Source organism: Miniopterus schreibersii (genome assembly GCF_964146895.1).
Source record: "Miniopterus schreibersii genome assembly, chromosome: 3".
Lineage (NCBI taxonomy): Eukaryota > Metazoa > Chordata > Mammalia > Chiroptera > Miniopteridae > Miniopterus > Miniopterus schreibersii.
Genome location: NC_138103.1, coordinates 4015986 through 4160164, shown reverse-complemented (window position 1 = coordinate 4160164; position 144179 = coordinate 4015986). Strand labels below are relative to the sequence as shown.

The window sequence follows — 144179 nt, the reverse complement described above, 5'->3', positions numbered from 1 at the left end:
AAGGTACAGAAGGACATATACTAAGCTGATAATAATGGTTACCTCTGCGGAGGGGCGTATGATCGGGGTCCGAGGTTTTAATATTTTGCAGTAATTTACGTGTTATTCGTGCCCAGGCCTTCGGGGGCCTGAGGGCAGGGGCAGTTCCTGCCGCAACCCTTCATTCCTCCCTGAGGTTCCTCCCCGTCTGTGGATTAATTTAAGGTCCCCTGGTGAAACGCCCCACTCAGAATACAGATTCTTAAACTGCTTTACGCTCTAAAACCCATTTGTTTAAATATCTGAGCAAATATTTTCTTTTAACTACATGGCATCGTCCCAGAATTGGAATTTCTGGGTTATATAGTAATTCTATTTTTAGTATTTGGGGAATGCCATATTATTTTCCACAATATTTCTAGATGTGTCTTTCACGATCAAATAAAATACAAACTACAGTAAAATTGCACCGCAGTTTCTTATAAAGGGATTAAATAGTGCTCTGGAGAGATTGAGCGACATCTAGGTAGCGTGGCCGAGCGGTCTAAGGCGCTGGATTAAGGCTCCAGTCTCTTCGGGGGCGTGGGTTCGAATCCCACCGCTGCCAAAGACTTCCCTTTTGTCCTCCGCGGAGGACTGCTCCTCGCTGTTTTGCCGGCGCGTCAGCGCCCTCTGCCGCCAGGCGCGGGCAGGGGCCCGCGAGGACGGAGCGGCGGAGGGGGCGGGCCCCAGAGCCCCCGCGCGGGGCATAGTGGGTAAAAGGAAGCGCGAGGCCCGGCCCCGCTCCCCCCACGTGTCCCCTGGAGTTTCTCCACCGACAACATGGCCGCTGCCTGAGCTGAGAACCGGGCCGCCGCCGCCTCTGAGACTGCGGGATCCTGGGCCGTCGCCGCCCGCGCGCGGCCGCCGCGCAGAGGTGAGCGCCGAGGGGCCAGCGCCCGCCGCGCCGGGGCCGGGCTGCACTCGCCGTGGGGGCCGGGGCCGGCGCCCGGGCCTGGCCGCTGAGGTCCGGAGGTCCGCGCTGGCTCAAGGGCTGGGGCCGCCGGGGTCCCGGGCGGGAGGACGGGCAGCCTGCCCCGGGGGACCCAGCCGGCCGCGCCCTCCGACCTCGGCCGGAGAGCCGGGGAGGCCGCGGGCACCGGCGGTGACTCAGGGTCCAGCCGCCTCGCCCCTCCTGCGGGCGCCCTCGGAGCACCTGTCCGGAGGCAGCCGGAGCCCCGCCGGCGTGGCGGCCGTGGCGGCGGCTGCGCGGGGCCTGGCCCCCGAGAGGGAGGCGAAACCCTGGGGCCGTGCGGCCCCGCGCCCTGAGGGCAGGCGGGGGTGGCAGCCTGCGGCCCTCGAGCTGAGCCACGTCGCCCGCACCGCGCGGCCTCTTTCTCCGGCCGTCGCCGGCCTCGGTTGGGAGCCCGCCGAGTGCGCGGCGCGGCCCGCCGCTCGGGGGAGCGGTGTCATTGAGCACAGCGGCTGCACCTGAAGTGTCGACGGCCCTTCGGTTCTGTTTGCTCCCGAGTCGTCGTGCTTGGGGCAGAAAGCGGAGGGCTCGGCGGTGGCCACGGCTCTTCATCTGTGAAACGGCCTCACGGACCTTTCGTGCCTCCCGGGGGTGTGGTGGGCACGGAATAGGGTGGGACGGGGGAGGGGAGCCCCAGCCTGCGCCGCGGGTGCGTTGCTACGCCTCAGACCCGCTTACGATGGAAGAAAATAAATGACCAGGTAGTGATAGACCTTCCCCAGGTTACGTTTATTACGGTATTCAGCCCTCAGGGTGGTCCTCACCCTGGAAGTCTGTGCGTGTTATCACCACATTTTCCGGGGTGAAAAGGACGGGAGGGGGGCGGGGTGACCAGGACCCGGCAGCCCCCGGGCTCAGCAGCAGCGCGGGCCTTGAACCTGGGCAGTTGTGCGCCGGAGCCCAGGCCCTTGCCCACTGTGCCGTCCTGCCTGTTCCCGACGCGGCGCGGCGCGGCGCATAAGAGCGACAGTACGGAGCTTTCACGTCCGCTAGACCCAGGTTTCTGTGCCAGGCTCCAGCGCTCTGACCTTGGCAAGTTACTCTCTGAGCCTGTTTCCTCATTTCTTGTTTGGGGATGGTAGATCTTGATGTATAGGGCTATTGAGAAGATTAAATGAGAATATATGTGAAGTCCTTAGAGAAGGGACTGACGCTCATTTGGGGCTAATTGGTTCTTTTTTTTTAAAAAGTTTACTGATTGATTGAGAGACGGGTGGAGGGAAAGAGAGAAACATGGATTTGTTGTTCCACTGTTTCCTGCATTTGTTAGTTGATTCTTGTATGTGTCCTGACCCACAACCTTGGTGTATGGGGACCGCTGTCTAAGCAGCTGAGATCAGCTACCAGGCCAGGGCCTTAATTAGTTGTTCTTGCCCCCTAGGCCAACTCTGCCTTTAACAGAATTGGAAAACTGTGACTCAGAAAAGGAAGATGCCTTGTTCTAGGGGCATAGAGCCAGCTGGAAGCCAGGCCCTGAGACCAGTTGCCCTGGGGCCCTTTCTCCTTCACCCCTTTTTCTTTTTGAACTCGCGGACCTCCCACTCCCTCCAGTAGCTGCAGAGCTTTTGAAGTTCCTTCTGCTTTTCTGATTGGCTGACAGATTCCTGGGTGAAGCATGGATACACCCAGCTGTGACCCTAAAGTACCTCCTCTGCTCTGGACCCTTTCTTAGCTCCACCTGGTGTCCTTGTCCCCTTTCCATTTGTTGAGCCTTTCACTGTTGGGGGAAGTTTTCAGTGCCCAAGGCCACAGAGCCACTGCCACAGTACTCTTGTGGCCATAGGACTCCCTGTTGAGGCCCAGGTGGTTACTGCTGGAGGCATAGCTTGGCTTCTGGTGGCTGAAAGCCTGCTCCCTCCTGGATCACAGCCCCTCTCTGTTCTCAAGAGTCCATGAGGCCCAAACCATGAACCTGGCTCTCTGGCTGGTGCTGTTAAGCTCACTGGGTGACCTTTTGTTACTGCCTGATTTCATGTACCCATTCACTCATTTCTTCTGTGTACTATATTGTATATACTTCATGCCAGGCACTGTTCTTGGTATTAGGAGAACAGTGTGAATTAAAAAAGAGAGAGAGGCAGAATAATTACCTTCACAACTTGATGAGATAAATGTAGTTATCTCCAGTTTCTGGTTGAAGCACTGAGAGGCTCTGATGGCGCTTATAGTCTAGTGCAAAAGATAGACAACACATAAGCAAATACACTAGGTAGTTCCATGTTGTGAGAAGAACCACAAAGGGAATAGAACACGGAGATGTGGTAGTGACTAGGAAGGGGTTTGGGGTGGGGATGCTTTAAGATGGGGTAGTCAGGGAACCTAGCTTCTCCTGGAAGGGGTGGTGGTGATATCTAATGAAAGAGAGCCAACCTTGAAAAGACTCAAGGAAAACATGATATGCAAAGGTCCTGAGGCAGACTGGGCTTGCAGGCCCAGCAAGTGGCCACCTGGCCAAGTGGATGATGAAAGAAAGACACGGCCTTGGGGCCATGGAAGGGAGTTTGGATTTTGTTCTCTGTGACAGTCAAGGTTTTGGAGCAGCAGGATCATGTGATTTACTTTTTTATAATGACAAGCCTGGCTGTTTCTAGGAGAATTGGAGGTGGGAAGGAGGGGCTACAGAAACACTTGCTGGAGCAGCACTTTTCAAATTGCAGGTCAAGATATATTAGTGGGATGTGCAATCAACTTGGGATATTACCAGTATATTTAAAAAAAAAAAATTTGTTGTTAATCCTCACATGAGGATATGTTGCCCATTGATTTTTAGAGAGAGTGGAGGGGAAGGAGGGAGGGAGAGAAAGAGACAGAGAAACAGAAACATCGGTGTGAAAGAGACATATTGATTGATTGCCTCCGGCACATCGCCCAACTGGGGTGAAGGATTGAACCTGCAACCCAGGTACGTGCCATTGGCCGGGAATCGAACCTGGGAACCTTTGGTGTAGGGGCTGACACTGACCACTGAGCACACCAGCCAGGGCTTAATCAGCATTTTAAATTTTAATCAGTGAGGGTACAGAGCATCACTGCCTCACCTAGAGTAGGCGAATGTTTTGGGTTGCTTATGGATTTCTTACTGTGGGTCTTAGGCCAAAAACTTTGAAAGCCACTGAGTTGGATAGCACGGTGGGTGAAAGAAGGTGAAAACCCCGGCTCTGACCCTATCTTGAGGAGGAACTCCTCCATGAATGGGGAGAGGACCAGCAGAGCCCAACAATGGCCGAGAAAGCCTGTGATTGGGAATGACTGCATCTTGGGAACCTTCCAGGTAACACCTGGAAGTCCCCAGTCTCTCAATTGTCCACAGAGCCAGCTGAAGAGAAGGTAGATACTTGACATCTGTGGCACTTGGCAGCCAGTGCAGACAGGTGGGGTCCATCGTCCTCTGGGCCTTAGAAGGCACCTAAAGCTATGGATTCGGGGCTTCTGGTTTTCACCCTGTTTTCCATCTCCTAACTTGTCACGGTGGCCTGCTTCTCTCTCATCTGGCTTTTTATCCCCACCCCAAGATCGTCCTCTACTTAGAAGCCCTTGGGAGCTCCTTATTAAATAACATCCCTGTCATTCATTTATTCAGACAACAAATATGTCTTGACTGCCTGCTGTGTGCTAGGCACTGGGGGTTCAGCAAGGGACAGAACAGACCAAAATCTCTGCCTTCATGGAGCTTACAGCTTAGTGGCAGTGGGGGTGGGGAGGGGACAGATAATAAATACAGAGCTATAAACTGTCACATATGCTATGGACAAAACCTGAGCAGGGAAGGGGGCTTGCAGTTTTGAATTGGGTGGACAGGGAAGGTCTTAATTGTGAGATAACATTTGAGCAAAAACCATGAAGAGGTGAAGAAGGGAGCCGTGCTCTTATCTGGGGAGAGCAGTTAGCAAACCCCAAAGGTGGGGCAGGAGGACTTTAAAGGTGGAGTGATCTGACTTGGCTTTCAAAAGCATCACTGCTGGGGTTGAGCAAAGATCGTCTGGGACAAGGGTGGAAGTAGGGAGACCAGTTAGGAGGCTGTGGCTGTAACACAGGCTGGAGATGAGCTGGCTGGACTGGGGAGGCAGCAGTGGGAGTGGCCAGGTCCCAGACATTTGAAGGTAGAACCCATAGGATCTGCCGGCGTGGGACGAGAGGAAGAGAAGCATCAGGATGATGCAGCCTTTTGGCCTGAGCAGTCTTAGAGTTCAGAACATGTGTCTGGAATAAGTGAGATGATTTCACATGGTGGCTGAGACCAGGGTCTTAGATGACATTGAATCCCATGGTGAAGGTATTACACCCATTTAAATATTATATAGTTCAAATGTTAAGTAGACAAGACAGAAATTGTGCTGGTCTTACCAAAAGTAGTCTTGGGGACTGCTGAGAGCTAGGGTGCCCAGGTGCCTTGCCAACTAATCATCTTCTCCCTTTGGGTGTATGGAGGATTAGTTCAGCTGAATGCCTCACCCTCACCCTCAACTTCACTCTCACCCTCAGTCATGGAGACCTGCATCCTTCCCTCCTCCAGGTACTTGAAGTGCTTCCTGTCGCAGGAATCTCTCCTTCCCTCTGTTCTCATGGCTCCTCCAAATCCTTCTATCACTTAAGGCAGGATCTCAACCCCCACTCCCTAGCAGGAAGGCCCCTCCCTTCCCTCCTCTGACCACCCCTACATGGAGCTGCTGCCTGAAGTCCATTGGCCTGGCTCTGAAGCCCAGTGGTTCCATGTGGTTGCTGTGTGGCTTTGGGTAAGACACAGAGTATTTCTGAGTTCCGGTCTCCTCCTCATGAAATGGGAACAATCAGGCCACCTCACAGGATTATGTTAAATACATTAAAGAAAAGTATGGAAGAGGGTCATTTTTATTTTTCAATTACAGTTGACATTCAGTATTATTTTATGTTGGTTTCAGGCATGCAGCGTGGTGATTAGACATGTAATACAAAGTGATCCCAATAAGTCTAGTACCACCTGGCACATACATAGTTATTACAGTATTATTGACTACATTCCCTATGCTGTACTTTACATCCTGATGACTATTCTGTTAACTACCAATTTGTACTTCTTAATCTCTCACCTTTTTCACTCATTCCCCCACCCCCCACCCCTGGTAACCATGCCTTTGGTCTCTATTTCTGTGAGTCTGTTTCTGTTTTGTTTGTCCATTTATTTTGTGTTTTAGATTCCGCATGTAAGTGAAATCATATGGCATTTATCTGACTTATATCACTTAGCATAATACCCTCTAGGTCCATTCATTGTGTCGCAAATGGTAAAATTTTATTCCTTTTTATGGTCAAGCAGTATTTCATTGTATACATGTGCCATGTCTTCTTTATCCAATTGTGTATTGATGGGCCCTTAGGTTTCTTCCATATCTTGACTATTGTAAATAACACTACAGTGAACATAGAGGTACATATATCTTTTTGAATTAGTGTTTCATATTACTTTGGATAAATATACAGAAGGTGGGATTGCTGAGTCATATGGTAATTCTATTTTTAATTTTTTGAGGATAAAGGATCTCCACAAACTGTTCTCCATAGTGGCTGTGCCAATTTGCAATCCCACCAACAGTTCATGAGGGTTCCCTTTTCTTCAACATCCTTGCCAACTGGGGGAAAACATATTTGCCAAGGATGTATCTGATAAGGGGCTAATTTCTAAAGTGTACAAAGAACTCATACTACTCAGCAAAAGGAAAACAAACAACCCAATTAAAAAATGGGCAAAGGACCTGCTGAATAGACACTTCTCCTAAGAGGACATACGGATGGCCAAGAGACACATGAGAAAATGCTCAACGTCGCTAATCAGCAGAGAGATGCAAATTAAAACCACAATGAGGTATCACTTCATACCTGTCAGAATGGCTGCCATCAACAAATCAACAAACAACAGGGGCTGGCGAGGGTTTGGAGAAAGGAGAACCCTAGTACACTGCTGGTGGGAATGCAGACTGGTGCAACCACTATGGAAAACAGTATGGAGGTTCCTCAAAAAATTAGAAATGGAGCTGCCTTTTGACCCAGTGATTCCACTCCTAGGAATGTATCCTAAGAATCCTGAAACATTAATCAGAAAGAAGATATGTACCCTGATGTTCATAGCAGCACAGTTTACAATAGCCAAGATCTGGAAACAGCCCAAGTGCCCATCGGTAGATGAGTGGATAAAAAAGCTGTGGGACATTCACACCATGGAATACTATGCAGCTGTAAAGAAGAAGAATCTCGGACCCTTTGGGACAGTATGGATGGACCTGGAGAATATTATGCTAAGTGAAATAAGCCAGGCAGTGAAAGACAAACATCACATGATCTCGCTTATATGTGGAATCTAAAGAACTTACTAAACTGATGAACAGAATAGATTCAATGAGATGGAAGCATAGATGAGACTGATGAATGTCAGAGGGATGGAGGAGGGCGGGTGGGTGGAGGGGGAGAGAGTAACCAAAGAATTTATATGCATCTATGCACAACCCAAGGACATGGACAATGGTGGGGAGAGGGATTGGGGAGGGGGAAGGGACGGGGGGAACACGTCATTGGGGAGAAAAAGACATCTGTAATATTTTAAACAAAAATAAAATTAAAAACAAACAAAAAACATCCTTGCCAACTGGAATTGCTGGGTCATAAGGCAGTTTCACTTTTAATTTTTTGAGTGTCTTTCGTATTGTTTTTCATAGTGGCTGTACCAACCTGCCTTCCCACCAACAGTGCATGAGGGTTCCCTTTTCTCCACATTCTTGCCAGCACTTGTTTGTTGATTTATTGATGGTGGCCATTCTGACAAGTGTGAGGTGCTATCTCATTGTGGTTTTAATTTGCATCTTTCTGATGATTAGTGACATTGAGCATCTTTTCATATGTCTATTGACCATCTGTATGTCCTCTTTCAAGAAATGTCTATTCAGACCCTCTGCCCATACTTTTATTCATATTGTTTGTTTTTTTGGTCTTAAGTTTCTATGAGTTCTTTATATGTTTTGGATATTAATCCCTTATCAGATGTATCATTGGTAAATATCTTTTTCCATTGGGTAGGTTGTCTTTTCGTTTTGTTGATGATTTTCTTTACTGTGTAAAAAATGTTTAGTTCTGTGTAGTCTCATTTATTTATTCTTTTATTTTGTTTCCTTTGCCTGAGGAGGCTTAGTCAAAAAAATATTACTAAGAGTGATGTCAAAGAATTGACTGCCTATGTTTTCTTCTGGGAGTTTTATGGTTTGGGGTCTTACATTTAAGTCTTCAATCCATTTCGAGTTTATTCTTGTATATAGTGTAAGAAGGTAGTCCAGTTTCATTCTTTTGCATGTGTCTGTTTAGTTTTCCCAGCACCATTTATTGAAGAGAATGTCTTTATTCAATTGTATATTCTTGCCTCCTTTGTCATAGATTAATTGACTATATAGGCCTGGGTTTATTTCTGGGCTCTCTGTTCTGTTCCATTGATCTATGCATCTGTTTTTATGCCAATCTATGCTGTTTTGATTACTATAACCTTGTAGTATAGTTTGATATAAGGTAGCATGATACCTCCTACCTACTTTGTTCTTTTTAAGATTGCTGTGGCTCTTCAGGGTCTTTTGTGGTTCCATATAAATTTTTGGATTATTTATTCTAGTTCTTTGAAAATTGTCAATGGTATTTTGATAGGAACTGCATTGAATATATAGATTGCTTTGGTTAGTATGGACATTTTAATGATGTTAATTCTTCCTATCCATGAGCATAGTATATGCTTTCATTTAATTGTTCTTTCTTACCTTTCTCTTTGTTTGTTTGTTAATCCTCACGGAAGGATATTTTTTCAATTGATTTTTAGAGAGAGTGGAACGAGGGGTAGAGAGAGAGAGAAACATTGATGTGAGAGAGACACATTAATTGGTTGCTTCCCGCATGCACCCCAACTGGGGCCAGGGATTCAACCTGCAACCCAGGTATGTGCCTTTGACCAGCAATCAAACCTGAGACTGTTCAGTGCACTGGTTGACGCTCTAACCGTTGAGCCACATGGGCAGGGCTATTTGTATCTTTTAAAATTTTCTTCTTCAGTGTTGTATAGTTTTCTGAGTATGGGTCTTTTACCTTCTTGGTTAAACTTATTTCTAGGTATTTAAAAAATTTTTTGATGCAATTATAAATGGGATTGTTTTCTTAATTTCTCTTTCTGATACTTCATTATTGATGTATAAAAGTGCAACCGATTTCTGCCCTGGCTGGTGTGGCTCAGTTGGTTGAGTGTCATCCAATGCACCAAAAGGTTGCCGGTTTGATTTCCAGTCAGGGCACATAACCAGGTTTTGGGTTGGTGTGCATAGAGGAGCCAACTGATTGATGTTTCTCTCTCTCTCCCTCTCCCCCTCTCTCCCTCTCCTCTTGTTTCCTCCTCTCCCCCTCTCCGCCTCTCTCCTTCTTTCCTTCTCTCCTCTCTCTCCCTCCCCCCTCCCTTTCTCTCTAAAATCAATAAAAACATATTAAAAAAATAATAAATGCAACCAATTTCTGAATATTAACTTTGTATTCTGCTACTTTAATGAATTGATTTATTAGCTCTAATAGTTTTTTGGTGGAATCTTTAGGGTTCTTTATATAGTATCATGTCATCTGCAAATGCTATTTCTGCATCTATAGGTATGATCATAGGATTTTTATCCTTCAGTTTGTTTGTGTGGTGTATCATGTTAATTGGTTTGTGGATATTGTACTAACCTTGCATTCCAGGAGTAAATCCCACTTGATCATGTTGTATGATCTTTTTACTGTATCACTGGATTTGGTTTGCTAATATTTTGTTGAGGATTTTAGCATCTATGTTTATTTGGTATATTGGCCTATAATTTTCTTTCTTTGTGATGTCTTTCTCTGGTCTTGGAATCAGGGTAATGCTGGCCTCATAAATTGAGCTCTGGAGCCTTCCCTTCTCTTCAGTTTTTGGGAATAGTTTGAGAAGGGTTAGGTGTTCATTCTTCTTTGAATATTTGTTAAAATTCTCTGAAGCCATCTGATCCAGGACATTTGTTTTTTGGGAGTTTTTTTATTTTATTACTGATTTGATTTTGTTAGTAGTTATCAGTCTGTTTCCCTTTTCTGTTGATTCAATCATGGGAGATTGTATATTTTAGGAATTTATTATCCATTTCCTTTAGGTTGTCCAACTTGTTGCTATATAATTGTAGAATTTACTTAATCCTTTTTATTTCTGTGATGTTAGTTTTCATGTCTCCTCTTTCATTTCTTATTTTATTCATTTGGATCTCTCTTTTTTTTCTTGATGCGTCTAGTTAAAGGTCTATCAATTTTGTTTATCTTTTCAAAGAACCAGCTCTCAGTTTCTTAGATCTTTTGTACTTTTTTAGACTATTCCATTTATTTCTGCTGTGATCTTTATAATTTCCTTCCTTCCCCTCACTTTGGGCCTTGTTTTTTATTTTTTTAAAGTTCTTTAGGTGTATGATTAGATTGTTTGAGATTTTTCTTGTTTCTTGAAGTAGGCTATGAATTTTCCTCTTAGAACTGCTTTGGCTGTGTCCCATTGATAGGCTCATCATGTTTTTATGTGTCTCAGGGTATCTTTTGATATCATCCTTGATGTTGTTGTTAACCCATTCATTGTTTAGTATTGTGTTACTTAGCCTCCATGTGTTTGTGTGTTTTTCAGTTTTTCTTGTAATTGGTTTCTGATTTCATACTATAGTGATTGGAGAAGGTGCTTGATATGATTTTAATCATCACATATTTATTGAGACTTGTTTTGTGGCCTAATATATGGTCTGTTGTGGAAAATGTTTCAGGTGCACTTGAAAGGAATGTGTATTCTGCTGCTTTTGGGTGAAAGATCCTAAAAACATCAATTAAGTCCATTTTGTCTAATTTATAATTTAAGGTCATTTGTTTCCCTGTTGATTTTCTGTCTGGATGATCTATCCATTGAAGTTTATGAAGGGGTTTTTTAAGTCCCCTCATATGAATGTATTACTGTCGATCTTTCCCTTTATATATCTCAATATTTGCTTTATATATTTGGGTGCTTCCAGTTGGGTGAATATATGTTTATGAGAGTTATATCCTCTTGTATTGATCCCTTTATCATTATGAAATGCCCTTCTTTGTCTTTTGTTACAGTCCTTGTTTTAAAGTCTATTTTGTCTGATAAAAGTATTGCTACCCTAGCTTTTTTTAATTTTCCATTTGTATGAAACATCTTTTTTCCTTCTCTTTACTTTCAGTCTGCATGTGTCTTTTGATTGGAAGTGGGTCTCTTATAGGTAGCATATATATGGGTCTTGTTTTTTTATTATCCGTTCAGCCACCGTATGTCTTTTGAATGTAGTACTTAGTCCATTTACATTTAAAGTAATTATTGATAGTTCGTGTAGTTATTGCCACTTTATTGATTGTTTTCCAATTGTGTAGTTCTTTGTCCCTTTGTTATTCTCTTATTTTTTTTTCTTATATATTGATGACTTTCTATAGTGTTGTGTTTGGATTCCTTTCTCTTTATGTCTTTTTTAAAAAAATATATCTGTATTGATTTCAGAGAGAGGAAAGGAGAGGGAGAGAGAGAGATAGAAACATCAATGATGAGAGAGTCATTGATCAAGCCCACAACCCGGGCATGTGCCCTTACTGGGAATTGAACCCCGATTGCCTGGATCCTAGGTCCACGCTCTACCGCTGAGCCATGCCCAGCTGAGCTCTCTTTATTTTTTGTATATCTCTTGTAGATTTTTGGTTTGAGATTATATATGCTTCATATATAACAAGCCATGTTTATAGCAGTCTATTTTAAGTTGATAGTCCCATAAGCTTGAACACAGTCAAAAATTACTACAATTTTTACACTCCCCTTCTATGTTTATATTTTGGTCATTAATTTTTAACTTCTATTGTTGTAATTACACATGATCCTACTACTTTTGTCTTTCAATTTTTGTACCAGCTTTATAGTTAGTTGAACCTCTGCTTTTACTATGTATTTGCCTTTGTCAGTGGGCAAATTTTTTCTCTATGTTTTTACACATATATACACATATATACATATACATATATATATATCTTTATTGATTTTAGAGAGAGGGAGAGGGAAAGAATTGAAACATCAATGATGAGATAGTTGTCATTGATTGGCTGCCTCCTGCATGCCCCGGACTGGGAATTGAGCTGCGATCTCCTGGATCCTAGGAGGATGCTCAACTGCTGAGCCATGCCCAGCCAGGCCTTACTCATATTTTTTATTTCTTTTCTACTTAAATAAGTTCCTTTAACATGTCTTGTTATACTGGTTTAATAATGATGAACTACTTCAGTTTTTTTTCTTAATTGGGAAGCTCTTTATCTGTCCTTTGAGTCTAAATGATATCCTTGCTGGGTAGAGTAATCTTGCTGGGTTGTGGGTCTTCGCTTTTCATTACTTTGAATATTTCATGCCAATTCCTTCTGGCCTGAAATGTTTCTGTTGAAAAATCAGGTGACAGTCTTATGGGAGCTCCCTTGTGCATAACTAATTGCTTTTCTCTTGCTGCTTTTAAGATTCTCTCTTTGTCTTTAACCTTTGGCATTTTAATTATGATGTGTCCTGGTGTGGACCTCATTAGGTTCATTTTGTTTGGGTGTCTGCACTTCCTGGGCTTTTATGGTCTGGGCTTCCTGGTCTGTTTCCTTTGCCAGGTTAGGGAAGTTTTCAGTCATTATTTCTTCGAATAGGTTTTCAATCTCTTGCTCTCTTTCTTTCTTTTGGGAGCTGAATGATCGAATTTTGTTACTCTCGATGTTGTCCCAGAGGTCCTTTAAACTATCATCTTTTTTTTTTTTTCCTGTTCTTTTTTCTTTTTGCTGTTTTAATGGGTGTTTTCTACTACCTTGTCTTCCAAATCGCTGCTTTGATTCTCTGCTTCATCTAATCTACTTTTGGTTCCTTCTAGTATATTTTTTATTTCTGAAATCGTATTCTTCATTTCTGACTGTTTTTTGTTGTTGTTTTTTTAATGTCTACTACTACTCAACCTCTACTGTAAGGTTTGCAGTCCTGAGAACTTCTTATTTTCTCTTTTATTAAATATACCTTTATTGACTTCAGAGAGTCATTGATCAGTTGCTTCCTCCACACCCTCTACTGGGGATTGAGCCTGCAACCCAGGCATGTGCCCTGACCAGGAATCCAGCCATAAACTCCTGGATCATAGGTCGATGCTCAACTGCTGAGCCACACTGACTTGGCAGAATTTCTTTTTTAATGTAGCATGTTATGGCTGTATTCCTGCTCGCAAAGGAATGAGGAGCAGACATATTTCCACGTTCAGTGTGACTTTTTTTTAATGTTTTCTATCTGTTTGCTGTACTCACTGAGTTCACCTACTCTTCCCCTAAATTCATCAAGCTTCCTTATAACCAGCGTTTTGAACTTTGAACTTGGCCTCTAGTATATTGCTTTTCTCCATTTTGTTTAGCTCTTTTTCTCTTCTGTTATTTTACTTTAGACATGTTTCTTTGTTGCCTTATTTTGGCTGCCTCCCTGTGTGTGTTTTTATTTCTATGTATTAGGTTAGGTTGATCTGTGACATCTCCCAATTTTGGTAGGTGGCCTTGTGTAGTAGGTGTCCTGTGAGGCCCAGTGGTGCAGTCTTCCTGGTCATCTACGTCTGATGTTTCAGGAGTCCCTTGTGTGGGATGTGTGTCCTCCTGTTGTAGTTGAGCCTTGATTGCGGTTGATCTGTCCATGAGTGGGATTTACCCTCAGGCTGACTGGCTGTGAGAACTGGCTGTGACTTTAGAGGGAAAGCTGTCCTTCAGGGGTTGACCCCACAGAATGGAATTTGTTTCAGTGAGACCCTGGTGCCCACTGTGTTCGACCTTCGGGTGTGGTGTTTGTGGGGCTAATTGTGTGGTGCTCTGCTGTGGTATAAAGCCAGCCACTGGGTTTGTTGGTTTTGGGGCCTCTTAGTAGGGGCTCTGGTGCAGGCCAAGGTAGGCGCCATTTGTGACTGGCTTAGGGTCTCTTGGTAGAAGCTATAAAGTGATCTGCGTTTGGTTACCGCTTGTGCGGTGTTTGGTGGTGCTTGGGAGAGGCTATGCTGAGAACCCAGACTGGCTGCTACTAGTGCTTGTCTTGGGACCCTTTGGTGGGCACCATGATGTGAGCTGAGGCCAGCTGCTACTTGTGCTGCTCTTGCAGCCATTTAGTTGAAGTTACCTTCCCAGTCAGTACTGGTTGTAGCTTATGCCAGGCTTGGGCCACTAGATGGGAGTTACAGTGCAAGTTGAGACTGATTACTGCTTGTGCCAGGCTTGAGGCCACTTAGTAAGAGCTATAGGGCACTCCAAGACCAGCTGCTGCTTGTTTGAGGTTTGTGGACCTTTGAGAGATTTTAGAAGAAAGTCCTCAGCATGAGCTCTAAGGCAGGCTACCTGTGTGGAGGAGCCGCTGAACAAGGCTCTGGCTGGGCGAGTGCTTTGTGTGGGGCAGAGTCTCAGGGAAAGGTGTTAGCCAGGTTAATAGAGAGCTCAGATTTAGCACCCCTGTGTCTCTGAAGCTTCAGGTAGTGGGGAGGGCTCAAAAAAGGAACAATGACACATGCCAGCACTTCTGTCTGGGGAGAGAACTGCCCCAAACTCTGTCCCTCCAGCCTGTGTCCTGAAGCTAGTCAATTCAGGTCCTCTCTGTATGTTCCTGGCACTTTTCGAGCTGCTACCCCAGTGCTGAAGCCCAGAGTAAGTGTGTTTGTGAGCGAGTCTGTGCTCGGCCCTTTAAGAGGACGCCTGCATTTCCAGCAGCCCTCAGTCTCACCTGTGTGGAGTCCCTGCTGATTTTCACAACCAGCTGTTGTGGGGGCTCCTCTTCCTGGCACTGGTGCTGGGGGGGGGGGGTCTGTCTGGTGTGAGGCAGGGCCCCCTTGCTCATCAAGGGGACTTCTACAGGTGAGATATTGCCACACGTGGGTGTGGGGCTAGCCTGTTTCAGTCTCCACCCCTCCTACCAGTCTCAACATGGCTTCTTTTGTATATCCTTAGTTATAGGAGTTCTCAGCTAGTATTCAAGTAGTTCTCAAGGTGGTTGTACTATAACTTAGTTGTAATTTTGATGTGGCTGTGGAAGGAGGAGAGCACTGCTTGTTTTCTCCTTTGCCATGTGGACCAGAATTCTCTGACTCTTTTTAAAAACTTCCCCATGGCCTCAGTTAGTTCCTGAGTGGTGTAATCATGGCTGTGGCTCAGCTCCATTCTCCTGCCTGGTGGAATTCTTGTGACTGGTCAGAAACCCCTAAAACTGGTCATTCTTTCCCACAGGAGCAGCTTGCGTCCACCGTTTTGCACCCACTGTTTTGTCGTTTCTCTTTTTTGGGGGCCAGTGTTTTATGTAGTTGGCCATCCACTGTTGATGCCAGGGTGCATGTAGAAAGAAGATCAACTGCTGTTTGTCTGGGGCTCCTCCCTCCCAGAGTGGCATCATAGAATGTACACCGCGGAGTGTAGGCCGAACAACTAACAGGCCAGGCCTTTTGCTCTCCTTGACAGACTGAGTCTGAGGACCTCACAGCTGGCTCCCCCCTAGTATGGCCAATGAAGAGGATGACCCAGTCGTACAGGAGGTAACTGCTGCTCCCCACCCTCTGCCCGGGCTACCAAGGAGACTTGCCCATGCCTGTGCCCATGGCTGCAGTTAGCAGGGCTGGGTTCCTTCCACCCATCCTCAGGCCAGACTGGGACCCTCTTTCCCCAGGTACCTGCCTGCCTGACCCCTTCACTCCCTTCAGGTCCCTGATCCAGCATCTCCTTGTCAGAGTGGCTTCCCTGACCACCCTTATGGTTGTATGGCATTCTCCTGCACACTCCCCCCCCCCCCCAGCACTCCAGCCCCTTCCCTCGGCCTTGCCTTCCACTTGGCCACAATATTTATTAGCCCTGAGACGTCGTAAGTCTCCTTCTGCTAGAATGAAAGCTTGGTGAAAGCAGAGCTCTTGTTCTGCTCACCATGCCCACAAAGCCAGCTTCAGGTTCAGTTCCTTGGACATAATAGTCAGTCAGTGGCATTATTTGTTGAATGAATGAGTTTGACATCTCTGCTTTACTTCAGTAACTCAGCAAGTTATTTACTGGATCCACCTGGGGCTGTGACCACAGTGAGCCAGGCAGTGTTCCTCCCCTCCCCTGCCCTCCCTTGCCCTCCCTTGCCCTGCCTACCCTCCCCTGCCATCCGGCAGCTTAGATCTCTGGGGAGAAACTGGTAAGAGAGGAGTCTCAGGAAGCAGACAGTGGGAAGGTAGTTTCAGTTGCCCATCTGGATCTGGACACATTCTAGAGCCTCTGGGCTTTTGCACATGCTGTTTCCTTACCCTGCCTCTCCTGTGCCTGATGAGCCTTCACTAGTCCTTGAGGCCTGGAGGCAGGAGAGTACATGGTTCCTATGAAGAGCTAGGAAGCAGGAAGGTCAGCTGTCCCATGGTGAGGCAGGGAGGTTAGTGTTGAGAAGAAAGGAAGAGGGCCTGTCAGTCTCCACCTTAGTTTAGACAGGGTGATAGGCTGATCCAGGCTGGGTGGTGGAAGGTACTGGGAAGATACCCTCCCCTGCCTCATCTGCATCAGGTAAGTATTTAATCTGGCTCCAGGATGCAGCTTGGTCTGGGCAGCACTTTATTAGATTATAGTGAATCTGGGTCAGGGGCCAGATGGACTCTTGTACTGGCCCCCTGGGAGCTGTAGGGAGGGGCCCTGGATATATCTAGATTGAGATTTGGTTCCCTTTGGTTTTAGCAATAGCTGAGCTCTTCCTCCACCCCCAGACTGCCTTGGGGCCACGACCCCTCACTCCATGGGGCAGGTCAGGCCCTGGGATCTGTCTCCTGGTTAAATCTTCTTCCCTTGTTCCCAGATCGACGTGTACTTGGCCAAAAGTCTGGCGGAGAAGCTCTATCTGTTTCAGGTAATTGTGGAACCTGGAGATAAAGAGGAGAAAGAAGGTATTGGTGGGGGGGTTGCAATGCAATAAGTTGGGGCCAGGAACCACGGGAGACCTCAGCGTGTGTGACAGGACAGTTCTCTTCGTTCTGGTGGTCTTTCATTTCCAAGACCGGAGAGTAAGGCAGCCGTGGGAGGCAGAGCCGTGTGCTGGCTAAAGCTGGGGTGCAAGGACAGACTGCCGGCACAGAGGCCCAGCTCCATTTCCATTGAGCTGCCAGCCCTTGGGCAAGTTCTTGAATCTCTGTGCCTCAGTTTCCGTATTTGCAAAATGGTGACAGTAATAATACCTGACTTGTGGGGTCCCCGTGTGAATTAGATAAGTCCATATTGAAGTGCTTAGAATACTGCCTGGCGCAGAGCTGGAACTGAGATGACAGCCCGGTGTCCTGAGGCTCAGAGAACCTTTCTGTGGCAGCTCAGTCCTGCCTGCCTCGAGCTCCCTCCCAGCTGTGCCAGCAAGTTGTCATAGTGGCTCGCAGGTATTGACTGTAGACTGTGCGTACACCTCGCTCGAAGCACTCAACATATAACTAACTCATTTTATTCCACAATAGCCCTGTGGTGCTTACTGTTACTGCAGTTTTATACCAGCTTTATTGAGATCTAATGTACACTCCATACAATTCCCCTGTTTAGGGCAATGGATTTGGTCTGTTCCCAGCACTGTGCAACCAGTGGATTCTATTTTGAGACATTTTTGCCCCCTCCCCCATTCCCACCTGCAGCCACAGGCAACCATTAACCTAATTTCTGTCTCTGAATTTGCCTGTTCTGGGATTGCACAGTGTGTGGCCTTTCGTGTCTGGCTTCCGTGACCTAGCATGAAGGTTTCGAGGCTTGCTGGTGGGCCAGAACCTCAGTCCTTTCCACGGAGGCATAACCACAGTACTGGCACGTGCACAGCGCATTTTCTTCATCAGTTGACGGATATCTGAGTTGTTTCCACTTTTTGGCTCTTATGAGTAGTGAATGCTGCTGTGAATGTTCCTGTACAGGTGTTGGGGGTTTTGGTTTTCATTGTTCTTGGATGTATCCCCAGGAATGCGTTTGCTGGGTCACATGAAAGCTCAGCATATTGAGGAACTGCCAGACTGTTTTGTACCATTTTGCATTCCCGACAATCAGGTTATTATTTTAAATATTTTTGTCCCCGTGTTGCATATGATAAAATGAGGCACAGGGAGGCTGGTGATTTGTGCCCAAGGCCTGGAATGGGCTGCAGCAACGGTGCTCCAAGTGTCCGCTGGGACACGGACTGGGGCCCTGGTTTGGGACTCTGAACCTGTGTGCCTGACTGCACAGTGGTGGTGGAACTAGTGCTGGTGGCAGTGACCCCGTGAGTGCAGGTGTGCCAAGCCCTGTGCCCTGTGTGGTGAGGACACTCGTGCTTGCCCTGGGTCCACGAGTAGCAAGTGGCAGAGTTAGGGCCAGAACTCAGGTCTGTCTGATTCTAGAACCTGAGTCCTTCACCACCATTCTTCCCAGCCCAGGCCCTTCTTAGGCTTAGTCCAGATGGGCTGGGCTCTGGGCAGGAAATGGAGAAGGTCACTGTGCTGCTACCCAGTGGGCTTTTAGGAAACGGCCATTTCCTTAGCAGAACTGCTGACCTGAGGCGCCCCCAGAGGGGCACTGACCTCACAGGCTGCCACGCCTTCAAAGGCTCACTGCCCAGGCTGTCGTGGGGCTTTGTGAGAGTGGATCTGAACCAGTTCTCAGCCTTTCACTCAGCATATGTGCATGGGGGGACAGAGAAGTGCGACTGAGGATGGATGTGGAAATATGGCCCTAGTGTGTTCAGAGCAGTACCTTAAGGTGTGACAGAAAAATAAGCTCACACATGACGGCTCTGAGGCCCAGAGGGGCTCTCTGAGGTCAGTGGTGGACCAGCTCCTTTCTGTCTTCACCTTTCTGTTCTGGGAAAGTCACACCGGAGCAAAAGGAGAGACTGGGACAGTGAATTCCCATGTGGTTTGGTCCGGCTTCAGCAGTGAGCAGCCCTTGGCCAATCTTGTTTCCCTCTTTGCTCCCTTGTCTTCCTCAACCTGGTGGCCTGCAGACTGGTAGTTTGACCTTGGGCCTCACTTTTGATGCCCACGGCGGTGCTCTGTGGGTGCTGAGCCCATGGGGTGATGTGTGCGGGCTTTGGGTTCCTGAGGAGGACGGCATGTCCGGGAAGTCAGACGTCTAAAGCAGTTCTCTGGAAGGAGGCCGGGAGGAGCCAGTGAGAATGGGAGGCTGGTGGAGACCAGGGGCTTCTTGGCTGGAGCACCCAGAGTTGCTTTCGTTGGGGCTGGGCCAGGTGCACTGATGCTCCCTTCCTTCCCAGTACCCTGTGCGTCCAGCCTCGATGACCTACGATGACATTCCACACCTCTCAGCCAAGATCAAGCCCAAGCAGCAGAAGGTGGGGCTGCCCTCTGTGCTGGTAGGGGGTTTGGGTGGGAGCTGGTGGGGGTGAGGAGATGGGCCTGTTGGGAATGAAGCTCAGAGGAGTGAATGGAGAGTTGGAAGAGCAACTTGCAGGGCTTTGAAAGCTGAGGAAAGGAGTTTCTGAGTATAAAGAGGGTGGGCAGCTCCAGAGAGGCCAGGAGTGAGGCTTCAGTGAGGGAATGGCCCGGGGGGGGGGGGGGCGCATGTTCACAGGGAGGGTGGGGCAGTGTGGAGCACTGTGCCTCAGAAGGGGGGGACCAGGATGGCTGCCCTTCCAGTATTGTGGGTGCCACTGACTGTTCAAGAGAAAGTGAAAATAAGATTTCTATGAGAAATCTCTTGATTTTTAACTTCAGATCTAGATCTCTGGGAGTGGAGCTGGGAGAAAAGGGCAAACAAAACTACATGACCCCTGCTCCCCCCCAAAAAACCCCCTCAAAAACCCACTCTGGCCTTTTCTGTTGGAGTTTGGGTTTTATGGCCTGTGGTGGAGACTGAAGCCTAGAGTCCCCTGGGGCGGGACATGTGTCTCCTGCTTCCGGGCAGGGGCGGGATTGGTGTGGTTGGGGGTGTCCCCTGAGGGCTGTACCTTGGGTTCCTCATTGCTGGTGGGGTGCTTGGTGCCTCCAGGTAGAGCTTGAGATGGCCATCGATACTCTGAACCCCAACTACTGCCGCAGCAAAGGGGAGCAGATCGCGCTGAATGTGGATGGTGCCTGCGCAGATGAGACCAGCACCTATTCCTCGTGAGTCCCACCCCGGATCTTGAGCTCCATTCTGTTCAATGTACCTTACAGAGGTCTTAGAGACACAGGCCTGTGCCCCACGGCTGGGTTCCCCAATGAGCAGCCCACCTTCCAGTGGCTGGCCTGGTGCAGACCCTTCCCTGTGGGAAATGTCTTCCCTGAGGTGGCTCCTCCCACCAAGTCCTTCCTGGGCTCCCACTCCCTGCATGTCTCTTGGGATCCACACAGGCCTTGGGTTCTTTCACCCCAGCTTTCTTCCTGCAGCACACATAGACTGTCCTGTGGGCTTGGTCCCTGGCTTTTGGGGTTCAGAAGGTGTCTGAGGTGGAGAGGGCTGCGCCTGCCAGGTCCAGGTCTGGTGCTCCCTCCCCGGACGCCCGTTCTCCCTGTGCTTCCAGGAAGCTGATGGATAAGCAGACATTCTGCTCCTCCCAGACCACCAGTAACACGTCCCGCTATGCTGCTGCGCTCTACAGGCAAGGTACCTCGCCGAGCACCTGGCTGCCGGGCTTGTGGGGGCTGATGGGGAGGGAAGTGGGGTTGGGTTGGGACCCAGAGACGCCTGCTCTAGCCTGGTGTGCAGCCCCTCCTCCCCCAAATGCCAGACACCCGCAGGGCCCAGGCAGCTTGTGCAAATACCAGATTGTCGGGACCAGAGCTGGCCATCTTCAAGGACTTCTGGCTAGCCACTGCCCATCCTGACAGGGATGGGGCTCCAGGGTCATCGTTCTCCTGGGACAGACACACATAGCATAACTTTTGAGACATGTGGTAGACTTTTAAACACAACGTACTTGTGACCCAGCAGTTCTGTTCCTAGACAGCATCTACCCAGGGGAAATGGAAGCTGTGTCTACACAAAAACTCGTCTCTAGATGTTCATAGCAGCATTGTTCATGATAGTGAAAACAGGATGTCCAGCTGTCTGTCCACGAGCTGATACCAGATGACAGTGTGGAGTAGTCACTCAGTGGAATGCTACTCAGTCATCTCAGAGAGTGAGGAGCAGACACATGTTCTGCAGATAAGCCTGGAGATCTCTAGGCCTCGTGGTTCTTCATATGAAACGCCCAGAGCAGACATGCACAGGGACAGAAAGCAGAGGAGCGGCTGCCAGGGACTGGTGGGCAGTGACCGTGCTGGGTACAGGGTTTTGGGGGTGCAATGAAAACGTTCTTAAATGGATTTGGTGCTGGTTGTACAGTTCTGCATATGTTATAATATATTGAATTGTATGGATGTGAATGACATCTCAAAGTTGTTAAAAAGTACAAGGTCCTGTAAGAAGTTAGAGTTTATGAAGCAATAAATGAAACTAATTTGAACACTTAGGAAGCAAATAGAATAAAGTAGCGTTAAATAACTATACTGTTCTACATCTTTAACGTCACATTCCTGGCAGCTCGACCATGCCCTTGTATATGCCTTACCCGATCTTCTGCTCCCCCTGGCGTCCACACAGCTCCCACCCAGCCTAACCTGATTTCTTGTCTTTGAAGCCCACATTCACCTGTAAAATTGGTGGTCTTTGCACTGCCTCCCCGGGCAAGGCCTCACTCACAGGAAAAGCCGTGGCCCTCATCAGAAACTGTGGACTACTCCACCTCAGGGGCTACTCTCCAGCCACAGTTCAGCAGCTGACTTATTAATGGGATGGCTGGGCTTCTGGCAGGAAGAGGTGGGAGGATGAGCGGGGAGGAACTCCAGGGTGTATGGGGCTAGGGAGTAGTGAGGGTGGTCTGATCGAGGCCTAGTGGGGGAGGAGTGGGAAGTGTTTGGATTAGTTGCCTGGTCTGGTAGGAGCAGGCAGTTGGAGGGAGGGCAATGGGACCAGGCTCGCAGATCCTTGGATGCTTGTGGAGGAGGGCTTGCAGGCAGGCATTACAGAAGCGGCTTTGAGTCTGGATTCGTGTCCTGATCCTGGTTGTGTGCTTGCTGTGTCCAGCAGGGCCAAGTGGGGTCAGCCTGGTGGTCCCAAGGCTCTGGGATTAGAGGTGGGAGGTGGTTCGGCATTTGGCCAAGGCCTTCAGGGGAGTCCAAGGCCCCTTGGTGACTGACTGCCTTGAGCCAGGCTGGGTGGGTTGGCTCAGTTCCTAGAGTCAGGTCCAAGCCCTCTTCCTCCACCAGGTGAGCTCCACCTGACGCCTTTACACGGCATCCTGCAGTTGCGGCCCAGCTTCTCTTACCTGGATAAGGCCGACGCCAAGCACCGAGAGAGGGAGGCAGCCAGTGAGGGTAAGCTCTGTCCCCGGCCCTGCCGTCTGTGAGTGGGCGGGAGGTTGGCCAAGGGAAGAGTATCAAAGGGATGGATTAGAGACGCTTAGCTGCATCCTTGGCCTCTACCCCTGGGTGCCAGTAGCACCCATGGCCCAAAATGTCTCCATGCATTTCCAAATCTCCCCTGGGGGGCAAAATTGCAACCAACTGAGAACCACTGACATACATCTACCTGTATCTAGAAGGAAAATTCCCAGCCCTGCTTCTCCCGGCTTCCTGGGGTGGCTGGGAGCGGGAGCTGGGGGCTCCACCAGGGGCTGTGAGCAGGCGTTTCTCCCGCAGCCGGGGACTCTTCGCAGGACGAGGCCGAAGAGGACGTGAAGCAGATTACGGTGAGCTCGGCCTGGGGAGGTGGCGGGGCAGCTGGGTGGCTCATAGCTCGGCGGTTGGGGAGCAGGGGGCAAGAGGGCCTGTTCAGAGCGTGCCCTGGGGCGGAACTGGCGCAGAAACCGCCTGCTTCCGAGCCCTCTTGCTGGGCTGCTGGGGGACACAGCCCGACCTCTGCCCGCCAGGCTGCCCCGCGTGTGAGAGGCGTGTCCCTGTGGAGGACGCCAGGGCCCAGGGTCCCAGCACACGGACAGAGTGCCCCGAAGCCCTTGTTGAATGGCCACAGTCCGTGTGGACTGGCCATGTGATTGTTTCGCTTTGTTTGAAGAGTTTCTATCTTAATAGTTATTCCTGCATTTTAAAGATTGGTGGAAGAATATTGACCTTCTGTTTATGGCTTATAAAGTCTCCCCCAATTAAGTATATTTAGGTTAAAATGAGTAAGTACTTAAGGAAAAATACTGCACAAAAGATGCAGGTAGTACATAGTGTGGCTAAAACTGTGATGTGACGTTGGCATGTCCTTGGAGGCTGGTAGGTTCTGGCATAACCAACTGGGGGACTCACCTGTCCTCAGTAGCTTGTTGGATGACCTTAGATACCTCTTTCCCTTCTTGGGGACTCCCCGGCCCTTTTACACAAGGCATTCTTAGGCCTGTGTGCCTTCAAGGCCTCCTGTAGAATCCCAGAGTTCTGTAATCCAGCCAGCGCCCAGCGCCCCTTTCACAGAGAGGTGACTCAGGGCTTGGCTCCATCTGGACTCTAAGCAACAGACACCAGATCTAAACGGCACAGGTAGAACATGGAATGTATTGGTCCTTGTTGCTGAAAAGTTGAGGGGTAGCTTCAGGTATGGTTGGATTCTGGTGTTCAGACTGTCATTGAGACCTGGTTTCTCCATCTCCAGATTTTGTTTTCCTCTCTTGGCCTCTTTCTTAGGCAAGGTGTCTGTCCCCAGTGCTAGAGAGAGTTGTCCCAGCTCCAGGCTTACATCCTTCCAGTTTCCAAGACCCTAGGGGAAAAGAAACTTCTTTCCCATTATTCTAAGTAAAGTTTCAGGATGGACTTGTTTAGCCGACCCCCGAACCAGTTCCTGTGGTTAAAAGGTTTTAGTGCTCAAATTGTCCAGGTCTGAGTCACCTGCCCACTCTGTAGATGGGAATGTGTTTGGGGGGAGGGTTATTAGGTAGGAACTAAAGGGGAACTGGTGTTTCTCGTAGGAAAATGGGGGTGCTGCCACCAATGAAAATGGGAATGGATTGGGTGCAGGGCAGGCACCACCCTGAGAAAGCCCCTCCCTGGCTTGTGTTGGCAGGTCACAGAGAGGGACATGGTTAGAGCTGAACTTTTAAAAAAGCCTGTTTGAGCCAGCTAGTGTCCCTCAGTGGTTGAGCACTGACCTACGATCCAGGAGATCGGGGTTCGATTCCCAGTCAGGGCACATGCAAGGATTGTGGGCTCGATCCCCAGTAGGCGGCGTGCAGGAGGCAGCTGATTAGTGACTCTCATCATGGATGTTTCTATCCCTCTCCCTACCTCTCTCTGAAATCAATAAAAACATATTTTAAAAAAAGACCTGCCTGAGGAAGTGAGGGAAAGGTGAGTGGGAAGTACCCCAGATGTGAGGTCGTCTGGTTTCCTGGGAGGGGCCGGGATGGCAGCGTGAGGCCGTCATGCCCCCATCCCCAGGTACGGTTCTCCCGGCCTGAGTCGGAGCAGGCCCGGCAGCGCCGTGTGCAGTCCTACGAGTTCCTGCAGAAGAAGCACGCCGAGGAGCCCTGGGTCCACCTGCACTACTATGGCCTGCGGGTGAGCTGCGTCCCTGGGCTGCTGCCGACTCTGGGATGGGGTCCTGGGGGGAGAGCCGGTGCCCAGGAGGTGTCTCACCTCTGCCTTCAGATTCAGTCATAGCCACTTGGCAATGCCACAAGGAGAGGGGATTACGTCCTGCGGGCAGTGTGTTGTCCACTCCAGCTTGTCCACTCTGTACCCCAGGGGGAAGCAGTGTGAGGTGGGGGTGGGTCTGCTGCTCCCGGTCCTGGGTGCAGCCCCAGCTCCGCCGTGTGAGCATCTTGCTGGGCTCAGAGTGAGGCTGCTGTTTGGTTACGTATTTTTGCAGCATTGTGGGTCCTGAGCTCAGGCACACTTGATCTGGTGCCCCATGGAGAGTCGGCCATCTGTCACATGGCCAAGGGCGCTGTGTAACTACCAAGTGCTTGGTTTTACCTTGTGCATTGACTTTAGAACCCAGTTCTTGAAACTGTAAGCAGGAAGGGAAGCAACTGAATATTAGCTCTTAGCATACCACAGGCTAGGGCTCCCCAGCATTTTTCTGTGGGAGGAGTTCTGATTTTTTGGAACTTTCCTGGGAGAGATTTTTGTTGACAGAGCCTTTGACTCAGGGTCAGACTTGCTGAAGCTCTGCTATTTCCTAGTGTGTGATCTTGGGCAAGCCACCTAACCTCTCTGAATCTGTTTATCTATAAAATGGGAATAACGGCAATAGGATCTGACTTGGTGGCATTATTTTGAGGACAGATGAGTTGGTGTTATTTACAGCCATTGGTACAGAGCCTGGCACACAGTAGGTGCTCACTGAATGATAGCTGTCATTGTTGTCATTGTTCTCAGTGTTCCTGTGTCACAGATGGGCACTGAGGTGTGTGCTGGGGCTGTGTGGCCATGGAACCTGGCAGGTAGCTGGCTGAGGCCACACCACAGAGGCCTGGAGTGCCAGGCTTGGGGTGCATGGGCTCCTGTGGCTAGCCTTGGGGCAGCACAGTGGGTGGTCAGAGTGGAAAGTGGTGAGAACTGTGGATGGCGGGGGTGGGGGGCACGGGCCTGCGGGGCTTCGGCTGAGGTTCCTTCCCCACAGGACAGCCGCTCCGAGCATGAGCGCCAGTACCTGCTGTGCCAGGGCTCCAGTGGGGTCGAGAACACAGAACTCGTCAAGTCACCCAGGTGGGACTGGCAGGGGCTGACACTGGTGTGCATCTTCCTTTGGGACTGTGGCACCTTCTGTAGCCTGGGGGAGGGTGTGGGAGGGGCCCCTTGTCCTGGAGGCCGCTGTGGGAGAGCTAGGGGGAGAGTGGGGATGGGTCTCACTGGCCACTGGCAAGGAGGCTTCAGCCTGGGGATTCCTGGGTTCACGGGCCGCTGACCCTGCCCTCTCCCCTTCCTCAGCGAGTACCTCCTGATGTTGATGCCGCCCAGCCAGGAGGAGGAGAAGTGAGTAGGGGCGGGCTGGACACCACCCCATGGCTCCCTGTCTGCAGCCTCTGACCCCTGTGCCTTTGTTTCTAATAGAGACAAGCCCGTGGCTCCCAGCAACGTCCTGTCCATGGCCCAGCTGCGCACCCTGCCCTTGGCCGATCAGATCAAGGTCCTGATGAAGAACGGTGGGTGCTTGTGGGCGCCCAGCATAGCCTCTACCTCCTGCATCAGACTCTGAGGACCCAGGGGCGAGGCCAGAGGCTTCTCCTACCCTCCCCCCAGAGCTGCCCAGGTTTATAGCTCCTACAGCAGCCTGGCGGCCCCTCAAGGGTTGGGCTTCTCGTGTGCCTCCACCACTCCCCTGCTGTGTGAGCCTGGGCAGGTCACTCACCTTCCTGAGCCTTAGTTAATCCAAAAAAAGGGACTAAGGTAGTTCCTGGGGCCTGGGGTGAGATGGGGCTGCCGAGGGCTGATACTGAGTCCTGCATGTGACCATGAGCTCTGCAGTTCTCTTAACACATGTTCATGTGTGTGGGGTGGTGCCCACACAGCAGGGACTGGTGTTTCTCGGAGGACTCTGAGGGCCAGAACCTGTAGGGGCCTGGAGCTGGTGAGGTGCCCACTCCAGGGTCTCCGGGGGCCTGAGCAGAGGGGAGCTCCCTGCTTTGCCGGGGGCTGCAGGACTGAGGGCCTTCCCTGGGCCCTGCCCTGTTCACTAGGGCGGGAGCTCGGGTGGTTGGGGTAAGCAGAGCACAGTGGTTAAGTGCATGGACTCGACCCAGTGGCCTGGGGTCTAATCCTGGCCCTGCCACTCATCAGCCAGATAGTTATGGGGGTTTTTGAAACCTCTGGGCCTGAGTAGCGTGGGGTGTCCTCAGCCTTCCTCATGGGCATTTCCTCCAGGATCCAGTGGCCTGTTACTGTGCCAGTGTGCTGGTTGTCATTCATGGGCTGGGGTTGCCATTTGAGCTTGACCTGCAGACCTGGCAGGGGACAGGGGAAGGCCCAGGCTCCTCTTCCCTTGTCTGATGTATCTGCGTCCTCAGTGAAGGTCATGCCTTTTGCCAATTTGATGAGCCTCCTGGGCCCCTCTGTGGACTCCGTGGCTGTTCTGCGTGGCATCCAGAAGGTGGCGATGTTAGTCCAAGGAAATTGGGTGGTGAAGAGGTAAGTTGCCTGCAGTCCCTTAATGGGAGCACTTAACCTCTCTACTTTAAACCCCATGAGACGCATTATCCGGCCAGGACTCATTCGACTTGTTCGCATCGTTGCCTTGGTTTTGTTGTTATTCCTTTCTGCCTCTCTGAGTTTCTGGCTGGGACATTTCCTTTTGCTGGGAGCGCCAGGGCGGCCCTTTAATGCAGCCTGCAGGGGGTGGATTTCCTTGGCGTTTGTTTATCTGGAACTCTCTCTCTGGAACTCTTTGTTCTTGAAGGATATTTTCTACTGGTTGTAATTCTAGGTAGATCATTTTCTTCCCACACACTGTATTCTGACTTTAAGCCACTGCCTGTCTAATGCACGCTTCTTTGAAGGTATTCTGCTTTTGTTTCCCTCTGGTTTCTCTTAAGATCTTGTTTTGGTTTTCCACAGTTCACTAAGGTGTGTGTAAATGTGAATTTCTTTTTATGTGTCCTATTGGGGTTCATAGGTCTTGAATTTGTGACTCGATGTCTTTAGTAGTTTCTCTTTTCCTGAGATTCCTCCACTAGTCTGTCTGCCTCCTGCACCAGACTGTCTCTTTCAAGGGGGCAGGGACTGTCTGTCCACTCCCTTACATCCGCGGTACTCAGGATAACGCCTGGTCAGGGTAGAGCCTTGGTAAATACAGTGTGGCTAGCTGCATTTTATGCACATTTGAATTATATTAGGTCTAAATGGTATGACGTTAAGTACTCTTTTTTTAGAAAGTGTGGTGTAAGGTGAAAAATCTGAAAAAATGAATTGTTACAAATTTGTAAGGAAGTAATTCACTGCAGCCCTGGCCGGTGCCGCTCAGTCTGTTGGAGCATCGCCCCGTGGAGCAAAAGGTGGGGGGCTTGATCTCTGGTGGGGCACGTGCTGGGGGCAACAGGTCGATGTTTCTCTTTCACATCAATGCCCCCCCTCCCCCTGGTCTCTTTTCCTCTCCCCCTCTCCCTCCCTCTCTTCCCCCCTTCCTCTCTCTCTAAGATCAATGGGGAAAAAAAGAAAAAAGCAATTCGCTGCAAAAAGTCCATCATCTCCCAGTTGGTTGGTTAAGGAAATTGTATATTCATGTCACAGCCACACCGTGGTGCCCTTCAGCGGGAAGCACAGGCCCCGCGTATGTGTTCAGTATCTTTAATTAAGGAAGACCTTCTTGATGGCCTGTCACTCATTAGATGGGGCCCTGTGTGTGCTTGTGTAACACATGAACACTGGTGGATGACACTGGCCCAGAGTGGCAGATACCTTTCAGCCCCAGCCATGGTTGGAGCTTTGCCCAGCGCCTCGTGCCCCTGGTGTAGCTGCCCCTTTCAGCTGGTGGTCTGCCCCTGTGACTTGAAGGTAGGGGCTCCTGGACCTTTCCTCTTCAGGTCCTGCTGTGGTCGCTGCCCCAGCAAGGCCTGTAAGGCTCCTCCCGTGCCCTGTCCATTTGTGTTCCTGTGAGATGATGCAACATGCACGCGTTCAGTGTCTAATTCCTTGTCCTGTGCCCTGTGGTGCACTCTCATTCAGACCTGTCCCTGTCCTAAGAAAGTAGAGGTTCAGGACCTGGGCCACATTCAGTTAGCACCTGCTTAGCAGCTGCCTCCTCTGTGTGGTAGCAGTGAGCAAACATGGGCCAGGTCCCTGTCCCCAGAGTGTTTTTATGGGAAGGCAGTGGACACAGAGCTTGACCTTGAAGGATAGGCAGGAGCTGGTGGCCAGGTAGGGTGGAGCAGGAGGAGCAGAGGTGCCGCAGGTGTGGGGTGTCCGGGGTGGTGCATGTGTTCCTGGGCAACAGGTCTTTGGGCTGGGGGAAAGGTTGTGCCGTGGGCACGCATGTAGAAAGCCTCAGCACCTGTGCATTCACCTCTGGGCCTCGGAGTTCTCCAAGCCGAGTGCTGGCCCCATTCTCCCAAGGCTTCAACCTCACTCGTGCTCAGGGCTTGTCCCAGCCTAGCTCCCACTCTGCACCCTCACCCCTCCATCACCAGTCTCCAGATTGCACGTGCTTTCCATGTGGGACCCTCTGTTTTATTGGATCCTGGGCTGGCCATGTCTGTCTTCATGACCGTGCAGTGGGCCTTGGGGCTAGGCCAGTTGTGGTGGGGTGGTGTCAAGAAGGGGTAGGAGGAAGAACTCCTGGGGTGGGGTGGGGAGGGTGCTTCTTTCCTACAAAAGTAAGGTATTCGCAGAGCCGGGCTCCTGGGGGAGAACAGGGCTCTAAGGGAAGCTATCGGGTCCAGGCCTGTACCAGTCCATGTTGGAAAGAGGCCTGGGCTGGGCTGGGCTGAGACTGCGAGGCCTGGGCTTTTCTTGGAGCCTGGGCAGGGGATGGGAAGCAGATGGACTAAGGATAAGGATTGACCCGCCACCCACTCTCATTGGCAGTGACATCCTGTACCCCAAGGACTCCTCCAGTCCTCACAGTGGTGTGCCCGCCGAGGTGCTCTGCAGGGGCCGAGACTTTGTTGTAAGTGCCCAGGCTCTCACCTCTGGGGTGGGGGTGAAGGTGGTCGTGGGAGGAAGATGGGCACAGCTCACGGCTATCAAGACTTTGGCTGGGGCAGCCAGCAGGGGGCAGGTACGTGTGGCAAGGGCAGGGCTGGGGGCTCTGGATTCTGCCTTCCTCCTTCCTCGGAATCCTGGAGTCCCGGCTTCACACGAACCTTTGAGCTCCTCTCCGGAAATTGCAAACCGGAGTCTCGCAGGAGGATTCTGGCCAAGGAGCACGTTTCATTTGGCTTGAGTGGTGTTTCTAAAACGTTGACTTGGTTGTTTTTATAAATCAAGATTATGGTACAGCCCAGTTTCTAGCTCACTGTGACTAACTGGAGAGTCTAGTAGGCCTGGCCTACAGCCCAAACTGCACTGACTCTGGACGGGGCTGGTGATTCCCAGTTCATACAGCACCGGGCACGTCTGCTGCTCTCGTGCGTGCTCCCGGCATTGTTGCTGGGGGCTTTTGCAACTCCAGAGCTTAGCCATCCCTGCATCACCCCCCCCATCCAGTGCTTTAGTCCCTGCCTGGGCAGTGTTCTTGGCGCCGCAGTCTCTGTCCATGTGGCCGTAGTGTGCTATACTCAGGCCTAGTGAGGCGGGCAGCCTGCAGCTGAGGAGGCTCCGCATCTTCTCTTCCCCTCTGGCTGGCCCAGCTCCTTGGGTGGTTGGTGTCCAGGTGCTATGCACTTTATCTGTCTCGGGCTCAGAGTGCAGCATATATCCACGCCAGGCTCGCTCACCCTGCACGGGGACCCTTCACCTCGCTGCCTGCCAGCCCTTCTCTGTTCATGCAGGCGCCATCCAGCCTGGGGCCTGGGAGAAGGCCTGGTCAGAGCAGAGTTACTGTAGGTGACAGGCAGGCAAGACGTCCCTGACCAAGGAGGTTTTGAGGTCTAGGTGGGGGGGGGGGGTCCAGCTGCTCTCTCGGAGGGGACACCCCTGGGGGTCCTGTATGGAGGAGAAAATGGGGGCTTGGGGTTGAAGTGCCTGCCAGTGCCAGTTCCACACCCAGGCCTGTCTGACCCCAGGCTCCCAGGACAGAGGCACAGGTTCAGGGGACAGTCTTAGGAGCACCATCTCTGCCCCCTCGAAACATGTTTCTCTCTCCCTCAGATGTGGAAGTTCACTCAGAGCCGGTGGGTGGTAAGGAAAGAGGTGGCAACAGTGACAAAAGTAAGTGACTTTCTCAATCTGGAAGGACGGGGAGGGTGGGGGCTGGGGGGTGGTTTGGGGCTGCTGGCCTCACCCTTGCCCCCACCCCCAGCTCTGTGCAGAGGATGTGAAGGACTTTCTGGAGCACATGGCTGTGGTGAGGATCAACAGAGGCTGGGAGTTCATCCTGCCGCACGACGGGGAGTTCATCAAGAAGCACCCGGATGTGGTCCAGCGACAGCACATGCTGTGGACGGGCATCCAGGCCAAGTAAGGGCTCTCTGGGTGCAACGAGGGGCAGCGTGCAGAGGAGTCCAGGCCGCAGCCGAGGTGTGAAGGCTGATTTGGGCCCAGTGCCCCTGTTCCACTCACAGGGACATTGCCGCTGACACCAGAATCCGCAGTGTAGGCCCGAGACAGCCACTCCATGGTGGTCAGAGTGGCCTGTCTGTCATACGAAGGGGGGAGCACTAAGGAGTGAGAACCTGGGCTTGTGTGCCCATTGGCAGGCTGGGCTGCGGCTCGGAGGGAGGGTGAGAGTAGCGGGGGGTGGGGGGGCTGCGCTTGCAGGCTGGGCTACCATGCTCCCCGCACCTGGCGCCTCCGGGGACCAGGCTGTCCTGGGTTGGGGTGGTGCAGGTGATGTGGGTGTGGTTGAGAGTGAGGTGCTGACTCTTATTTTCAGATTAGAAAAAGTCTATAACCTCGTGAAGGAAACCACGCCAAAGAAGCCGGACGGACAATCAGGTGTGCAGGCTATCGGCTGGGCAGGCCCCCCTGGCACTGGGCCTGGGGTCGGGGTATGTGGCGCTCACTGCAGCCGCTCTGGCCAGCTCTCCTTCCCTTCCCACCAACCCCAGCTGCAGGCAAAGCTGCGGCCTCACGGACCGAGCAGTTCTGCACTCTGGGCTAGTTGGGTGCTTGGCCCCTGGCACCTGCTTGCTCTCTCAGGGTGGCGGGAGGTGGGGGGAAGGGGGACAGGAGGAACTGGTGGGAGCTCAGCACTAACCCATCCTGGCTTGACTATGAGCGTGGGAAGCTGATTTTCCCAGTTCGTTCTTCCCTCATTGCTGGGGTAAGGTGGGGTGAAAGCCCCAGCTGGCCTGCATTGTTCCTGACCCCTTGCTCTGGACAGCAGGATGTCCCGTCGGGATGGAAGGGACTGTCCTTGGGGTGGAGGGGAGTGGCCTTCGTCTTGGGCCCTCCTTTGCCTGGTCTCTGTGCCTTCTCGAGCAGCCCTTGTCTCCCTGCAGGGCTGGTGTCTGGGGACCAGCGGGTCCAAGTAGCCAAGAGCAGGGCCCAGCAGAACCACATGCTGCTGGAACGGGAGCTTCAGAGAAGGAAGGAGCAGGTCCGGGCATCTGCGGTCCTGCCTGGTGTGCGGATCAAGGAGGAGCCCCTGAGTGAGGAGGGAGAGGAAGAGGAGGAGCAGGCCATGGAGGAAGGCGAGCCCATGGACACCTCACCCAGTGGTGGCCTCCACAGCAGGCTGACCAATGGGCTTCCTGTTGGACGGGCTGCAGGCGGGGACAGCTTCAATGGGCACCCGGCCTCCGGCTGTGCCAGCACCCTAGTGGCCCAGGAGCTGCGGGCCTTCGTGGAGGCCACTTTCCAGAGACAGTTTGTGCTCACGCTGAGCGAGCTCAAGCGCCTGTTCAACCTACACTTGGCTAGCCTGCCCCCTGGCCACACGCTCTTCAGTGGCATCTCGGACCGAATGCTGCAGGACACGGTGCTGGCCGCTGGCTGCAAGCAGATACTGGTGCCTGTAAGTAGGGCCTGCACTGCTGGGCCGGGGACACACAGCTGCCCTCTGCTGCTGGGGGTGGGAGGCAGAAAGGAGCCAGAGAGGGAAGTCTGGTCTCTCTGGAGCGGCCTGAGCCTTGCCAGCTTTGGGGGAGCCAGCACAGGGCGTGAGGACTAGGGAAGCCCATTGACCTGGGTTAATGTCTTGACTCCCATGTGATGGTTGAGTGACCTTGGGCCATCCAGCTTTGGGATCTGCACCTTCTAAAGTGGCAAACATTCATTTTTGTGTCATAGGATCTGGCAAGGGCTTAACAAGATGTGTCCATCCTGGTTTCTAGCACCCCTGCCAGCACCTCAGCTCACCCCTGTCAGCTTTGTCATATTTAGGGTGATTTCTAATATCACTGATCTTTGCAGCCCACAGATGGAGAGACTGAGTTTCAGAGAAGTGGGATGAACCTGTGTAAAGGTCACATGCCCAGGAAGTGACAGAGCTGGATTCTAAATGCCAGCATAGTGGCTTCAATTCTTAAGTCCTTTCTGCTTCCACTAAGATGAGCTGAGCTTTTCACCAGAGCCCCAGCATGTGTTGGAGACCCACGCTGTGGGTGGAGAGGGCCAGGCTGTGGCCTCGGGGAGCTGTCAGGCTGTCCTCTCCTTCCAGGCTCTGCCCTGACCTAGCAGCAAACGGGGTGAGGTGGGGCTGCAGCTGCCTCTTAACAAGGGAGCGTTGATGTTTGCAGCCTGAGGTCAGAGCACCTGCAGTCTTGGCTGAGCTGAGGGACCGGACCATCTCTGTACGTGAGGAGCAGAAACTAGGGCAAGAGGCCCTGGGTGCCGGGCTGGCTGGGCTGCCCCAGGGGAGTTGGCCCTCGTGACAGGGAGCCTCCTTGGTGAGGTCTCATACAGAAGGTACTGGGGTTTGGGGCCCTGCCCAGTTTGGAGCTCCCCCACCCCCCAGCAGATGGGTGCAGTTATCTGCAGGGCCACCTTTTTCCAAGCTGGGTCAGGCAGGAGAGGAGTACCTGCCTGATGTGCGTGAGGATATCCTGGGTGGCTGGAGTGAACAGAAGGCCAGAGACAGGAAGTGGGGTGCTGCCCCCGCCCTGCACCTGCTCTTGCCACGTTTCCTCTTGGTAGGTAGGGTTGGTGTCTGTGGGACACCGTCACCTTCCTTCCCTGTGATCCTCATGTGGGGACCAGATCACAATCATGTCCGAGGTGGAAGAGACCTCAGGTCTGTCCAGTCTTGTGATTTTACACAAGGGAGCTGAGGCCCAAGGAGAGCAAGTAGATTTGCACAGACTTGAGTTTAGCTGTGTGACCATGGGCAGTAAGTAACCCTCTCTGAACTGGGTTTTCATCATGGAGTGGGGGCATAACACTTTGCTGCCTCTGGTTTCTAAAGATCAAATAAGACTGTTTAAAGCCCCACCTGGGCCTTTATGGGGTAGTAACCATTGTGCCAGGTACCACCTTCCTTGCTTTCCCTTCTCCAGGTACCCAGAGCTGGGGCCACCTCTGGACCCCACCCAACCGAGTGGCATGGGTTGCTTGGGAGGTGGGCAGAGCCTTGAACCCACCACTGACACAGCCCCTGTGGGAAGGGACTGAAAGGAGGCTGGATGCGGGGGGTTAGGGGGCAGCCTTCTCAGGACACATTTGAGGTTTGGCATTTAGGGAAGGAGAAACTGATGTCAGCAGAGAGGTGGGCTAATGCCAGGCTATGGGGAAAACAGAAGAGCCGCTTCCCCACCTTACTGAGCACACTGGGCTTCAAGCCAGGGGTGTCGTGCTTCTGTCATTGCAGCCCTCCAAGGCCCTGATGGGGTGGCTGGCCTCCCTAAGAACCCGGCCGGCTGGTGCCAGTGAGGAGGGGGGGTGGGTCCATGTGGTGAAGACAAGCGACCAGCTCACGCCTGGGCCTCGGTCAGTTTCCCCCACAGACGGCCGCCTCCCCGGATGAGCAGAAGGTGTTCGCGCTCTGGGAGTCTGGAGATATGGGTGATCAGGTGAGGCGACCTTTGCTGCTGGGAGGTGTTCCTGCAGGGGGTGAGGCCTCGGGGGACCCGAGTGCAGTCACAGCCCAGACTTTCCAGCCCGTCAGTGGTTCCCAAGTGCCTGTCTGTGGGCAGCTGCATGAGAATCACGTGGTAAAAACGGCAGTTCCAGGACTGACCCCAGACACGGAACCAGCTCCTCAGGAATGGGCAGTGTCCTAGGTACTTACATTTTTACACAGCTTTCTGGATGATTCCGACGTCTAGCTGGCTGGCAAACCAGCAGTGGACCATGTCGCTCAGGTGGCCTCTGGCAATAGGGATCACAAGGATTCCTTCTCAGGTCTTGGGTGTTGCATTTTTTAGAGAAATTGGTTGTTTTTCCTCTAGCCACACCCTGGAAGGGTCACGGGGGTCTCCTGACCAGATGAATGAAACCAGCAGACCGTCCCTGTACAGTCATGGACCCTGAGGCCCAGGAGCTTTTCCTAAATCCCGAACTTGCCTGAACTTTAAAGATTAAGGTTTCATTGCTCAAAGGTGTTGGGGGAAGGGAGTGAGCGAGAGCTTCTCCTGAGTTCTTGACTCCCTTTTGCCTCTTAGAAGGAGACTGGCTGGCAGGCAGGATATAAAAGGGGTGTGTGCTTTGATGGGGAGTAGTCTGGAACAGTCTCCCTGAGCAACCCTATGTGCTTTGGCTGGAATAGGTGGTCTCTGGGGCTCTACCCTGAAATACTCTGATAATTAAAAATAGTAAGTGCATATTTTAAAAATCCAGTAAGACTGGAAGTTTTATGGCTTTATGCCTGACCCAAGTCCCACTCCTCAGGCTTTTTAAAAAAAATTCTCACCTGAGGATATTTTTTCTGTTGCTTTTCAGAGAGAGGGGAAAAAAACATCAATGTGAGAGACATCGATTGGGTGCCTCCCACATGAGCCCTGTCTGGGCTGGGAATCGAGCCTGCAACCGAGGCACGTGCCCTGGTTCAATCGAACCCAGGACCCTTCAGTCTGTGGGCCAATGCTCTAACCACTGAGCAAATGGGCTAGGACTAGGCTATCACTTTTTAACTACCAAAAGAGTACCTCTGGTGTTTTAATACAAAATGCACTTAAACTGCTATTGGACGTATCAACCTGACACTGTCGGTGAACTTCCTGTTGCGGTGATGGGGACAGTTCTCAGCTGTTCCTGGAGAAGGGAGTTGAATCAGGAATCGGTGCTCACAGCATCCTGTCTGCAGAGTTGTTCACTGTAGGACCAGGTATCAGCACCGCTGAGATTACGTTTCCTTTTATGCTACTTCCTGTTCTCCGAGCACAGACACCAACAGTAATCTGCACGGGTGTTGAGTCTGGTTCCTAGGGGCCTCTCCAGCCGAACTGGCTTGTGGAAGCTCAGTGTCTCCCTCCTTCATTTCAGCTTCCGAGGGGCGGAGGAGTTGTCTGCATTCTTTTAGGCCTTAAAATGGCTGTCTTTGTTCCTTTGTCTGGGGCTAGAATTTTAGAGGGCAAATCATTGTCCCTCTGAATTTAAGATATTTTCCATCGCATTCAAGCTTCCAGAAGTGTTGTTCAATGACATTCTGCTCCTGGGTCTTTTAAATTGGACCCATGGCCTTCCCTTTATCTCAGTAAGGTTTTTTCTTACTCTGTATTGTACATCAGGGCAGTTCCAGGTGTGCCCTGGGTGGGTCAGTAATGCACTGGACAGGTCAGTCTCATGAAGTTCTGGGATAGACTTGGTAATTTACCCGTTTTTGCTATTTCAGACTTATGTCCCCTATGGGACATGCTGCCGCACATTCTCTCACCAAACTCGTCTGCCTGGGGGCATTTCAACTCTCTTCTAACCTTTGATTTAATTTTTATTTGGGCTGTAGCGCTTTTCAGGCCGTCCTGTTTCCTAGGTGCCCTGTTATGTGCCTGCGCCCACACTGTAAGCCACACGCTCCTCCCCTTTCTCTGTCTTCGTGTGCTTTTGATGGTGGTGTCCCCCACCTGCCAAGGCAGCTCTCCTGTTCACTACGCACAAGCATGTCTGAACGGCTCGTGCTCTGCCAGCTCTTCACCAGCTCCTTTGGGCATATACCTTTATTTTTCATTTTATTGGGGTCTCGAGGGATAACCAGCTGCCGAAACGTGCTCACCTTTCACCAGTAGTCCTGAGCAAGGACTTTTATCTCAGACTGCAGTGTGGAGCTGGGGTCATAGCTTTGGATTTCTGGTGTGGGGGTGTCTCTCTTTTAGGCGATTGCTTCCCTTAACATGTTTTTGTTACTAAAGCATCGACAGGTTTTGCTTGAAATTTTCTCCAAAAATTACCGGGTGCGCCGGAACATGATCCAGTCTCGGCTGACTCAGGAGTGTGGAGAGGAGCTGAGTAAACAGGAGGTGGATAAGGTGCTCAAGGTACGTGCGCCGTGTCGCAGCTTCCCGCCCGGGACGTGTGCTCTCACCGGGAGCTGAGCAAGGGCGCCCACGCAGGCTCTCCCTGTCCTGGGTGGGGGCTGGCAGTGTGCAGAAAGGGCTCTAGGCAGCTGTTCCCCTGCCACTGAATGCTGTCAGGTCCTCGGCAACTGACAAAAGATTGGCATTGGTGTGGGCTGTGCGGCAGGACTAAACGGAGTAAGATGCAGGCTCCACCTTCAAAAGATGGAGTCTGGTGGGTCATCCTCACCTCCAGAGTCCCGACTCCACTCCCTGTGAACCTTGCACCGCCTTCCGTGATGTGCCACAGCCATGTACTAACTCTTGTTCTACTTAACTTTCAGTAGAATCAGCTTTAACTTAATATATTCCTTTTAAACTAATTTGTCTAATATATGAAAGCACTTAAGTGTACTACTACCTATAATCTTATGAATCGACTGTTCCAAATACCATGTGTGCAGAAACACTGGAACACAGCAAGCCGATGACATTTGCCTTATACTCTGATGGATTATCTTGAACGCCCGAGGCCACCTACAGGGCCTGTTCATGAAGCGCCTTTGCTCTGGCCGGCTTATTCACAGCTTTCCTGTTTTGTGTTTCTAAAGCACTCATTTGTTGCTTCTCACTCTTAAGATCCCCGTGAGGAAAGGAAGGGGTGGGAGCTGAGGCCCAAACACTGAAGGCACAGACCAGGCTGGTCTTGATTTCCCATTTGTGTTCTGGTCGTGAAACTGTGTAAAATCATCTGGTAGCCACTTTTCCTGCTGAAGCCTGCCCGTAACACGTTTCTCTCTCTTCATAGGACTGCTGCGTAAGCTATGGTGGCATGTGGTACCTTAAAGGGACAGTACAGTCTTGACAATTGTCACAAACCACCACCCCAACAAATCTAAGCCCCAGGAAGGATGGCAGAGCCAGCAGAGGTGGAAGTAGAGCCTCAGCTGCTTCGGAAGACACGGAGCAGGAGGGACTGACATCTCGTCGCCTGTGGCACTGCACTGTCCAGCGGACGGGATCGCACGCAGCCAGTAGGACCACCTTAAGTGGCATCGCCCCCAGAAGAGACCACCGGAACCTTTTTGCAGTACAATTTGAAATTCCTGATTTATTTTGCTTACTTGGTGTCATTCTCGTATAGAGTGTATTCTGACACAGGCAGGATGAAGAAAATCATGGTTTAATATTTTACTTTTCAAACTTAATGCCAACAAGGCCTAAGTTATGTTTACAAGATAAAGAAACCTCAAGGTTTTTAATATTTTAAATGCCTAGAAGCCAATATTTAGTCTTTGATGATCTATCTGCTAAGACTTCTGCCAATTTCATTAAACAAACCAAATTGAATTGTTTTCCTGTTGGGTTTCTATGGCCACTTTACCTTGTAAAACAACCTACTTTATGTAGCAGTCTCAGCTGTTTACATGAACCATAGCAAAAACTCAGAATCAGACCATCTATTCTTAATGTTTGCAAACAAAATCAGGTAAGTATGGAACAATGTACAAGTGAGGGTATCACACTTTGATGTAAAAAATTTATATTTTGTGTATTTTTAAAATAAATGTTCACACTAACCTGCCATCGTGGTGCTGCTGTCAGCTGGCTGCAGGAAGGCAGTGTCGTCCGCGTGAGTCTGGGGGCAGGACGCCCGAGAGCAGCACTCCTGGGACGACTGTGCCATCACATGTGACGTTTTCTAGTAGGTGTTACGATAGAAAAAAAGGTACCAAAGTTAATATTTTATTTAGCCCAATATACTAAAACAGTAACATGTAATGAAAATTTCTTCATTTTTTTATATTAAGTTTTCAAAATCTGGTATTTTACACTTACAATGTTCTCAGTTTGGAAGAGCCCAATAGAAGTGCCCAGTTGCCGCATGTGGCGACCTTATTGGACAGTGCAGCCCCGGAAGATTATGAAAAAGAAAGAGTAAGCTGGGTTGGGCAAGATGTGAAATTTGGCCACCTAAAGGCTTTTGCCGTAATGTATTTTGGGCAATAGCCACCATTATTTGAAGGTTTATCAGGGGTGGGGAACGTCTGGCCTATGGGCCGTATACAGCCTGGGAAATCACTTGGTTTGGCCCTGCCAAGGCCTCACCAAAGAGCAGCAGTTCCAACCATCACATTAGGGGTGAGTTAATTGTTTGGCCAAATATAGCGGGCTAATTTTTAAGTTGATAATTTTGTATGGCCTGAGAATGATGTTATAAATATCCAAATGGCCCTTGGCAGAAAAAAGTTTCGCCACCCCTGGTTTAGCTGGTGTATACACTTCCCCACCCCAATTGCCAAAAGGAAAAACATCTAATATTTGGTAACATAGTTTAACAGGTTGCTTGTAGACTGTGGTTCTAGTTAACATACACGAGCCTGAAAAGAGTAAAACGCTACTATGTCCAGCTGTTGTTACAGCACATTACAAAGGGGAGGCCCTTGTGGTGCCGCAGAAACAGCACAATCTTAGAGCCAGGCGGTGCTGTGCTCAGGCCTGGCCTTGAAGACGGATGAATTAACCGTGAAGTCAAACAGCTAGAAAAGGCCTGACTGGCGTGGCTCAGCGGTTGAGCATCAACCTATGATCCATATTGAACCAGGAGATCTCAGTTCGATTCCCAGTCAGGGCACATGCCCAGGTTATGGGCTCTGTCCCCAGTAGGGGGTGTACAGGGGGCCTGCAGGAGGCAGCTGATCAGTGACTCTCATCATTGATGTTTCTCTCTCTCCCTCTGCTCTCTGAAATGGATAAAAACATGAAAAATAGCTAGAAAAATAAACACAAGGAAATAGAGAAGGAAATAATTGTTAAACAAAAATTGAGGTAAAATTGAATGTAAAATAAAATATGCCAACAATTTACCAATGAAGGAAAATGGCACAAACTCAAATAAATGGTGAAATGGGAAATGTTACAGAGGAATTATACATTTTATAAGCAAAATATGATTAAAGCTGGCTAGGAAAAAGTTGCAACAGACCAATTCTTAGAGAAGAAAAGTCTCGGGTAACACAGTTGAATTCTATCAAATCTTTAAGACATAAACAACAGGGTTAACCAGCCTCGAGATTCTTATGACAAAGGCAGCGTGATATGAATAAAAGTCCTAATAGTGGATTCCAGTGGCTTGTTAGATAACGGCCGTAATACATCTGTGCAGGGGCGATAATACTGAACTACCGAGACAGGCAAGGGGGCTGTCAGGGTGCCCACCAGCGGCTCCGTGACCAGGCCAAGTGAAGAACACCGTCTGGGCTGAAGGTACCGCTCATTCCAGAGACAAGTTCTTAAGTAGGGTTAGACGGAGTCCTCCTGAAAGCTAACATTCTAGGTCAATGTTGGACATACTCCTTGCCATAATTACTTACTTCTGGGGTTACTGGTTAGAGCAGTTAGGTAAGAATCAGGGAAAAGGCAGAAAAATAAAGGAGTCAAAATTAACTTTTCAGATACATCAATAGAATGAACTAAAAGCTATTCTCACTGACAAGTCAGCAAGATTGCTGGAATCAATAGCTTTCCAAATGCAAGTAGTTAGAAAATATAACAAAGATCTTGTAACATGTAGATGAACCTTTTAAAATGTACAGAACCTAAGTGATAAAAATGTGAAAACTTGAAAGAAGATCATTTGAACAAATAGGCATAAAGTCATGTTTTTGGATTGAAGTCTCTGTATCATGAGATCTTAAACTTGATCTCAACAGAAGTAACAATATTTCCCCAAGAACCAAACTAATTTTAAAGTTCATATTGCAAAAAAATGCGAAGTAATCCAGGAAGATTGTGGAGCCCCTTACTGGGCTTCTAACTGGCCAGTTCAACATATCAAGCTGTATAGCAATTAAAAATTGTCCTAGGTGCGTGCAAATCAGATCCTAGAATAGAAATAATTTCAAATTTATGTAGAAATTTAGGACTTTTGAGTGATGGGGAATAGGTTTACATGATGTTTAAGATGGTTCTGGGAAGGTGGTAGAGCAGGAAGCACCAGGAATCTGTTTCCCCACCTAGACAATTACATTGGCAGAATCTGTCTGATACAACTGTTCAAAATCAAGATAAAGGGGAAAACTTAGGCTGTATATTGCTTAGTTTTGGTCAGCTTAAGCTCTTAGCACACTAGCAACTACCCATTCCCACCCTAGCCTCGTTCCGGGAGCAGCTTGCACCAGCCTGCAAGAAGGAGGGTTCCTGTACTGGAGCAAAGGGCAGCAGGCCGCTCTGGCTGCTGATTCTGACGCCAGGTGCAGAGAGAAGGTGCGCAGCGTTGCACCTCGCCCGTTGCTGCAAGCCCTCCCCCCGTGACTGCGGGGATCCGGGGAAGTTAAGGTCCGGCATGCTCTCAGCCCCACCTCCATCATTTTTCACATTTTCCCCTTGAGATCCATACATTAAAGACCAAGACATTCAAAAACAATTTCTTTATATGGGGGAAATTAGAAAGTACCCATGCATGCCCAGTTAAAGGCCCAGAAAAGAACAGAGATCTTAAATTTACACCTCAGACACCCTCAGCACAGCCAGCCTACAACCACCCAAAACCCAAAAACACAAAACACAGCAAACCCTGGGCAAAGGGGATGATTTGATTTCCAGAGTTACTATATCATTAGATTCAAATGTCCAGTGTTCAACAAAAAAATCATAAAGCATTCAAAAACAGGAACATATGGCTCCAGAGGAAAAAAATCAACAGAAAATGTCCCTGAAAGACACTGGCAGATAACTAGACAAATACTGTAAGCCAGCCGTTTTAAATCTTGATTGATTTCAGAGAGGAAGGGGGGGAGAGAGAGAGAAACATCAATGATGAGTCACTGATCGGCCGCCTCCTGCACACCCCCCACTGGGGATCGAGCCGTGATCTGGATCCTAGGTCATGGTCCACTGCTGAGCAACGCCGGCCGGCCCAGTCAGCTGTTTCAGAGATGCACAGAGTTAAAGGAAGGTGTGGGGAAAGGCGAGAAACACGATGTATCAAATACACAGGTGCCTAGGAAGAAACCAAAGGGAAGTTCTGAAGCTAAAGGAAATGAAAATGGGAGATTCACTGGAGGGAGTCAGAGGCAAATTTGAGCCGGCAGAAGAACCAGTGCACTTGGAGATGGGGCAGTGGAAACTGAGTTTGAGGAACAGAAAGAAAAAAGATTGAAGAGAAGTGAACAGAGCCTACGGGACCTGCGGGGCACCATCAGACAGACACGGTCATGGCAGCCCCGAGGAAGGGAGAAGTGTAGACAGTGGCTGAAAACCCCAAATATTAAAAATATGAATATAAAGCATGCAAAAAACTCAGTCAACTCCTAAGAAAACAGACCCACAAAGACACACAAACTTTCCAACGCCAAGGATAATCCTGAAAGCAGCAAGAAAGGTGGATCATCACATACAAGGGATCCACAATAAAATAACAGATTTCTCACTAGGAACTTTGGAGGCCAGAAGACAATGGGCCAATAAAAAATTTTCCACCAAGAATCCCACGTCTAGCAAAACTGTCCTTCAAAAATGAGGGAAAAGTTAAGACGCTACCAGATAACAAAAGCTGAGAGAATTTGTGGCCATTAGACCTGCCCTGAAAGAAATGCTCAAGGGAGTCCTGCAGGGTGAGACAAGGGGAGAGGAGACAGTGACCTGAAGCCATATAAAAAATGAAGATTTCAGTAAAGGCAAATGCACTGGCAACTGCAAGAGTTGGCATCGTCAACAGTGGTTGGTAACAGAACTGTCTGGTTTCTACATGACTTAGGAGCTATACATTTAAGGAAAAAAAATTAGTGTAAAAGGTATTGCAGCAACTTTGATTTGTAAATCTAAATCTTGTTTTCTATACAATTTAAAAGATTGATGAAATTAAAAATGATCAATTAAGTTCTGGGTACACAGTATGAGGTGATTCTGTGACATCAACAATGAAAGGGATGTAAGGGATCAGAGCTTTTATGTTAAGATGGTATAAATCCAAATTAGTGTTGTAATTTTAGGATATTAAATATAATCCCCATGGTAACACACACAAAAATAACTAGAAAATACACAAAAGGAAGAAATTTAAACATTTCACTACAAAAAAATCAACTAAATAGAAAGATAGGAATGGGAGACAAAAAAGCCACCAGGCACAAGGACAAGTCCCTCATCAGTAATTTCAATAGAAATGGATTAAATTTTACAATCAAGAGACAGAGGTAGGCAGAATGGATAAAAACATGACTGAACCCGATGCTCTGTACAAGAGACTTGCTCTCCAGACACAAACAGGTTGAAAGGATGGAAAAAGATACCCCGGGGAGAGTAACCAAAAGGAAGCAGGGCCAGTTACCAAGACTAAAGCAGAGGTTACGAGAGACAAGACCGTAAAGGGCCAACACAGCAAGAAGATAAAACTAAACATTTACTCACATGACAGACATCAAAATATATGGAGAAATGGTTCTCCCAACAGTAGGAGATCCCACTCCCTACGATGGAACCGCCCTGGACAGTGAAGGAGACAGGGCTCCGCGCTGAGGAGCTGGACCTGCCCTGCGCCCCGCGCCCCAGCCTCAGGCCACACACACCAGTGGCCCGTGAGATTACGAAGGATCATAAGCAAAAAGTTTGTTTGCAGCGTTGAAAGGGAAGCTGGACCTGACTAATGTTGAATTTACTGCTAAGCTCTGGGCAGCTTAATTAGATGAGGGTCCCCGCTGGGGCCCCAGCTGGTGAGGGAGCAAGGCCACAGGGCTGGGGAGGGGGGACCCGCACTCCCACCCTGTCCCTGCTTCCCTGCACAACACGGACACATGCCGGCAAACTCACTTCCCCTCCCCTCCCCTCCCCTCCCCTCCCCTCCCCTCCCCTCCCCTCCCCTCCCCTCCCCTCCCCTCCCGTTTATTTTCTCAAGTTCCACCTCTGGGTGTCTTGCTCTCTGAGCTCCCCTTCTCTTCTCTCCTCACATCTACTCTTCCTCCAACAGCACCTCCCTCCACAGCCCTTCCCTTGCCCATTCAAGGCATGTGAGCCCACACTTCATCATTTACACCTTATTTTTACTCTACTTTTTCTGTTTAGATACATAAATACTTCCCATTGTGTTTCCGGTGCCTGCAGCACTCAGTGCGGCAACGTGCTGTGCAGCCTTAGACCGGAGCAGCGGGCTGCACCTCAGCCTCGGTGTCAGTGGGCTGCACTGTCTCGGTCTGTGCAGGTGCTGCTCTGTGATGTTCGCGCAACGATGAATCACCTAACAGGGCAGTTCTCAGAATTTATCCCTGCAAAGTGACACAGCTGTCACACATTACCTAACAGAAGACACATTCTCCTCCGTGCATGTGGACACTTTCCAGGATAGAGCATGTGTTAGGCGGCAAATTAAGTCAGCAGATTTTAAAAGACAGTTACACAAAGTATCTTCTCTGACCATAACAGAGTAAAGTTAGAAATCAGTAACAAAAATACAACTAGGAAATTCATACAATTGTGGAAATTAACATTTTTAAACAAGCAATGGATCAAAGAAGAAATCACAAGGGAAATCAGAAATACTTAAGAGGTGAATGAAAATGAAAACAACCAAAACATGACACAGCAAAAGCAGTGCGAAAGGGGAAATTTATAGTTTTAAATGTTTACATTTAAAAAGAAAGATATTAGCCCTGCCCAGTGTGGCTCAGCTGACTGGGCATAGTCCCATGCTCTGAAAGGTCGCCAGTTCGATTCCTGGTCAGGGCACATGCCCAACCCGGGTTCGATCCCCAGTAGGGAGCGTGCAGGAGGCAGCTAATCAATGTTTCCTCTCACATCAACGTTTCTCTCCCTCTCCCTAAAAGTCAATAAAAAATCTTAAAGATATCAATTGTAAACCAAATTTTATAACTTGAGGAACTAGAAAAAGAACAAACTGAATCCAAAAGTAGCAGAAGGAAATAATAAAGATCAGAACAGAGATCAAGAAAATAGAAAATAGAAAAGTCAAGAAAAATCAATGAAACTGAAAGTTCTTTGAAAATCAACAAAATTGACAAATCTTTAGCCAGACTAGGTAAAAAGAGAGAAGACTCAAATTATAATCAGAAATAAAAGAGGGGACATTGCTACCAATTCTACAGAAATAAAGACTGTAAGAATACTATCAACAATTACATGCCAAATTGGATAACCTACATGAAATGGGCAAATTCCTAGGGACACGAAACCTACCAAGACTAAATCATAAAGAAATACAAAATCTGAACAGACCTATAATTAGTAACAAGACTGAATCAGTAATAAAAAACACACACCAATCTCCCAACAAAGAATAGCCCTGGCCCTGATGGCTTCACCAATGAATTTGACCAAATATTTATTTACTTATCTATCGTCTATCTATCTATCATCATCTATCATCTGTCATCTATATCATCATCACCTATTTTTTCAATGCTTCTTAGAGAGTGGAAGGGATGGGATGGAGGGGGAGGGAGGGGGTTGAGAGAGAGAGAAACCTTGATATGAGACACACACATTGGTTGCCTTCCTGCTTGCACCCCAAGCGGGGCTGGGGATCAAACCTGCAACCGAGGGACATGTACTTGACCCGGAATCAACCCTGGACCCTTTGGTGCACGGGCCAATGCTCTAACCACTGAGCACACCAGCTAGGGCTTGACCAAATATTTAAATAAGAGCCAATGCCAATCCTTCTCAGCTTTTTCAGAAAAAATAGGAGGGAACGCTTCCTAACTGTCTGTGAGGCCAGCATTACCCTGATATTAAAGCCAAAAAAATAAACAACAAGAAAACGACAGGCCAATACGCCTTATTAACACTGATGCAACAGAACAGAACACAACAAAATTTGGCAGCACATTAAAAAGATGATATACCATGATTAAGTGGAATTTATTTCTGGAATGCAAGGATGGTTCAAGGCGGGAAAACCAATCAATGTAATACACCACATCAACAGACTGGGGGGGGGAGTACATAATTATTTCAATCGACACAGAGAAAGCATTTAACAAAATTCCATACCTTTCATGATAAAAACAACAAACTAGGAAGAGAAGGTAATAAAAGCCATATATAAAAAATGCCTTGAACATCATACTCAATATTGAAAGACTGAAAGCACTTCATATAAGATCAGTAACAAGGTAGGGATGCCCACTTTAATCACTTCTATTTAACATAGTACTGGAAGTTCTAGCCAGAGCAATTAGGCAAGAAAAAGAAATGAATCTAAATTGGAAAGGAAGAAATAAAATGACCTGTTTACAGATGATATATGTAGAAAACTAAGAATTCCATTAAAACTGTTAGAAGAAATGAATTCAGCAAGGTAGCAGGATACAAAGTCAACACAAAATATTTCACTTCTATACCCTAACAATGAACAATCTGAGGAGATTACAAAAACATTCTATTTATAATGGCACATAATAAAATAAAGTACTTATACTTAGTAATTAACCAAGGAGGTGAAAGACTCAGACAGCAAAAACTACAAAAATTGCCCTGGCCAGTGTGGCTCAGTGGATTAGAGTGTTGTCTTGTGCACCTGAGGGTTGTGGGTTTGATTCCCAGTCGGGGCACATACCCAGGTTGTGGGTTTGATCCCTGGTTGGGGTGCATATAGGAGGCAACCGATAGATGTCCCCCCCCCCAAAAATCAATAAACATATTCTCAGGTGAGAAACACACAACACTACAAAAATTGCTGAAATTAAAGAAGACATAAATAAATGAAAACACATCTCATGTTCATGAAGTGGAACACTTAATATTGCTAAAATGTCATTATTACCTAAGGAGATCTGCAGAATCAATGCAATACCTATAGAAACCCCAATGATGGTTTTTGCAGAAATAGAAAAATTAATCCTAAAATTCATATGGAATATCAATGGATCCCAAATAGTCAATCTTGAAAAAGAAAAACAAAACTGGAGGACTCACTCTTCCTAGCTTCAAAATGTCTTACAATGCTACCGTAACCGAAACAGTGTGGTATTGGCATATAGAACAATGGAACAGAATAGAGAAGCCAGAAATAAGCCCTTACATATATTGTCAAATGATTTTTGACAAGGGCTCCAAGACCTTTCAATGGGGGAAAGAACAGTCTTTGCAACAAATGGTGCTGGGAAAACTGAATATCCACATGCTAAAGAATGAAGTTGGACCCTTACCTAACATAAAATTAAAAAAAATTAACTCAAAATGGATCAAGGACGTCAATGTAAGACTAATGAACTTTTTTTTTTTTTTTTCTCCCACCTCCCTAATCTATCACCCAAGGATTTCATGTAACCCTCTTGGATCTTTTCCTTTGATTATAATGTAAAAAACAAGGTGCAAAACTGCCATCTCTGGAGCCTTATTTCAATCTGTTGAGATTTTGGCTCCCCAGCAATTGTCGACAATTTGGCTCAAATAAACTCAAAAAATAATTTTCACAGGTTTGAATGTACCCAATCTCTCTCTCTCTCTCTCTCTCTCTCTCCCTCTCCCTCTCCCTCTCCCTCTCTCTCCCCCTCTCTCCCTCTCTCCCTCTCCCTCTCTCCCTCCCTCCCTTTCTCTTTCTCTCATCCATAGAGTAGAAGGCGTTTATTAAGAGGAAGGCCGACTCTGAGAGAATTCAGAGCCTTGGGTGGGGATGTGACAGACTTGAGCAGAGCAAGGACCGTGGGGCAGGTACAGAAGGTCACCAGGATGGAAAGTCCTGGATGCCTAGCAAAGGACAATTGTAGGGTGGGACCTCGCCGCTAGGGTGGCCTTTCCTCCCCTAGCATATCAGCGGTCATGTGGTTTGGACCCCCTGATTTTTCCTCCCTAGAGATGACATTTAGGCCTCAGTTGTGTTTTAGCTCCAGGTCCAGAAAAGCAACCAAAGCAGCCACAGCTGACCTCAGGACCAGCTACATTCAATGTTGCCCCCTGCCCCGGTGCCGACCAATCCATCAGTGGCGACCACAATCCTGAAAGGACACACCTGGAAAGCTGCTGAATATTATAATGAGATATTTCCCTGGGACCTCCCCTAAGACCTCCCTAATGAACTTCTTAAAATTTAAAGTTTATGCATCAAAAAGACACTATCAAAAGGGTAGAAGCCAGCCCACAGAGTGGAGGAAAATATTTGCCAATCATATTATCTGATAAGGAATTAATATCCACACTATCTAGAGAACGAAACTCAGCAAGAAAACAACCTGATTCAAAAACAGGCAAAGGAGCCCTGGTCAGTGTGGCTCAATTGGTTGAATGTTGCCCCATGCACTGAAAGGTTGTTGGTTCAATTCCTTGTTTGAAAAAATATCTTAACCCACATTTTTAAAACTTAAGTAATCCAAAAGCAAAATTTTAAAAATTCATTGCTCATTTAATGTTTGAATATTATGATGTTTCTTTCCTATAATTGAATGAGCAAATGTTTTGAGAATCAGCTAGTTAAGTGCTATTAATTCAGAACCAAGCCTGACACTTCTAAAACAGTGAAGGAAAATATTAACTGTGGGGGGAGGGAAGCTGGCGGCCCTGTGAGAAGGAGCAGCGCCCCCGCTCCCAGCCACGGACTCAATTTCCTCCTAAAATCCTACGTAACCAGCTTGAAAAAAACAGAGAAACATACCTGAGTGGACAAAGCGCGAGTGGGGAGCACTGAGGAAACATCAGAGAGTCCGGTAAGAGGGGGGCGCAGGAAGGGGGAGTCCCCCTGAAGCCTGTGCTGGGCTCCGAGCCCGAGGCCTGGAGGCTGCAGGGCTCCCTCCCCTCAGGAGTGCAGACGGCATCCAAAAGCGGGGACCCCACACCCGGAGCAGAGAGGGGAAGGAGCGCCCCGCGCACAGGGCAGAGGGACCCCGGGGAGCGGTGAGTCCCGGAGGGGCCGGCGCCTTTCTGGGAAACTGGGCCTCTAATGGCGGCCGGCGCCTTCCTAGGGAACAGCGCCTCTGATGGTGGCCGGCGCCTTCCCGGGAAACAGGGCCTCCGACGGCGGCCGGCGCCTTCCCGGGAAACAGGGCCTCTGAGGGCGGCCGGCGCCTTCCCGGGAAACAGAGCCTCCAGTGGCGGCTGCAACTGGCGTCTAATGCTTGGGGTGCCGACCATAGGGAAGGCTGTCCCAAGGTCTGTGGCACCCAAGTGGTGAGGGACCAGAGGACTGCGCTGAGCAGCCACACACGGGGACCCTCTGCGTCCCTGTGGGGCACTGTGCTGAGCCCCAGAAAGCGCTGAATCTGCGTGGCGGGGGGGAGGGGAGGAGTCCTCCCGCCCTGAGCTCCCGGTACCGAGAGGCTGGGATCTGTGACCAGCCCTGAGGGTGTCCTCCCGCCCTGAGCTCCCAGTGAGAGAGGCTGGGATCCGTGACCAGCCCTGAGGGTGTCCTCCCGCCCTGAGCTCCCAGTGGGAGAGGCTGGGATCCGTGACCAGCCCTGAGGGTGTCCTCCCGCCCTGAGCTCCCAGTGGGAGAGGCTGGGATCCGTGACCAGCCCTGAGGGTGTCCTCCCGCCCTGAGCTCCCAGTGGGAGAGGCTGGGATCTGTGACCAGCCCTGAGGGTGTCCTCCCGCCCTGAGCTCCCGGTGGGAGAGGCTGGGATCCGTGACCAGCCCTGAGGGTGTCCTCCCGCCCTGAGCTCCCAGTGGGAGAGGCTGGGATCTGTGACCAGCCCTGAGGGTGTCCTCCCGCCCTGAGCTCCCGGTGGGAGAGGCTGGGATCCGTGACCAGCCCTGAGGGTGTCCTCCTGCCCTGAGCTCCCGGTGGGAGAGGCTGGGATCTGTGACCGGCCCTGAGGGGCCCATGGTGGCGCGTGGAGCCGCCCCAGCTTTCTGAGACCAGCGGGGCAGGGAGCTGCGTGGAGCTGACTTTGGGTCCCCTCCCGCTGGGGGCCTTGGAGCCAGGGCAGCGGGACCTTGCAGGCGAACTCTCTGCCTGTGTGTTGCTTTGTGCGTTTGTGAGTCTGATCCCGGAACTGGCTCCCACCTTCCCAGCGTGCACTGGAAGACAGACCAGCGGAGGCTGGGATTGGGGTCTGCACAGTAGACGGTCTGAGGGGCGGGCCTGGTGCGACCAGCCAACCAGAGCTGAGCAGGGAGGGGCGGAGCCCGCCGGCCTCTCCTGCAGCCGGGAGCCCCGCCCCCAACAGGAAAGGGGCGGGTCCCGCTCACTGAGGCCCCAGACGCCGGGCAGGGCACAGTCCTGAGGGGGAGGGAGAGCAGCTTACAGGAGGACATCACAAGAATAAGACTCTCAGGGACTGTGGTTTGGGAGCTGGAGGAAAAGCTGAAACCCCTGCTGGGGGCTGGGCAGGCAGAGGCCCCACCAGAATGTGTTCTTAATCGAACCCACTGGGCCCAGGCTGCTGAAACGGCCCAGACAGAAGAGGCAACAAGCTGAAATCAATCTGAAGCTGCAGCAGGACAGAGCCTGGGGAACTGGAACCAGAGGACAGGGGAGGGACTGAGGAGCTGGCAGTGGAGCAGAGACTAACTCCCGCAGAGTGAGCGCCTGACAGTGACACCTCTAAGGGGAGTGGCACCCTGGGCTACACTAGCCACCCTGCACCCTAAAGACTCTACAGAAGACTCTGGAGCAAGACCAGGCAACCACAAGGCTGCAAAACAGCTGACAAGAGGAGGTGGCCCACGGAGAGACTCAGATCAACCATCTACCTAAGGACACCAGAGCCAAACCTGGATGGCTCCTCACAGTGAGTGATACACAAGCACCTCCCAGGAGAACTGAAATCACAAAAAACAGTGAGCCGCAGACAACATAAGTGGCCCAGAAGAAACCCACCTGATTGACTACTTTTACTGCTGTTTTTTTGTTTTGTTGGTTTTTTTTTGTTTTTTTGTTTGTGGGTTTATTTTTTCTCTTTTTTCCTTAGGAAGAAGAGAAAGGGGGGAAAATTTGCTTTTTCGTCTTTTTTTTTAAAATTTATAATAATCTTAATTTTTTTTAAACATTTTTTTAACTAAATTTTTTTTCTTCCTGTTTTTTATAAAAGAATTTTGTCTTGCTTGTTTTTGGTTTTGTTTTGGTTATTTGTTTTGTTTCGTTTTATCCTTGCTTCTACTATCAAGACTTTTTTGATATCCCTGCTTAACGACTGGGATTTTATCATTATAACCAAGTTTACTGCTCTCCTCTTTATTTTCCCCCAAATCTCTTACCGGACTCCCTGCCTGCCTGGGCTATTCTCTCTCTCTCTCCTCTCAATCCATTGGCATAACTTTTTTCTTCTTTTTCTTTTTCCACTTTTCTTTCATTCTTTCATTATGTTCCCTTCTGTCTTCCTGATTGTTAGTTTCTCTTATTCTCTTTATTGTATTTTTGTTTTCTCATTTTCAACTATTATCCTATTCCTATTCTCTCCCTTAATTTTTTGCTGGCCCTTCTTTCAGAATCTTTTCTCTGCTTCTGTTATCTCCCAGTAGCTTCTCTATTTTTTACATTTTAGTTATTATTTTCTAAATTTTCACCACTATTAACAATATACATATCTCTCTAAGTGTTACTTTTCTCTCTCTCTTTCGTTTTAAGCATTCTTTTGTGTGTGTGTGTGTGTGTTCTCCCTTCACTTTCCCAGTTCTATTTTCACATGGGTTGTTTTCATTGTGACTGTCAAGGTATTTTGTAAGATACCTCTTGTTTCCTGGCAGTTTAGTTGTGTATTGTCCTGCCTTGCCAGCACCCATACAACAGCTTACACGTTGAGGTTGGGGCTGAGAAACAGCCAACCTAAGAGGAGGGTCCTCCCAAGGACTGATCAACAACAATCTAGACCCAACCACAACAGGAGAACATAAAGAAACCACAAAAGGGGCACCCACAAGAGGGACACACCTAGAGCTAAGAGGTGTAAGGAAAACACACCTCTGGGCTCCACTGGACCCACAAGACAAAATCCCATCCCACAAGACTGGGAGACAGCAAATATATCTAATATATAGATACAAGCTCTAAGACCTACCAAAATAGGGAGACAAAGAAACAACCCCCAAATTAAAGAAAAAGAAACATCACCACAAAAAGACATTGATGAGATGGAGTTAAGCAAGTTATCAGAAATGGAGTTTAGAGTATGGATGATGAAGATGTTCAAGGAACTTAAGACACTAGATGATAAGATCAAGAACCTTAGTGAAAACATGAAAAAAGAGATACATACCATAAATAAAACTCAGAGATAAAGAATGCTGTATCTGATATCAAGAATGCACTGGAAGGAATTAAAAGCAGGCTCGATGAAGCAGAGGATAGAATAAGTGACTTAGAAGACAAGGTAGAAAAAATCACACAGAACAGCAAAAAGAAAAAAACACTTAAAAAGCATGAGGACAGTCTAAGGGAACTTTGGGACAACATGAAGCGAAACAACATTCACATTATAGGAGTACCAGAGGGGGAGGAAAGAGAGCAAGGGATAGAGAACTTGGTGGAAGAAATAATTACAGAAAACTTCCCTAGGCTGGCGAAGGAGAAAGCCACACAAGTTCAGGAAGCACAGAGGGTTCCAAACAAGAGGGACCCAAAGAGACCCACTCCAAGACACATCATAATTAAAATGGCAAATGTCAAGGACAAAGAGAAAATATTAAGGGCTGCAAGACAGAGACAAGCAGTGACCTACAAGGGAACCCCCATAAGGCTGACAGCTGATTTCTCAACAGAGACTCTTCAGGCCAGAAGGGAGTGGCATGAAGTTCTGCAAGTAATGAAAAGCAAGAACATGCAACCAAGATTGCTTTATCCAGCAAGGCTATCATTTAAATTTGCAGGTGAAATAAAAAGCTTCCCAGACAAAAAAAGGCTAAAGTTCAGTACCACCAAACCAGCATTGCAAGAAATGCTAAAAGGACTGCTTTAAGAAAAAGAAAGAATAGTGAGAGAAAGGTATATCAGCATAAAGGGGGAAAATGGCATTAAATAAGTTTATATCAATAGTAACCTTAAATGTAAACAGAATAAATGGGCCAATCAAAAGACAAAGGGTAGCTGAATGGATAAGAAAACAGGACCCAAATATATGCGGTCTACAAGAGACCCACCTGAGAGCAAAAGACTCACACAGGCTAAAAGTGAAGGGATGGAGTAAAATATTCCATGCAAATGGAAAGGAAAAGAAAGCTGGAGTAGCAATTCTTATTTCTGACATAACAGACTTCAAAATAACAAGAGACAAAGATGGTCACTACATATTACTAAAGGGATTAATCCAACACGAGGAAATAACCCTTATGAACATTTATGCACCCAATACAGGAGCACCTAAATATATAAAAAATTTCTTGGGGGACTTCAAAGGGGAGATTGACAGCAACACAACCATAGTGGGGGACATTAACACCCCACTGTCAGCATTGGACAGATCATCAAGACAAAAAATCAACAGGGAAACACAGACCTTAAATGAATCACTAGAGCTAATGGGTTTAATTGACATTTACAGAACATTTCACCCCAAAGCAGCAGAATACACATTCTTCTCAAGTGCACATGGAACATTCTCAAAAATAGACCACATGTTGGGGCACAAGGCAAGTCTCTACAAATACAAGAAGACTGAAATCATATCAAGCATCTTCTCAGATCACAATGCCATGAAACTAGAAATCAACCACTATAAAAAAACTAAAAAATATTCAAACACATGGAGGCTAAACAGCATGTTATTAAACAATGAATGGGTTACCAAGGAGATCAAGGAAGAAATCAAACACTTCATGGAAAGTAACGAAAATGAACAGATAACAACCCAAAACCTATGGGACATGGCGAAAGCAGTCCTGAGAGGAAAATTCATAGCATTACAGGTCTATCTCAAGAAACAAGAAAAAGATCTAATGAACCATCTAACACAACAACTAAAAGAATTAGAATGAGAACAGCAAGAAAAGCCCCAAGGAAGTAGAAGAAATAATAAAAATCAGAGCAGAGATTAATGACATAGAGACTGAAAAAAAAAAATACAAAAAAATCAATGAAACCAAGAGCTGTTCTTTGAAAAGGTAAATAAGATTGATGCACCTTTAACCAGACTCACTAAGAAACAAAGAGAGAGGACCCAAATAAAATCAGAAATGAAAGAGGCGATATAACAACTGATCCAACAGAAATACAAAGGATTGTAAGAAAATATTATGAGCAACTATATGCCAACAAATTGGACAACATAGGGGAAATGGACAAATTCCTAGAAGCATACAACCTTCCAAAGCTGAATCAAGAAGAGGCAGAAAACCTGAATAGGCCAATAACAACTAATGAAATTGAAGCAATAATCAAAAACTCCCAGCAAACAAAAGTCCTGGACCAGATGGATTTACAGGCGCGTTTTACCAAACATTCAAAGAAGAATTAACAACTATTCTATTGAAACTATTCCAGAAAATTCAAGAGGAGGGAAAACTCCCAAACTCTTTTTATGAGGCCAGCATCACCCTAATCCCAAAACCAGATAAAGATAGTACAAAGAAAGAAAATTACAGGCCAATATCCCTGATGAACATAGATGCTATAGTCCTCACTAAAATACTAGCAAACCGGATCCAGCAATCCATTAAAAAGATCATACATCATGACCAAGTGGGATTTATTCTAGGGATGCAAGGCTGGTACAACATCCACAAATCAATAAATGTGATACATCACATAAACAAAATGAAGTACAAAAATCATATGATCATATCAATAGACGCAGAAAAAGCATTTGACAAAATCCAGCACCTATTTGTGATAAAAACTCTCAGCAAAGTGGGAATAGAGGGATATCTCAACATAATAAAGGCCATATACGACAGACCTACAGACAACATCATACTCAATGGGCAAAAACTAAAACCATTTCTATTAAAAACCGGAACAAGACAGGGATGTCCACTTTCACCACTCTTATTCAACATAGTACTGGAAGTCCTCGCCATAGCCATCAGACAGGAAGAAAACATAAAAGGTATCCAAATTGGAAAAGAGGAAGTAAAACTGTCATTATTTGCAGATGACATGATACTGTACATAGAAAACCCTAAAGACTCCATCAAAGTACTACTGGATTTGATAAACGAATTTGGCAAGGTAGCTGGATACAAAATCAACATCCAGAAATCAATGGCATTCTTATACACCAACAGTGAACTTTCAGAGAGAGAAACTAAAAAAGCAATACCATTTACCATTGCAACTAAAAAAATAAGATACCTAGGAATAAACTTAACCAAGGATGTAAAAGAATGGTACTCAGAAAACTATATGACACTGAAAAAAGAAATAGAGGAAGATTTAAACAAGTGGAAGAAGATACCATGCTCATGGATTGGAAGAATTAATATCATTAAAATGTCTATGCTACCCAAAGCAATTTATAAATTTAACGCAATTCCTATGAAAATACCAACAGCATATTTCACAGACCTAAAACAAACATTTCGAACATTTATATGGAACCAAAAAAGACCCCGAATAGCTGCAGCCATCTTGAGAAAAAATAACAGAGTGGGAGGGATCACATTACCAGGCTTCAAACTATATTACAAAGCCACTGTAACCAAAACGGCCTGGTATTGGTACAACAGGCATATAGATCAATGGAACAGAACAAAGACCCCAGAAATAGACCCACGCCATTATGGTCAGTTAATATTTGACAAAGGAGGCAAGAGTATCCAATGGAGTAAAGACAGCCTCTTCAATAAGTGGTGCTGGGAAAATTGGACAGATACATGCAAAAGAATGAAACTAGACCACCAACTTTCACCATACACAAAAATAAACTCAAAATGGGTAAAAGACTTAAATGTAAGTCATGAAACCATAAAAATCCTGGAAGAAAACATAGGCAGTAAAGTCACAGACATCCCACGTAGTGGACTTTTCACTGATACATCTCCTAGGGCAAGAGAAACAAAGGAAAAAATAAACATATGGGACTACATCAAACTAAAAAGCTTCTGCACAGCAAAAGAAAACAGCCTCAAAATACAAAGGAACCCCACGGTCTGGGAAAACGTATTTGCCAAGGATGAATCTGATAAGGGGCTAATTTCCAAAGTGTATAAAGAACTCATAGCACTCAGCAAGAGAAAGACAAACAACCCAATTAAGAAATGGGCAAAGGACCTGAATAGACACTTCTCCTAAGAGGACATATGGATGGCCAAGAGACACATGAGAAAATGCTCGATGTCACTAATCAGCAGAGAGATGCAAATTAAAACCACAGTGAGGTATCACTTCACACCTGTCAGAATGGCTGCCATCAACAAATCAACAAACAACATGTGCTGGCGAGGGTGTGGAGAAAGGGGAACCCTAGTACTCCTGGTGGGAATGCAGACTGGGGCAGCCACTATGGAAAACAATATGGAGGTTCCTCAAAAAATTAAAAATGGAGCTGCCTTTTGACCCAGTGATTCCACTCCTAGGAATGTATCCTAAGAATCCTGAAACATTCATCAGAAAGGATATATGCACCCCGATATTCATAGCAGCACAGTTTACAATAGCTAAGATCTGGAAACAGCCCAAGTGCCCATCAGTAGATGAGTGGATAAAAAAGCTGTGGGACATTCACACCATGGAATACTACGAAGCTGTAAAGAAGAATCTTGGACCCTTTGGGACAGTATGGATGGACCTGGAGAATATTATGCTAAGTGAAATAAGCCAGGCAGCGAAAGACAAATATCACATGATCTCGCTTATATGTGGAATCTAAAGAACTTACTAAACTGATGAACAGAATAGATTCAATGAGATGGAAGCATAGGTGAGACTGACGAATGTCAGAGGGAGAGAGGAGGGTGGGTGGGTGGAGGGGGAGAGAGTAACCAAAGAATTTATATGCATATCTGCACAACACAAGGACACGGACAGTGGTGGGGAAAGGGCCTGGGGAGGGGGAAGGAATGGGGTGGAATGGGTCATTGGGGAGAAAAAGGAACATCTGTAATATTTTAAACAATAATAAAATTTAAAAAATAAATAAATATTAACTGTGGATTTGTTCCACAGTAAAAATAAATAAATAGTAAATAAATAAAACAGTGAAGAATTATAGAGTATGTAATTTGAAAATGTTTTTCAGTCATATAGTAATTTTAACCAACACTTGTCAATTTGAGCAGAACTGGTGTTATTACACAATCCCAAGGACCTGCTTAAAAGAAATGGGGGAAAAAATCACTATCAGGCCCCGGTCAGTGTGGCCTGGTTGGTGGGAGTGCTGTCCTGTACACCAAGGGGTTGCTGGTTCAATTCCCAGTCAGGGCACATGACGGGGCTGTGCGCTTGGTCCCCAGTAGGGGTTGTGTAGGAGGCAGCAGAATGATGTTTTCTCTCTCTTTCCCTCTCCCTTCTTCTCTAAAAATAAAAAAATCTTTAAAAAAAAATCACTATTCAAATCTTCCTACTGATGTTTGTTGGAAGAAAAGGGTGAACAGTTACAACAGTGAAATGGCTTAAGCTCAAATTAATAAGCAGTATAGATCCATTTGTTCATTTTCATAGGTAGTTTTATTTGGTTTTTAGAAAAATATATACAATTACTGGAACCTCAGTCTTCTTAAATAGTTTTAAATTAAAGTATGCAAGTGCTAGTAGTTGTCTATTTCCACAGTTAGAATGATGCCAACACTGTTCAATAAAGCAGCAGACAGGGTCCGTGCAGCCAAGTCCAGTTACTGACGGGTGGCAGGCACTGAGCACGTCAGCCAGCTCAGGCAACACAGAAGAGGTCTGTCCCCTTGGTTTGCATTTAAGAAAGGAAGGAACGATGTGTGTACTCGGCTATCCTAACCACTGTACTTGCGTGGACATTTGGATGTGGGGTGGATGTCCTGGCAGCGCAGGCCGACAGGCTAGCTTTGGTCAAGCAGAGCTTGCCTTTCAGCGGTGCTCAGTGGGTTTAGATCTGTTAGGATTACCTGTCAGTCTGACTGGTAGCAACTGAAACTCAAAGGTGTGGGGTACTTGTTAATACTGTTTCTTTGGATTAGACCCCTACTTTCTCCTGAATGTTCTTAATGAATTCACAGTATCCAACAGTGCTTGTGAACAATTCAGGTTGGCAGCTGACTTCCACAGTTTTGAGTAAAGCCAGGAGGCAGCAGGGATTGCTTTAGCGTAGTTTCCCTCACCCTTTCCCAATGTACTATGCACTATATATACAAGTATATCCTATGGAAACTCTATGCCCACCTCTCCAGGAGCACACATCTGCCCCCACTGCTTCTGGGGCTTCTCAAGGAACTGCAGCCTGGTCAGTGCCAGCCAGAGGCCAGTGTGTCATGGGAGGGGCTTTCTGTGGGGCTTAAAGGGATCTGGGATAGGGAACTGATGCCAGGAGCCATCCTCTTTCCTCACTGTACGTACACACTTGCTAAGTAAGCAAAGCAGGCCAACATCATGAGTAGCTTCTGTGTTGGGGTCTACAAATGTTTGTGTGAGTGGGAGGGGGTGATGGGAGGTAGGAAATGAGCAGGGGAGCTGGAGGCCCCATTAGGAAGGAGAAGGGAGAGAGCGGTATTTCGTTCTCTGCTCGTCGATCTCCTGCTTCGTCTTTTGGATGCAGCTGAAGATCTCCTTAAAGAGCGCTTTGTATTCGGGAGGCGGTGTGCTGGTGGGGGAGCTAGCAGGCTCGGGGGCACCAGCGGTGGGTGGGTCCCTGGCAGCTAGGTCCCTGGCCGGAGCCCTGGCAGTCTGCACGGCCTTGTGGGACAGCGAGTCCCCCTCCTGCTGCTGGCACTTCCTCAGCAGCTCCTCGTACTTGGCCTTCAGTGCGCTATACTGCGTGTCCACCTCATGCAGCAGGGACACACCCCTCTGCTTCACAGCCTTGGCCCTCCGGATGCAGGTCTCCTCGTGGCCCTTCACGATGTCACCACCGGCCAAGCTGCTGAGCACTGTCTCGCTGCTGCTTCGCTTGAGGGGCCTCCGTGGGGCCTCGGGCACCGTCAGCAGCATCTCCTCCAGCAGGCTCTGGCCAGGCTCTTTGAAAGGGACGAATAGGGAGTCGGGCACCAGCTTCTCAACCCCATTCACGAAGGGCCGCTCAGACTGCAGCGCCCGCCGCATTTCAGCCACCTCGGCCTCCAGCTCCAGCGCCCGGGCGCGGTAGGCGCCGGCGGTGCCCAGCTGCTGCTCCAGCTCCTCGTTCTCCTTCAGCACCAGCTCGTACTCCTCCTCCAGGGCGCCCCGCCTCTGCCGCTCCAGGCTCAGCTGCGCCTGCAGCGTCCTCACCGCCTTCTTCAAATGCTTGTTTTCTTCTTCGTCTGGGCTTGGCTGACTTGGCAAGGAAGTGATCTTTTCCGCAAACACGTGGTCATATACAAAGTGTCTAGGGAAAATGTGGAAAGAATCTATTACACAGATTGACTGAGACTGGAGAGAAAGAGCAGCGATTTTTTTCAGCTAAATATTTTTGAGGAGCTGTGACAGGGACTGAATTTTTGCCTATTCCTCACTAGAACAGTGGCTAAAAAGAAATTGTGTGAGGTGGGCAAACAAAACATGTTCAAAAACATAATTTTTGAGACTAATTTTTTTAAACATGGAAAGTGCTCCAGAACACCCATTCCCAAAGACCAGCAGTCTGACTGCTATGTTTCAAGGGAATCAGAGGGCCCAGTGGTCCTCCACCTTGCGTAGATTAGACTTTCCGAGGTAGTTTTAAAAATTATTGACGCCCGGGTCCCACCCCCCAGATTCTAACCTAGCTGGTCTATCGCCTGGACCTGGGTTTCTTCCACGCTCTCCATGTGGTTCATCACATGCTGCAGTGGCCTTTAACCAGGAATGCACATCAGAATCACCTGCAGGATTTACCCACACCCAGAGATTCTGATTAGGCCTGAGGGAATCACTTGTACTGCAGCTGGCAAAACCCGGCAGGTGGTATGATGAACTAAGCCACGGGTGAGAACCATCAAACACAGAGCTGGCCTCTCTCCTGTTTAGGGTCCTTGGCAACTTGTAACTGTATTTATCTGTGTGATGATTTGCTCGTCTGCTTCTCATGGGATGGAAAACTCCACGAAGAAGGGCAGGAACTGTGTCTATTTTACTCGCCACTCCTCATGTCTAGCATAGACCTGACACACAGCAGGTGCTCAATAAGCAGTCCTTAAGTAGAAATTCAATCTCATAAGTAAACTGTAAAGGCATTAATGTAGGCACAAAACCATTCACCAGGATTTTTGTTTTACTGAAATTTCAATTTTTTTCTTCACTCTAATGTAAAACACAACCCCAAAATTTGTAGTGTATCAGAAGTACTGCATCTTATTTTAAACTAAGATTTAAAACATTAAATACATGCTTCCAAGACTTTAGACAATGAGTTTCCATGAAATTGCTAATACCCAAGAACTCTAATTTGCACGTTTAAGTGGTTTTGTTTGAACCACTGGTGGTCTAATAGCTAAGTGGCATTTCTTAAATGGACTTCAAATCTACAGGATGCAGACAGCATCTGTGCCGAGATGCTCCCCTGCCTGCACACATCACGGGAGGGGGGCTCTTACTGGCGCAGGTCATATAGCTCTTTCAGACACGAGAAGCTGGGTGCCGACTTCTGGTCATGTTTCCTCTGGCTCCTCCTCCCTTGGCCAGATGACTTCAACTCCTCCACTTGGCTCTGGAGGTGATCGACGTTGGCTTGCAGGCATTCAATTGTCTCAGTCAGACTGTGAGGGACAAACAAAGCTGATTGCCGCTTGTCATATGAAATTGAGGGCATAGCAGTGAGGAGAGATTAGCTGCTAATCACTCAACCTGGACTTTCTTAATTGGAAAAGACTGCTACCTAATCTCTATTTTTCATAAAGAATTAAATTAAACCTTGCCCCATACTGACCCAAACCCACAACAGCCATGCTCTATTCTAGTTTATACCAAATGACTCCTGCCCAGGGCTTCCTCAATGGATTCTAGACAGTTTACCTCAAAATCTTTTGCTGTGAGGCCTTGCTGTCAGCAACAAGCTTTTGATTTGTTTCTTCTAGCTCCCTTGCCGTGACATCTAACTGCTCATAAACCTTCGCATGCTGCTCATTCATCTGCCGCAGGAGCTCCACCTGCTTGGTCAGGTACTGTAAGAGAAGGTGGGTGCACCGGTTACACAGCGAACACACAAGAGACCTGCTGCCTTCCAGCACCTGACACGAACTCCCTGGATTTAGTGACCCCACAGGTTGTGAGGGCTCAGTCCCACAAAACTGCACCCACTTCAGATGTCAGTAGCAAGTCCCAGGGGCTGCCCATACTTCTGGCCAACCAGCTATAATTTGGGGGTTCCCATGACCTCCTGTCAGGTTCAATAATTTGCTAAAACAATTCACAGAACTCAGGAAAGTGCTTTACTTGCATTTACTGGTTTATTTATAAAGAAATCAACTCAGGAACAGACAAATGGAAGAGATGTACAGGGCAAGGGGTGAGTGTCCACGCCCTCTCGATGAACCACCCTTCCAGCACGTGGAATGTTCACCAATCCAATCTCGTTTTATCAAAGCCTCGTTACACAGGTACGACTGATTAGATCGCTGCCCTTGGTGTCTGGGTGCAATCTCCAGTCCCTGTTCCCCCCGCAGAGGCTGGAGCTGGGCTGAGAGTTCTAGCTTTCTCTCGTCAGTCAGGAAATTCCAAGGGTTTTACGAGCTCTGTGCCGGGAATTGAGGATAAAGAACAAATATATAATCTTTATCACATCACAATACCACAGGTTTATTTTATGAGAAGAACTTTAAATCCCAATTAAACTACCTGTCTTAACAGGAGCTGAGTACAGGCCACGCTCTACTGCTGCACCCTAGTGCTTTCCAGCACCCTGTGCATCACTGAGGTCGGCCAGGTCTTACAAAGCACACAACACTCACACAATTCACTCAGCAGGAAAATCTAGTGAGAAATAATCATCCCAGAAGAGAAAGAGCATGGAAAACACGATCAACGTTTAACCAAAAGTTTCACGGTTTACAGAAATAAGAAAGCCTAAAGTAGAAGATTTCAGATGATTTTCACTTGAAAAAAAATTATTTTTTCCTAAGTGAGCCATTCCGGACAAAGCAAAAAGGGTGTGTGTGTGATAACAATGATTTAAATAGAAAGAGATATTTAAGCTCACTATTCAAAGACTCTTGTTATTTATTCTGTGAAAATGTTATCACCACAATCCTTATTTGTGAAAAATCTGCCAGATTACTTATTTTGGTGCTGCTAACTGCTTTCTAAATGGCAAGGATAAAGGGGACAGTCACAGCCTACTGCCTGGGCGGTCAGTTACTTTGATTTCCTATTTGCCTCCACCTAACGACATGGGAACAGTATATATTCCAAATGAAATATTCAAAGGAATTCTCTGGAAGAAAAAAAAAGGTAAGTCTGAAGCATTACCAATGACCAAATGACCAAAGATACAACTTTATTATTATTTTTTAAAAACATATCTTTATTGATTTCAGAGAGAGAAAAGGAGGGGGGAGAGAGACAGAGATAGAAACATCAATGATGAAAGCGTCATTGATCAGCTGCCTAGCCCGCAGGCCGGGCATGTGCCCTGACTGGGAATTGAACCTGGATCTCCTGGATCCTAGGTCGATGCTCAACCACTGAGCCATGCCTGGCTGGGCAAAGGTACAACTTTAAAAACACTTTTCTTGAGGCTTTTTATACAACTATACAAGTATTTGCAAAGCTAACCGACTTTTCAAATAACAGGATAAACGATCTCAATGGGCTCCTTAAACGGCAGTGTGGCGGAGCTGGAAAAACACACATGGACTTTTTAAAAATCTGGTCACATAACTTGGGAGCAATGTGTTGAGAAATCAGCTCTCATAACTTCAACTTTCTCATCTGAACTCTTGGGGCCAAAGTGTTTTGAAAATTCTTTAAAATTTAGAAAGAGAACATGGCACATACCACACACACTTGGTAACACCCCCAGTGAGGTCTGGGCAGCACCCTGTAATCAAGTATTAATATTTCTGTGTCAAAAGTACTGTATGAGTAAAGAGTATAAACAGTCTCACATCAGTTCAGATCTGGATTTGCTGTACCCCGCCCCTCCAAATTGCTGCAAACTTAACAAAAAGATGTTGTTTTATAAGCCTTTTGGGTTCAGAATTGTACGAAAGAGGCTGAGGATGGGTTTGCACCTACTTGCAGGTGCTAATGAAATGAGGTGGGCAGCACAGCTGTGCAAGTAGCACGGTCCCTGTGGAGTCCATGCCTAGGCTTCTCTCCCACCAGCTGGCTCTCCTGGTCCCTGGGACACCAACCATTGAGTCTGTTGGGGGAAGCCTTTCAGAACTGCAGGAGGTGCCCTTAACCTTGTCCCTTGGCTAGCAATGTCACAGCAGAGTCCTGTCACTGACAGGAATGTGTTCAATCACATAGGAATACTGGAGTGGAAAAAACGGTTTAGAATCATGGGGAAATATATAATAGTTGCAGAAAAATTTCAAGCTACTTTATATCAAGTATAAGGTCTCAAGTACTCTTTGTGACTGATCCAAAACCACCTAAAAGAAAGCTAATGCATAGACTGACACTACATATTAATTTACAACAGGAGCTGTCCCTGCCCAGTGACTGAAATATTCCTGTCCTCTGCAGGACACATCTGCCCCATAAAGGGCAGGTGAGGGGCCAACTCCCACAGAAGCCTTTGGGTGGGCAAAAGCTCAGAGAAAAGAGCTGGCCTGGTGGGAGGCAGTGGTATAGTGGCTAAGAGCATAGCTTTGGGATCAGAATTTGGTTTGAGGTCCCACTTTGCCATTTCTAACTAGGTGACTTTTAGCAAGTAACTTAATTTTTCTAAGGTGAGATTACCTTATCACATACCTCATAAAGGTGCTATGAGATTAATATATGTAAAAGGTGCAGCATGGTATCTGGCAATATGAAAAAACTGCTCAATAAGACAAGAGGTAGCTATTGTCATCTTTATTCCCAATTTTCAAACTTTACATGTGCCAAGATTCATCTGAAGGAATACTGAAGTATAGGAACCTGGGTCCTTCCTCCTAGAATTCTCATTTAGTGAGACTGGAGTAAAGCCACGATTCTGCATTTTTAGCAAAAACCCAGGTGATGTTAGTACAAGTGGTCCATGGATCACACTTACTAGAGAAATGCTGATTTTGGACGTGGCAAATCCTGGAAATCTCCCCTCCCCCAACACCCCTCCCTTGGGTCTGGGAGATAGAAGCATTCACTTTGATAAACAATAATTCTTTTTCAAAACTCCCTTGGGTCTGGGAGATAGAAGCATTCACTTTGATAAACAATAATTCTTTTTCAAAAAATATTTTAAAAATATTTTTATTGATTGATTTGAGAGAAAGAGAGGAACATGGATTTGTTGTTCCACTTACTTATGCATTCATGGGTTGACTGTTATATGTGCCCCGACTGGGGATTGAACCCACAACCTTGGTGCATCAGATGATACTCTAACCAACTGGGCTACCTGGCCAGGGCAATAATTCTTAAGCTTAACCTATTTCCCTTCTTAGGACTTAGTTTGGTTGTAGTTACTCATTAAGATTAGGCTGCATATTAACTATCACAGCAGCATTCTTTACCATGTTGTATTTTGACATGTGTTTAGAATCATAATCCCCTAAAATTACATACCAGTTAATACCAGTTACCTTAACCTCAAGTGCTTCTGCTGAACTTCTCAGTCCACCCAAATACTGACTCTCTACAGATGGCTAATCTTATTTACTACATTTTAAAACTTTCTATTATGGATAACTTCAAACATATATAAACGCAGAGAAAATGGTTTAATGAACCCCCATCTACCCACTATCCAGTTTCAACAACTATCAACAGTCAATCTTGTTTCATCTCTTCCACACTCATCTTCAATCATTTTAAAGCAGATCTAGGACATTTAATTCAAGTACACATATTTATATATTTCTAAAAGATACACTTTTAATTTTAACTACAATTCCAATCATACCTAAAAAACTCCAAAAATTCCTTATCATCTCTCATGTTTCATTGTTAATACTTCCCAACTGTCTCTTCACTGGTTTTTCTAGCTTCGTCTGTGAGCTACTATCTTCCTTATTTCACACTCAGGGGTATGTTTATCCTAAAATTTTGGAGCTGCCTCACTCATAGTCCCTCCTCCTTTATGACCTTTACCCTACTCCCCCCCCCCCCCCCCCCGGGGTCCATCTAATCCAGGAGTCAGGCCAGGGTCCATGGATAGACCGGAGAGGGTCTTATAAACTTGGATGTGGGGAAGGTGCACCTTCATCTCCACTAACTTCTAACTGAAACCTAGCACTTCCTTCAATTATGAATAGTGGCAACACACCACTAGCAGTGTGAGGGGTATCTAGGAATTCACCACCAACAGGAATCATAGGTATTTTCATAGATCACTGTAATGGTTGCAGCAGAAATCTTGATTTATTGGTTACATTCATCACTATTTGAAATTACAGTAGTTTTTAGATTGCCATTAGATCTTGGTAGTTAATGTATTCATAAAGAAACACTTATATTACTAATCACACATTAATTTTTTTCAATATATTGCTATGCATTCAATAATAGATTCCCTATGTAATTCTATGTATTTTATGTATTCTAAGGGGAACATTAGAGACCTCAGTAGACATACAAAGGGATGTACGGCATGAAAGTGGTCAAGAGCCCCGACTGCCCTTCAGGCCTCTGTCCAAAGCCCTTTCAGACCACTTCTCCCAAAGCAGCCAATTAATTTCCCCCAAAACACTTAACTCCATAATAAACAACTGAACTGCTTACCTGTTAATGTCCTAGTCTTTCTAAACTTCCTCTCATATATCTGGTCCATTTAGCACAATTCCTTACACACAGTAGAGACCTAAAAAGTACTGGTTGAACGGCCACTTCTAGACTTCTGTTCACAACAGCTTGTCATGCTTTGTTCAGCTCAGACTGTGACACGTCCATAGATTTAACTTAAAGGTTTTGAGAAGGACTTTGGGTACAGCCCTCATGGAAAAAGGCCCTGGTAGCCACTCAATTCTCTCCCCTCGTCCCATTTACAGATTATTTCTCTGTATTTACTCCCATGGCATGGATACAACCCTGTAATCTGTGAGTTACTTACAATCCCTTCCAGCTATTATGTGGGTCCCAAGTTGTTGCCCCTTTTTCAAGATATGCTGAAATTAGAGTTATGGCCAATATAAAGGAAACAAGTCAATATGCAACTAAGCACAAAGAGGCTATCTGAAAAACTACAGTAAGTACTAAAAAACTACAATAAGTTGATATATATGTAAAAGCCTGTGATGGCCCTGGCCTGGTAGCTCAGTTGGTTAGAGCATCATCCTGATATGCCAAGGTTGTGGGTTCAGTCCCTGGTCAGGGCACATACAAGAATTAACCAATGAATGCATAAATAAGTGGAACAACAAATCTATGTTTCTATTCCTTTCTAAAATCAATCAGTAATTTTTTAATTTTAATTTTTTAATTTTTTAATTTTTAATATATCTTTATTGCTTTCAGAGAAAGGAAAGGAGAGGGAGAGAGAGACAGAAACATCAATGATGAGAGAGTCATTGATCGAGCCCGCAACCCGGGCATGTGCCCTGACCGGGAATCGAGCCCTGATCGCCTGGATCCCAGGTTGATGCTCAACCGCTGAGCCACGCCCGGCAGGGCTTAATTTTTATTTTTAAAAAGCCTGTGATAAAAACACAATGAAACTACTTAGAAAGACCTTGTGATATTTTGGTCTTATAGGACTTGGCTTTAAGACAATCAAAAAAACAGCCTGGCCTGGCCGGGTGCAGCTCAGTGATTGAGCGTCAGCCTAGGATCCAGATCTTGGTTCCATTCCTGGTCAGGACACATCCCTGGGTTTCGGGCTCGATCCCCAGTAGGGGGCGTGCAGGAGGCAGCCGACCAATGACGACTCTCTTATCACTGATGTTTCCACTTTCTTTCTCCCTTCCTCTCTCTGAAATCAATAAAGATATATTTAAAAAACAAAAAATTAAAAAAACACCCAACAGGCAGGGAGCTTGTTTTCACATGGGAGGAGTCTAATCTTATTATTATTAGAACTAATCAGAAAACCCTCCACTTCTCCAAGAATCTGTGATTGGTTACCTAGCAAAGGAGTCCAAATTGGTTGGCAACTTAAAAGAGAAATTATTAGATTTCTTAGGAAGTACTGACTTAAGGTCAGAGAATCAGAACTCTTTATAAGTCAGATGCCGCTTTAAGGCTCACTTTCTGAAACTTCAAATCAGCACTGATCATTTTTTTCTGAATTTAGAAGTGTATCAGCTCATTTTCTACCCTTCATTTAAAGGTACATAGATATGCTGCTAATGTTCTGGTTTTCTCAGTTCAGAAGCTTTAACCCTTTGCGGTCGTTTGTCTACTCTCAGCCACCAAAGCTTTTTTACCATTCCGGTCGTATGTCTGCTCTCAGCCACCAAAGCTTTTTTACCGTTCCGGTCATATGTCTGCTCTCAGCCACCACAGCAAAGAACCATACAAATCTTAACTCTATTCATTCGTGTATCAGTTCATAATTTCTCTGAAAGCTCTTAATTCTGACCAGTATGACACCCATGTCCAAATTTAATACGACTGCAAAGGGTTAAAACCAGTCTCAAATGAATCTGACAGGACTGCCAAGACCCATAAATTCAAGTGCCTAAAAGAGTTCATGTACAAAAAGATTTGCCATATTAAACAGGGGAAAGGGAGACATATAAACAAATAGTGGGAAGAGGGGAATATGGGGGTAGCAAAAATATCAACCTACAGGCAAGAGTATCAAAGTTTAAGTGCAGTAAGTTATCTCACACAGGTTTTGAAATTTGCACAGGTCACCTCAACAATAAGCACCAGGTTTAGGTTATGCACAAAAGCTATAAATAGGCCACCTTTACAACTGAGGCAAAAGTTTGGGGAAAGAAGGCCTACAGGATTATATTAACACTTATTTGCGATTGTATAACCCTGAGCTGGAGTCCAGAAAAACATAGAGACAACCCTAACTAAAAATGCCTAAGGAATGGAATAGAAATTTGGCTTTTATGCAGTGTTGGGATTATTTTTATATTAAGGAACAAGCCCAAATCCTCTGAATTTAGTATCAAAATGACCTTCTACACTACTGAAGAAATATTTCCTATTACGTTTAAAAAAACCTCTTTACCCTGATTAAAATATTATTATTTACCCTGTAGGAAATTAAGGGGAGAAAAAGCATGAATGTGAAAATAAAAACCACCTCTAATCTCACTATTAAAAGTGTGGCTTGTTTTTAAGGTCTATTTTCCAGTAATTGAAATAAATTTATTTTTTTCAGAATTAAGATTCTTTTATTACTAAATATTTAAAACATGGGTAAACTGTGAAACAATTTATACTGTCCAAAATATACATACTTAGATAATCTCTTCCCCTCAGAACCACCCTATGCAAGCATTCTTATCACTATTACACATGTAGCAAACAGGGTCTGAAAGGTAATTCACATGCCTAAGGTCTGTACTATTTGATATAGAATGGAGGGCTGAAGCCTGAACCTTCTAACACTGAGGCCAGAGTTCCTTCCACATAGGTGGAGACCCACAGTTTAGGAATTATTGGAAGTGCTTCGTAAACTATTTATCAGTCCTCTGTTAACGATACTGATTTCAACAAGTATTTATTGATTATCTACTCTGTGCAAAAGGCCATGAATAAATACAACAACAGCCTTCAATGCTGCAACGGGAAATTGGGGGGGGGCAGGGAAAAATAAAACAAATAAGTGTAACATATAGTAGAATATTGATCAGTGTAGCAAAGGAAGCACGAAATGCTTTAAAACTTCCAAAGACATGAGCTCTTGAAAGGACACCTTGAAAGGCCAGACTACTTTGTTCTTTTCTTTTGCCCTTTGTTATTTTTTAAAAAATTAAATTATTTATCAATTACACTTTACTTTCAATATTATTTTGTATTGGTTTTGGGTGTACAGCATAGTGGTTAGACAATCATATACCTTATAGTGTCCCCCCAATATTTCCAGTATCCACCTGGCACTGTACAGCTATTGCAATATTACTGACTATATTCCCTGTGCTGTACTTTACATTCCCATGACTATCCTGTAATTACACAAATTTGTACTTCTTACTCCCCTCACCTTTTTCATCTAGCCCCCAACCTCCCTCACCTCTGGTGACCCTCAGTCTGTTCTCTGTATCTGTGAGTCTGTTTCAGTTTTGTTTATTTTGTTCTTTAGATTCCACATGTAAGTGAAATCACATGGTATTTGTCTTTCTCTGTCTGACTTATTTCACTTAGCATAATGCCCTCTAGGTCCATCCATGCTGTCACTAAGGGTAAGATTTCAGACCACTCTGAGTGGGAAGGACAACTCCTGTCAGGATAATGAAAGTTCCAAGAAGAGAAGCAACACAACTACAGGCTGGAGGCTGCTTCCAGGACTGTAGGCACTTTGAGAGAATCCAGTTTCCTCTGAGGGTGTCAGATCTCATTAATCTCCAAAACTGCTTTCCTCCCTCTCATCTGGGGAAAAATTTTGTTCTGGATTCTCATATTAATACTGAATAAGAGTGATAAAGGCTATAGGTGTCTCTGAAGTCAATCATTACTTTCAATAATTTAATCTTTTTACATTAAAAGTGATGCCCAACATAATACTGATCAATTTTTATGAGAATTGTTTGAAACCCTCTGACAGTCATTGAAAGCATATTTGTAGTTAGTTCTATTTAGAAACTGCCCTTTCACAGTTTCCTAGTTGTCTATTTCCATAGTGAGTCACAGTTTGGGGGGTTTTCCTAGGACTTTTCCCAGTAAACCAGTATTCAAACTGTTCTTCATTCACCATGAGTAGTGTGTCCCAGGACCATGTTCCTGGACTGTCTCATTGAAAACGTCTCTGGGTGGGTGGGATAAGAGCTGACTCTGACTTTCAACTATATATTTTTCAAAACTTAAAAAAAAATAATGCAGATTCTTGAATAAGATGGTGGCGTAGGTAACAGCTGTAACCCACTGCCTCCTGGAACCACATCAAAATTACAACTAAAATACAGAACCACCATCACTCAGAACCTCCTGAAATCTGGCTGCACAGAAGCCCTACAACCAGGGAAATGAAGAAGACTGAGACCAGTAGGAGGGGCGGAGAAGCAGGCAGATTGGGGCTGAATCATAGAGACACGGCCGTTGGTCCACACCTGGTGCCGCGGGTCAAACCTCGGTGGCGGAAGTTTCCCGGAGTGAGGGGTTCCAGCCTCATATAAGGAACCCCAGCCCAGGACTCCAGGGCCGGGAAGAGACGTCCCCACAACTTTGGGCTGTGAAAACTAGTGGGGACTGTTTCTGAGGGTCGCTGAGGCTGCGGGAGCCCCAGGCAGCTCCTCTTAAAGGGCCCGTGCACGGACTCACTCAGACACGCTCCCTCTGAGCCCAGCGCCAGGCAGCAGCCTGAAAGGAACCAGGATACTCGGGGAGAAACTAACCTGCCTGAAATAGGGGTGAGAGGCAGAGGGGCGGCTTCCTCCCAGGCAGAAGGGCTGGCGGAGGCCATGGCTCCTTTGGTGAGTCCTCCCCACACACAGCCAGCAGGCAGGTGCCATATTTGAATCTCCAGCACCTGACTCACACCTTTGGCCCCGCCCCGTGATTCCCGGAGGCCCCGCCCCTCCCCACTTGCAGCTCATCCAGGCCATTTCCAGGGGCTCTTCTATGCAAGTGGCCTCTTGAGCCTCATGCTTAGGACTTTCCTAGAATCTCTCAAACAAGCAGCAGCGGACCCCATATGGCTTGATAAGTGGCCCCAGGCCTGGCACTAGCGGCAAACTGCACTGGTTCATAGCTTGGCCTCTCCTGGGCACCTCCAAGCCCAGCACAAGTAGCAGCCAACTACGGTTTGCTGTGTAGCTCATGCTGGGTGGCCCTGGGCAAGGCACTGGCAGAGGCTGACTTTGCACCTCCCTGGAGGCCCCAGGGACAGTGCACCTGGTGGTCAGACTCGACCACGCTGGATTACAACCCTACCACGTCCATGAGTGACACACTCCATGGGCACACTTGATGAACAACAAAGCCCCACTGAAGTAACTCCTGCTCTATAGGGGTGTCTCCAGCACAGCAGCTCTTTGGCTGTAGTTGCAGCTGGTCCTCACAGACAATTGTCCTGGGGGTCAATTCTTCTCAGTGACGCCAACAGCAACCAAGGCTCAACTACAGCAGGACAGTGCACAAAGCCCACACAGGGGAGCACCTAGAAGGCCCTGCACAGGTGACTGGGGAGGCTGAGACACTGGACCCTACAGGACACCTACTACACAAAGCCATTCTACAAATTCCAGGAGACATAGCAGCTCTACCTAATACACAGAAACAAACACCTGGAAGCAGCCAAATTGTGGAGGCAAAGAAACATGTCACAAATGAAAGAACAGAAGAAATCTCCAGAAAAGAAACTAAATGAAGTAGAACCAAGCAAGCTACTAGATACAGAGTTCAGAATTATGGTTATAAGGATGCTCAAGGATATTAGTAAGACTATTAAGAAAACAAGTGAGACCATCGATGACATAATAAAGTACCAATCAGAAATGAACTCTACACAAACTGAAATGAAGAAAAATTTACAGGGAATCAACAGTACAGTAGAGGACGCTGAGAATCAAATCAGCAATTTGGAACATGAGGAAACAAAAACCACCCAACCAGAAGAGCAAAAAGAAAAAAGAATCCAGAAATATAAAGATAGTATAAGGAGTCTCTGGGACAACTTCAAGTGTAGCCCAACATTCGCATTGTAGGGGTGCCAGAGGTGAAGAAAGAAAGCAAGACATTGGGAACCTATTTGAAAAAATAATGACAGAAAACTTCCCCTACCTGGGGAAAGAAACAGATTTACAAGACCAGGAAGCACAGAGTCCCAAACAAGAGGAACCCAAAGAGGCCTAAACCAAAACACATCATAGTCAGAATGCCAAAGGTTAAAGACAAAGAGAGACTCTTAAAAGCAGCAAGAGAACAGCAGTTAGTTACCTACAAGGGAGCACCCATATGACTGTCAGCTGATTTCTCAACAAAAACTGCAGGCCAGAAGGGAGTGGCAAGAAATATTCAAAGTGATAAAAAGCAAGAACCTACAACCAAGATGACTACCCAGCAAAGCTATCATTTAGAATTGAAGGTCAGATAAAGAGCTTCTCAGACAAGGAAAAGCTAAAGGAGTTCATCACCACCAGATCAGTACTACATGAAATGTTGAAGGGTTCTCTTTAAGAAGAAGCAAATGAACAAAAGAATCTGAGAAAGTAAATAGATCCAGAGACACTGAAGCATGCAACAGATTGTGGTATCTCAGAGGGAAGAGTGAAGGGAGGTGGCGGGGGGCGGTGGGAAGAGATTAACCAAAGAAGTTATATGCATATATGCATAACCCATGGACCCAGACAATAATGGGGTGAAGGCCTGGGGAGGGGGTGGGAGTGAGGTGGAGAGGGTCAATGGGGGGGGGAAATGGGACACCTGTAATACTTTCAACAATAAAAAGAAATTAAAAAAAAATCATGTATTATTTTTCTTATCAGGAAAATCCAAATAAACAATTCTGAAAAATTAGTTTAAAACTTGTACAAGTGATTCCATTCATGTAAAGTTCAAAAGAGGCTAACCTAATCTAGGGTGTTAGAATGTTGGTCAGTCGGGGTGGTGACTGGAAGAGCTGATAAAATTCCCATTTCTTATCTGTGTGTTGGTTGCATGGGTATGTTTACTTTATAAAAATTCGTTGAACTATTTGTACTTTTTTCTGTATGTATATTTCAATAAAAAGTTTACTTAGAAAAAACTGACGTAAGGTTTGAATTACGAAAAGAGCCCTTATAAAATTTAAGGGCTCCCAAAGATTGCAGTGATAAGAGGCATATAACACAAGGGTCATCTTTTAGAAGGGAGGTAGGCTCTTTGCCTGGGTACTTTTACAAAAGCATAAGACCTTCCTTTTTTAGACTATTAGAGAAAACTTAAAATTGTATGTTGTGATTTGTAAGTCTGCCAGGCACAGATGTGAACCAAGCAGGCAGTAAGATAGTCTCTGGGAGTCCTCTGCCTGCTAAGTGGGCTTAGCCAGCACTGCCATCATATCTCACTTTATCCCATCCCTATGGACTTTCATGAAGTGATTTATAAAAAGAAGAAAGCCAACTGTAATGGCAGAGAAGAAATCTAGGACGGTGTTGTTCTATCCAAAAAACAGCTATGAATAAGTTGTAAACTGTTGAAGACTTGGATATATGAACCAGAGCACCACATGCTCCATTACAGAAAAGAGAGATTCCAGTCAGGATGGGGGAGTAAGAAAATACTGTGCTCACTTCCTCCCAGAGCCACATCAAAATTACAACTGAATTATAGAACCACCACCCTTGAGAACCACCTGAAGACTAGCTGAGAACTCCTATAACTAAGAATATAAATAAGCCATGTTGAGACTGGTAGGAGGGCCAAGACTCAAAACAGACTGATCTCACACCCATATGTGGCGATTAAGAACAGGGAGAGATAGCTTGGCTGCAGAGGTCCCCCCCCTGAGGAACTAGGAGTCCCAGCCCTACACCAGGACCCCAGCCCGGAGCACCAGTGCCAGGAAGAGGAGTCCCCACAACAGCTAACTGTAAAACAGCAGAGATTCTGTCGAGATGAGATGAAGGGCTGCTGGAAACTCAGGTGTACTCTTAAAGGGCCAAGCACAGACTCGCTCACTCACAAACACTTGCCCTCAGCTCCAGCACAGAGGCAGGAGCTGGAAAAGCACCAGGGACATACCGGGAGGAACTGAATTGTCAGGCTTCAAGGTGAAGACTTAGAGGGGCAGCTTTCTCCCAGACAGAAATGCAGGCACAGGCCACTGTTTCTTTGTTGAGTCCTCCACCTAGACAGCCAGCAGGCAGGCATGACATCTGAGTCTCCACCTGGCTAACACGGCGCAACCCCACCGTGGTGATTCCACCCAAACCAACTTGTGTGTCCAGCCCAAGCCTCCTTCAGCAGCTGTTCCTCACAAGCAGCCAGCCTCAGCCTGTACTGCAGACTTTCCTAAAATCTCTCAAAGGTCCACAAACCCCAAACAAGCAGCTGTTGGCCTTGGTGTGCCCTATACCCTTTGCTAAGCGGCCTCAAGCCTGGCATAAGTGGCAGCTGGCCTTGGTTCACAGGTTAGCCTCTCTCAGGAGCCTCCAAGCCCAGCACAGGCAGCAAATGACCTGGCCTGCATTAGAAGCCCTCCCAAGAGGCCCCAGAACTAGCATACCCAGGGGCGAGCTTCAGACCAAAGCAGAGCTTTAGACAAATTTCTCCACAAATGACACACCCACAGGATGAATTCAGCAGGCATCAGAACCCAGCTATAGCAAATCTCACTCTGTGGGGTCAGCCCCTACACAACAGCTCACCCACTGTACTCATGGCCAGTCCTCACAGCCAGTCAGTCTGAGTGTCAATACCATCCACTGATGTGCCAACAGCAATCAAGGCTCAACTACAACAGGAGGGTACACACAACCCATACAAGGTGACCAGGAAAACTGCGCCACTGGGCTCCACAGGACACCTACTACGTAAGGTTACCCTGCCAAGACTGGGATATCTGGCATATTGACCTATACACAGAAGCAAACACTGGAAGGCAGCCAAAATGAAGAGACAAAGAAACATGTCCAAATGAAAGAACAGGACAAAACTCCAGAAAAAGAACTCAATGAAATGGAGGCAAGCAATCTACAAGATACAGAGCTCAAAACACTGGTTATAAGGATATTCAATGAACTTAGGGGAAGAATAGATTAATTCAGTGATAGAAATCATAAAAAACAACCAGTCAAAAATGAAGAATACAATATCTGAAGTGAAGAATACACTAGAAGGAATCAACAGTAGAGTAGATGAAGCAGAGAATCAAATCAGCAACTTGGAAGATAAGGTAGTGGAAAACAAAATCAGAACAGCAAAAAAGGAAAAAGAATTTAATATAAGGATAGTTTAAGGAACCTCTGGGACAACATCAAGCATTAACAACATTCACAACAGTGGTACCAGAAAGAAAAGAGAGAGGAAGAGATTGAGAACCTGTTTGAAGAAATAATGATGAAAAACTTTCCTAACGTGGTGAAGGAAACAGACATACAAGACCAGGAAGCATAGAGAGACCCAAACAACATGAACCCAAAGAGGCCCACACCAAGACACATCGTAATTAAACTGCTAAAGGTTAAAGACAAAGAGAATCTTAAAAGCAGCAAGAGAAAAGCAGTTAGTTACGTACAAGGGAGCTCCCATAAGACTGTCAGCTGATTTCTCAACAGAAACTTTGCAGGCCAGAATGGATTGGCACAAAATAGTCAAACTGATGAAAAGCAAGGTCCTACAGCCAAGATTCCTCTATCCAGCACGGCTGTAACGTAGAATCAAAGAAGAGACAATTAGTTTCCCAGAACAGAAAAAGCTAAAGGAGTTCATCACCACCAAAGGAGTATTATAAGAAATGTTAAAGGGACTTCTTCTAAAAGAAGGAGAAAGATTAAAAAATATGAACAGTAAAATGGCAATACATACCTATCAATAATTACTTAAAATGTAAATGGATTGAATGCTCCAATCAAAAGACATAGGGTGACTGAATGAATAAGAGCACAAGATCCATACGTATGTTGCCTACAAGAGACCAACTTCAGATCAAAAGACATAGACTGAAGATAAAGGAATGGAAAAATTTTCATGCAAATGCAAACAAACAAAAAAAGCTTGGTAGCAATACTTGTATCAGACAAAAAAGACTTTAAAACAAAGGCTATAAGAAGACACAAAGAAGGACATTTCATAATGATAAAAGGGATCAATCCAACAAGAATGTAAGACTCTAAAACATAAAACTTAAGAAAACATAGGCAGTAAACTCTCTGATATTGCTCTTAGTAATATTTTTTTGGATGTGACTCCTCAGGCAAGGAAAACAATAAAATAAAATAAACAAATGGGGCTATGCCAAACTAAAAAGTTTTTGCACAGCAAAGAAAACCATCAACAAAATCAAAATACAGCCTACTGAATGGGAGAAAATATTCACCAATGATACATCCAATAAGACGTTAATATTCAAAATATATAAAGAACTTATACAACTTAACACCAAAAAGACAAACAATCTGATTAAAAAATAAGCTGAGTGAATAGACATTTCTCCAAAGAAGACATACAAATGGCCAATAGACATATGAAAAGATGCTCTATGTCACTCATCAGAGAAATGCAAATTAAAACCACAATGAGATAATACCTCACGTGTCAGAATGGCTATCATCAATAAATCAACAAATAACAAACACTGGGGAAAATGTGGAGAAAAGGGAATCCTCGTGCACTGTAATGGGAATACTGATTGGTGCAGTCACTATGGAGAACAGTTTGAAGGTTCCTCAAAAAATTAAAATCAGAATTACCATATGACCCACCAAATACCCAGAAGGGTACTTATCTGAAGAAATCCAAAACACTGATTTTTTCAGAATGTCAACCATCTGTCTTAACTGTTTAATCATCATCAATACCACAGAAAACAAAGGTAGAAAGACAAGTTACATGGATCATAAAGCAATTGTGTTTGTGATCTCCTACAGGAACAAATAAGCATCACTCTCTTAATTATGCAAATATTTGGACTTTTTTCCATCTATACTTAAGAGATTTACTAAAATACCAGTAATAGTATTTAGTTATAGTGATTTATAGGTACTTTCATAAAAAACATCAATCCAATGTATTAAGACTATGCAAATACCCAAATGCAATACATAATCACAGTGTATAATGTCTTCATGTTTATGCACTAGAACCCCTATGTGAAATCTTCCAATGAGCTGAAAACCAAAGTCTATGAACCAAAGTAGGAATGAGTTCCTTAACCATGTATGACATCTGGCTAGGTAATAGTTTAAAAACACCTGCTTTTTCTGCATTTTTAGATTTCTGCAAAACTCTGTAAGCAATTACACTCATTTCATGTATGGCATGCTCCATGCTCTTTAAATGTTGAATGTGCTAAAAATGGTAGCTGGCCCGGCCAGGCGTGGCTCAGTGGTTGAGCGTTGACCGAGGATCCAGGTGATCGGGGTTCGATTCCCGGTCAGGGCACATGCCCTGGTTGTGGGCTCAATCAATGACTCTCTCATCATTGATGTTTCTATCTCTCTCTCTCCCTCCTTTCCTCTCTCTGAAATCAATAAAGATATATTAAAAAAAAAAATAAAAATGGTAGCTGGTGCTCGGCCAGCATGGCTCAGGGGTTGAGCACTGACTATGAACCAGGAGGTCACCTGGTTCGATTCCTAGTCAAGGTACATGCCTGGGTTTCGGGCTCCATCCCCAGTAGAGAGGAGTGCAGGAGGAAGCCGATCGATGATTCTCTCTCATCAATGATGTTTCTCTCTCTCCCTCTCCCTTCCTCTCTCTGAAATCAATAAAAACATTTAAAATAAAATAAAATAAATAAGCTGGTGACTTCAATATCATTCCAAGATGTACCTTCCTAAAATTATAAAAGTGTATTTTAGTCACATCACTGGCTATATTCATAAATCCTGATGAAGGAAAAGATTATTATATGTACCTTAATTAGGGCAACTATGTAAAATTAAGGATATTGATATTATAAATTTGCCTTACTTTTGATAAGTTTATTTGCATTGGAAAACTCAAATTTGTGGCTCTGGCTGGTGTGGCTTAGTTGGTTGGAGCGTCATCCCCTACACCTAAAGGTCGTGGGTTCAATTCCCTCCAGGAGGACACAGACCTAGATTTCAAGGGGGTTCAATCTCTAGTTGGGAGACAACCAATCACTGTTTCTCTCTCTCTCCCTTTCTCTCTAAAATCAATAAAAGCATGTCCTTGGGTGAGGATTAAAAAACAAATAAAAACAAAACTGAAATTTGTGTACCTTTGATTGCTTTGAAGCCAAGGACTGCGTAATTCTACTTCTTTGAATTTCTAGCAGCTGGTTCAGTATTTAACCAGAGCTCAGTGAGTTCTTATCACCGTTCTAAGGTCTTTTACATTTTTTTTGCACACAGACACGAGCTGGTTCCACTGTAACATCTGGGGTAGGGATGGGAGTGGGGGCAGAAGGGAAGGGCAGATGCAACCACGAAGCCTCAACAGTGCAAGCAGTTTTCTTTCTTAAGCTGGGTGGTGGGTGCACAGGCATTCATTATATTATTTATTTTCTTATAACTCTTTGCATAATTCATTTTTTAAAAGATCAAAGTAAAAACTAAGTATAATATTCACAGCTTTATTTTGCTTCACACAGTGGCAACTACTGGACCATTTACTTCAATATACTTCACCAAAGGTGCAGAGAGAAATGTCTTTCATTGCTCAGACTTAAGTGTTGGGAAAGCCTAACAAAAGTAGAAATTAACCTCTCTGCCCTCTGATGGTTCTTCTTCTCAAAGAAGTCTGTGTTAGAAATTAAACACTGCTTCTAACTACAAGTGTCATTTTAACAGAATATGACTGGTGTAACAGCAGCAACATGCCACGCCTCCAAGTGTAACTCTCTCGCTGAGTAAATTACCTCAATTTCCTGTAACTGCTCCTGATTGGTTGTGTACATCTGCTGAAGAGAATCCTCCAACTCTGTGTTCCGATCCAGTAATGTCTTCCCAAGCTCAGCAGCAAGATGGAGATCTAGCAGGACAAGCAAATAATGCAAATGACCTCACTGCAACATCTTATATAACCCAGTCCTTAAAATAAGAATGAACCAAGACCCAACCCAATGTAGAAAGTTTAAGTCAGATCCCTGTAGAACAGAGTGGGGAACCTTTTCTCTTCCAAGGACCATTCAGATTATTTGTAACTCATTTACGGTCCATACAAAATTATCAGCCTAAAAATTAGCCTGCTATATTTGGTCAAACATTTAATTAACTCACCCCTAATGTGATGGCTGGAACTGCTTTTCTTTGGTGAGGCCTTGGCAGGGCCAGACCAAATGATTTCGGGCTGGACGTTCCCCACCCCTGCTGTAGGAGGTGGAATGGCCCACAAGGAAACCTGAGTCATAGTTAAGATCCAGTTGAATTGGGGCCCTCTTCTAGTAATGTGCTCTCTTATGTGCCCCTACTTATAAGATGTGAAGGAGACTGGTCTTTATGGAGATATACTCATTAGTCTAGGAATGATCAATCAGCATTGTGACTTCTAAGATCATAATTATTTTATAATGGACTGGATTTATTCATATCCTGATTATCTCCTTTTTTGGACAGAGCCTCAACCAAAGTACAGGCAGATATTTAAATAGTCTCTAAAGTTCCTATGAACTCTGGCTGCTGTAAATGTGCATTGTATTATTGCAACTGTCAAAGCAAAGTTTATTTTGACAAGTGGATACTGCGATCGCCTGGGTGAGAGATAATGGTGGCTTGGACTAGGGTGGCAGAAATGGAAATGGAGAGAAGGGATAGGATTCTGGATATGTTTTGAAAGTAGAGGTAAAAGGATGTGTTAACCCAATAGGATGCAGTGTGTGAGAGAAGAAAAAAATGAATTTGGTGATAATAAAAAAAGGATCTACTTTAGAAAGTCACAAGGAAAGTCACTCTGAGGACAGGTCTTAGCTAAAGCTTGAAGGATGAGGACCTCGCCAGTAAAAGCCAGGCAGAGGCACTGCAACATGAGAGAACGTGACATGTCCTTGACAAAATGCCAGTTTGAAAGAAGCGTGAGGGGAAGACTGGTGTGAGATGAAGTAGGAGAAGTAGGCAGGGATCGGGTCACACAAGATTTTATAGGCCATGGTAAAGTTTGACTTTTATTCTAAGTATGATAGGAAGTCATTTTACTTAATGTCATAAAAATGTTTATTATGAAAAGGTACTTGTTATAAAAAAACAGGGAGCTGTACTACATGATTTTTAAACTTAATTTTTAGAGGTTGACAAATAAGGTTTACATCTGTTCATTACTATTGATATTAAAATTCCACCTAGAATAAGAGGTAATAGGAAAGCAATATATTTTGTCGTCTGGTACTGTTCATTCCAGTGCAGAATTAGTATCCTGCTTGGTTGGTTTTCTCTCACTGGGAAAAAAGAAAAGCAGCAAAATTGACCACACACCACTGCAGCTCATAGTAAATATTTTACATTTAAAATAAATTAGTATACTGTCAATAGACAGGTGTTAAAATACATTCTCTCATGATTGAAATATTAACAATGCCTATTGATGTACTAAAGGCTTAGGATAACAATTCTATGAAATAACACCTGTATTCACAAGACAGAACCTTTATGAAAGGCTCGAATCATGTAAGAGACATTCATCTTTATATCTTTTCAAGGTATTTAGACCAGTTGTTCCGATGAGACAACTTTAAGCACAAAGATGCTAACTGACCTGATCAAATCTACATACGAGTCACAGGCAAAACAGACACTCGTGTCACCAGGTTCTAACTGTCACTCTCATCACCATTCTCTACTTTACTATCCATGTCTACACAGTTTTAAGATGACTGACAGGGGTGTCTGCACACTTCTTTAAGGGAGAGTACAAATTTCTCTAGTTGAGGTATTTAAATCTTTTTGCTCATTTTCACAGATGGCAACCAGAAACTAGAGTTGAGCTACCTGGCTTTTATTGCCTACTCTGTCAAAGAAAGTACGTACAACCTTAGGTAAGCTAATCTATTGTTTTCACTAAGTGAAAACAGAACTATGTATGGCTAAAGATGTTCCAGAAATAATTACTTTGTACTCATAGGGTATGCAATGTGAATACACAGTGCCACATAGAAGCCACCACTCTGTAGTAAAGACAAAATGTCTCCTTGCCTGTTTTATAGTGGTGAGTAATTCCTCACTGGGAAGGACCAGAGACTCACTAAAGATGTTCTTAACTAGCAGTAAAAACCTTAATCAAGACTAACTTCAGATCAAAGCCTGAATCAAGACTAACTTCAGACCACCCTTACCTACTTCCATTCCGTTATGAAACTACCCACAGCCAGGAGCAGCTCTCCTCCTACTGCAGAAAGGGATGCCAAGTAAAGCACTCTTCCAGTCAACGGCAACCAGAAAAGAACTTGAGACTTGCCCTGTCTCAGCCCTTATTTCCAGTTAAACAAAGCCCAACCTGGCTAAATAACCTCAAGTCTCAGTCTCCTACATATTTTATAGGCTGTTTAGGATAGAATTCTGGCAAGACAAGTATCAACTACAAGAAAGTGCCTGTGAAGTCACACTGTATAAGAGGATACTACTTCATCTGTTAGTTTAAGGACAAGGGTATTTTTCGGTCTTTAAAAAAAGTTCATTTCCTGTCGCGTAGCGTATGGCTTCTATAATCAAAAGGAGCCAAAAGCTGGCAGTAAGCCCAAGAAGGTTTTCTAAATAATTAGTGGGGCAAATGGGAAGAGTATTCAATGTTCTTTATTACTGTTTTTAATTAAGGCACAAAAGAAAAGAAAATGATATAGTTTTGAGCCATATGCATCTGTTCATCTATTTTCCAATAAGGATTTTCATTAGGAGGTTGTCTTTTCTAAATCCTCCTGAACTGGCTTGGGCAGAACTAAAAATACCACAGATTTACTGCAGGCTTGAGAACCACAACCTAGCAACACCTCATGTTTAATATTCTTTCACTAATCAGCCTTTGCAAGTGATAATAATCCATTTTAACACTAAACTGTTAAGCTTTAAAAAGACATTCCACTCAGCCCTACATCTTAGGCAGAAAAAATATTAGCTCTAGCAGCCAGAGTGTATTTTTAAAAGTATCTTTCTTCCAGAATTCATAAACCTTTAAATTCCATTGCTATTATATTTTTATTTTCCTCAGCTTTTTAAAAAAACATATGAGGACAACACATTCCCACATTAACTGTGGTCTACAGCGGTAATTCAATAATATTAAGGCTGAAAGCTTTTCCTATTACAAAGTCAAATGCGTCATTTGGTGATGCTCCTGTGTGACTCCTGTTGCCAATGTTACTATAATTGGGAAAGAAAAAAACTTGAATATAAACATCAAGAGAAACGATGATGTCAGTTTTAATGGCCCTCCAAACAGTGATTCGGCAAATTAGTTACACACCAGGAAAATGTACTCATCTTGAAAAGAAGTAGGAATCTTAGGATTCCTTTAAACTAAGATTTCATTTGCTGATCCATGCAACAGAAACCCGAATCCTTATTCTAAGCTTGCACAGCTCCCCAAACAACAATTATAATAGCAGCTGGTCTAAAGGATAAGCCAGTCTCTGAAGTCTTTCCACCTTGCTCTCAGGGGCACCTTTCAAACAGAAGGCTCCTGCTGTCCCAGAAAGGATAGTGCCCACAGAGATCATTGTCGGTATTCTTCCTGTGCCAACTCAGCCCTCTGACAAAAGACAATCTCTTCATCAAAGTGTTCTGTAAAAGCAAAGGGTTTTTTCCTTCTGCCTGCACACAGCTTTATAAGTTTCTATAAAGGTGTGAATAGTAGACCAGAGCCTTTCGAGGTTAGATTTTTCCCCAGCAACTTTAATTTAAAAAAGAATGCCCCAGCAAACTTTGATAACTTAAATAATGTTTCTACTGCTAAGGAAAAATAACTGTAGTTCTATGACTTTGAGACAGGATCTTAAAAAGTTGTTTTAGTAGCTCTCTCCAAACAAGGCTTGCTCAGTAAAGTTAATACAGGCAGACGTAGAAGATATTGTGGATTTGGTTTCAGACCACTGTAATTATGCAAGTATCACAATAAACTGAGTCATAATCTTTTTGCTGATGGAGGGTCTTGCCTTCCGTTTGTAAAAAACGCAACACCTGTGTAACATAAAGTGCAGGTAAGATAAAACAAGGTCTGCTGGTAGCGAGGATGTTAACAAATGAACAGACACGTGTCTGCACTTGATAAAATCCCACTACATTTGCTTATCAATTTGTTTAACAGGACAGACCTGCTGTGCCTTCAGCCTTCATTTTTTTACAGGCCATATTCACAAGTTATGATTGTTGGAATTTCACATCTATTCCTACCCCACACACTTGGATATGACATACAGGGTTATGCCAAAGTCCACTGTGATAACGGATGTAAAAGTCCTTTGAGAAGCACAGAACAAATTCCAAATGCAAACTGGCATTAAGGAGGTTCAGGCCTGTGTTCTTTAAGACTTCATTAGCTTGCACACCTGATGACTTCCTTCTGATCAGAGGTTAAAGAGTTCTACAGGTAACCCCAACAAGTTGCATTTGCTTCTCGAGTAGATTGAAATATCACAAATGGTTGTTCCTAACAACCTCCCACAGGAGAAAGTGCAGTATGGACTACGGTACCTGATAGACGAGCGCCATGAAAACAGTAAAGCGTGCCTCAGTTCAGCCCAACAAATATTAAAATTGAGCTGCTATTATGTGCTAAGTATTATGCTAGATTAAAAAAAAAAAAAAAAAAAAAAGCACAAAAAAACCCCCCAAACCAAGCCTGTACAGATCTATGCTTCTTTAATGCAGGGAATAAAAATATTTAGCTTTGATTATACAAACTGCTCAGTTTATTATAAGGAAATCTTGCAATTGCAGTGGTTGTCACATTAATCCTGGAGAAAGTATCAAACTAGGCCATCAATCCTTATGGGGAATTCTGAAAGCAGGTTTGTTAAAAGGTAAGACAAATTGGTCTTGCGGACAGAGCGCATATGATGGTAGATACTGCACTGCAGCTGCTAAACAGCTTCTACTACAGAAGCAGGCATAACGGTGAACTACTTTGGTTTAAGTGACTGTCCACAGCATAGTGACTTAAAAAAATCACCTTTCCCCCGAAGAGGTGTTTATTTTCCTATTCTAAGTGCGAGTCATCCCCTCACCCCCAAGTTCCATGGCTAACGCGAACGAACATTATGGCCATTTAATAGTCACTAAACGAAACGCAGATTTTCAGTGCAAGTTAAAGCTGAAAAAGTTGATTTACACAGAATCGCAGAAAAGGAAGAAGCCTGAAAAATTCTGCCGAGGACGATTCAGAACAGCCGTTACGAAGTTCGCTGGAGTTCGGGCGGAACCCCAGCTCCCCCAAGAACAGCACCTACTTCTGCCCCCACGGCGGCCGGGAGGATTAAATGACACCCGCGTTAAGGGCGGGTCGGTGCCTGGCTCACAAAAAGCGTCTCCAATCCCAAGGTCCTGCTACAACAGGCAAAGGAAGGGGGGCCCGACTCCAAATGCACGGCCGTCTAGGGTTCTTCTCTGGAGACAGACCTTCGGCCGGAAACCCAAGGCACGCCGAGAAGCCGAAGCCAGTGTTTAACCGACAAGCCGGAGTCCAGAGCGAAGGAAGAGCAGAGGTGGGGATGCCCTCAAGCCGCGCGGCAGGGCCCCCGGTGACCCGCGCGCAGCGTCTCCCCAACGGGCTACCATCCAACCGACGCCGCAACCAAAGGGCGGTTTGGACAGCGCCGGGGACCCTCAGCGCGAGCGAGCAGGTTCAGAAACACCTGCTCCCCCTCTTATCTTGAGGGCAGTCACTTGGCCGCTTTGGCCCCCGCTTTCCTCACCTGGAAAATGGGGTTAACATCAAGAAGTTACCCTCCCACAGGGTTGCCGTGGGCGCACAGGGCTTGGCGCGGGTCCCTCCTCGGCGCCCCGCTCCCCCGGCCGCCGGCGCGCTCCCGCCGCGCCGCCCCCGCCCCCGCCCCCAGCAGCAGCCGGGGCCGGGAGAAGCGCGGGGGCCAACCGGGAAAGCGCGGCCGGCCGCGCCCGGCGCGGGCTCGCGGCCCACCGCCGGTGTGATGCCGACCGCGGCGCAGAGCCTCCCGGGAGGGACGGGCAGGTGCGGCCGCTCCGCACGCGCGCCGGGGCCGGCTCCCGGCACCTGGCGTCCCCGCGCCGCAGGCAAAGGCAACTTTTCACAGCTTCGCGGGCCCGAGCCTCCCGGCCAGGCCGCCCGCCCGCCGCCCGCGGCCTCACCTTGCTGGAGGTCCTGGTGGTCGTACCACGGCTCGTCCTCCTTCAGCTCGAACTCCTCCACCAGGTTCTCCGCCAGCATCTCGGCCGCTTCTCCCGGGGGCAGCGGCCCCCGCCCCCGCCGTCCCGCCTCAGCCGCTGCCCCGGGCGCTCCGCCGGCCCCTCCGCCCTCAGCCAGAGCCGCCCTCGGGCGGGACGCGCCGCCGCGCCGCCCGTCCAGAGCCGCCGCGTTCGCCTCGCGCGGCCCAACCGCCCCAACCGCCGCAGCCCCGCGCGAGCGCCGCAGCCGGAGCGGACCCGGCCCCTCAGCCGCAGCCCGGCCCAACGTGGCACTTGGGCAGAGCCCCGGGCGACCGGCGATTCAAACCCCCGGCGGCGCCTTGGCCAATCGCGAGCGGGCAGCTGGCCGAGCGGCGGCGATGGCGTCCAACCGCTGCTCACCGCAGGCCCGCGGGTCGCCCGGTCTCAAGGGCAAGCAGCCAATAGGAACTCCGAGGGAAACAAAGAAGGCGGGGAAAGGCGAAGGGGTGCGGCCTGGGCTCCGCCCTCCTCGCTCCCTCCCGTCGCCACGGGACCCGCTCGGGCGCGGGGTGTGGAGGCGGCGGCTTCCGCGGCGCCGGCGGTGGGTGTCCGGCCGGCGGGACAGCGAGCCAACGGCCAGGCTGCGTGGGCGGGAGGGCGAGAGTCCGGCCTCCAGCGTGGCTGCTGTGGCGGGGCGTCCCTCGTGCGGGCGGGGGTGCGGCGGTGCCGGGAACCCAAGGTCACCGTCCGGGTCCCCGTCGGCCCTCCGGCCTTTGGACGTCCGGAGTCTCTGTCCTCGGTGCGGGGAAATTAAGGGGGGCCGGCGGCTCGGGGCTGCCCGCCGCTTCCCCTGGGCGTCTGCGCCCGTGGGAATTGTACGCCCCCTAAAAGGGCGGGCTCCGGCCCTTCGGGAGCCTGGGGGGAGGGGATGCAGCCGAAACTGGCTCCTTAGGAAAAAAATGTAAGCACCGGGAATGCGATTTGTAAATGGCTCAAAGGCCACAGGAAGCCTCTGGGGTCATGACATTGCACGTGGAGAGCAGAGAATGCGGGCCCGCGGACGCGGAAGGCTTCGCGCGTGAGGCGGCGGCAGTGCGGGAAGGGGCGATGGCGGCGCACGCAGCCCCCTCCTCTGGACCCAGGCGTCCCGAAGGCTCTTACACTTTATTGCTGGATTAGAAAAAGCAGAAAGCTGGGTCCCATGCAAAGCCTTCGCTTCCCCATTGTCAGTGCTCTGGTGGAGAGAGTAGTCCAGGGCCAAAAAGAAAACTTAAAACCATCTCAATGTCGAAGTGGGTCTCTGCAGGTGGAGCGCCGTGGGGGGGGAGGGGATGGGACGCGGGCCACGGAGGGCGGTTTGCGGCGGCGAAGGGCCCGAGTCTCCACCCTGACCTTCGCCTTCCGCAGCCACCGGTCTGCGGGATTGAAAGTGCGGGACTTTCTCTCTTCGTGGCAAATGGCTCATTTTGGCCTCAAGTCAAGTGGAAAGTGCACTGAAACATTCTTCAACATTCTCCTTCACAAAAAGAGAGATCTGGAGAATTAAAGTTATTGATAGTTTAAAATGACCAAAAAAAAAAAAAAAAGCCCTCCTTTTTGCCTTTTGGTATTAGTGGGTTCTTATTAAGGATACTATATTTAGGGAGCTTTTTTTTTTTCTTTTTTCCTGGAAAAGCTTGAACAAAAACTATTGAAAAGATGTTAAATTTCAATGCTAAAAGCTCTGCCTTGGACGGGGCGCCATAGTCGTAGCTTAGAAGTAACCGTGAGCCGTCTTTTCAGCGACTTAAATATTTGGTTTGGTAGTAGGTTCCTGAATGACAGCCCTGGCGGTATTTAGCGCCCCTGCCCAGCCTAATCATGGCACCATTTTGCTACTTTTAAACTATTTGGTAAGGAGAAACCAGAAGTCCTTTGTCCCTGGTTGTAAAGATAAAATATCCTTGTTCTGTGTTTTGTTGCTATAGTAAAATCAGGTAAGGAGAGTCTTTAGATAGCAGTGGTGGCTTAAAAAAAAATTGCAAGGGGTGATTTTCAGTTAGATACTTACTGAAATAATTATTTACTAGGATGACAACCTAAAGCAAAATATTAATAGTTCTTTGCAAGTTGAAATAAGGAAGATTTTTACTTCCTCCTCTTAACATGTATAAACAAAGAGAAATTCAGGCTGTAGAGTTTTTATAATGTTATTAAGACCTTCTATTCACATGTTTCAGACAGGATGGGTCCTTAACTCAAATTCTTTTAAAAATGTTGATCTCAACTCAGCAAGCTTATGACCCTTCGCAAAATTCCTGCCTTCCGACTTAATGACAGATCGGTCGAGAGGGTGTGGCGTGCTGCTTGTTCTAGCATGCCCGAAATAAAACTAAGGAAAAGAAGAGTGTCTAGATTTTGGTGGGCTAAATTTGTATCTTGGCTTTTGGTTTTTCTGACTCCCTTGTTTTTGGCCCTCTTAGTGATCCAGTAACCTCTAGCCTCAATCTTTCTTCTCACTTATGCCAAAAGCAACTCCCAAGAGTGAGGTCTTCACCAGTAGTTCCCAGCTTTTACAAATCTGAGAATTTCTCTTGAAAGCCAAAAAATGTTGGCTGACGTCCACATAACAGTACTCGTATATTTCAAGTGTTTAAACACTGCATAATGGCAAAAAAAAAAATTCAGATTTGTATTTTCTCATTACAGCAGAATCTACAAACATTGTAAGAATAGTAGTATACATATGGGCAAAATATTCTTTATTCAGTCTGCAGACAATGCATGGTCTGCTTATGGGCTTAATAACCCCTCGTGATAATTCCAGGGCCCTACTTCCCATAGCATTGGAATCATTCTTGGGTCTACCCAATGCAAAGTGAAGCTCAGGAACTTTGGTAGTTTGATCATTTGAGCCAAATACCCTCGCCCCACTTCATATTTGCCCGCCATTCCCTAAGAAATTGGGCAATGCTGACTGCAGTGTCTGCTTATTTCCTTAGGCTTATTAAAGCAAGGTACAGCTCTAAAGTTATCTGAATATTTGTTTAATTTTTTTTAAAAAAATATGTCTTTATTGATTTCAGAGAGAGGAAGGGAGGGGAGAGAGAGAGAGAGAAACGTCAATGATGAGTCATTGATCAGCTGCGCCCTGCACACCCCCTACTGGGGATGAGCCTTCACCCCTGGGCATGTGCCCTGATTGGAAATGGAACCGCAATCTCCCGGATCCTAGATGGATGCTCAACTGCTGAGCCATGCCTGGCTGGGCTGTCAGTTTTCTGATTCAATAAAGATTGTGGAGACCTGGCCAGTGTTCCAGTAAGGCAGGATTGAAACAGTCATGGTATTATCTTAAAACTATTGTCAAGATTAAAAGGAAGATGAATCTGTACCTATCTCTAGGTTGGCCAACCTTTTCCTGTTTTCCATGTAAATCACGTCTTTGAAAAGGTAAGACAATAGGCCAGCTTTAAGAGAGATGTTGATCCGAACAAGGACCAGAATGTGTGCTTTTTTCTATATCCATGTTAGGTATGTACTTTGGGCCAAATTTATATAGTCTGTCGGCAGGGAAAAAAAGTAAATCTTCCAGTGCAAGCCTGTAGTACTGAATGGAGAACTTTATACTAAAATGAAGGGCTGGCTTCTATTCCTTCTCTCTGGCTTTAGCTGAAGGATGTCACCTCATTGTTTCTTTTCTGTTGCACCCTCCAAGTAGGTAGGATGCTAATACCATGAACACCTCTCCCTGGCCATGAGTTAAGCATGTTTCAATTCTTGGATATATCTTACTTTTATAAATTAGAAGGGATAGTAAAACATATTCAAGTAGAGTCATGATCTATGCAAATTAGGGTTTCTGGCAACAGCTCAAAAAATGTTGAGTGAATGGATAGGAGAAAAAGTGTTAAATATTCATAGCTAGTGGGTTTGGACCCAGCTAGAATTAACTAGTGTCCAGTGGAATTGTACCACCCATCAGCTACTTTATGCAAGCAGTGACTTTTTAACCAGTTTCCTTTTTTTTTAAACAAAGGAAGAAGACATCTTCTGCATGGAAAAATGACACTTTTAAGTACCAAGCCCATTGCTTGGGCGTATTCTATGATAACATTAGGGATTGAAATGCTAAATTCTTTCTTCAGCTTTTACTATGTGAAGTTTTTTTTGCATGTCTACAAGACTTCAGAAGTGGCCTTTTACCAAGCCCAGGTGAGATGGAGCTCCTTTGTCCCTTCAGCTAGGATGGTTTCTCTTCCTCACGGTGTACATTCTTGTGGTTCTCCAAAGAGCCTATCCTCACGCAGCTGAAAGATATTCTAAGGCGAGGTTATCCATGTCTCAGGTCCTCTGTGTGAGGGCAGAGAGAGATTTGTAAAGAATTGCCATTTAAAACAGAAAAGCTGTAGAGTTTAACGGGTAAGCTTTGGCTATCTGGAAAATTCTCTTAAGTGCACAATTAGAACAATTGTTAAGATATTCTGTGCGGCCTGGCCAGTGTGGCCCAATGTTTGAGTGTTGACCCATGAACCAAGAGGTCCCCGGTTCAGTTCCCAGTCAGGGCATATGTCCGGGTTGCAGGCTTCATCACAAGGAGGATGTCTCTCATCAATTTTTCTGTCCCTCTCCCTTTCTGTGAAAAAAAAAAAAAAAAAAAGATATTCTATGTCTTAGAAAGTCCCATGGTATTCACAAATTGTACTGTAACTCAGTTCATGGTCTTGGATAGCAACAATGATATTTTAACCTTTCTTAATGAAATTATGTGACACTGTGCCATGGTGTGTACACAGGCCACCGCTCTTTGCTGAGGCACGGCCTGTGTGCCTTGTGGGGAGGCCGTCTAGCATATGGAGTCTAGGTGCTTTCCATCCGCCTGGGCTCGGACCCGGCTCTGTCATTTATTAGCTAGGCAAGCTGCTTAACTTCTCTGGCCCTCAGTTTCATACTTTGTAAAGTAGGAATAATAACGATACCTGCTCCTTAGGATTGTTTTAAGGGTTTAATGAAATAATTCATATAAACTCTGGTACAGTGATGCCTAAACACAAAGTGAAGGTACACTGGCTTTTTGAGTGGTATTAGCAGTTATTGTTCACATGTCCGCAGGTGCCCCGTTAGTTCTTAGAGCAATGAGCTTTTTAAAATAATCACCTTTGGTTCCTTCACATTAAGTAAACATCCAGGGGTCATTTTCATCAGTATGAACTACACTAAAATAATCCTGTGTTTTTTCCCTCCTAGATAATTTTAATGATCTGGAACGCTCTTAATGGCCTGACTGGGTATTTTCACAGTAACTCGAAGGCCGACTGCTGTTCCAGTCGTCACAGTTGTGTTTTGTATGGCACTGCTTTATATGCAATGGCCTTCCTGCTTCCTTGGTTCCCTTGGAAATACTATGATGAAGGTGACTGGCTCAGCGGACTTCACCTGGTGGTATCATTATGTGCTTTTGACAGCATGCTTACCTTTGTTCAGCAAGCCCAGTGTGCCCTATTTGTTGAGATTTTCACTAGACACGAAAGTCGGCTTCGGCTTATTAACATTAACCAAGTGGCTGTACTGGTGAGATCCACCAGCATCCTTTTCTGTGGCCTCGTCTCTGATAACATGGAAATTTTGCTCAATTTTCAGACCTTTGCGGTTGTCCTTGCCATCCTTGCCGCTGCCAGCCTTTACGCTGGCATGTACCACATGCGGTGCTTTGAACCCAAAAGAAGCCCCAAGGAAAACCTTTTCTCGGAAAGTGAACTGGATCCCCCCTGGACCTCTGTCGTCTCACAGATGGGACAAGTCCTGACCCAGAAAAACTTTTGCCTCTTTCTGATAATGAATTTCCTCCAAGTCTTTCATTTAACCTTCTTCAGTAACTTCATGATGATCTTTGCAGAGGGTCTCATTCCCAAGGAGGTTCTTCCTTCTGCCATGAGGAGTGTCATGTACGGGGCGGGCTTCATCTGCCCACAGGTAAGTGATGCTTACCCTTGGAGCTCCCTGCAGGGAGGGAAGATCTAATGCTTACCTGCTAAGGAAATAAAGAACCTGACTATGTTGGGAGTTTGAAAAAAATGACACCATTTATTAAGAGAGTCAAAGATTCAGGGTCCCAGACATTATACAAGATTCAGCAGAAACATAATGGAAACAAGAGATGAAGGGGGAAAAGGAAGGAGAATCCAATGAGAGCGGAGCAACATGATATTTTAAACATTCGAGCTTTTGAAATTTGAACCCTGAGCTTTCTCATTTAAGCCTCAGCAGAGCTATGGAAGAAATAAGTGGCTTTCTGGGAGTGTGTAGCTTTGCTTTGCCCTGCATTTAAGGTTCTTACGACCCTTACAAGGAAGAAGAGTTACTCGGGAATTCTTAAAGCCAGGTTTCAGAATGCTTGGCGCAATGACTGAGTCCTGGAATTCCAGAGTGTTGTTAAAATTCCACGGTCATTACCGTCATTGTAGATGGCGTACCCTCCTTAAAAAATCAGTCTAAATATGTCCCCCAAAACAGTGACTTAACCTGCCCATGATATGGGTTTTTCCTATTTTCATAATTAAGTGATAAGTAAAATTTGTTATGTATACTCTTTGGAATAAGTTTTTCTAGATAGACGAGTTTTTACTGTTTACTAACTTTCAAAAATATTTAAACCATGTGGGATAGAAATATTTCTAAAATATTTTAAGTGTTGCCACACTTTCTTAAGCAAAGTGTATAGGATAGAAATTGCCTTTCTGCCATTAGCTTGGCCCTTGATCGTAGTTTGGTTACCACATGTACCTTAATAATGATGACACACATGTATTGGGTGCTTCCATGTGCCACGGACTGTGCAAGTGCATAGTACACATTACCTCACAGAATCTTCGAACCATCTTTGAGGGAAGGACTCCTCTCTCTCTCTCCTTTTTTTTTTCAATATATCTTTATTGACTTTTGAGAGAGGAAGGGAGAAGGGGAGAGAGAGTTGAAACATCAATGATGAGAGAGTCATTGATTGGCTGCCTCCTGCACGCCGCCTACTGGGGATCGAGCCTGCAACCCAGGCATGTGCCCTGACCGGGAATCAAACCTCGATCTTCTGGATCCTAGGTTGATGCTCAACTGCTGAGCCACGCCCGGCCGGGCTTCTTGCTTCTTTCTTCTTTCTTTTTTCTTCTATCTTCTTTCTTCTTTCTTTTTTCTTCTTTCTTCTTTCTTCTTTCTTATTCCTTCTTCTTCTTCTTCAAAATTTTATTTATTTTATTATTTTTATTTTTATTTTATTTTTCTTTAATTTATCTTTATTGTTGAAAGTATTACAGTTGTCCCCTTTTTTCCCCCATTGATCCCCTCCACCCCACATCCCCATACCAATGTCTGTGTCCATAGGTTACCGATATAAGCATATAAGTTCTTTGATTAATTTCTCCTGCTCACTCCCCACCCCCGCCTTCCCTCTGAGATCCCTCAGTCTGTTCCATGCTTCTATGACTCTGGATCTATTTTGTTTATCAGTTTATTTTGTTCATTAGATTCCACATATGAGTGAGATCATGTGATACCTGTCTTTCTCTGACTGGCTTATTTCTCTTAACATAATATTCTCCAGGTCCCTCCATGCTGTCCCAAAAGGTAAGAGATCCTTCTTTTTTACAGCTGCATAGTATTCCATGGTGTAAATGTTCCATGGCTTTTTTATCCACTCACCTACTGATGGGCGCTTGGGCTGTTTCCAGATCTTAGCTATTGTAAACTGCGCTGCTATGAACATAGGGATGCATATCACTTCACACCTGTCAGAATGGCTCCATCAACAAATCAGTGAACAACAAGTGCTGGCGAGGGTGTGGGGAAAGGGGAACCCTAGTGCACCGCTGGTGGGAATGCAGACTGGTGCAGCCACTATGGAAAGCAGTATGGAGCGTTCTCAAAAAATTAAAAATGGAACTGCCATTTGACCCAGTGATCCCACTTCTAGGAATGTATCCTAAGAATCCTGAAATACCAACCAGGAAGGACTCTTCCTTCTTATCCTTACAGATGAGAAAGGGAGGCTCTGGGCATCTGCCTCCAGAGCTGTGCACTTTAAGATTCTGTCTCTAAAGTACTACTTACACAGCTTATTTCACAGAGTGTGCCAACTAGAATGTCATTTCTGGCTCAGCTGTATAGTCCCAGGTACGGTGTGTGTGTGTAAGAAAGTGATGCTCTCCCTTCAGGGAAGTTTGAGGTTTGTCAAGCTCTTTGCTTCTACTTTCAGTGACCCGGAATGGAAGCTGTTTGGGTTCCTGTCTCTGTTTGTTACTATCAGACTCCAGGCTAACTATGTCTTCCCACTTTTTAATCACATACTTCGTATAGTGTCTCCACTTCCCCAGGTTAAAAAAAGTTTGTTAAACTCATATATAAAATATTTTTAAAAGAGTAGATGGATTTTTTTGAACAGTTTCATTGAGATATAATTCACATATGCCACATGATTCACCCATTTAAAGTGTACAGTTCAATGTTTTTAGTATATTTACAGATATGTGCAACCATCACCACAATTTTAAAACATTTTAATCACCTAAAAAAAAAGTACCACACCCTTTAGCTATCGTCCCACTATTTCCCTGTCCTCCTTCCTCAGCCCTGAGCAACTTTCTATTCTTTGTAGAATTGCTACTTTCTCTCTTTACAGAATTCCCTATTCTGGACTTTAATATGAATGGAGTCATAGATATGTGGTCTTTGTGACTGACTTCTTTCACTTAGCATAGTGTCTTTAAGGTTCACACATGTTACAGCATATGTCAGTACCTTATCCCTTTACAGCTGAATAATATTCCATTGTATACATTTTGCTATGCATTCATCAACTGATGAACATTTGGGTTATTTCCACTTTCTGGATATTAAGGAATAATACTGCTGTGAACCTTAACATATAAGTTTTTTTAAAAAAAATTAATTTGTTTAATTTTTTTGTTTTTGTGTTGTTTTAATCCTCATCGGAAGATACTTTTTCCATTGCTTTTCAGAGAGAGTGGAAAGGAGAGAGAAAAAGAGAGAGAGACATTGATGTAAGAGAGGCACATTGATTGGTTGCCTCCTGCACGAGCCCTGACCAGGGCCCAGATCGAGCCTGCAACTGACGTATGTGCCCTTGGCCAGAATTGAACCTGGGACCCTTCAGTCCACGGGCCAATGCTCTAACCACTGAGCCAAACCGGCTAGGGTAATTTAATTTTTTAAATCCTCACCCCAAGGATATGTTTATTGATTTTAGGCAGAGAAGAAGGGGCAGAGAGAGAGAGCGAGACAGATAGACAGAGAGAGACAATATGCCAATATGCTGCCTTCTGTATGTGCAACCTAGTGTATGTGCCCTGACCGGGAATCAAACCCTGCACACTTTTGGTTTATGGGATGGCGTCCGAACCAACTGAGCCACATTAGCCAGGGCTTAACATACAGGGTTTTGGATGGACATATATTTTTATTTCTTTTGAGTGGTAACTCTGTTTCACATTTTGAGACAGAATATTTTCCAAAGTAGCTGCACCGTTGTACATTTCCAAAAATAATGACAAAGGTTCCAGTTTCTCCAAATCTTTACCAACACTTGCTATTATCTGTCTGTTTTATTATAGCCATCCTTGAGTGTGAATAACATCTCATGTGGTTTGATTTGCATGTCCTTGATGAATAATGTTGTTAAGCATCTTTTCATACGCTATTGGTCATTTGTATCTGTTCTTTGAAGAAGTATCTATTCATGTCATTTGCCCATTTTGAAAAAAATATGTATATATTTATATTGATTTTAGAGAGAGCGGAAGGGAGAGGGATAGAGAGATGGAAACATCGATAAGAGAGATTGGCGGCCTCCTGCATGCCCCCTACTGGGGATCAAGCCTGAAACGTGGGCATGTGCCCTCACTGGGAATTGAACTGGGAACGTCTTGGTTTACGGGTTGACGCTCAACCACTGAGCCACACCGGCTGGGCTTTTTGCCCAGTTTTTAATTGGGGTATTTTAATTGTCGTTTTATTGTTTAGTTGTAATAGTTCTTTGTATATTTTTGATACAATTTGTTATCAGATATATTATTGGCAAATTTTTTTCTCCATTCTGTGGGCTGTCTTTTCACTTTTTTGATGAAACTGGGAAGTGTGAGCCCTACTGCTTTGTTCCTGCTTTTCAAGATTGTTTTGGCTATTCCAGGTCCCTTGCGTTTCGATGTGCATTTTAGAATTATATTGTCAATACCTGCAGAGAGAGCAGCTGGGACACTGACAGGGACTGCCCTGAATCTGTACATCACTCGGGGTAATACTGCCATCTTAGCAATGTTAACATTGCGATCCATGACCGTGAAATGTTTTCCTTCTATTTAGATCTTTTAAATTTTCTTTCAATAATGTTTTGTAGTTTCCACAGGATACTTTTTTTCCTTTAGTTAAATTTATTTGTAAGTAGTTAAATAGATAAGTTTTTAAGTGAAGACCTGAGGGGTCCTTGAGTAAAGTACATGAGCTTTCCTAAGTGCATGGATTTAGTGATCTGGTTGTTGTGGTTCCCACTGATATTTTTTGCTTTGTTTTAGTTAGTAGCCATGTTCTTGATAGAGAGAGAGAGACAGAAACATCAATGATGAGAGAGTCATTGATCGGCTGCAGCCCACAACCCGGGCATGTGCCCCGACCGGGAATCGAACCCTTATCTCCTGGATCCTAGGTTGATGCTCAACCGCTGAGCCACGCCCGGCCGGGCCGACTTCAACTTCTTATTACAGCAGTCCCTTTAACATTTCTTGCAATGCTGGTTTGGTGGTGATAAACTCCCTTAGCCTTTTTTTGTCTGGAAAGCTCTTTTTAAAAAAAAAATTAAAAAAAATTATTTTTGTTTAGAATATTACAGATGTCCTTTTTTCTCCCCAATGACCCGTTCCACCCCGTCCCTTCCCCCGCCCCAGTCACTCTCCCCACCATTGTCCATGTCCTAGGGTTGTGCATATATACATATAAATTCTTTGGTTACTCTCTCCCCCTCCATCCACCCTCCCTTCTCCATCCCTCTGACATTCGTCAGTCTCATGTATGCTTCCATGTCATTGAATCTATTCTGTTCATCTGTTTATTAAGTTCTTTAGATTCCATGTATAAGCGAGACTTTATTTCGCCATCTATTTTGAATGATAGCCTTGCTGAATTGAGTAGTCTTGATTTCAGATCCTTGCTTTTCATTACCTTGAATACTTCATGCCATTCCCTTCTGGCCTGTAGAGTTTCTGATGAGAAGTCAGCTGACAGCCTTTTGGGAGCTCCTTTGTAGGTAACATTGCTTTTGTCTTGCTGCCATTGAGATTCTCTCTTTGTCTTGAATCTTTTGGCATTTTAATTATGATGTGCCTGGGTGTGGGCCTCTTTGGGTTCTTCTTGCTTGGGACTCTCTGTGTCTCCTGAACTTGTGTGGCTTTTTCCTTCATCAGGTTAAAGAAGTTTTCTGCCATTATTTCTTCAAAGAGGCTGTCTATTCCTTGCTTGCTTTCTTCACCTTCTGGGTCTCCTATGATGTGAATATTGTTGTTTTATGTTGTCCCACAGCTCCCTTAAACTGTTCTCCTGGGTTTTTGTTTTGTTTTGTTTTTAATCCTCACCCAAGAATATTTTTTCCATTGCTTTTCTGAGATCTTGGAAGGGGGGAGAGACATCAATGTAAGAGACACACATTGATTGGTTGCCTTCTACATGCGCCTCTCCAGGGATTGAGCCTGCAACTGAGCCTGTGCCCCTGGCCGGAATTGAACCCTGAACTTTTCAGTCCATGGGCTGATGCTCTAGCCATTGAGAAAAACTCGCTATGGCTGTCCTCCTGTTTTTAATTGTTTTTTCTTTTTGGCTCCCTGATTGAGTGTTTTTCCTACTCTGTCTTCTAATTCACCGATCCAGTCCTCAGCTTTCCCTAATCTGCTGTTTATTCCTTCCAATGTATTTTTATTTCTACTGTGTCATTCTTAATTTCCTTCGTAGTTTCTATATCTTTTCTCATGCTGTTGAGCATTCCATCCTTACAATTATTATTCCAAACTCTGTATCTGATAGATTGCTTATCTCCATTTCATTTAGCTCTTTTTCTGGAGAATTCTCATGTTATTTCATTTGGGGCTCCCCATTTTGGCTGCCTGTTTGGGTTTGTTTCTGTGTATTAGGTAGATCTGCTATAATTCCCAGTCTTTCGGATGTTCTCTGGTGTAGGCCAATGTCAGACACTGTTTGTGACTGGCCTTTAGAACCCTGTTTGAATCTTTCCATAGTCCACAGCTTGTGTCTCCCTCTGCTGGGGCTCGGTGTGTTTGGAAGGGACCAAGGTGCCCACCAAGGTCTGCTATTCCAAGCCTTGGGTCCAGAAGCTGATCAGGCAAAGACACAAAGCACCCAGAGCCTGATTGTTAATCATAGTCTCTGAATGAGCCTCAGGCTGGAGACCACAGCAAGGTGTAAACTCCACAGGGTGGAGCGGGTGGTTTCCAATGGGTAGGGCAATTGCTCCCACCCACCCCCAGGCAAAAGCTGCCTGGCTGGTAAATGTCTGCCTGAGAAAGATGTCCTTTGCCTCATGGGGGAATGACTCAGCACAGGAATCCAGACAGGTGCCCTCTGAGATCTATTCCCCCTGTCAGCCCCCCTGGATTCTCCTTACACAGCTCTAGTCCACTCTGCTTTCCCTCTGCTGGAGCCCAAGGTGAGTTGCTCCACACGAATCTTTGTGCATTGGTCTTTTAAGAGGGTGCCTGCATTTCCAGCCATCTCTACATGGCAGTCCCCTCATGCCTCCATACTTCCTACCAGTCTTTGTGTGGTCTCCACTTTTCCTCCTTGGTTATGAGGGTGCTCTCTGGCTCGTCTTCAGTTGCTGTTGATTATTCAGGATGGTTTTTGTCTATTTTAGTTGTAATTCCAGTTTGGTCCTGGGAGAGTGTCAGTGTAGCTTCCACTTAATCCGCCGCCATTTGGAATCCTGTATGCACATAATTTTAAAATAAAATGAGGTAATTCATGAACTTTCTATATCCTGCTTTTTAAACTTAATAGGTTATGGACATTCCAGTATCATGTATATATCTACTTTTTAAAAATAGTTGTGTTGGGGGTAAATTATGTCCATGTACCATAATTGTACTGTATTGATGGATCTACTGCTATTTCCAGTAGTTTACTATTACACACTGTAACAGTTTTTTGTTTGTTTGTTTTTTGTTAATCGTCACTAGAGGATATTTTTTTCATTACTTTTCAGAGAGACCGGAAGAGGGGAGAGAAAGGGAGAGAGAAACATCTATGTGAGAGAGACACATCAATTGGTTGCCTCCTGTGTGCGCTCTGACCAGGGGCACGGAGCTAACCTGCAACCCAGGTATGTGTGCTTGATTGTGAATCAAACCCTGGACCCTTTGGTGTGCAGGCCGATGCTCTAACTACTGAGCCACACCAGCCAGGGCTGTGCTTAACAGTTTTTAATACAGGCTCCTGTTCTTGTTTTTCATGCTTTATTAAATACATGGAAAACATGTAAGAGTTGAAAGAAACAGTTTTTTGGTTACAGTTTTGTTGAGGTATGATTATTCCTCAGTAAACTGCATATATTTAAACTACAAGTTGGTATATTTCAACATATGTACACACCATGAAGCTATCACCACAATCAAGATAGTTAACATATCCATCACTCCTCCGAGTCTTTTGTGCCCCTTTGTAATCCCTTCTCTAGCCTTTCCCACCCTGCCCCATCCCTAAGTAACTGCCTACCTGCTTTCTGTCACATTTTCTAGTTTTTTATATAACTAGATTATAGTTTAGTTTGCATTTTCTAGACTTTTACGTAAATGGAATAATACGGCCTGTACTATTTTTGGCCTGGATTCTTTTATTTTTTTAATCCTCACCCAAGGATATGTTTTTATTGATTTTTAGAGAAAGAGGAAGGGAGAAAGAAAAACATCGATGTGAGAGAGTACGCCCCCTGGCCAGGGATTGAACCCGAAACCTATGTATATGCCCTGAACAGGAATGGAACCCTCAGCCTTTTGGTGTGCGGGACGATGCTCCAACCGATGAGCCCCCTGGCCAGGGCTTTGCTCTGGATTCTTTCAGTCATGTTGTGCGTATCAATATTTCATTCCCTTTTATTGCTGAATAGTATTATCCCACTGTATGGATATACCACAATTTGCTTATCCATTCACTTTGAGATGGGCATTTGGGTTGTTTCCAGTTTTTTAGCTATTGTAAAGAAAGCTGCTATGAACATTTGTGTCTGTGTAGAGCGATATGCTTTCTTTTCTCTTAGATAAATACCTAGGAGTGGGATAGCTGGATCGCATGGTAGCTGTATGTTTTAACTTTCAAAGATGATGCAAATTGTAATTGTTTTCCAAAGTGGCTGAGCCATTCTACATTCCTACCAGCAGTGTATGTGTTCCAGCGGCCCCACCTTCTCACCGGTGCTTATGACCGGTCTTTCTAGTTTTAACATACTAGTAGGTGTGAAGTAGTTGTGCCTTACTGTGGTTTTGATTTGGATTTCCCTAATGACTGCTAGTGAGGTCGAACATCTTTTCATTTGCTTACTTGTCATCCACATATTTTTTGTGAATTATTTGTTCAAATCTTTTGACTCTTTTTTCACTGAGTTGTTTGTCCTCATATTATTGAATTGTAAGAATTCTTTATATATTCTAGATACCAGTCTCTTTGTTGGCTGTGGTTCACTAAATATTTTTCCCAGTCTCTCTTGGCTATTAAATTTTAAGAGAAGTATGGCCAAAGATTTTAACCATCCCTTTTTTCAGACTCTGACACTAACATATGGGTATGTTTATCTCAATTTAAAAATCTTTATAGCCCTGGCCGGTTGCACAGTGGTAGAGTAGCAGCCCATGGACTGAAGGGTCGCAGGTTTGATTCCTGGTGCAGGGCTCGTACCTTGACTGTAGGCTTGCTCCCTGGCCTAGTCAGGGCACTTGCGGAGGCAACCAATCAATGCGTCTCTCTCACATCAATGTTTCTCTCTCTCTCCCTCCCTCCCCCCCTTTCTCTCTCTCTCCCTTCCACTTTCTCTAAAAAAAATAAAATAAAAAATTAGTGGAATAACATCCTAGGGTGAGGATTTAAAAAAATCATTATAAAGTATAAATCCAAAGTTGCTTGAAATTTTTAATTTCTAGAGAAGTGACATGTATAAATTATTGACCAAGAAATAAATGTGGAATCTGTCGTTAATATTATTTAATTGGGTAAGTCGCTTTAACTGTTGGGGATAGCAATGAAGGGTAAGGACTGCTTTTCCATTTTCTCAGGCTGTCTTCTCAGTGGCTTTCTTTTTGAGGAGTTGAATAAATTAAAGGAGAAAAGAAGTGCTCTTTCTAATAACTGTTACAGTAAGTCTGCAGCCCTTCCACGTCCCACTCCCCTCAGAAAAGCAGAATAGTAAATGGGTCAAGAGCATGGGGTCTGCTGGGGAGGAGTCTGGTTCCCCTCCCACTAGCTCTGTGACCCTGGGAAAGTTACTCAACCTCTCTGTGTCTCAATTTTCTCATCTATAAAATGAGAATAAAAATGGTTCCTAACTAATGGAATTATGATGATGATTACATGAATTAAGCATACAAAGTACTCAAAACGGTTCCTGCCACAAAACAAACACTGGAATTGTTAGCTCTTTCTATTAAGACTCAATGCAGCAAATATGGATTAGGCTCGCTGTACGCACGGCCCTGCCTCTGCGCTCTCTTGATTTAGGCTTCTTTGACATAAGCTCACCAACATTTACGCTAGGACATACTATTCACAGACTCCTACTCGGTGAACATGAATGGAGAGCCAAAAACATGTTTACAGATGGTTTTATTTTAGTAAAAGAAAAAGCAGCCTCGGCCTTTTTCTTAGATTACTCATCAATTCTTATCTTTTTACAGATTGGACACAAAACAACTAACAATTATTAAGTACCTTCTATGTTGAGTGTGTGATAGATGAGAGAGACAGAGAGAGAGACAGAAAGAGAGAGAGAGAGAAACAGGGACAGAGACAGATTGGAGGAAATGACTCTGAGGTGAAGTAATCTGAACACACAGCTGGTGATGGGGCAAAGCTGGCATTCAAACCTGGGGACATCTGGTTTCAGAATCTTGCTCTTTCCATTCTGCCACGTATTCCTGACATTCTCATTTCTCGTACTGTTTACTTATGTATTAGAGACTGAGAACAGGAAGCTTCACTTCAATATGTGAGATGTGTAGCTGTATAATATTTTTATATACAGGAAATGCCTTGGAATTTCTTTATATATAAGAAATGCCTTGGAATGACATTGATCCCTGAGCCATTGTTTGTAGTATCTAGAAAATGAGCTCTTGTTTCTTGAAAGTAGAAAAGTAAGCCCAAAAGTCATACAGGGGACAAAACCCTTAAGTGTATCAGAGAGAATTTGTATTCTACTTATATCATTCAGAATTCTCTTCTAATTGTATGTAGATTTGGTTAGGGAAAACTTCAGGGCTAAACAATGTACTTTTTAATTGAAAACTATCTTCTGATCTTTATTAATGTACATATGTATATTTAGCACAGACTTTTCAGTCTAGAACAATGAACTTTTTCATTGGTAGCAAGAAATGCAGGAAAAAATATCTGAACTCTCAATGCAAATTTTTCAGAATTGTGGAAATATGTAAGATCAGCTAGGCACCCAAACCAGAAGAAATGTAGATAGAATTGTAAACTATTGTTTATCTCTGGCGCTTGATTTTAGGGTAGAGTGCATTTCAGATTTATAGTAAGGAGAATCGTGAAATATTTATTCATTTGTTCAAGAAATGTTTGTTTTGCCTCTTGTGTATTAGGTGAATTCTGGGTTTTCATCCCAAATTTTAAAACCTGAATTTATTTTAGATTTGAGTTGGACCTTCCATATTGCCATAAAGCAATGCTGACTATTTCTAAGTGATGGATTCTTTCACATGGCTGGTTTTAGTAATATCTCTTCATGTTAGTGTGAAAATAAAAATGTTGGAAACCATTTCCTGGTTTGTTTTATAGGAAATATATGGCTATTTCTTTGTTATTTATGGGATATTATTAACCGTAGTCAATTTTTATGGATAACAGCATCTCTAACCATGATAGACAGTACTAGTTGTCTTTTGAAATGATGTTATAATTCAGAAGCAATTTTATTTTTTGTTGAGAAGCTTTATTTTGTCGTCCGCAAGAGTGAGCATAATTCGTGGGGTTCCATCTTAACACGCTGTCCGTCTGTTTCCATTTCAGTGCCTCATACTTATGAGCCAGTCCTGGCTGAAGAAGTTTGGTTACTATAAAATTATCTTAATTTCTTTCTACCTAAAAGGAGCAGCCTCCATTGTCATGTTACTGCTGGGACAGCAATACTATTACTTTTTGGCTCTTTATCTCACTGTTGTCATGTAAGTAAATGCCAGTGTCAACCCCAAACTTACAGCAGGTCTTGCCATTCCCCCTTTCAAGTACTGGAACACCTTCAGTCCGAACCGTGTTTAACATTCGTTTCTAGGCAGTCATTGTACCTTCCTGCCCAGTTGTTTGAATCTTAACAGCCTTTTGAAGAGATTGGATACACTAGGCTTTGTAGTGAAGCTAAGTGCCTCATTAACCTATTAAAGTGCATCATTTCATTAAGTGCTGCTGCCAAATAAGGATCTTGCCCCTAAACATGTCCTTTGCCTTAATTCACCATCTTGGGAATCAGCCCTGCCATCTATTCAGTTGCCCGAGTCGGAGACTGCAGAGTGCCTGGGACGCCTCTTTCCTCTTTGTCGCCCACATCCAACATGCTGCCAGTTAGTAGCTTTTTCTCCCTGACGTGCTCTGCGCCCATCCTACTCTGTTCCCACTGCCATTCCTTTGGCTCAGGTCCTCTGCATGTCTTCCATGGACTCCTGTATAACTTCCAACATGATCCCCTTGCCTCTTGTCCCCAGTCCCCCCAAACCCTTCTTCATATCGCTCCTAGAATAACACGTCATTCCTTTGCCTCACAACCTGGTCTCTCATTGTTTTCAGGATCGATTCCAAATGATGACCTGTGAGGTCCTTTATGTCATCCCTGTTCACCTCTTCACCCTCATTTCTTATTATTCCTATTATTCCACTTCTTATTTCCTACATTCACACTGTACTCTGTTCCATACAGAAATACTTCGCAGGTTTGGATTCAAACACCTCCATGTCTCCTTGCAGTGTCTGTGTGGAGAGCTGCCCGGGTCCTGCCTGGCATCCCCTGCTGTTTCCCGAGGCTGCATTCGGGGGATGCTTCTCTGGAAGGGCTTCCATGACTTCCTCATGGATTAGGTGTCTCTCCTGCATGGCCCCAGTGCCCTCTGCTTATCTCCGCTGTGGCATTTATCCCCCTGGCCGGGGCTATCTGTGGCCCCCACTGGACTGAGATTATTGTGAATAGGGCCTAGTTTCTTATCACTGTGGCCCCACTGTCTACTATACTTACTGCAGTAGTTGTGTTTTGGGTGAATAAATTAAGAAGTTCTACTCCAGGTCCCTCATGGAACAATTTGAGAAAATTTTCACGAAGACGTGTGTGCGTTTAGAACAAATTGGTAGTGGACAGTATAGTAACTAGCCCAAAGGATTGAATCTCTGTGAAACTTCAAGACTTGGAAGCCCACATAGATAACAGTTTTATACGTCTATCATGGTGGTCCTGCTACATGAATTCAAAATGATGTTTTATAGTAATTTTTAGACTGAAAAAGTTTTGCTGTTTTTTAACTTAAAGTATCTCCCCATTTGCATGCTTGTATCAAGGAAACGTATGTCCCTTGACAGTTTTTAACATCCTTTCTCAATATCCGGAGAAAAATGCCGGGTGAATTTCCCCTGCCATGTTCTGTTCTTTAGAACCGATCCATAGTTTAAACAGGTTAACAAGGACAAAGCATAAAGGCCGTTTAAAAAATCCTGAGCAAAAGCAGTTACTTCATTTTATTTCTGCTTTATTTTTTGTTTATTATTTTATTATTGACAGTGTTATAGGTGTCCCCCATTCCCCCACCTTGCCCCCTCCACCCAGCCCCTGCCTCTGCCCCTGCCCCACCCCAGGCCTTCCCCACACTATGGTCTGTGTCCATGGGCTTTGTGTATATGCATATAAGTTATTTGGTTAATCTCTTCCCAACCCCTCAACCCCCCTTTCCTCAGAGATCTATCAGTCTGTCCCGTACATCTAAGCCTCTGGTCGTATTTTGTTCATCAGCTTATTAGATTCCACATATGAGTGAGATCATGTGATATTTGTTTTTCTCTGACTGGCTTACTTCACTTAGCATAATACTCTCCAGGTCCCTCCATGCTGTTGCAAAAAGTAAGAGCTCCTTCTTTTCTACAGCTGCATAGTATTCCACGGTATAAATGTTCCACAGTTTTTTATCCACTCACCTACTGATGGGCACTTGGGCTGTTTCCAGATCATAGCTATTGTAAAAAACTCTGCTATGAACAGAGGAGAGCATATATACTTTCTGATTGGTGTTTCGGGAGTCTTAGGATATATTCCCAGAAGTGGAATCCCTGGGTCAAGCAGCAGTTCTATTTTTAATTTTTAAAAAAAATCCTCACTGAGGATATTTTTTCTATTGTTTTTCAGAGAGAGTGGAAGAGAGAGAGAGAGAGAGAGAGAGAGAGAGAGAGAGATCAATGTGAGAGATATCAATTGGTTGCCTCTCAAACACTCCCTGACTGGCACTGGGGATCAAGCCTGTGACCAAGGTATGTGCCCTTGGTTGGAATGAAACCCAGGACCCTCTTCAGTCCAAGGGCCCATGCTCTAACCACTGAGCAGAACTGGCTAGGTCTGTTTTTAATTTTTTGAGGAAACTCCATACTGTTTTCCACAGTGGCTGCACCAGTCTGCATTCCCACCAGCAGTGTACTAGGGCTCCCCTTTCCCGAAATCCTTGCCAGCACTTGTCATTTGGTTTGTTGATGGCAGCCATTCTGACAGGTGTGAGGTGATACCTCGTTGTGGTTTTAATTTGCATCTCTGATGATTAGTGATGTTGAGCATTTTTTCATATGTCTCTTGGCCACCTGTATGTCCTCTTTGGAGAAGTGTCTATTCAGGTCCTTTGCCCATTTTTTAATTGAACTGTTGTCTTCCTTTTTTGAGTTGTATGAGTTCTTTATATATATTTTGGAAATTAACCCTTTATCAGATGTATCACTGGCAAATATGTTCTCCCTTTTCATTTGAGGATTTTATTTATTTATTTATTTATTTATTTATTTATTTATTTATTTATTTATTTATTTATTTTGCTGTGCAGAAGCTTATTAGTTTGATGTAGTCTAATTTGTTTGGTTTCTTTCTTTGTTTCTTTTGCCCTAGGAGATGTATTGGAGAAAATTCTGCTACATGAGATGTCTATGATTTTAGTACCTATGTTTTCTTCTAGTATTTTTATGGTTTCATGACTTACATTTAAGTCTTTATACCTTTTGAGTTTATTCTTGTGTGTGGTGTAAGTTGGTGGTCTAGTTTCAATTTTTTACATGTACCTGTCCAGTTTTCTCAACACCATTTATTGAAGAGACTGTCTTTACTTCATTGTATGTCCTTGCCTCCTTTGTCAATTAAAAAAAAAAAAATCTTTATTAGTTTCAGAGAGAGGAAGGGAGAGGGAGAGAGAGAGATAGAAACATCATTGATTGGCTGCCTCCTGTACTCCCCCTACTGGGGATAGAGCCCAAAACCCAGTCCTGTGCCCTGACCAGGAATTGAATCTCGATCTTCTGGATCATAGGTCGATGCTCAACTGCTGGGCCATGCCAGCTGGGCTGTCAGATATTAATTGACTATAATGTAATGGTTTGATTTCTGGAGTCTCTGTTCTGTCCCACTGATCTATATGTCTGTTCTTGTGGCAGTTCCAGGCTGTTTTCATTACAGTGGCTTTGTAGTATAATTTGATATATGGTATTGTGATCACTCCAATTTTGTTCTTTCTCAAGATTGCTGAGGCTATTTGGGGTCTTTTTTGGTTCCATATAAATTTTTGGAAGATTTGTTCTAGATCTGTGAAATATGCTGATGGTATATTAATAGGGATTGCTTTGCCTCTATAGATCACTTTGGGTAGTATGCACATTTTAATGATGTTAATTCTTCCAATCCATGAACATGGTATATGCTTCCACTTGTTTGTACCTTCCTCTATTTTTTTTCCAGTGTCCTGTAGTTTTCCGAGTACAGGTCTTTTACCTTCTTGATTAAGTCTATTCCTAGGTATCTTATTTTTTTGTTGTTGCAGTGGTAAATGGGATTTTTTTTTTTTTTTTTTAGTTTCTCATTCTGAGAGTTCATTATTGGTGTATAAAAATGTTATCAACTTCTGGATGTTAATTTTGTTTCTGCCACTTTGCCAAATTTATTAAACTAGTAGTTTTTGGTAGAGCCTTTAGGGTTTTCTATATACAATATTATGCCATCTGTGAATAATGACAGTTTTACTTCCTCCTTTCCAATTTGGATGTCTTTTATATTTTCTTCTTGTCTGATTGCTGTGGCTAGAATTTCCAGTACTATGTTGAATAAGAGTAGTGAAAGCAGATATCCCTGTCTTGTTCCTGTTCTTAAGGAAAACACTTTTAGTTTGTGCCCACTGAGTATGATATTGGCTGTAGGTTTGTCAAATATACCCTTTATTATGTTGAGGTATGTTCCCTTTATTCCCACTTTGCTGAGAGTTTTTTTATCATAAATGGGTGCTGGATTTTTTTTTTTTTTTAATCCTCACCCAAGGATATTTTTTTCATTGCTTTTCAGAGAGAGTGAAAGGGAGAGAGAGAAAGAGAGAAACATGACGTGAAAGAGATACATCAATTGGTTGCCTCCGGCACACACCCAGACCAGGGCCGGGATCGAGCCTGCAACCAAGGTACATACACTTGGCTGGAATAGAACCCAGGAACCTTCGGTCTGCAGGCCGACGCTCTAACCACTGAGCCAAACCAGCTAGGGCAATGGGTGCTGTAATTTGTCGAATGTTTTTTCTGAATGTCTTTAAATGCTCATGTGATTTTTATCCTTCATTTTGTTTATGTGATATATCACATTTATTGATTCGTGAATACTGAACCATCCTTGCATACCCAGAATAAATCCTGCTTGGTCATGGTATATGATCTTTTTAATCTATTGCTGGACCCGATTTGCTAATATTTTGTTGAGGATTTTAGCACCTGTGTTCATCAGGGATATTGGCCTGTAATTTTCTTTCTTTATAATGTCTTTATCTGGTTTTGGAATTAGGATAATGTTGGCGATGCAAAAAGAGCTTGGAAGTTCCCCCTCCTGTTGAACTTTTTGGAATAATTTGAGGAGGATAGTTATTACTAGTCTTTGAATATTTGGTAAAACTCACTTATAAAGCCATCCTGTCCAGGACTTTTGTTTGCTGGGAGTTTTTTGATTACTGCTTCAATTTCATTTTGATTCTGCTTCAATATCAGCCTTTCAGGTTTTTTTATTCTTCCTAATAGAGTTTTGAAAGATTGTGTGTTCCAGGAATTTGACCATTTTGCCCAGGTTGTCCTGTTTCTTGGCATATAGTTGTTCATAGTATTTTCTTACAATCCTTTGTATTTCTGTGGTATCAGTTGTTAATTTGTCTCTTTTATTTCTAATTTTATTTATTTGGATCCTTTTTCTTTGTTTCTTGATGAGTCTGGCTAAAGGTACATCAATCTTGTTTATCGTTTCAAAGAACCAGCTCTCGGTTCCATCGATATGTTGTATTATGTTTTTTATTCTCTATCTCTTTTTTTTCAGTCTAATCTTTATTTTTTCCTTCCTTCTACTTCTGCTGGGCTTTACTTGTTGTTCTCTTTCTAGTTATTTTAGTTGTAGTTTTAGATTGTTTATTTGAGCTTTTTCTTGTTTCTGAGGTAGGCCTGTAATGCTATGAACTTCCCTCTCAGGACTGCTTTTGCTGTGTCCTATACATTTTGGTGGTTGTGTGTTCATTTTCATTTGTTTCCAGGAAATTTTTTATTTCTTCCTTGATCTCATTGCTAACCGATTCATTGTTTAATAACATGCTATTTAGCCTCCATGTGTTTGAATGTTTTTGAGTTTTTTATTGTCGTCGATTTCTAGTTTCATGTCATTGTGATTGGAGAAGATGCTTGATATAATTTCGATCTTCCTGAACTTGTAAACACTTATTTTGTGTCCTTACGTGATTTACCTTTGAGAATGTTCCATGTGTACTTGAGAAGAATGTATATTCTGAAGCTTTGGGATGAAATGCTCTGTAAATATCAATTAAATCCATCTGATCTAGTGTATTGTTTAAGGTTACTGTTCCTTTGTTGATTTTTCATCTGGAAGATCTATCCAGTGATGTCAATGGGTGTTGAAGTCCCCTACTGTGACTGTATTGCTGTTGATCTCTCCTTTAAAGTCCTCCAGGATTTAAAAAATATATTTAGGTTCTTCTTTGTTGGTTGGGTGCATATATGTTTACCAGTGTTGTATCCTCTTGTTGGATCGAACCCTTTAATATTATGTAGTGATCTTCTTTATGTCTTGTTATCAAGTCTATTTGTCAGATATAGATATTACTACCCCTGCTTTTTTTCATTTCCATTTGCATGGAAAATTTTTTTCCATCCCTTCACTTTCATACTGTGTGAGTCTTTTGTTCTGAGATAGGTCTCTTGTAGACAGCATATATATGGATTGTATTTTCTTATCCATTCAGCTACCCTATGTCTTTTGATTGGAACACTTATCCTTTACATTTAAGGATACTATTGTTAGGTATTTATTTATTGCTATTTTTATTGTTTATGCCTAGGTTCCTCTATCTCTCAGTTTTTTCTTGTTACAATAATCCCTTTAGCATTTTTTGCAATGCTGGTTTGGTCACAATAAACTCCTTTAGCCTTTTTTTGTCTGGCAAGCTCTTTATTTCACTTTCAATTTTGAATTATAGCTTTGCTGGATAGAGTATTTTTGGTTTCAGATCCTTGTTTTTCATTACTTAGAATACTTCATGTCATTCTCTTCTGGCCTGTAGTTTTTCTGTTGAAAAATCAACTGATAGCATTATGGGAGCTCCTTTGTAGGTAACTGATTGTCTCTCTCTTGCTGCCCTTAAGAATCAATCTTTGTGTTTAATGTTTGCCATTTTAATTATGATGTGTCTTGGCTTGGGTCTCTTTTGTGTTCATCTTGATTGGGACTCTCTGTGCTTCATGAGCTTGTATGTCTATTTCCTTCATCACTTTAGGGAAGTTTTCTGTTGTCATTTCTTTAAACAGGTTCACTATCCCTTGCTCACTTTCTTCTCCCTATTTCATCCTTATGATGCGATGTTGTTCTGTTTCACGTTGTCCCAAAGTCCCCTTAAAGTATCATCATGCTTTTAAAGTGTTTTTTATTTTTGCTGCTCTAATTGAGTGTTTTTTCTACCTTGTATTCCAAATTGCTTATTTGATCCGCTGTTTCATCCAACCTACTTTTAATTCCTTCCAGTGTATTCTTTTTTTTTTTTTAACATATATGTATTTTTAAATATATCTTTATTTCAGAGAGAGGAAGGGAGAAGGAGAGAGAGAGATAGAAACATCAAGGATGAGAGAGTCATCATTGATCAGCTGCTTCCTCCAGGCCCCCAACTGGGGATCGAGCCCGCAACCAGGGCATGTGTCCTGACTGGGAATCGAACTGCAATCTCCTGGATCCTAGGTCGACGCTCATCCACTGAGCCACACCTGGCTGGGCTCCAGTGTATTCTTGATGTCAGATATAGTATTCTTCATTTCTGACTGGTTCATATTCATATTTTCTATGTCCTTTTTCATGCTGATATAGTTGCCACTAAGTTCCTTGTAGTTCCCATTAAGTTTCTTGTAGTTCTCACTAAGTTTCCTGAGCATCCTTATAACCATTACTCAGAACTCTATGTCAGATAAATTGCTTACTTCCACTTCTATTTCATTTAGCTCTTTTTTCTGGAGATTTCTCCTCTTCTTTCATTTAGGGGTTGTTTCTTTGTCTCCCCATTTTAGTTGTCTCTTTATGTTTGTTTCTATATATTAGATAGAACTACTATGACTCCCAGTCTTCATGGGGTGGCCTTTTGTAGTAAATGTCATGTGGGACCCAGTGGAATTCCTTGAACTCCTGAGCTGGATGCTCTAGGAGTGTCTCTTTTGTGGGTTATTTGGGCTCTGCTGTTGTAATTGGGTCTTGATTGTTGTTGTCCTTTTTGTGGGTGGGATCTCATCTTAGGCTGGCTGACTGACTGTGTGTGAGGCTCAACCTCAACCGTGTCCTGTGAGCTGTTGTACAGGTGTTGGGCTACAGCTAGCCTCAGAAGCCTCTTAAAGCTCCCTGTGATGGCCTGTCCTGTCCCTGGGTTCTGGGGGCCTATCAGGTCTCAGTGGCATCTGATTTATTCCATATCAAATGGTCTCATCAGCCAGCTCTTCATCTAGAAGATTTAGGTTGCTCTCCTAGAAGGCCAGTTCTGTGGGGAGTTCTTTGTATCACCTTCTGTATGTGGCTCTGAAATGTTGCAGCTGGTACTCTGCAAATTGCCTTTCTCCTTTGCTGCTTCTCCTTGTTACGTTTTGCCAATCCTTTGACGTCTAACTTCCAGAATTATGATCTGTGAAGCTCAGCCATTATTTCATTTTTAAAAGAATTATATATTCATAGATATATAATATTTTGGGGGTATAGGAGGTAATATATCTTTACTTGTATAGTATATTACTTCATTTTTTCTTCTTGTAAACCCAATATTAACTTTCATTTGATTTTTTTTAAAACAAAATTTGTGCTTTCTAGTTATAAAATGTTCATATGTGTATTTTTAAATTGTTTCTAGGGTGATTGTGCAAGCTTCCTTTTACTTGTTTAACCTGCCGCTAGCTGACATGGTTGATGCAGATTTACTGAAGTTCAATCGGCAGTAAGTAGTATATTTATTCAAATGCTAGCTACAAAAATATCACATGGAGGCAGGACCTATGAGAGTTTCCATATTTCAGTTACATTGCCACTAGAAATCACATATCTTAGAGATGATCATAAGAGGCACCACTGGGAATCAAAGAGCTGAACATAATAGGATATTCATAAGTGTTTCCTTGCTTCTGAAAGGGCATCATTCATCTCCCTGTTCACACAGCCAATGCTACAACAGGGTTAAATCTCAGAAACCAAGGTGATATTTCAGATAGCTTTAGGTCCTACATATTGCAGTAGCGTTATTACACTGAAGAAGGCAAAATGGCCTTTCCTTGTGACATTGTGCAAGAATTAAAGTCAAACACCAAGGCTCATTTTATGCCCTTTCACTTGAAAGAGTGAAAGCTGATAAGGAGAAGCTATGGTATAAAGCTCGCCTGATCAGAAACATTTTCTGATATGTGCTCCATTTTATGGATTAGAGAGGCATGCATTGTAAGACAGTCACTATTAGCTCTGTAGAAACATTTAGACTACATGGCCTCTTTTTCTTTAATGCAGCTTAAATGGAGAAAAGCTTTGCCAATCCAGTTGCTTAGTTTCCTCTTTATAAAATTCCTTTCCTGGTTCATGATTTTGTTGCTAAGTCATATTTACAATAGTGAGCAAGATGGCTCCTTACAGTTCAGAGCCATACCTTTACTTTTGTGTCCCTAGTGACCAGAAAAGTGGATGGCTCAAATCAGTTTTAAAAAATGAATAAATTAACAAGTCGTAGTGAACATACTACAACTCTCAAATGATTTTTGAATGTGTCTGTGTACAAATAAATAAAATGTCTCAAATAGTTGGAAAGGGAGGGGTACCATTTATCAAATGTTTCGCTCATTCAAGCCTCACACCAGCCTTGTGTGGTAGATATTTTTGACTCAACAATATTTATTGATTGCCTCCTGTGTCAGGCACTGTGGGAAATGTTGGGGATACAATGCAGCAGGTCTTGTAACAGAATCTTCAGATCACCCGCCACTCTTTATCTCCTCTAAACCACGGCATGCTGTGGCTTCTGACTAATTGGCTGCTCTCGAGGGCACCTATGGTTTTCTGTGCCCGTAAATTGTTCTCTTACCACGAGTCAGCCCTGTTTGATTCAAATCTGTTCATGTCAGATGCCCTTGTTATTATAATCACAACATTTAATTACACTTATATTTTATAAACTTAGGAAGTGTAAGTGTGGAATGAAAGTTATTTCTCTGAAAACTAAGTTGAATGCTTTACAAAGACTTGATAAAGAAAAGCTGTAAAAAATGAACATCAAATCTAATGCGATGAGAACTGTACATGTTCTGGAGAAAAGTCGTAAAAGGTCTTCTGTGCCCAGGTTGCCTTGTAAAGCACTGTAGATTCTACTATAACTGATAGTAGAAATTGTAGATCATGTGATATGGACACTACATGCCAGAAAGATGGCACAGACTTTCATTAGTGGGCCTGTACTTGAAGAAAAAGCCCAGAGAAATTATTGATAAATTATTTTTTTTGCTTTAGCCAACTGTCGTCCTGGCTACGTCAGGTAAGAACTGGATACAGTGAGCAAGCACAGATGTGGCCCTTGCCTTGGGGCAGTGACAGTCTGCTGGGGAGACAGAGAGCAACTATATTGTTATATCATCTTGCAGTCACGATTGTCCCCACTTTCAGGAAACTAGTACTTGAGCAGTTAACTTTCCCCAGGTAGTCTAACTGGCAGATTGAAGGACTGGGAATGAAACTCGGTCTTTTACCTTCAAATTAGACTTCCTTCCACTGTGTGGTCTCATCTTTCTTTCTTCTACTTTCTCTTCCATTTCTTCTTTTCCTCCTTAGTTGCAAGGTTTCCATCATTAGTTGAACTATGACAAGATTTCAGTTTATTCAGTGCACATGATTTATTTTATACAACATAACATTCTCAAAAAGTGATCTGGCAGGATTCTTACTAGAACACATTAGAGTAACCCTTAATGAAATGGAGCAGAGAGACTGGGTGTGAACCCAGTTCTATTGACTATCTGTGTGACCTCGGACACCTTAATCTGTGTCCCATCTTTGAAATAGGAGTGACACTATCTTCCTAATAGGATTGTGGTGGGGCTCAAATGAAGTAATACCTGTGGCACATGTACTACAGTACAGGGCACAGATAGCTCTCAGTGCTCATTTTAGAGACGAGCTGTGTCTCCTGTTTGGATCTTAGCTTCTTTATTTAAAGAGTTGGTTCTGCTAGTTCTGTGACCTCTCATGACTATGGGGTTAAAAAATATATAATGAATAAAGTCCTCCCTAATGAGATAATAGGATTGTATAGTAGTTAGATCAAGGTGTACTTAACAGACAAAAAGGTGCCTGGTACATATATATGTATGTGCACATATACACGTACACGGCATTTGTGTGTGACATAGACCAGTACTACTTTTTCTGTTCCAGATCACCCCTTTCCTCGATGATTTTTGGCATCAATGTTTTGTTGACCAAACCTGCTCAGGCTTTAGCTCCCATGGTGATACTCTCTAGGCTAAACCAGTATGGATATGGGAACCCAAACGAAAGGTAAAGAAACCTGTGAAGTAATGTGAAAGAAATACAAATGCAAACTCAGCCTTTTACATTGATTACGATGCAGTTGTCTTGGATTTTGGATATTATTAGTCATTAACTCATAGATCTTGAGTAAGCTATAGTAAGAAGTATTAGTGTCAAAGGAACTTTAATAGTATCTTTAACGGTATTCTTTAAATTATGTATACTGCAAATGCCTATGTGATTCATGCTAAGCTATATATTGATTGCTTTATCTAAGTCGTTCATTCACTTCTTATTTCATTCCACAAATGTTTCTGAGGGCCTGCTGTTATTGTCTGCTATGTGCAAAGGCGTGGGGATTCCAGATGAATAGGCGCCCCCAAAATTACCAAACACTGGGATATGGGCCCCCCAGAAGCATAATGGGGCACCGTGGGAGTCAGAGAAGAGATCCTACCTCGATCTGCCTAGGGTCAGGGAGTATGTCTCAGAAGAGGGGTTCTTGAGCTGAGTGCTGGAGACTGAGTTGGATTTCCCCTCTGAACACGGAGGCATGTCATTAGGTAGGGAAAACATTGTGCTAAATATCCGGGAGCATGGGAGTGCTCGCAATAAGCTGTTCATTTACTCAATCGACAGATGTTATTGAGGGCCGCCTACGTCCTAGGCTCTGTGGACAGGGCAATGAAGAGCAGTGAAATCTCTTCTCACAGCACTATGTTCTAGTGGGAGGAAGACAGACAGAAATTAAATAAGTCAAATACATAGTAAGTCAAATACATAGATGGTAGTAAGTCCTCTGGTAAAAAAATTATACAAGAGAATAGGAAGAGTTGGCAAGAGTGCATTTCTAACCCGGATGATTGGGAAGGCCTGCTGAGGAGGTGACATTTGAATAAAGGACTAAAGGAAAGCTGGGAGGGAGCCATGGCAGCTCTCTGGGGAAGACAAGGTTCCTGGAACAAAGCACAGCAAGTGCAAAGGCTCTGAGGTGCAGTGTGCCTGGCATTCTAGGTCTGACGAGGAGGCCCGCCAGTGTGCCTGGAGTGGGGTAAGCAAGGAGGGAGGTCTCACACATCTCTGCAGCCCGGCTCTGTTATCGCTTTAGCTTCACTGTGAGGTCAATGGTGATAGTGAGGCAGTAGATGATTTGTTCATTTGATTGTTTGATTTTCTTTTTAGAGCAGTTTTAGAGTCACAACAAAACTGAGCATAAAGTACACAGAGTTCCCATATATTCTCTGCCCTTCCAAATGCACAGCCTCCTTGTTATCAACAACCCCCACCTTTGTGACAATTAATGAACCTACATTGACACGTCATCATCACTAAAGTCCACAGTTTACATTAAGGTTTATTCTTGTATATTTCTATGGTTTTGGACAAATGAAAAAGGCCATGTATGTACCATTATAGTGTCATATAGACTAGTTTCACTGCCCTAAAAATCCTCTTGCTTCACCTACTCATTCCTCTTTACTTCTCACCTGGACAGCCACTGGTTCTTTTACTGTCTCCAAGGTTTTGCCTTTTCCAAAATGTTATATAGTTGGAATCACACAGTATGTAGCTTTTTTAGATAGGTTTCTCTTCCCTAGTCATATTTATTTAGGTTCCTCCATGTCTTTTCATGGTGCAATCATTCATTTCGTTTTAGAATAATACTCCATTGTCTGGATGTACCACAGTTTGTTTATCCACTCACCTAGATGTACCACAGTTTATTTATCCACTCACCTAGATGTACTATAGTTTATTTATCCATTCACCTGGATGTACCACTGTCATTTATCCATCATCTACTGAAAGACACCTTGATTTCTTTGAAGTTTTGGCAACTATGAATGAAGCTGATGTAAACATCCCTGTGCAAGTTTTGTGTGGACATAAGTTTTCAACTCCTTTGGGAAAACACCATGGAGTGCAATTGCTAGATCATATGATAAGAGTATTTTAGTATTGTAAGAAAGCTGCCAATCTGTCATCCAAAGTGATTATACTATTTTGAATTCCTACCAGCAAAGAAATGAGAGTTCTTGTTGCTCCATATAGTCGCCAGCATTTGGTGGTGTCAGTGTTCTGGATTTTGGCCATTCTAATAGGTGTGCAGTGGTATCTCATTTTAATTTGCAATTCCCTAATGACACATGATATAGAATGTTTCTCACCTGAGGAAATTTTTTTCATTGCTTTTCAGAGAGAGAGTGGGAGGGAGGAGAGAGAAAGAGAGAGAAACATCAATGTGAGAGAGAGACATTGATTGGTTGACTCGTGCAAGTGCCCGGACCAGGGCTGGGGATGGAGCCTGCCGCTGAGGTACATGCCATTGGCTGGAATTGAACCCAGGACCCTTCAGTCTGTGGGCCGATGCTGTAACCACTGAGCCAAACCCACTAGGGCAATATGGAACATTTTTTATATGCTTATTTGCCATCTATGTGTATGTCTCTGGTGAGGTGTCTGTTCATGTCTTTTGCCCATATATAAATTAGGTAGTTCACTTCCTCATTGTTGAGTTTTAAGATTTCTTTTTATATCTTGGATTACAGTCCTTTATCAGATAAATCTTTTGCAAATATTTTCTCCCAGTCTGTGGCTTGTCTTTTCATTCTTTTGACAATGTCTTTAGCAGAGCAGATGTTCTTAATTTTAATGAAGTCCAGCTTATCAATTATTTCTTTCATCAATTGTGCCTTTCTTGTTCTATCTAGTCATTGAAATACCCAAAGTTACCTCAGTTTTCTCCTATGTTACCTTCTAGGAGTTTTACAGTTTTGCGCTTAACACTTAGTTCTGTGACCCATTCTGAGTTCATTTTTGTAAAGGGTGTAAAGTCTGAGTTTAGATTCATTTTTTGACATGTAGCTGTCTAGTTGTTCCAGCACTATTTGTTGACAAGACTATCTTTTCTCCATTGTATTGCTTTTTATCCTTTGTTAAAGATCAGTTAACTATATTTACATGGGACTGTTTCTGGCCTCTCCATTATGGTCCACTGATCTATTTGTCTATTTTTTTTTGTGTGTGTGCCAATACCACACTGTCTTGATTACAGTAGCTTTATAGTAAGTCTTGATGTCAGGTAATGCCAGTCTACTGAACTTTGTTCTTTTTCAGTAGTGTGTTATTTATTTATTTTTAATCTCTTGCTTCTCCATATAAACCTTAGAACAAATTTGTTGATATCCACAAAATAACCTCCTGGGATTTTGATTGGGATTGCATTGAATCTATAGTTCAAGTTAGGAAGAACTGACATCTTGACAATATTGTCTTCCTATCCATGAATATGGAGCATCTCTCCATTTATTTAGTTCATCTTTGATTTCTTTCACCAGAGTTTTGTAGTTTTCTTCATATACATGTTGTACATATTTTGTTAGATTTATACCTAAGTATTTCATTTTGGGGGTGCTAATGTAAATGGTATTATGTTTTTTAATTTCAAGTTCTATTCATGTTGGTGTATAGGAAAGTGATTGATTTTGTGTATTAGTCTTGTATCTTGCTACCTTGCTATAATTGTTTATTAATTCCAGGAGTTATTTTGAATACCCCCATTTTATTATGAATATGTTCAAATAGACAAAAATTGAAAAAATTGTACAGTAAAGACTTATATACTCACCACCTAGATTCAACTATTTATATCTTACTATATTGAGTTTAGCACATACTGATCAATATATCCATTCCTCTATCTGTACATCGAGCCACCTTGTTTTTCCCACAACTTTTTATTATGAAAATTTTCAAACACAAAAATAGTTGAAAGAAAAATACACAGAGAATCCATAACCACGCCTTAGATTCAATAGTTGTAAACACTGTGCCATATTGGCTTTATCTATATTTATGTATATTTGTGTATTTTGTCCTCTAAGCCATTTAAAGGTTAAGCTGCAGATCTGGTCGCTCATCATACACCCTGTAGTCTACATAGCCTTGTAGTTTAGCTCACATGTAGAAATGGAAAGCCTCCTGATTGGAGAGTTTTGAGCAGAGTAATGACCTGATTTAACTGACCTTTCAACAGCATCCCTCTGGCCGATGTGAGAGAACAGATTCAGTGAGGGGCGTATGACAGGGAACCTATTGTTTAGTAACATACAGTTTACTGTGCTTGCTGACAGGGAGGTGAGGCTGGAAAAGCAATCAGTGGCTGATGAGAAGGACCTGCATGCTACAGTTAGACTTTATTAATCTGGTACACCAGGGATTCCCAAGTAGGCTGGCTTTTAACTTTGTTATGTGAGTACTTTCTGTGCTATTATTTATTTAATATTTTTCTTCAAATTTATTTTAAGTCACTAACTTAAAAAAATCCTAAGTGTCATAAGCCAAAGTATACATGAAATCATTCATTTGGTGAGTTTCACTTTTCCTAACACAATTAAAATACCTAACCATTAAAATAGAAAGAAATACTGCCTATCATCTGAAAATTACCACGTGTACTGCCGGGGGTACGGATCCCGTTCTTTGGGAAATACCACTGTGGGTAAAGGACGTCATTGAACACTTTTAAGCCTGGGGAAGACATCATGTGAATTCTGGTTTAGAACCTTCTGGCAGTGGTGTGAAATAAGGATTGGAGGGGGGCAAAATGAAAGCGTGGTTCCTCGCCACCGTTATTTATGTAACAAGTGCTCGGAATGTGGAGATAAGTGAACTAGGTTGCTGCCAGCAAGGAGCCTACAGTCCCATGGGGGAGACAGACATGAGGACAGACAGTTGCAGCACAGGGGGGAGGTACAATATTAGGAGTGTCTGAGGGTGGCCCAAAGGCAGCCATGACCAGCACGGCCTCGGGAGCCAGGTCAGGAAAGCTCGCCTGGGAAAGGTGCCTGAGCCAGGTTTCAGTGGAGGTGTGGATGCTGTGGATGCAGACTGGAGGCACTCACGGAGAGGAGCAGAGTGTGAAAGGATGGGCAGCCACTCAGCAAACACTGAGCGCTGCTGTCGACCGGGCCTGTGCTGAGCCCAAAGATGCCGTCCTCACCCCGAGTAAGCTCACCGCTAGCAGCAGTGGAAAGCGTGCCGCTCTGTGGCAGCATTATTAACAGAAGCGAGTGTAGGATGCATGGGCATGCATGCCGCAGAGCCCATCGTTCAGACTGGGTAGCAAACAGACCTTTCAGATGATTCATGAAATTGTGGCCAGCGTCTGTGCAAGTACAGGACGCATGAGTTCAGAGGACATGCTTGCAGGAACTGCAGATGGTTTAGTGGGGGTTGAGATGTGTAGATATGGTCCTGAAAGGAATGGAATATTATTGTTACCAAACAGAGGACTAATATCAGAGTTGCCTTTGAAAAGATCACCTTGCAGTGTGGAGAATGGTTTTGAAAGGAGGCTACACGAAAAGACCTCCTTGCAGAGAAAGAACAGTTTTGACGGCTAAATTGATTTTATATGAGAAGTGCCCGTGTGGGCCTGAGCTAGAGCAGTGTAACATGGAAAGCAGGGAGGAGACTGACATGAGAGAGATTGAGGCGTCTGAACCAACAGAGCTTGGTGATCCTTGGTCATGGAGGTGTGACGTACAGCCCAGTAACTGTGTATTAGGAAATGAGGTGAGTGCATGAAGGAAGTGACCTTGGACTGTTCTGCATGGCATTTCTTCTGTAGAATTTGAGGGGACTCTTTCTCCGTCTACTACGTGAGTGTTTTCCACTTGCTCTGGGGAAGTTGCTTGAAATCCAAGTAACGTGCTGTGGAAGCAAAGCATGTGCCTGGAAGGGGAGAGAGCACACTCTGGGTGGGAAGGCCTCTCAGCTCACTCGCTGAGTGATGTGGGGGCAATGCAGGAAGCAGGCGGCACTTAACTTGTGCTTCTGAAAATTTTCTTTGAGAACAGAGGCCTCAAAGGAGTGGTTCTCAACCATGTTGCAGTCAGAGTTTCTTGGAGCTTGAGAAAGTCCCGATGCCCTCGCTGCACCCTAGACCAGTTAAATCCGAGCCTCTGGGGGTGGGGTCCGGGTGTGAGCATTTTCTAACGCTCCTTAGCTTATTCCATTGTGCCCAGTATGGACAACTCTGAGATTTACTTCCTCGGAAACAAAGGCTCTAGAGACTAATTCTTGTTGACTCAGGCACAGATACGTGGACAACCAGACACGTTGGCAATCTAGCCTCATGATAGTGTAAGCATTTTTAGAGCTATAAACATAATCAGGGCACCCAAGTATCATTTCTCTGATAATTGGATGTTTGGCATTTGTAGCCTCGCATAGCTAACACTAATCTTAAGTGTCTGACCGAAGTCCAGAGGCCAAGTGTACATGCAGCAGGGTATGGCCAGGTGATTAGAGGGTGCCCTGCGGTCCCCCAGCATGACGAACTGAGCACGCATGGCTGTTTGCAGTAGATTTCATACTTGTCAGCAGGCAGCACTGTATAGCTCAGGGCACTGCTCTTCCTCCTGCCACTTTGGAAAGATGGTTTAATTCCTTGATACAGCTGAGATATGCTGGTCCTACAGGGTGGATTATGTTACTAGGTTTAATAGATCTATATTTTTCTTAGTGACCCAAGGATATGCTACTGAGCAGCCTGTAAATGTAATGGCTCAATTAAGCTTATTGTTAGTGGAGATTCACAACTGGGGTGCTTGGGCAAGGAAATCAATGTGTAAAGTCTTCTAATTATAGGGGATAAGGTCCTTCATGTAGTAATATTAGAAACTTATTAGCTTCATTGTTTTATACAGGCAGCTCCTATTTATTTATTTATTTATTGTTTTTTAATCCTCACCTGAGGATATTTTTTCCATGGCTTTTCAGAGAGAGCAGAAGAGAGAGAGAAACATCAATATGAGAGAGACGTTGATTGGTTGCCTTCTACATGCGCCTCTCCAGGGATTGAGCCTGCAACTGAGCCTGTGCCCTTGGCCAGAATCGAACCCGGGACACTTCAGTCGAGGGCGAACGCTCTAACCACTGAGCCAAACCGGCCAGGGCCAGGTGGCTCCTATTTAAAAACTGCAACAAAGTCTATACTTATCACAAAAAAAGAAATAACAACAATGAAATTCTAGCATACTACAGGAAAGGAGTATACTCCTCCTGTTTGGCCAACTAAGCATGCGTGGCCTGTTTTGGGGTCAGCACTCATCTGTGGAGCACCTGCTAGGTGTTAGCACCGAGCTGGGAGGGGAGATGCTGAGTCTCATGCAGGCTGCCCTGGATGCTTACCTGGCATTTGTGGGTGAGGCAGCTGGGCAGTGCCGTGCAGTGAGCTAAGTCCAGGGTGGAGATAAGCACGCAGAGCAAGCGGCACAAGCTTCCCCTCAGCCTCCTGTTAGGGATCCACACTGCACGGCCTCCGTGTGGTGGCACTGCCTGACAGTCCTGGCCCATCCCTGCTGCGCTACAGGACGTTCTGGAATAGAAAGATACACTTTCCCCAGCGTTAACTGGCTGAGTCACAGCGTCATCTGTGGATACTTTGCAGGAAACATTAAAATCCTTTACTTAAAAAATATTCTTCTGCCCCACTTGGGTGGCTCGGTTGGTTGGAGTGTCATCCCGTACACCAAAGGGGTTGCGGGTTTGGTTCCCAGTCCAGGCACACGCAACAGGCAACCAACCGATGTTTCTCTTTCACATTGACGTCTCTCTCTCTCTCTCTCTCTCTTTCTCTCCCCATTCCTTCCTCTCTCTAAAATCAGTGAACATGTCCTCAGTGAGAATTAAGGGGGAAAAATATAATTTCTTCTACACTCAATATGCTATATATACAAATGTATTTTTAAATTTATGTATGGAGCTTTCCGTTTACTTGTCTTTTGTCTGAAACCCTTACAATAGGTGCCTCCAAAATCAGACTCACAACAAAAGTTTGGATGGCAACTCTCTGACGGCAGTAAAGATGCACATGCACAGTGGACTGTGTTAGGGTGAATAATTGACAGAAACAACCTCGAGGCAGTGTCTTTGGGGCAATGAAATGTTCTTGGTGTTTAATTATATGTAGTTAATCATTAATCATTGAAGACAAGTACATCCGTAGAGATTTACTGTAGCGACAGCCTGGACATCGTCAGCGAGCATCTCTCCTGCTTGCGCAGTGACCTCAGTTTCCATCAGGGCTAAAGGGCGGTTTCAGTTGTGGTAAAGATCAGGTTACCTGGACTAGAGAGGAGCTAGTTTTGCATGTTATACTCGGTGCTGATGGGTTTGTTCTTTCCAACTAGCAATTCTGCGTCCTCCTGTAGATTCTGCTGTAGTTCTGAAATGCTTATTGTAAATTTCTTTATTAATGTTTTTACGTATTTTTGACCGATGGAGGCCACGGAAGCAGAGAGCCAGAAGAGCTGGAACTAGTCAACAGTTAGAACCCTGCTTGTGTTTGGGACCCCACATTTTGTACTTTGCTGAGACGTGACCCCGCCCCCCCCAACACTGTCTATTTGGTAGGAAAGGATTAAGAACATATACAAAATGCTACAGTCGCAAAGACTTGTGTCCATATAAGCATTTCCATTTCTTGGGGCTGCTAGGCTAACCACTGAGTCTTTGACAGGCTCTTACCATGAGTCCGTGTGCTGACCATAACAAACACGAGCACCTGGCGCATTCTAAATGGTTACGAACACTTGGCCCAAAGGACGATGATTGGGGCTAAATCTGTTTACTAATACTGTGCCAGAAATAGGGCTGTGACGTGAAATTCTGTGGAGGGAAGCCTACCTGTGGGACTACATAATATATACCCTGTGTATACATTATCACTGTTGTTATTTTCTTCCCTACAGCTCACTTCTCTTCTTGTGTAAATAGGGTCCTAATGGGTCATTGCAAAGGGACCACCTGAGGACAAGATTATGTGCAAAGGAGGAGATAACCTTGGGGATTTTTGGGGGGGGGGATATTATACTGTTACTGTTTCTCATTTAATCTTTATAGGTGGGAACATTAACAAAAGTCCCCACACTCTGGCCAAGATAAACAGGTATATAAGGAGTTAGATTTCTGTGCCAGCAGTGTGATCATATCAAGCACTTAGCTTTCTGATGACAGGCCATTGCCTTTCTGGGAGAGTTCCTGAATTCATCTCCACAGAGAGCATTGGCTTTCCTCTTTAAAAAAAAAAAAAAAAAAAAAGTTTTTACTGATTTCAGAGAGAGGAAGGGAGAGGGAGAGAGAGAGAGAGACATTGATCGGCTGCCTCTTGCACGCCCTCTCCTGGGGATCGAGCCTGCCCCCTGGATGTGTGCCCTGACCGGGAATCGAACTGGCGACCTTTTGGTGCGTGGACGGTGCCCAACCCACTGAGACGCACCAGCCAGGGCACAACTTCTTAACAAATGAATTTTTTCCTTCTGATAAATTTACATTATCAACATCATTTTCTGTTGGAGAGATTTTTAGTTCAGATCCAGGTAAAAAGTTTAGCTTGAGACTTACTAGCTGTGGAGCTTTGGGCAGTTGAATTATCCTGGCGAAGCCTTAGTGTCCAGTTCAGGGCTGTTGTGAAAATCAGTAGCAATGACAGAAGAGTGGCACACTTTCCTGAGGCCAGGCACAGGGGAAGCCTGCAGTACTGTTATGCTGTCAGTTTTCTTACAAGGGGCTCCTCAGGCTGCCCTAGAAGGGAGAAATTCCCTATTTTTGAGGTAGCAACAGCTCCTATGGATTCAAGTTTCCTGACCCTAACTATGCCATGAAAGCATGTTTGTGCTTCTTGGCCTTTTCCATGCTGAGCTCCTGTCTCTGCGGGAGCACTCATACCAGTTTTGGCAGCAACTTCGTTGACAAGATTGTCTATTTCTATACAAATGACCGTAAACATATTTCACTGACTCCAGGAGGAAGCAGCTTTGTTAACTGTGCGTGTTTTTGAGCTTGTAGTGGTGATGGAAGAAGAGAGCAGATAGGGGCCATACTGTGTTTAGGTTTGTGAGGTGGAAGGTCCTAAATGTGATAGGACTGGAGCGAGAGGAGGATTTCTGTGCCCCTTTACCTCAGGGAGTGAGTTGGCCAGTGGGTTAGCAGCTGTAAGACAGACAGGAAAACAAGACGAAAGACGCCAGACAGTAATCTTTTCGAATGTAGAGCATTTTGACAGAAAATTGGGTGCTGAAATTTTTCCGTAAGCAGAGGTGCAATAGTTATTATTATATAAGATACAATTAAATATATTTATTTATTATCTCTTTGCCTCCACTAGAATGTAAGGATATTGTTGACTTATTTACTCTATATTGCAAGCACCTAAAACAGTAAGCATGCAATAAATATTGAGTAAGTGAAATTATAAGTAGGGCTTAAGAATTATTTTTCTACCAGAGATTCACTCAAAAACTGTTATTAAGTGCTCGCTTCAGCAGCACTTATAGTAAAACCTTGATATAACGGACTAATTCAGGCAAGGGGGTGTCCGTTAAAGCTGAAAGGCCATTTTATAATAAAGTAGGTTTCCAAATGTGTATTAAAAATGTGACAAATTAGTTAGTTTACCTGTTTTTACTTAAATAGACACGTTTGTATAATTAAAATTAAGTATGGATGAAAAGTTTAATTTCACAGAAAAGTTTTCTATTATAGTAATTTAAATTTATACTGAATGGGTCTAGTAAATGCATCCTTTCACCAGTCACCTCTAGTAAACAAATGCACATGGCTGAAGCATGGCTTAGCACACGTGGGCACATGGGCCGGCAGGAGTTAAAACTGCTGCAGAAGGTCACACCAAGGGACAACAGAACCAGTTACGCCACGCAATGTGGTGTGATCACGTGCTAATCATTTGCTGAACATCGTTAAGAAGTGGTGACTCTTGGATTTAAATATGTAGCTATAGTTTTACATATATAATATTTATTTTTGTCGAAATTACTAGTTTTTTCCAATATATAGCCTATTCACTAAAATTTGTTAAAAATAAGAGTGAATTCATAACAAAAAATAACCTGTTAATTTAATTATAAGCAAATCTTGGTTAAAAGCATTTAAAAATTATAGGGTGTTAATTTCCATATATGACACATGGACTGGAAATTTTGTCCGTTAAATCTGAAGTCTATTAAATCGAGGTCCGCAAAATCGAGGGCTTGCTGTACACTGAGATTGGAGTGACGCAGAGATGAGCAGGCCCCCGTGCAGGGATGACAGGCAAAGTCACGAAAGTCCGTCTTTTTATGAACCAGATACCCTCATCCGAACTGTATTGCAATGTAAAAAAAAAATTCTTTTAAACTCTTGTTAGGGTTGGAATTGGCATCCTGAAAGCATAAATGCCCAACTGGCCAAAAGGTTCATTTCTGTCCCAGAAGAGGGAGCCACAGGCATCTCTCCCAGGTTAGAGTAACACCTTAGGAGAAAGAAGAGATCTTTAGAAGGGAAATTTCTGAAAAGCATCAAGTGATTCAGTGCAGTAGTAGGGAGCCCTTGGCTGTGGAGAGTGGAAGGCCCTTGAGGTGGCTGCAGCTTCCCTAAACAGTGTGCACCTGGGCACTGGGTCGGGCCCACGACTGGGCGGATACCAAATTGCCTGATCCATTGATGCCCGTTTCCCTGCTTTCCCTTGAGCGCCCAGCTTTCTCTCTGCAGTGTTGCCAGCGTGCTCTCAGGGAGCTTCGCCCCTGCGCATATCACAGGGGCCCTGTGCCCCCCCACCGCGGCAGAGAAGAGAAGACTCTTCTGTCTGGGAGAGAGACAGTCTCCCAGAGAGAACCCTGGCGGCTGGAATCCAATTTCTTGATATTTTTGAAACTGGAAGCTGTTATAACTAGAGGATGCCGGAAGATAATGGGCCCCTGCTGCTCACAGACACTCAGACAGAAAGCACAGAGGTGCCTCGGCCACGCAGACACCAGCCTTTTCATAAAGCACTGGGCTGCTGAGCGCATATTGTAGTAATTGCATGACTGCCAACTCCTGGCCCTGGCGCTGTGGGTTTTTCTGATTAGACCTTTGTGTTTGAGAAGTGTGTGATTTAGGCAGCTTCAAAGTGGGACTTGGTTTCTATCCTTGGCGCTCCTCACCCTGCTCTCCCATCTGGTCCGTCCTGTGGCACCAGGAGGCGAGCTAGCAAAGGTGGCGAGAGCACCATGCTTGGTGCCCCTGCTGCAGCATCAGGTGCCAAGAACAGTCATGACCTTGTCTCTCATTCGTGAAATCTGTGCTCCGCTGTTTCAAACCTGTGTCCTAGTTAGTAGTGGCCAATTGAAAATCACTGAATCCTTTCCCCACAGTGGTCAGCGGCAGCTGATTCATGACAATTTGGACATAAGTGACAATGGGAAAGGTATATGGTTCAGGCCACGCTGGCTGCACGCGACAGGGACCCAGCGCAGGCGGGCTGAAACAGAAAAGGGACGCAGCGGCACAGGAAACTCCACGTAGACAGAGCTGCCTTGAGGTGGGCATTCAGGTGGTGACAGGAACCTCGTCTGACCTTCCTTCTGTGTTGGATGCAAGAAGTTATCGCATGCCAGCGAGATAACCCCACGTTTACATGGGCCGACCAGCCGGAGATCCGAGAAGAAACATCTGCTTGTCCTGGCAGCACAGCAAAGTCCCCAAGTGGCCCCGAAAGTCTCCGCGTGAGCCAGGGCGCCCACCCCTGACGTGTGCCTGCAGCCTGAGGCTGGGGTGCTCTGCCGGGGCCTGGGTGTGCCCCTGTCCTTGGGGGTGGAGTGGGGCAGAGACAGGCTTACCGAGGAAGGGGAGAGGGTCCTCCTTGAAGGAAGGGATGCTGGGAAGACAAACACCGTATACGCGCCTCGAAATGAGGTTTTCGGTAGACAGCTTGGGTGGGGCAGCGGTGTGACCACGTCCCGACAGCTCCCTGGGGCCTCTCGAGGCCACAGTCAGTGTGTGCGGGCTGGTCCAGCCTGTGCCGGAGCCCAGAGCACAGCGGCAGAGGCGCGAGGAGCGGGTAGGTGGCAGTCAGCGCTCCCTGCAGGAGGCCTGGGTGAAGCGCCCTGCGCAGCCCCGGCCGGCAGGGGTGGCCCAGAGCGCTCCCAGCCCGGCTCGGAGGAGTTCGTGGTGGCCGAGGCCTTGCACGGCTCTAGGCAAGGCCTTCTAGTTAGGGCCACTCACCCTGCAGAACGCGGCTCAAATTCCGCTGCCCGGAGAGGTCTGCCCCGCACTCCCCCGCCATCCCCGCACTCCCACAGTGTGTCTCACCGCATGTACATAACCTCACATGATGGCTTGACTGCCATCCAGCGGCTGCACCTCAGCAGGGTGCCTGGCATGCAGCACCCGGTACTGGCCCGGTGATAGCATTATTAATAACCACACGATGCCTTTTCTTTAGATGGGTGAGTGGTACAGAGGTCCAGGTAATCGCCACTGGTTTTACTGTGAAAATGCAACGACAAACTACATTCTCTTCTTGTGTCCTATAGTGGATCCTTTCAGTTATTTCCCCCCGGACTGAATTAATGAGGTGCTTTTAGAGAGCCCGGGTAACAGAAGGAGCTGCAGATAACCAGAAACCCCCTTTACTGTACATGATTTATTTATTTATTTGTAAAACATGTGAAATAAATGTATATGATTTAAATGGAAAAAAAGGCTTATCTGGAATATAATCGAAAACTGTAGGAGTCTTTGGGTTTAATGGAAGTTCTTGGCAAAAAACCTGGACATGCTACTTGTGAATATTAGCATTAACCCTGGTTTCCTCTTGTAACCTCTAGTTGCATTGAATGGGAGTAAGTTTAGTAATGAAAATGGAGGCCCAGCCCCCACTTTGTGTAAAACCTGTTGGATGGTCACTTCAAGACTAAAGCATTATGAGTGCGTGGGTGTGTGTGCCCCACGTGTGCCAGTGCCCTGAGCTCCTGCGGTCTGCACTGTGGCTGAAGTGCTGCTCGCGGGGCCTGTGACTGCGGTTCACAAGCCAGTCTCCTCTAGTGTGAGCAGCTGCAAGGTGGGGATTACTCAATTATTTGAAAGAATCAAAATTATTTGATAAGATTTCTGTCATTTCTTAAATGGATTCAATAGTAGCAAACTTTTCTGAAACCTTTTGTTATATAGCTTTGAAGGAATGAGAAAAAATACCCATTGGAGAAACTAACTATGTTTTAAATCTTTTTTCCCCTAGTACGAGTTTAGATCTTCATGGTGCTATGTTTAATTTGACTTGCCTGGTCCCGCTGGGCATTGCAGTAGCTCAGATTCTGGTTTGGAGCCCATTTTCCATCAGGAACAGCACAGACTGCACTGCTCTTGAGGGCCAGTGCCGGCCAGCATGGGATTCAAACAACACTTCATTTGTTTATCTGTTTGTATAGAGTTTGCCTTATACCAGGAGGCAAAACTATTCTCTACAACCTCTGATTTGTTTAGAAAATAAAACAACAAAAAAAGTCATGTTGCAGGGCTTTTTGAGTACATACTAAGGAAGTTAAATACGAGCTAAGACCTCTCTTGGCTATTTCCAAGTGGTCTAGCAGCCAGGACACACCTGCCACTCCTGACCCTTGAATTGCTACATGAGTCACTTTGGGTTTCCTGGAGCCTTCCTGACTGCATGTCACTTCCTTACATGTTTTTAAACCTTATGTTGCTTCTTTGCCCGATTTTATTAATGAGGCATCCTTTTTCCCTTTTCGTGATATAATACTGCATTACCACCATCTGCAGGTTTCCCTGTGATAGACTGTGGTCAGATGCGGGGAGCTCGGGGACCAGGATAAGAGGACTCACATATCCGGACTTACGTGGCTCGCTGTCTCAGTCACGCAGATTTGGGTTGTGAAGAAACGGAAAGTCAGCTTAAGCTGTTTTAAGTAAAGTGAGGTTTCTTGTAGGACACAGTAGGCAAATTCATAGGCATCCAGGGACAGGAAATAAAATAGAGCTGAGCCATAAAGGACAGGAGTGGGAAAGGCATGGCCTGAAGTGGCTTTCCCTGCTCCTGATATCTTTACTGCACCATCCTCTCTCCTCTCTCTCTCACTCTCTCTTTCTGTGTCTTCTTCTCTTTCCTCTTTGTCCTCTTGCTTGCTCTTACACACACACACACACACACCCAACTGGCTGAGCACCAGAACTTCCAGTTCAGCACCCACCTTCGCCCAGCTGACTCAGACTCTGTGGCCTGTTTGTATTCTCTTACCAGGAATGATGATTGGCTCGGCCTGAGACATTGTTCACATTGGTGTGCTAAGAATGCTTAAAAATGGGCTCTCTGAAATAAAGAAGTATGCATATATATGTATATATGTAACATATTTTACTGATATGTAGCACGTGACTTATAAGTAATACAACATATCTATTCTTTTTTTATTTTATTTAATATGTATTTATTGATTTCAGGGAGAGGGAGAGAGAGAGAGAGAAACATCAGTGATGAGAGCGTCATCATTGATCGGCTGCCTCCCGCATGCCCCCTACTGAGGATCAAGCCCACAACCCGGGCATGTGCCCTGACTGGGAATCGAACCACGATCTCCTGGATCCTAGGTCAACACTTAACCACTGAGCCACGTCCAGCTGGGCCAACATATCTATTCTTTATTGTAAATTACATTCACCTATAATTTGAGTGTGACTTGCTGTTTCTTACAAATGCCACTGTAAGTTTTTATAATTTGCAGCAATAGTCATGAAATCAAGACTATGAATAAATACTTGATTACTGTGCAACAAATAAGTCACTCATGTCATTGACAAGAGTGTAGTTCCAACCTAAATGTGGTTTTATATTTTTGATTATGTTAATGAGTAAGACAAACTGAAACAATAAAGACATCAGAACCTCAGTCATCAGTGATGAGCAGCTTTTTTGACTGAGTGATAGGTTTTGAACACTGAAAGAATATGCCCTTAATTTCTTGTGTTTTTCACAGTGCAGCAACTATAGACATGATAGTTTTGAGTTTAGTTTGTGTTATTAACATTTGATTTATTGCTTTCTTAAGTCTAAACTAGGAGTTGGCAAACTATAGCCCTTGGCCAAATCCAACCTGTGGCCTATTTTTGTAGTCTGAGACCTAAGAATAATTTTTACATTTTTAAAGGCAAAGAAGATTGTGTGACAGAAACTGTATGTGGCTCACAAAGCCTGAAATACCATCTGGCTCTTTACAGAAAAAGTTTGCCAACCCCTGGTGCAGACAATCAACAAAGCAAAACAATAATTTATACTGATTTCCATGGCGTAAATATATCCACTATGGCTAATTTTAAGCTACGAATGTAATATCACTGAACACAGATTTGGAAAGAGGTGCTCAGTAGCATACCATTATAAAATTAGAAAATACCATATACATATATTGTCCCACCATACAGATACAACAGACATTAATAACATCAAGAGCACAAATATTAGTAAGATGTAGTAAAGTAATTAGTAATATCTTGAGTATTTATCACCTTTGTTTTTAATATAATTTATTAAATTATAGATATACATTAATTTTGAATAATGGCTGTGTTTAAAAACCAGCTTGAGAAATTCTTGAGAAGTCAGCAATGGCTCCCACCAGCCAGCATACCCTTGGGTGTACATCACAAGAGTACTCACTGGGCTGCTGCTAACTGGTCTGTGGGTGGGCACGTTTAATAAATGTAAGGGGTATAGGTGGAGTAGACCTGACTTGTATTCTGAGTTCTCTGATCCAAGCCAGGGTGTTGCAGTAAAAGGGTACAAAAGGGTATCTTTCCAGAATTTGTCTTCATTTTTCTTTCCTGAAGTCAGCAAAGTTCTCTTCTCAGTGCCTGGAGATGGGAAGAGCTAGGAATGGAGCTTGTGACCGCATTATCTTTCAGAGAGTTCTATTAGTCATAAATCCACACTCAATCCTGAAAGGGGAGCTAAAGCTAGTGAAGAAGTTTGGATTTGTGCAAACTTTAATGTGTACAATGTCCCATGAGGAAAGAATCAGGGAATGTAAAGATATGTTAATAGAAATTACTCAAGCTGAGACACACACACACACACACACACACACACACGGGGGTGGGGGCAGAATAGGGAACCCAAGAGACTTTGGGAAAATATCGAGCAGTCAAATACACATTTTAATGGAATTTGCCCCAACCCCAAAAGAAAATAGAACAGGTCAGAAGAAATATTTGAAAAGACAATAGCCAAGAATTTTCAAGAAAGAATTAACGCCATTAAGCCCAGAAGTTCAAGAGAACTTCAAGTAGTTCAGAGAACCAAGATAAGTACCAGGATAAATATTTTAAAAACATACAAAACAAAAAACACATAGATACTTTATATTCAAACTGGTGAAAATCAAAGATAATGGTAAACTATTGAAGGAAGCCAGAGAAATAAGATACATAGGGAGGAACAAATTCATAATGTTAGCAGACTCTTCATCAGAAACTATGCAAGACAGAAGACAATGCAATGACATCTTTAAAATGTTGAAAGAAAAAAACTCATCAACCTAAAATTTTATACACAGTGCAAATATCTTTAAAAATTAAGATTAAGTAAAGCTTAAGAGGATAAAGGGGGGATAAATGGTGATGGAAGGAGACTTGGCTTGGGGTGGTAAACACACAATACAGTATACAGATGATGTATTGTAGAATTGTATACCTGAAACCTATATCATTTTATTAACCCATGTCATCCCAGTAAGTTCCATTTAAAAAAAACCTGGCCCCGCCAGCATGGCTCAGCGGTTGAGCACCGACCTGGGATCCAGCAGATCGCGGGTTGATTCCTGGTCAGGGCACATGCCTGGGTTGCGGGCTCAATCCCTAGTCAGGGGCATGCAGGAGGCAGCTGATCAATGACTCTCTCATCACTGATGTTTCTCTCTCTCTCCCTCTCCCTTCCTCTCTCTGAAATCAATAAAGATATATTTTTAAAAACCCAAAAAACAAAAACCTGAACACATAGATACAGAGAACAGATTGGTGGTTGCCAGAGTGGGATGCGGGGGGAATGGGTGAAATGGATGAAGGTGAACAAAAGGTATAAACTTCATTATAAGATAAATAAGTTTTCATTATATATTTAATGGGGATGTAGTGTATAGCACGGTGACTTACTTAGCAATACTGCATTGTGTATTGGGAAGTTGCTAAGAGAATAGATCTTAAAAGTTCTCAAAACAAGAAAAAAAATTGTAAGTATATGGTGGTGATGGATGTTAACTAAGTTTATTGTGGTGAGCACTTCTCGGTATATACGTGTATCAAATCATTATGTTGTATACCTAAAACTAACTGAATGTTATATGTCCAAAAATTAAAAAATAAAAAGAATTTCACACTTGGAATAGAATCAATAGGTCACTCTGGCCAATCATACTTTAAGTATATGCTCTAACATGGTGAAATAAAGAGCTTTCCAGACAAAAAAGGCTAAATGAGTTTATCACCACCAAGCCAGCATTGCAGGAAATGTTAAAGGGACTGCTGTAATTAGAAGTAGAAATAGAGAGAGAAACATAGGCATAAAGAATTAAAATGGCAATAGATTAGTACCTATCAATAATAACCTTAAATATAAATGGACAATGTAACTAGTACCCAGGTGCCCATAAAAATCTAACAAATTGATCTTTTTTTTGGTAATTCTCTCTTAAAAATATATAATCAGTTACTTCATAGAGTTCTTTGTACCTATGAGTCATATCTGCAGGAGATGAATTTAGGTATAATCAGGAACTTGAAATCACTTATTTGAGATTTTAAAATTACACATGCTACTGATGTACCAGGTAAAACAGAAATGTGGCTCTTAACATCTTAGCAAAACCGTCCTAATTCTGCCAGTTGTTATCCTTATAGATTTTATAGTGGCCTAACTACTCTTCAGCACAGTTTGAGGACACATGTTGATTGCTGTTTACTACTAAAAAAAGGTTTACTGAAATCAGTTTATAAGATGTAGAAAAGCCCTAATATGCACTATTTTCCTCAAAATGGATGTGAGAAACGTAAATTTTAAAACAGCATCCTTTTATCCTGGTTCAGTTCTAATGGGTTGTCTTGTTAATTTCATGTTGTGATTAATAAAAACATTTTCTTCAAAAAAAGATTAAACATTCTTTTGACAAAAGCTGAAAGAATTCATTACCAGTAGACCTGTAGTATTATGTTCAAGGAAGTTACCAGATAGGAACTTGGATCTATTCCAAAGAAATGAAGATCTCTGGAAATGGTTAAAATGAAGGTAAATGTAAAAGAGTTATTAAAAAAAAAATTTCTTAAATCACTTTAAAAGATAATTGAGGCTCATTCATACATTTCTGGTGGGAACGTAAACTGGTACCACCACCCTGGAATACAGTTTGGCAGTTTCTTATATGCAATTAAATGTTCAATTACGATGCAGCCTGGCCATTACTCTATCTCAGGGAAATTAAAACTTACATTTACACAATAGCCTGTAAATGAATATTCTCAGCATGTTTATTCACAATAGCCAAAAACTAGAATAGTTCCCATGTCCCTCAACAGGTAAATGGTCAAACGTATAAAACATGGAGTGTACTGTCCAACAGTAAGAATTAACAACTGACACACAAAACAACTTGGACGACTCTCTAGGGAATTATGCTGAATTTTAAAAAAGCCAAAGATTACGTACTGTATGATTCCACTTATATAACATCTTTTGAAATGAAAACTTTTTAGAAATGGAGAACAGATCAATAGCTGCCTGGGGTTGGGGATGAGGTGCGCGTGGCGGGGATGGGACAGAAGAGTGTGGTTTGTAAAAGCAGCACAAGCCGTCCTCCCGGTGATGGAAGAGCTCCGTGCCTTGACCGTGGGATGGAGACATAAATGTACACATGATAAAACTGTGTCGAATCAACCCCTTCACACTCACATAGCACAAGTAAAACTGGAACTCTGAGCAGGATCGGCGGACTGTACGGTGTCGATGCCTGATTGTGACCGTGTCCTGTGCTTCCCAAGGTGCTGCCATTGGGGTTAACCGGGTGGGGATCCCACGGGTGACTCCGTACTGCATCTTACCACAACATGTGAGCCTACAATTTTCTCAATAAAATTTTCAATAAAGTAAAAGTGGCGGCAGTGTATTGTGGAATTACAGCATATGCAAAAATAAAATGTAGGACAACAGCCTAAAAGATGGGAGGGACACTTAGCCATTTATTGTTACATGGTTCTCACACTATATGGGAAGAATTATTATTATTTTAAGGTAGAATATGATTAATTAAAGGTGTATATTGTGAACAGGAGGGTAACCAGTAAATATACTTCTTTAAAAGTGAGGCATGAATAATAGGCCAGTAGTGGAGATAAAATAATAAAAGTTAGTCCAAAAACAGGCAGAAAAAGACAATAAAGGACAAAGAATGGGGCAGGGAGAAAACTACCCTGTGGTAGATTTAAATCCAACCGTATCGATATTACACTAAGTACAAATGGTCTAAACACACCCATGAAAAGAAAGAAATTATTATATTGATTAAAACAAAATCCAACTGCACGATTTATACAAAAATCCCACTTTATTATTATTTTTTGGTAAAAAAAAAAAAAATCCCACTTTCACATGACATAGATGTGTGAAAAGTAAGGGAATAAATACAACATGTAAACAGTGATCCAAGGGATGTTGGCGTGGCCCTGCTACCACAGTCAGCGTCAGGACGGGGTTATGATGCGTGGGTCAGCGATGCCAGCCGGATGTGGCAGCCCTGGCTGCGAAGCCCCGGCCCCAGAGCTGCCGACGGCCTGGAGCAGGGGCGGAGGCGAATGGAGAAGCAGGCGGATCCGCAGCTGGTGGCGACGCCACGCCTCCCAGTCACCACAGGACACGGCAGAACATCGGTGCAGACGACAGTGACACCGCCCAGAAACCTGCCCGGTGGCACGTGTGGAACGCTGCCCCCGACAGCGGCAGAGCACACGGGACACGCACCGAGGGGATCGTCTCCCGGGCAAAGAAAGAAACAACACGTGTAAAAGAATAGAAATTACACAAATCCGTCTTTCGGTCACAATGGTATTAAATTAGAAACCAATATAGCACACATCCCTGGAAAATCCCCAAATATCTGGACGTTAAAAACACACTGTTAGCCCCGACGGGTGGCTCAGTTGGTTGGAGCATCGCCCTGTGCACCAAAAAGGTTGCGGGTTCGATTCCCGGTCAGGGCACGTGTCCCTGGTTGGGTCGCATACAGGAGGCAACTGATTGATGTTTCTCTCTCTCAAAATCAATAAAAACATGTTCTCGGGTGCGGATGAAAAACGCGCCTTTAAAGAACACATGGGTCTAAGGGGAAGTCACAAGGGAAATTAGAAAATATTTCGAATTGAACAAAAGCAGAAACACAACATATCAAAATTTGTGGAACGCAGTGAAAGCAGTGCATAGAAGGAAAGCTATGGCATCAAGTGTTTACATTAGAAGAGTGTCAAATCTAACATCTGTGCTTCCGCCTTAAGAAACTAGAGAAGGGAGCCCAGATCACACCCAAATAAGCAGGAGGAAATTATAAAGACCAGAAACCAATATAATTGCAAACAGGTGCCTGTTAGAAGGGCCATCGTCAAAAAGACAAGCAGTGGCAAATGCCGGGCAGGATGGGGAGGAAATTGCACTGCTGGTGGGAATGTAAATTGGTGCAGCCACTTTGGAGAACAGTATGAAGTTCCTCAAAAAATTAAAAATATAAGTGCCGTTTGACCCAGCAATCCCACTTCCGAGTATTTATCTGAAAGGAACAAAACCACCATCTCAACGATGTCTGCATCTCCATGTTCATAGCAGCAGGATCCACGATCACCCAGCCATGGCAGCGACCTAAGTGTCCATCGACGGATGAATTAAATGGGTAAAGATGCCGCAAGGGAGTGTTACCCAGTCCCGCACAGAAATCCCGCCACTTGCAACAACGCGGGTGGGACCTGGGATAAGGGAGACAATAGGTATTTGTCTTGATCTGTCTGATTTAGACAAATACCTATTATCTCGCCTATCTGCAAAACCTAAACAAACAAACAAAAAAACCAAACTCAGAAAAAGAGATGAGACTTGTGATCACCAGAGGCAAGGGCCTTGGGGGTGCCGGTGGGGATCGGATGGCGTGAAGGCACCTAAGGCCTGGGGGCGTGATGTGCCCCGGTGACCATTTCACGGTGTAAGAAGTCAGGTCATGCTGTGCTCCTGAAACTTCCACAGCGCGGTTTGTCAGTTATAGCTTAACACAGTAAAGCCGGGGAAAAAGATACCTCACTCCCATGTTCATTGCAGCATTTATTCACAGTGGCCAAGTACGGAAACAAATTGTCTGTTGATGGATGGTTGGACGAATAAAATATATATATGAATATTGTTCAGCCATAAAAAGAAGGAAATGCAGCCATTGACAGCAGAGTTGGGGTGAGCCTGGAGGACATTATGATCTCGCTTGTAAGTGGAATTTGAATCCTCGCACCAGGGAGTGGAGCCGTGGTCGCCAGGGGGTGGGAGCGGGAGAAGCGGGGAGATCTGGTCAGGGGTACGGACCTTCAGTTACGGGATGGGTCGGTCAGTTCAGGACCTGCTGCGCAGCGTGATGACTGTAGCGGGTAATTCTCGTGTGCGGTCATGCCCTGCGCCCCGACACTTCGGCTGTCGTCCGTAAGATTGCAGTGGAGCTGAAGACTCCCTGTTGCCAGGTGATGTCAGAGCCGCGGCCAGTCACAGCGCAACGCTGAGCCACACGTCCGAGGTGACGCCAGTGTCAACCCGCACTGCCAGCACCTACAATGATAGGGGTGCATAATACTTAATAATGGTAATAAACAGCCGTTAGCAGTCATGTGTTTACTGGACTACACTTTTTATTATTATTTTAAGGTGTGCTGCGTGACATCTCCAGCAGCTTCACCCATCTCGGGTCTCTCGGGGGCATCATTTTGACTTGTGCTTGATTTACTCTTGCGGTGTTTTGTGCAGTGACTTGCGGTGCAGGCCCGCAGCCCAGGAGCAGCAGGCTGTGCGCACAGTCTAGCTGTGCAGCGGGCGGTAAGTGCCCTGGATGATATTCGCACAACAAAGAAATCGCCTGATGCGTTTCTCAGAACCCATCCCCATCCTTAAGTGGTGCATCACTGTATCGTATGCTCGAAATTTGCTAAGAGAGTAGATCTTAAACATTCTCACCACAAAAAAGGATTGTGAGCTGATGCATGGGTTAATTAACTTGATTATGGTAATTATTTCACATTGTATATGTATACTAAATAATTCCATTGTACACCTTTAAATAATCACATTGTACAATCTAAATATGTGTATACAATTTTTGTCAGTCATATTTCAGTAAATCTGAAAAGATTTTAATATTTTTGATCTTTGAAAGACATTGTTAAGAAAACGAAAAGGTAAGCCATGGAGTGGGAGGCAATATTTTCAAAATTCCTATTTGATAAAGGGCTTGCATGTGGAATACATAAAGAACTCACAATCAATTAAAAGATAACAAACAACCCAATAAAAAAAAAGGGCAAATATTTGAACAGACATTCCACCAAAGAAGATATACAGATGGAAAATAAGTACATGCGAAGATATTTCACATTCGGAAAATGCAAATTAAAACCACAATGCGATATCACTACATAATTATTAGAACCGTCAAAATAAAAACTGACAATACCATATGACGACAAGGTTGGGAAGCACCCAGAACTCTCATAAAATCCTGGTAAGATTTAAAATGGTACAGCTGCTTTGGAAAACAGTTTTCACAGCTTGTTAGAAAATTAAATGCACATTTAGCATATGATGCAGAAATCCCATTGTAGCTATTTGCCCAAGAGAAATGAAAACCGTGTCCGCACAAAACATGTACATAATTGTTTATGGCAGCTTTATGCGTAATTATACACACAAAAAATACTGAAAACAGCTCTCATGTCCTTCAGCTGGTTCATAGATAAACACATTGTGATACTTCTGCACCGTGGACTACTACATATCAGTGAAAAACACTGATTTACTGACAGGGCAGCATGAATGAGTGTCAGATGCCCAATGCTAAGGGCAGCCGCCAGACTCAGAACACGACCCACTAACGGTTCCATTTACGCAGCATCCGGGGAAAGCGCAGCTGTCGGGGTAACAGACACACTAGCCGTCGCCAGGGCCTGGAGGTGGGGAGGGGTCGGTTACCAAGGGACACGGAATATTTTTAGGTAATGGGAATACTCTATATTTTGATTGTGTTGGTCGCACAGTTGTATGCATTTGTCAAAAGTCATAAATTGTACATTACTGGGGGTAAATTACCTTATTTAAAAAAATTTACAGACCTTAGAAATTGTTTTTGTTTTTTAAATATGTCTTTATTGATTTCAGAGAGAGGAAAGGAGACGGAGAGAGAGAGAGAGAAGCATCAATGATGAGAGTCATTGATCGGCTGCCTCCTGCACGGCCTCTGCTGGGGACTGAACCCGCAACCCGGGCATGTGCCCTGACCAGGAATCGAACCCTGATTGCCTGGATCCTAAGTCGACGCTCAACCGCTGAGCCACGCCAGCCGGGCCATAGAATTGTTTTTGTTTGTTTGTTTGTTTGTTAATCCTCCATGGTGTAGAGGATATTTTTTCTATTGCTTTTCAGAGAGAGAATGGAAGGGAGGGGCGAGGGGAGAGAGAGGGAAACGTCCATGTGAGAGACACAGCGACTGGCTGCCCAAGTGCACACACCCTGACCGGGTGGTGAGCGAACCCACAACCCAGGTACGTGCGCACCCTTGACTGGGAATTGAACCCGCGCCCTTCGGTGCGTGGGCCGACGCTCTAACCACTGAGCAACACCAGCCAGGGCCACAGAAATTGTTTTCATTTTATTTTTGGAAGGTTGTCCTGAAGTAATCACACAAAAGCCATTTGACTTGCTATTTGGAAATTCGTTTTCTTCTTTTAGGTTGCCTCAACACTTTAAAAATAATGACCTCACTCAAGAAATAATTTCATGTTTTTTGAATATTTTTGATTAAGGAACATACTGCTTCTGCTGAGAAGCCCCTCTCTGTCTTCCCCTTGTGGGCCCGCCTGGAAGCTCCCTGTGGGCAGCAGGCTCCCGGGCCGGGCCCCTGGGCTGCCCCAGGAAGGGCTGTGGCGAGCTGGGCATCGCTACCGGGCACTAGGAGGCCGCAGAGCAGCGGGGAAGGCCCTGGGCTCCGAGGGCAGGCCCCGGGCTCTGAAATCCTGCCTCAACTCATTTGCTGTGCAGTGAGAGCTTTCTGTGCCTTGGATTCGTCTATAAAAACAAACAAAAAAACAAATAAAGTGGTAACAACAGTATCAACCTCAGTAGTTTGTAATAAGGATTTTAAAAATGACACATATCACAACGGCATCTAATATGTGCCATTTGTTGTTAGTGCCAAGTGCGGTGCCCTCGCAGTGGTGTCGAAAGGGGCTCTTTTTCTTGGAGAGTGAGGCGGTGGCCCAGATCTAGTACTTCATGGGGTAAAATATGTCTATTTTTATTCCTAGAGTACTTTTCCTCCCAGGGGCTTCCCAAGGCAACGGGCCAGGCTCACACTGTGAATCAGCGGGGGCGGCAGGGGGCGGCCGGTGAGTGCGGGGGAGTAAGAAATACAAGGGTTTGGGTTTCAGGTCCCAAGGAGCTGACGGCGTGCGAAGGACCCAACTCTCACAACAGAAGACGTCTCCGCTTAGAAACTCTGTCGCAGGTCTGTGCTGTTTGTAGTGAACTATTTCCTAGTTTATGGAGTGCCATGGAACTCTGAATTTGTGAGATTTGATTTTAAAGAGTGTAGGGAAAACACAGGAAATTATACCACTTCTCTTGTGTGCTATATAAGTACAGGCATGTTTTTATGAGCATATGGGAAAATCCACAGAATTCATACTTCACGGAAGTGGGCAGGTGAAGGAAAAAGCCTGTTGTACAGGTCTTTATTAATTACCGTTTTTACAGGCAAGATAGTTGAGATTACATGACTTTCCAGGGTCACAGGAAAAATATCAGGAATGTCACTAGAAGTTGGGTTTCCTGCCTCCTAGTGCAAATGCTCACCCTGTTTTTGATGATAAGGATGAGGGCTGGACAAATTGACAGGGGGTTTGAGGACAGGGAGAGCGTGGTGGGGAAACAGACCTAGCAGGAGAACCGCGGGCGTCCCGGGAAAGCCCTCCTGCCTGCCCACTGCGCGTGGCGGCCGCTGTGCTCTGCTGCCTGCCGGGGGAGGAAGGCCGGCTGGGACTCTTCAGCTCCCAGGAGGAGCGCGATCTGCAAAAATGCATTGTTTTCCCTCCTCCAGAGGGATTGCAAGATGGCAGCAGACTGAGTGGAAGCTCTACCGACACCCTGCCAGGACCAAACTGAATTACAACTAAAATATAGAAAAACCATCCTGAATAATCAACTGCAACTGAAGATGAGCTGGAGAGCACCCTCATCACCAAGGAGGAAAAGGGGAGACCACACAGAGACTGGTAGGAAGTGTGGAGGTGAGAGGGCTGGCTGGGCTCCCACAGGCAGCTCCAGGTCCGCAGGGATATGTCAGCTGTGGGTGATTCCCACCGAGACTCTGGGGCCTAAACTCCAGGCTGGGCTCCCCAGCCTCGAGCACCAGAACTGAGAAAGGTGCCCACACAACATCTGGTGGTGAAAAGCAGCCGCATTTCTGTCTGCCAGGGAGAGACAGCTGGAAATGCAGGCCCCTTCTTAAAGAGCCAATGCACAAAGTTTCATGTACAGTCCCTCACCTCCGGCTCCAGCAGAGGGAGGGCAGAGTGGACTGGAGCTGTGTGAGGAAAACTGAGGGTTGGGGACTCTGGAGATAGATTTCAGAGGGCGGCCATCTGGATTCCTGTGCTGAGTGATGCCCCCATACTGCAGAGGACATATTTCTCAGGCAGACATTTACCAGCCAGCAATGGGAACAAATGGGAGCAATTGCCCCTCCCATTGAAAACTTCTCACCCTACCTCTATACCTTGCTGTGGTCCACAGCCTGAGGCTCATTAAGAGACTGAGAATAACAATCAGACAGAGGTGGACCTCTGGTGCTTTGAGTCTTTGCCTGATCAGCTTCTGGACCTAGGGCTTGGAAAAGCAGACCTTGGCGCACATCTTGGTCCTTTCCAAATGCACTCAACCCCAGCAGAGGGAGCCACAAGCTATGTATAGCTGATAGTTCCAAACAGGGTACTCAAGGCCAGTCACAAACAGCGTCTGACATTGGCCTGCACCAGAGAACATCTGAAAGACTTGGAGTCCTAGCAGATACACCTAATACATAGAAACAAACCCAAAGAGGCAACCAAAATAGAGAGACAAAAAAGCAAGCCCCAAAAGAAAGAACAAAAGAGTTCTCCAGAAGAAGAGCTAAGTGAAATGGAGATAAGCAATCTATTAGATATACAGTTTAGACTTCTGATCATGAGGATGCTCAACAGCATGAGAAAATAAATGGAAACTATGAAGGAAATTAAGAATGACATAGCAAAAATAAAGAATACAGTGGAAGGAATGAACAGCAGATTAGAGGAAGCTGAAGATCAGATCAGCAAATTAGAAGACAGGGTAGAAATATCACTCAATCAGAGATCCAAAAAGAAAAGACAATTAAAAAACAAGAGAACAGTCTAAGGGAGCTGTGGGACAACATGAAACATAACATTTGCATCATAGGAGTGCCAGAGGAGGTTGCAAGTAAGAAGGGATAGAGAACCTGTATGAAGAAATAATGGCAGAAAACTTCCCCAACCTGGTGAAGGAAAAAGTCACACAAGTTCAGGAGGCACAGAGAGCCCCAAGCAAGAAGAACCCAAAGAAGCCCACACCCAGACACATCATAATTAAAATGCCAAAAATTCAAGACACAGAGAAAATCTCAAAGGCAGCAAGAGAAAAGCAATCTGTTACCTACAAAGGAGCTCCCATAAGGCTGTCAGTTGACTTCTCATCAGAAACTCTACAGGCCAGAAGGGAATGGCATGAAGTATTCAAGGTAATGCAAAGCAAGGATCTGAAGCCAAGACTACTTTATCCAGCAAGGCTATCATTCAAAATAGATGGTGAAATAAAGAGCTTTCCAGACAAAAAGAGGCTAAAGGAGTTTATCACCACCAAACCAGCACTGCAGGAAATGTTACAGGGACTGTTGCAATAAGAACTAGAAGGCTTGGTGGGGCTCCCCTGTGAGGCCGTCCAGACCAAGGCTTTTGTTTGCTGGGAGGTTTTTTTTTTTTATTACTGCTTCTATTTCATCAGTGGTTATTGGCCTATTCAGGTTTCCTGATTCTTCCTAATTCAGTTTTACATGATCTCACTCATTTGTGGAATCTGATGAACAAAATAAACTGATGAACAAAAGAGATCCAGAGACACAGAAGCATGGAACAGACTGAGGGATCTCAGAGGGAAGGCAGGGGTGGGGGAGTGGGTGGGGAGAGATTTATCTAAGAACTTATATGCATAACCCAGGGACACAGACAATAGTGTGGCGAAGGCCTGGATGTGGGGTGGAGGGGATCAATGGGGGGAAAAAGGGTGACATCTGTAATACTTTCAACAAAAATGCATCATTTTCGGAGGGTTTGCTGATGTAGGAATGTGGTATGTGGTACACTGGGAACAGAACCATCTCTCACAGGCATGTTAGCATGGATCAAATTTGCAAACCAATGCAAAAAAACAAAAACAAAAACCCACTCAAACCTATTTACTAATTCATACTGAGAAACCTAACTATCAGTGAGACAGGTATGACCTCCCCCATCAGCCCAGTTCCACCCTCTAGAGGGATGTGGTGAGCATGGGACGAGGGAAGTGGCAGTGTCACAAAGCCTCGATACATTGCGCACCGTCCTCATGCACACGGATGGGCTGAGCAGGGCAGGCCAGGGCTCTGTCTCCGGTGGGGTTGGAGATCTGCCACCAGACCGGCCTCCCTTACCCTCTCCTGTGTTTTCAAGGCTGACCCAACTTCTCCCACCCCTCACCCGCCACGAGCTGTTCTTCCTATGAATGTTATTTTCCTTCAACCAATTTGCAGTCAGGTCTTGGCTCAGGGACCTGCCTTTTTAAAAAGTGACTTTGCATCTCTTTGCTCTAATCCATTATAAGCATGCTTTTTAAAAAGCGTGATTCTCAGACAGCAATTTTATTTCTGCATTTTTTCATGGCCATTTTATGATCAACTCATGTACCGTTTATTAGGTCAAAAAGACCTGACTTAATTTTTTTCTTGAACCATTCTTAAACAGATATGTCAGAAATACAATGTATTCCTGATACTTGTGTCCAGACAGACCTAAGTTCTAAATAGGGTAAGAGCCAACAAGTGTGGGGCAATTTGCCATGTGTCCAGATGGAGAAGCACCATGTATTACTGCTGTTTATAGTACAATATGCAGAAACTCTAGTCCGTGAATCAAACAGGGTGCTGGAGGCTCTAAAACATGCACCCATTGTGCTATTAAACCCTACAGGGGTAACTTAGGTGTTTTTTTTTAGGGAAACATCGATGTGAGAGAAACACATCGATGCACTTGCCCCCACCAGGGCTGGGGACCAAGGCTGCAACCGAGGTATAGTGCCCTTGACTGGAATCGAACCCAGGACCCTTCAGTCCACGGGCCAACGTTCTAACCACTGAGCCAAACTGGCTAGGGTAAGTTTCTTTTTTTCCCCCCTGAAGACTTATTCCACATAATAATCATGATAAGCCTTGTAGATGTGAAAATTATCTGTAAATCTGTCCCCTTATGAAAGCAAAAAACAGTGCATGTAACTAACCTAAGGCACTTTGTTTAAAACTGTGTGAAAAGCAGCAGGTTTGGCTCCAGCATCATCAATAGTTTGGGTTATAAAGTGGACTTTCCCCAGAGGCAAAAGAGCCTGCTCTATATTCACAAATATACCAAAGGACACTTGAGTGAGATTCTTAGAGGAGGCCCCCCCCCCCGCACTCCCCCCCTGCACCCCTGCTGCTGGGCCTGAGAGGCAGGAGGGAGGGGGTGCAATCTGAGTTTGTTGGCTGAGGAAAAATGTGATGGAGGAAAAGCTGCCAACCTAACGCCTGCCCCTCTCATATCTAAAACGTTTTTTCAAAAGAGCATAGAAAGCCAATGAACTTCAAAATAATGTCTCTGTTGTGGACCAGCTTAATAGCTGCTTTCAGCACAAACGTGGTCACTTGGAATAGAGGATGCTCGCTGGGGGGCCCGGACCGGAGAGGAGCAATGCTGTGCCCCAGTGCCGAGGCCTGGCCGGCTAGGGGCCGAGCCCCTTCCCCCGGATTTAACCATCTGCACGTAACTCAGTTTAGGACAGGTCCCGGGCCAAGGTGCGAAACAGACTCACGTGGGCTGTGGCTGCTGACAAGTCAATCAGTTTTCACCAGAGCAGGCGATTGCTGGGCCTGATTTTCAGGTTGGCTGGTTGCTCAAATATCCTGTTTCATAAACGTCATCTTCCTCATTCTCAGACCACTCGTAGTTGTGCAAAAATAACCCAGTGGTCTTCTTGCCGGCCGGCTGAGACCCGCCTCTGTGGCCTGGTCCACACACTTGTGAAGCCCACATTTGTGGACACACATACATATTTTGGCTATTAGAAAATATTTATATTTTAAGTTTCAAAAGCTTACTGATTGTACCGTGCAGTTTTTTTCATGCATTTCATAGAAACCATAGTTTGAATGTTTTATAGTCACAAAATAAGAAGGCTTTGTAGTTTCAACATAAGGATATGAGAACACGTT

General features: G+C 44.9%; 3 protein-coding genes across 3 annotated transcripts; 2 read left to right on the top strand and 1 right to left on the bottom strand.

The window, feature by feature from the left end:
- Nucleotides 1–736: 736 nt before the first annotated feature.
- Nucleotides 737–38526, top strand: POLR3E (RNA polymerase III subunit E). Its single transcript, XM_081133500.1, has 21 exons — nucleotides 737–895; nucleotides 15506–15579; nucleotides 16860–16910; nucleotides 19275–19352; nucleotides 20009–20124; nucleotides 20523–20605; nucleotides 22252–22359; nucleotides 22684–22733; nucleotides 24418–24537; nucleotides 25604–25689; nucleotides 25912–25956; nucleotides 26035–26126; nucleotides 26988–27108; nucleotides 29500–29581; nucleotides 30724–30783; nucleotides 30875–31032; nucleotides 31448–31509; nucleotides 32016–32530; nucleotides 34446–34523; nucleotides 36798–36923; nucleotides 37750–38526. Exons 2-21 carry the CDS (start codon nucleotides 15544–15546, stop codon nucleotides 37804–37806), a joined length of 2124 nt encoding a protein of 707 aa, XP_080989626.1. The 5' UTR covers nucleotides 737–895; nucleotides 15506–15543; the 3' UTR covers nucleotides 37807–38526.
- Nucleotides 38527–57415: 18889 nt separating this feature from the next.
- Nucleotides 57416–85289, bottom strand: CDR2 (cerebellar degeneration related protein 2). The gene is made up of 5 exons (XM_081131061.1): nucleotides 84951–85289; nucleotides 78563–78675; nucleotides 60853–61001; nucleotides 60435–60596; nucleotides 57416–59248 (listed from the first exon to the last, which is right to left on the bottom strand). Exons 1-5 carry the CDS (start codon nucleotides 85027–85029, stop codon nucleotides 58411–58413), a joined length of 1341 nt encoding a protein of 446 aa, XP_080987187.1. The 5' UTR covers nucleotides 85030–85289; the 3' UTR covers nucleotides 57416–58410.
- Nucleotides 85290–88990: 3701 nt separating this feature from the next.
- On the top strand, nucleotides 88991–127775 carry LOC308554457 (transmembrane protein 180-like; the record flags this gene model as incomplete). Its single annotated transcript, XM_081131697.1, has 6 exons — nucleotides 88991–89162; nucleotides 90195–90920; nucleotides 102249–102403; nucleotides 110870–110953; nucleotides 113425–113547; nucleotides 127586–127775. The coding sequence occupies exons 1-6, from the start codon at nucleotides 89013–89015 to the stop codon at nucleotides 127773–127775; spliced, it is 1428 nt and encodes a 475-aa protein (XP_080987823.1). The 5' UTR covers nucleotides 88991–89012.
- Nucleotides 127776–144179: the final 16404 nt, after the last annotated feature.

What these genes read in the sequence shown, in the direction of transcription:
- CDR2 (XM_081131061.1), bottom strand. Translation starts at nt 85,029, where the DNA reads ATGCTGGCGGAGAACCTGGTGGAGGAGTTCGAGCTGAAGGAGGACGAG. An exon ending in TCACAGCAAAAGATTTTGAG is followed by an intron (nt 60,597 to 60,852) that starts GTAAACTGTCTA and finishes TGTCCCTCACAG; the next exon opens with TCTGACTGAGACAATTGAAT. An exon ending in GAGCTATATGACCTGCGCCA is followed by an intron (nt 59,249 to 60,434) that starts GTAAGAGCCCCC and finishes CATTTTCCCTAG; the next exon opens with ACACTTTGTATATGACCACG.
- POLR3E (XM_081133500.1), top strand. Translation starts at nt 15,544, where the DNA reads ATGGCCAATGAAGAGGATGACCCAGTCGTACAGGAG. An exon ending in ATGACCCAGTCGTACAGGAG is followed by an intron (nt 15,580 to 16,859) that starts GTAACTGCTGCT and finishes CCTTGTTCCCAG; the next exon opens with ATCGACGTGTACTTGGCCAA. An exon ending in GGAAATTGGGTGGTGAAGAG is followed by an intron (nt 27,109 to 29,499) that starts GTAAGTTGCCTG and finishes TCTCATTGGCAG; the next exon opens with TGACATCCTGTACCCCAAGG.